Here is a 144,179-nt window from a genome sequence, read left to right on the forward strand (position 1 = left end):
TGACATTGGGATCTGTTAGAACTTCTATAAGCCCAAGCCCTGGTGTTAGGTGGGAAACTAAACAGACCTGACACGAAGGCCCTCCGATGCGACAGGAAGTTTGCCTAGGCCCGAAAAATCCATCTGTAAAACCACAAATTACAAACGAAAGAAGAGAAAATATTACCTGAAATAATCGGCAAAGACCAAGGCGATGAATAAAGGATCTCGATTGGAAGCTTGTAACATGGAACTGAAAGTCGCTAGTTTTCGCCGGTTGCGACAGGATAATCTACGATGAATTTCGGCGTCGCGGCGCTGCAAGAAATTTCCTGGACAGGACAGAAAGTGTGGAAAAGCGGGCATCAAGCGACTACAACCAACGAGCTGGGAAGCGGCTTCATAGTATTGGGTAAGATGTGCCAATGCATACACCCAACCGGTGGATGTTAGATTTTCTAACAGTTCTGTATAAGAATCTACCAAAACCTGTATAAGAACTGGGCATATGCGAAAATGTTAGATTCTTATACAAGTCTCGTATAAGAATTTAACAATTTTGTAAGCTTTTCTAACAATATTTGTTTAATAGCTTACATTTTTCGCATAAGAATCTAACAATTTCGCATATGCCCAGTTTTTATACAGGTTTTGTTAGATTCTTATACAGAATTGTTAGAAAATCTAACAACCGCTTGTTGGGTGTAGTGTTGGGTCAAAATTGGACGACTGCGGTGGGCCGGGCACATAGCCAGAATGTCGGACAATAACCCTTTGAAAATAGTTCTCGACATCGATCCGACGGGCACGCGAAGGCGAGGTGCGCAGCGAGCAAGGTGGATCGATCAGGTAGAAGACGATTTGCAGACCCTCGGCAGACTGCGTAGATGGCGACGTGCAGCCATGCATGGACCGAGTTGAATGGAGAATATTTTCATTTGCTGCACAGGTCACTCTGACCTTAGTCTCAGAAATAAACAAATAAATGGAAATTGTCGGCCGAACATTTGAAAAGGCGGCTGAAATGCACACCCGCCTGAAACGTGAGGCAACAAAAGTTGGACTGGTGGTGAATGCTTCGAAGAAAAGTACATACTAGTGGGCAGAACCGAGCGCGACAGGGCCCGCCTGGGAAGCGGTGTTCAATAAATGGGGATACCTTTGGAATGGTTGTGGAATTCGTCTTCCTTGGATCCTTGCTAACGGCTGATAATAATCCTACACCCAACCAGCGGATGGCAGATTTTAATATAATTCTGCATAAGAACCTTACAGAAATCAGAGATATAATAATTGGGCATATACAATTCCGGAAGATTTTAATACAATTGTTGTATTAAAATAATACAGATTTGTATTATTTTAATACAATATTTGTATAAAAAGCTTACAGAATTGTATATGCCCAGATTTTATACAATAATTGTCAGATTTGTTTTTTGGGTGTATATGTGAAATACGAAGGCGCATTGTCTGTGGAAGTCGGGCCTACTACGGGCTCTAGAACTGCGGTCAAAAAAGATTAACACCCGCATCAAATGTATCATGTACAGATGGCTTATGAGACCGGTGGTCCTCTACGGACATGAGACTTGGACCTGCTCGAGGAGGACTTGCAATCACTTGAGGTATTCGAGAGTCGCGTGCTTATGACCATCACAATGCATTGTGGGAGGGTTTGGTATTAGCCGACTCTTTCAGCAGATATGAAAAACAAGCACATTGTCTTAAATCAGCTACAAAGCTAAAAAATAAAGTTTATTAAACGAAATCAGCTACAAACATTTAAAACTTACAAATTCGGTGGCAGATTATAGAAGCAAATAATTTCTACTCTATGTGTACCTCCTCACTAGCAATTGATCAATTGTCAATTGTATACATAGTTTTAAGAAAGTTCTGTCATTAGGAAACTGTATTCTGTTGATAGAAAAGATGAGAAGGTTTTGCGCCCATTTGAGAGAGAGTTCTTGTATGCTCAACTCAAAAGGGCTTTTCCCTCCTCCCAAAATAAAATAAATAAAAAAAAATAAAAAAAAAAATGCAAATTTGATCACCTCTAGTACCACTTTTGCAAGTAAGCTTGTACGATGAATGCGCTGAACCTACGATGCAGAAAATAAAAAAAAATGATCCTCACTGTACTACATTACTGAATGCTTCTTAGGACTAAGAACTTGGGACTTGCGAACAAAGTAACTATTCGATTATAATGGTACCAGGAACATTGGAAGTTTGCGATTACGTTATCCTTGTATATGATAACACACGGTTTTCCTGCTCCCAGATAAAACCATCTGGAACTAGTTGAATACATTGCGCAGAAGCCTTGATCTTGATACACGGTATTGTTGTGACGATGGCATCTGCCCGCATTGTCCGTCTTCTCCTTTGTTGAACATCAGCTATTTCAGGTAATTTATCCGATGGCATTTTATTGGTCGATGGAAAGCGACTCCCTGATAGAACTTCGTGCATCTCGCGGTGAAGATCTGATTTGAGATTTAATCACTTAAGTTAGACCATAACGTGCCATCAGAAAAACTAATTCGTTGAATAAGAGCAACGAATTTCTTTGTAGTGTTGCCGTTGTGGGAGGGTTTGGTATTAGCCGACTCTTTCAGCAGATATGAAAAACAAGCACATTGTCTTAAGTCAGCTACAAAGCTAAAAAATAAAGTTTATTAAACGAAATCAGTTATAAACATTTAAAACTTACAATTTCGGTGGCAGATTTTAGAAATAAATAATTTCTACACTGTGTGCACCTCCTCACTAGCAGTTGATCTCTACTACTTTCTGATCTTCTGTTTTACTTAGGCTTGCAAGGTTTAATACGGTTATTGGTGTTCAAATTTTGGATGCGCATTATCCAACCATCTTTGGCGGTGTACAAGAGAACGGTATGTGGCGGCAAAGAATGAATTATGAGCTTGCCCAACTTCACGGCGAACTTAGTATCCAAAAGGTTGCTAAAGTTGGAAGGGTACAATGAGCAGGGCATGTTGTAAGAATGTCGGACAGCAACCCTGCAAAGATGGTGTTCGCTTCCGACCCGGTAGGTGCAACAATGCGTGGAGCGCAGCGACTGGGCTGACCAGGTGCAGAACGACTTGGCGAGCATGGGGCGCATTCGTGGATGGAGAGATGTGGCCTCGCACCGTCATTGTGGCGTCAAATTCCTAATTCAGTGTTATCTGTTTAGATGTAAGCTGAATAAATTGAGCTTGAGCTTGAGCTTGATTGACTGCTCGTAGTTGCTACTCCATTATGACCAGATCAGCTGTTCTTGCTCAGGGAACCAACAGATGTTTGCTTGGGACAAGCAACCATCTTCAATGTACAAGTACTGGTGATCTCATTTGTTAGGTTGCACTGGCGCCTGCCACGGGAGAATGCAAGCCAATGTAGCGGAGGAAATGATGATGCAATCACTCGTCCACTGCAAGCCGAATATATCTCTGCACTCGCCACGTGTTCATGCGGAATTTATTGGAATTTCTGGGTTAGGTTGGAGAGGCAGAGGTCCGTCTTGGTTAACGAGCTGCCAATGTGATATATAGGAGAAGGTAACTGATGGAATTTCTAATTGGATGTAGGAAACGAGCTCTATAGTTCATTTCCAATTCTAGCAGATTACTGTTAGAATACTAAAGTTGAAGGTATAGGAATAGTAATGGAAACGGTATGGAAGTCCATTTCCAGTTTTAGCGATTGCTAGAACATGAGAAATATAGAGAAAGATACAAAGTAGGAGAATGGAACGGACCTGGGTTATCTGTTTAGATGTAAGCTGAATGAATTAAATAAAAACTTCAGAACTATTTGGAATTAAAGGTAAAACATTAACGGTGCGGTAAGACGACGGTAAGCCTCGGAATGGTAGTTTCTACTGCAATATTTATTTGCGTGTATGTATTATAAAACAAGAAATCACATAAGAGTAACAAGAAAAGCACATAAGAGAGGGAGATAGATTCAGTTATTTCCATCAATTCATATCTATTTCTGTTCATTTGAATGCATTGCAGCAGTTTTGAAAAAAAAAATCGTTTTTGAAAAAAAATTCCAAGGGGGGACCCTTGGGAAAAATGAAAAAAAAAAGAAACAATGTTTTTTTCATAACTGCGGAACGCAATGACCGATCGAGCCAATTTGCAATAGCGAAAAAATAGGAAGGATTCCGCGTCGAATGCAACCTGTTGATACGAGCAACTTAAGGGAAGATCGGGGGAACTAAAGTCATGTCCATTTAGAATCCGGAATCATTTATTGTATTGCAGCGGCACGGAAAGTGCAAGAATTCTTTTACAGCGGTTTGTCTACCTAGGCATCCACTTGCTGTGGTATAAATTTCACGAAGTTTCGTGCAGCGTTTCAAAAATTATTCCAGATGGAAGTCGGAAGGAGAGAAAAAAGTCTGCACACCCACGTTGATAATCCTGCTCTTTGACGATGGAACCTACGTCAAAATGGATTTCGGACAGCTTCCTAGCCAAAAATTCTACATGGTGACAGCACGAGGAGTAGTTCCTGCGAAGTTTAAGTTTGATTTTTGGACAAACTTGCAAAAAAAACGGATGATTTTGGCATGGGATATGCAGCTGTGGGGCAAAGACCTAAGTGTTTGTGACGAATAAGACGATGGACTCGAAGCTGTACAAGGAGTAATGTCTCAAAAACCGCGGTCGACCTTCCATAAAGCCCATAAAGGTCCCGTGAAGTTTTGGCGAGTTGCCACTACAGCCGAGAAGTCATCCAGTGGTACCGCTATAATAACGAAGATTTCATCGATAAAAACATAAACCCACGCAACTGCCCACAGCTCCGGCCCATCGAGACATTTTGGGCAGTAATGAAGCGGAAGCTTAAGAAAAGTGGAAAAAGTGGAAAAACAGCTCGGGACGCGACTCCGATGATCAAAATGTGGAACAAATGTGCCAAGGAAGCTGACTCCGGAGGTGTGCAACTTTGGATGAGAGGAATGAAGAAGAAGGTGCAAATTTTCACTAGAAACAAGAAGAAATTATTTGTATCAATAATTTTTCCTTAAAGTACAGTGAATTACCCTTATTTTGATGTATAAACCTTACTTGTACGTCAATCCGTTACCGAGATACAGATAATTCTATTATTCCGGATTCTAAATGGACATAGCTTTATGGTCGTATGCTGACAGGGAAGAGGGTATTTGCTCCTCTCCGGAGGTGCAAATCTGATCGAGCGTCTGTCCTCCATGTTAGGAGCGGCTCAAAACAGCGTCTGTTCCCCATGTTAGGGGTGGCTGATCATCGTCCAAGTACCAGCGAGGGACTCTAAACTAAACTGTGCACATCATGCTGCATCGTGTCAGCATCTAGAAAGCGTCAGCATCTTCAACGCGATGTAGGTAGCGCAACCCTGGTAATGTAGCCTACCGAAAATTCTACAGCTACCAAGAAAGGCAAAAGTAGAGCAAACGGATTGATTCAACGGCAACAGAGCCGGCAACGAATAAAGGACAACGATTGGAAAGTCGGGTCTTGGAACGTGAGAACTTTGAACGGCGTGAGTGTGGCAGCCATTTACACACCTGGAAACATCCGAGTGGAGACACTTGCTCACAGATAGACCACGTGCTGCTCGACGGACGACATTTCTCGGATGTTATAGATGTAAGGTCATTTAAAGGTCCGAACATTGACTCGGATCACTATCTTGTAGTTGCAAAAATTCGGGCGCGACTCTCCAGCGTCACGAATTCACGAAACAACAGACCGATGCGTTTCAATATCCAACGCTTGTCAGTTGAAGGAGTTGCTGAACAGTACCACCAGAAGCTGGACTAGCGGATTGGAGATGCCACCGGATCTGGCGACGTCAACAGATTGTAGGAAAATATCGAAAATATCCACGAAGCTGTTACTACAACAGCGCAGGAAGTGTTAGGCACTGCACAGCGATGCCAATGAAATGGTTGGTTTGATGAAGAGTGTCAGCGAGTGACGGACGAGATAAATTTTGCTAGGAGTCGAATGCTAGTGGCTCGTACCCGTTCCAACAGAGAGCGGTACAGTGTAGCAAGGGCAGAAGAGAAACGAATCCGCAGAAAAAAAGGCAACACGAAGAGAGTGTGAAGCGCAGGAGAACATGGATAGAAACGATATGTGGAGGTTTTACGCAATTGTCAATGGCACGCGGCATAAGACTGCGCCAGTGCCCGAGGTGATGAAAACCCAAACGAGCTGTAACTTCTTTGAACTTCTGTTACAAAAAAGTGCTGTAACCCAATAACAAGTTCTGATATAAATCAGTTACCATCTTCTGACGGGTACTGTAGAACAATGAACACTGGGCTCGCACCGGAAACACGCATGTCACGAATGAGCGGCGAGGGCTTCAGCATGGCCATAAAGACTGTGCGGAGGTCGGAAAAAGGCCGTTAGATTATTGTGGCTTGCCAAAACGTCAAAGGTTATTAAAGTCCCCTGTGCGATAGCATAAGGAGGAGCCAATCTTGAGTGTACAGTTAAATTACTACCAAGTTTGAATAATTTTTGGTGGCTCCAAAAATGTCAAATATAATCACTTTACCCCACATATTCTCTTTAGCTTTAGGCGTTCTTAATCATGATAATATGTGAAGTAGAGTGATTGAAATTTTGTTTTTCTGCTCGCTTATGCTTAAACGATCACATTTGCCCACAAATAATCTTTTTGCTCGAAATCCACTCTGCTGCTTCTGGAGAGTCGCATCGTTTTTCTCATGAATCTGGGTAAAAAAAAGAACACAGTTAGGTCATTCTTTTATGAATTTACCCAACATCCTGTGGACCGGGAAAATTGCGGTATCGCGGATATTATGGAATTTATTATGTTGAAATTTTTACTTATGGTGACTGTTAGCAATGCACTTTTCGGTGGTTATTTGGCGTTTCAGTCTATATTGTGAATGAAAAACAACTATATGTCTTCTGCCTCCAACGTTTCGATCCTTATTGGATCTTTTCCTTCCAATAAGGATCGAAACGTTGGAGAAAGAAAAACATATAGTTGTTTTTCATTCACAATATAGACTGAAACGCCAACAACCACCGATAAATGAAATTATTACCTAAATTGGTATAAATAAAAGTTTTTATACGATTGACAGCCTGCATGATTTTACATATCGATACTCATAATTCAAGGAACGCTAATATGAATGATTTGCAGAACCAGGAGCATCTTACGTTGCTTCGACAGGAGTTATCTCAATCGATTAGAAAATACTGTGAAAACCCATTGCTTTGGTGTTACCCATTGGTCTTACCAATTTGATAAGCAAACTCATACGAACCGCATTTAGATTAAGCAAAGACAAACGAACTTACAAAAAACTTCTGACCATGCCTTGTTATAGTAAATATAGTTTGGTTAATCAAATAGACATTCTAAATCACTGGTGAAAATATCATTATCCTGTTCCATGGCCAAGAATTATCGACAAAAACAAGTTTAAGTCTGATTCTCTATGATCAAAATCAGTTCGGTATCAGAATAAATGCATTTTAACAAACGATCTCATCTAAAGCAATAATTGTATAAGCAACACCCCCAAACCCCAAGTTATATAAATAGAAGCTTATGCAGTCAAAAGCTACAGTTGGTTTGCAAAAATGAAACTTCTAGCATTGTTCCTGTTCGCAGTTGTTGCTGTCTCGGCAGCTCCTCGTAAGTAGATTTAATTTGTGCATACGTTAATGAATTTAACTAATTGTCCTTTATTTTAAAGACAACGACTACATTGAGCTAGCCAAAGGAGGACGCGTAGTCGGTGGAATCAATGCTTTGCCAAATGAGTTTCCAAGTATTGTGTCGGTTCAAAGGTTGATCCTTACCCTCTCGGCTCACATCTGCGGTGGTACCATCATCAATGGACGTTTCGTCTTGACCGCTGCTCATTGCATTACTGAATCCCCTGAGAATGCGCGCTTCGCCATCTGGGCTGGATCGCACGACATTACTGTTGCCGAAACTAACCGTCAGACCATTAACGTGGACGAAGCCATTGTGCACCCGGAATACCTCGGAGGAGTGAACCCATCGGACGTTGCAGTGATGCGTCTGTCCAGTTACCTAAACTTCAACGCCTTCGTTCAACCAGCCAATCTACAGCCAGCTGGCGTCACCGCACAACCTGGTCCGGCTACTCTCGCCGGATGGGGAAGCACTTTCTTCCACTACCGTTCCATCGATGCCCGCTATTTTGCAAAGGTCGTCAAACCCATCATTGATTACGATACTTGCACCGAAGCCAACGGAGGAGCAGGAAACAGCCCGCTGGGAGTTACCAACGTCTGCACTGGACCGCTAACTGGAGGAGTATCTGCTTGTTCCGGAGATTCCGGTGGCCCACTCTACACTATCACTGGCGGAGTGCAGACTCAGGTCGGTATTGTTTCTTGGGGATGGATGCCATGCGGATCGATTGGACGCCCTTCGGTATATGTCGGTATTTCTCACTATCGTGATTGGATTGATGCCAATTCAGCGTAAAAACTAATAAACTTGTATTTATCGCATTGAAACTTGTTGGTGTTATTTATTTAGATTTCTAGATAGCATCGAGAAACTTAAAAAATATCTACGCAGGTGGCTGATTATTGTAAAAATTCAATCAAATCAAATCTAATCTATTTAAATAATGATAAAGCATGTTTAGCTTGAGTTGCGTTTAATATCGCCAAACGTCAATCGTTTGCGTTAATCCTATGCTCTTTATTCGGAGTAACACCACAATTGAGGCCAAACCTACTCAATATCAGATAGAAATATGGCAATTCATTTTATGTCTTAAAATGTTGTCCTGTTACGAATCGAATTGTAACTAGAATTTGAACCCAGCCTTTTCATCTAGCATCCATATTCCATTTTATTGGATGCCGCAACTAAGTTAAATGTGATCCTACAAAAAAAACTTATCAAAGTGAAAATCTCTTTGATAACCGTACCATACGTAGCGCGTCAATACGATGAAGTAGTAATCATATGATTATCGGATATTGTGAATTTCCCGAACATTACGCAGGTTATTCTGAACGATAAGCAACCACTTGCCTATCAACATATGGTAGCGCGGATTTTTGAAGATAACGGAAGCGTTTGAACTTTACCAAAATGTGCCTCTGACTATGAACTGCCTTAAATGTATAAATAGGTACAGCTCTACTCGATGAAGCCTACAGTAATTCGTCGAAAATGAAACTGTTGGTGCTTTTAGTTGGCTTGATCGCTGCTGTCTCTGCAGCGCCTAGTAAGTACTATTCATCCGTTCTGCGTTGCATCACATTCTATAAACTTAATTTATTTTAAGGCAAGGACTACATTGAATTGGCCCGTGGAGGACGCGTGGTCGGTGGAATCAATGCCCTCCCAAATGAGTTTCCTAGCATTGTATCTGTCCAACGTTTGATTTTGACTCTATCGGCCCATATCTGTGGTGGTACCGTCATTAACCAGCGATGGGTCCTGACAGCTGCTCATTGTATCACTGAATCGCCTGAGAATGCTCGGTTCGCCATTTGGGCCGGTTCACATGATATCACCGTTACGGAAAGCGCCCGCCAGGTGGTAAACGTGGATATTTCTATCGTTCATCCAGAGTACCTTGGTGGAGTGAATCCATCGGATGTGGCCGTCATGCGTTTGGCTAGCTACTTGAACTTCAACAATTTCGTCCAACCAGCCAATCTGCAACCGGCAGGATCAACTGCTCAGCCCGGCCCAGCAACTCTGGCCGGATGGGGCAGCACCTCCACCACCAACAACCCATCGATGCCCGCCATCCTGCAGAAGGTTGTGAAACCAATCATTGATTACGATACTTGCGTCCAGGCCAATGGCGGCGAAGGAAACAGTCCCCTCGGAACAACCAACGTTTGCACTGGCCCTCTGACCGGAGGAATTTCGGCCTGCTCTGGAGATTCTGGCGGCCCACTGTACACCATTGCCAATGGTGTGCAGACCCAGGTCGGTATTGTATCCTGGGGATGGATGCCATGCGGTTCTATTGGACGCCCATCTGTTTATGTTGGTATTTCTCACTACCGCTCTTGGATCGATTCCAATTCTGTATTGTAAAATGTTTCTCAACCAATCAACATGCAATAAATTTTATTTTTGGTTTTAGTTATGTTTTGTTTTTGTGCTTTCTCCAGGTCATACATTTTTTTTCTAGTGATACAGTACCGAGGTGTGCTGAACTGACTACTTATTACGCTACAAAAGATTTTTGGATAAGAGAGTCATATAAGCAATAATTTAGCTCGACGAATTCAAGACAAAATTTTCAAAACGACTTATCTGCTTTTGTAAACAAAGATTCAAACGACGATTTGACGAATCTGATAGCTCTCCCACGCAAACCAACACCATCAACAGGAAGCGGAAACCTTCACCTACCTATTGATGGTGTTGGTTTGCGTAGGAGAGTTATCAGATTCGTCAAATCGTCGATTGAATCTTTGTTTACAAAAGCAGATAAGTCGTTTTGAAAATTTTGTCTTGAATTGAAGTTTGTATGTAATGTGTGAGTGTGTGCTAATATGCATGGTTTGTGCACTCGTTGTTATGTTGTTTTCTATGAATACTCTAGTCGCATGGGTAGGAGTCTGCGAGTTTTTGGGATATTTTGAGATTCTTTGGAAAACTCTAATATTAAGAGTAAATCTGCCGTCCCAAACAGTTGTCTAATGTCTCTTTAACCAACTAAGCTACAAAGGTCCTCCGTCGGCTTTTGCGACCTAGCGGCTACTTAGTGGGCTCGAGATTCCCAAATTGGACGCATAGTCGACCGACATAGGCCAACTGAGGGTCGTGGGCTCGAATCCCATCGAAGGGAAAGTGGTTACCTCAAATACATTTTTCAAATCAATATCTTCCACATAATGTAGGGGAACGGTTCGGCACTTCATCTGTAAATTAATATCCAAGTCGGGTAATTTAATACCTGGAATATAGGCAATTAACTTCAATTGAACTATCCAATGCCATTTTTAGATGATGATCCTTTACCCTGGAAGTTACCAGAAGTATCCATCAGTGGATTTGAAAAAACTAGAATCGATTGCTGGTAAGTCTAGTACAGTGGATTAAAATGTACTGTCTTGAACTGTAAATCTGTTGATGGTCACGTGTTGCATGTGTGACGGTCATGTAACACAAATTATTGTAGCATGACAGAAAAAAAGTCATGAGCTACCGTGTGTCACAAATGAAACGAATGAAAAATAATTTAGAAGGTGATGAATGCATCATCAATGGAGCTAAATATTTGAAAATAATACAGTTAATTATACGCTGACATCGCTTTTTGTGCTTTTTTACGCGGATTGTGGGATTCATAAGTTTATTTTCCTATTTTCCGGGTGTTGGCCACCCGAAAAGAACAATAATTACAATATTATGAAAACTCGATTTGCATATACACAGCAAGTGAAAGATTCAAGAAAGCTGAACGCTAATTTATACAAAATGTTTTTTTCTTTCACGCGAGTAAAAACCACTTGAAATCGATTTCGTTGAGCCGTTTCTTACGTTTATTTTAAAATTCACGTTCACGGATTATCGATATTGATTTATTAGCTTTTTTCGGCGTGCATCTTTTTCAAAATCAATTAGGACCATTTGAAAAAATCCCAAGAAATATGACCATAACATGTGTCCTTGTCCTTTTTCGGGCAGCAGGGACTATGTCCAAGGACGATCCCTCCCCAGGCCATCTGCGAGTTGTGAGGCTTGCCTAGGATGTGGTGGGGTTTGACAGTGGGCCCTGTTAAACCTCTATAAAAATCTGCATGTATCCGCAAGTAGGCCCCACCAAAGCGACCGTGTGCCGCTCAAAGCGCACAAGCCCAAGTCCTGGTGTTAGGTGGGACGCTAAACAGCCCTGACACGATGGCCCTCCGGCGAGACAGGAGGTTTGCGCAGGCTCAATAAGCCGCCTGGAAAACCAATAATTACGAACAATATAAGAGATAATGCGACTCGATATAATCGGAAAAGACCTAGGGGACGAATAAAGGATCACGATTGGAAGCTTGGAACATGGAACTGCAAGTCGCTAGGTTTCGCAGGTTGCGACAGGATGATCTACGATGAATTATATCCCCGCAACTTCGACGTCGTGGCGCTGCAGGAGATTTGCTGGACAGGACAGAAAGTGTGGAAAAGCGGGCATCGGGCGGCTACCTTCTACCAAAGCTGTGGCACCACCAACGAGCTGGGAACCGGCTTCATAGTGCTGGGTAAGATGCGCCAACGCGTGATTGGGTGGGAGCCAATCAACGCAAGGATGTGCAAGCTGAGGATTACAGGCCGTTTCTTCAACTATAGCATCATCAACGTGCACTGCCCACACGAAGGGAGACCCGACGACGAGAAAGAAGCGTTCTACGCACTGGAGCAGACATACGATGGATGCCCACTGCGGGACGTCAAAATCGTCATCGGTGACATGAACGCTCAGGTAGGAAGGGAGGGAATGTATAGACCGGTCATCGGACCGGGTAGTCTGCATACCGTATCGAATGACAACGGCCAACGATGCATAAACTTCGCAGCCTCCCGCGGAATGGTAGTCCGAAGCATCTTCTTTCCCCGCAAAAATATCCACAAGGCCACAAGGAGATCACCTAACCAAGAAACGGAAAACCAAATCGACCACGTTCTAATCGACGGTAAAATCTTCTCCGACATCACGAACGTCCGCACTTACCGCAGTGCGAATATTGAATCCGACCACTACCTCGTTGCAGTATGCCTGCGCTCAAAACTCTCGGTGATGTACAACACGCGTCGAAGTCGGACGCCGCGGCATAACAAGACGATAGACTAGCCCAAGAATACGCGCAGCAGCTGGAAGTGGCACTCCCAACGGCAGCGCAGCTAGGCGCGACATCTCTTGAAGATGACTGGAGAGATATTCGATTCGCCATTGGACGCACCGCAACCGCTGCACTTGGCAAGGTGCCCCCGGATCAGAGAAACGGCTGGTATGACGGCGAATGTGAGCAGTTAGTAGAAGAGAAGAATGCAGCGAGATTGCTGCAACACCGCACGAGGGCGAACAAGGCACGATATAGGTGGGTGACAGACAAAACTCAATTTTCCGGAGGAAAAATCGCTAGCAGGAAGATCGAGACCGTGAATAGACGGAGCAACTGTACCGCGCTAATAACACACGAAAGTTCTATGAGAAGTTAAACCGTTCACGTAAGGGTCACGTACCACAGCCTGATATGTGTAAGGAAAAAAACGAGAATCTCCTTACGAACGAGCGTGAGGTGATCCAAAGATGGCGGCAACACTACGAAGAACACCTGACTGGCGATGTGGCCGAGGATGTGGCAGACGAAGATGGCGGTATGGTGATGGACCTGGGAGAACGCGCGCAGGACATAGTTTTACCTGCTCCGGATCTCCAATAAATCCAGGAGGAGATTGGCCGGCTGAAGAACAACAAAGTCCCTGAGGTCGACCTTCTACCAGGAGAGCTATTTAAACACGGTGGTGAGGCACTGGCTAGAGCGCTGCACTGGGTCATTACCAAGATTTGGGAGGAGGAAGTTTTTCCGCAGGAGTGGGTGGGAGGTGTCGTGTGTCCCATCTACAAAAAAGGCGATAACCTGGATTGTAGCAACTACCGCGCAATCACATTGCTGAACGCCGGTACTCTCCCAAATTTTATGCCGTAGATTAGCACCAATTGCAAGGGAGTTCGTAGAGAAGTACCAGGCGCGTTTTATGAGCGAACGCTTCAACACGGACCAGGTGTTCGCCATTCGCCAAGTACTGCAGAAATGCCGCGAATACAACGTACCCATACATCATCTATTCATCGACTTCAAAGCCGCATATGATCCAATCGATCGGGACCAGCCATGGTAGCTAATGCACGAACACGGATTTCCGGATAAACTGACACGGTTGATCAAAGCGACGATGGATCGGGTGATGTGCGTAGTTCGAGTTTCAGGGGCATTCTCGAGTCCCTTCGAAACCCGTAGAGGGTTACGGCAAGGTGATGGTCTTTCGTGTCTGCTATTCAACATCGCTTTGGAAGGGGTAATACGAAGAGCAGGGATTAACACGAGTGGTTCAATTTTCAATAAGTCCGTCCAGCTATTTGGCTTCGCCGACGACATAGATATTATGGCACGTAGCTTTGAGAAAATGGAGGAAGCCTACATCAGACTGAAGAGGGAAACCAAGCGGATCGGACTAGTCATCAACACGTCGAAGACGAAGTACATGATAGGAAGAGGTTCAAGAGAAGACAATGTGAGCCACCCACCGCGAGTTTGCATCGGTGGTGACGAAATCGAGGTGGTAGAAGAATTTGTGTACTTGGGCGCACTGGTGACTGCCGAAAATGATATCAGCGGAGAAATTCGGAGACGCATAGTGGCTGGAAATCGTACGTACTTTGGACTCCGCAAGACGCTCCGATCGAATAGAGTTCGCCGCCGTACCAAACTGACAATCTACAAAACGCTCATTAGACCGGTAGCCCTCTACGGACACGAGACCTGGACGATGCTCATGGAGGACCAACGCGCACTTGGAGTTTTTGAAAGGAAAGTGCTGCGTACTATCTATGGTGGGATGCAGATGACGGACGGTACATGGAGGAGGTGAATGAACCACGAGTTGCATGAGCTGCTGGGAGAACCATCCATCGTTCACATCGCGAAAAATCGGAAGACTACGGTGGGCCGGGCATCGTAGCCAGAAAGTCGGATAGTAACCCGGTTAAAATGGTTCTCGACAACGATCCGACGGGCACAAGAAGGCGAGGTGCGCAGCGGGCAAGGTGGATCGATCAGGTGGAAGATGACTTGCGGACCCTCCGTAGACTGCGTGGTTGGCGACGTGTAGCCTTGGACCGAGACGAATGGAGAAGACTCTTATATACGGCACAGGCCACTTCGGCCTTAGTCTGAATAAGTAAATATTTATATGCCCGCCAATGTATGAATATGTATTTTGTGTGACAAGTACAATGGATACACTATGCCCAGGGAGTCAAGAATGTTTCCCACCCGAAAACATCCTGATCAACTCGTCATCTCCGGATTGGAAATCCTACGTCTTTGCACGCAAGGATAAGTGGAGACCCATCCCCTCCTGACAGATTTTTTTGGCTACAATGCTGGTGAGCTACGTAGAGCAAAATATTTAAAAAGGAAATTTCTTGGACACAATCAGTTTAAATTTCATTGAAAACATATTTAATGATAAATTATTACTGAGCGTCTTAGGGGAAATGTTACAGAGTTAAAAGACTTCACTATTCCATTTACTTCCACTATAATACAATTTAAGGAACACATCAATAGTTTAGTTCTGCACAAGATTCGGAGTAATAACGTCGAGAATCCAGTTGATGTGAGGCGAAATAAGAGTATGCATCGACGGTCCGCTACCGCACGGGCTAACCGTCCAGGATGGTATCGCTATCAAATTGAAGGCTTGCTGCTCTGTAGCAATAATGACTGGACCACCGGAATCCCCTGACGCAGGTTCCCTGCGCCATCAGAACCGTTATCAGTACAGATGGTATCAGTTGTCAGATAAGCAGCCAGATAACCGAGTCGTTGGTAACATTGTTCGTTTGACAGTATTGGAACGGTGGCGGCCTTCACAGTGAGCGTTTCAAAACTGATTATGTTTCAATATATTTTTATGACTTCATCCATACCTGTAAACCATTTGCTCGCCATCCTGCTACGTCGTACGAAGATAATCCATAACCGACAATTGTGGCCTCGTTAGATGGAAGCGGCTGTCCATCCCAAATTGTAATGGGTTGTACGTTGTCACTGAAAACCAGTGGTTTCTTGAGCAAAACCTATGGTAGAAGAAACCGAATAAAATGAAACAAGTGCATTGTCCACTCAATTACGGACGAACACACCAACGCCAAATCGTTTCCTTTTTGTCCCTGGACATAAGCCGGGCTGGTTTGAACCAGCTGGATGGTGCGGGCTTGGCGTAGGCCACAAACAACCAATATACGAGCGATATCTAGGCCGAAAATGCAATGAGCGGAAGTGAGCAGCCAGTTCTGATTTACGACCGTTCCCCCGCACAACCAGCTCCATTGGCCGTTATCTACTGGCGGTCCCGTATTTCTCTGACGGATGGAACAAATGAAGGGAATTGCACTGATGGTGATGCTGTAGCCACCGACGATCCGAAAAGCCGTTGAAGTAGCATTGGGCTCATCTATACGAGGAATAATCTGGCAATTCTCTAAAGGGAGGGACAGAGCATCTGACATGGATACTTACCTGATGTCGTCGATGCCGAGTAAAATAAAAGCAAACCAAAAAGAAGAACAATGAATGAACGGTTCATGATTGGGCTGTCGGACGATCGGTTGTCGAATGTTGTCAAAGGGTGGCATATGACTAGCGTGATTTACAACGGATATATCAACTGGTTACAGTGAACCTTTGTTCTGGATATGAATAGGCTCCGAACGGCAATTGAAAGTGGAACGGTTGCATCACTGCATCATCCACTGAGAGCATTGAGAATGGCACAGGCATCAGATAGCACACAATTAGCTTCAGAAATTGCGAAACCTCAGATAACATAGTCGATAAAGGTACGTAAAATACCAATCAGAGAAGTCCTGGGTTCGATTCTCTGACTGCTCGATTGAAATTTTGGGTTAGAAAACTATAGAGCTTTTCACACAATATACACATTTGTGCATTGGTTATTGAAAATAACATCTTGAAAGTATATTTTACAGAACATGAATAGGCATAGTTCATACATCTAATTTTTATTGGTGATGTTTTATGTCAAGTACTGTACACGTTTGCAAAACGTATGTATCGCAATCTAAATATCCTATAAGTTGGGAGTCGGCATGAGTAAGTGAGCTTGCAAATGCCTGGAAGATAATGCAACCTGAGGTGGTTAATAGAAGTGGCATTGATTTATCGGAGAAACGGTTGAGGCTGATGGGAATGACGTTGGCCGCTTCTGGAGTTGTGGTTGGTAGCACTTGCACGGACTACTTATCGTGATTTAATGTTGATTGTTCAGACATAATAGGTGTGCGTTTGTCATCAGATTGATATGGATTATATTGTGATTAGCTACCACTAAAATACATAAAGCAATAATATATTGGATGAGATGAGGTACATATTTTATTGTTCATGATCTTTTAGAATGAATTGTGGTTCTCTCGGAATTAGTTAAAAAGAAGTTGTAGTCAGCTAACTTTATATAACACATAAACATGTATTTCAAATTGTTATAGTTAATTATTATAATAGTCATTTGTTCGAATGTTTCACACGTTTTACGTCTTGAAAACATTTATAACGTTTTGAAGTTTGAAACTGCCTCAATAATTTACTTGTGGTATTTGGTTACCCGTGTTGATCAATGAATTGCCCGTGTTGGTGGGAACATACGGTACTGGCTTGTACTTCAATTCTTCCGAACTATCGTCGTGGCTGTTACTGGACGAAGACCATTTGGCGTCCGATTGAAGAAGCTGCGATTGAACTCATTTTATTCTTGGCATCCCAATCTAACTGAGTCATTTAACTTACCCGTATAAGATCATCCTTACTGAGCTGCTTTAAATTGTTTTCGGAAATTATGTCTTGGCGGTATGCAGGGGTGCTTTCTTTAAGAGGAGGAAAAATGTACTTCACGGAACCGCTGAATGGAAAATCACCACTTACCAATTTTGGCAATTAGGACGAATGCCACCAACAGCAGCAGTGCCATGCGAAGCGCACTTGTTGTAGTTTTCATTTTAATTGGACTAGTCTCGTTGCGTCTTGCTGGGAGATGCTACCAGAACGTAATGGCTAAGCGATTGTGTCTGACGTTAGCTTTTAATATTTCTATAACGAAGAGATTCTGCTTCGCGGTGCAGTTTTTTTTTGCGATCTTTCACTCAGTTCTGGACGGTTGCAAAGATGATAACGAGGTGCACAATGGTTTTACTATGGGTCATAATATCACGACTTTGATCTCAATGGAATAGAACAATTTTGACTTCCACGTACGTGAGAATGTATTAAAGGCATCATGGTAAAGGCTGCCTTACACCTCGGGAAAATTTTCCGCCGGAATTTGATCCCCGTGTATTTTAAAGGGGGCCGGGATTTTTATTTTCCGTGCCTAAATTCCGAAAACATCGCATATGCAAAAATACATGGGGAAAAAATCCGCGGATTAAAATCCCGAGGTGTGAGGCTACCTTAAGCGTTAATTTAAACAGGCGATTTTTGATAATTCTACGAAGTTCGATCGAAGTTTGATTCTCTAATAGGATTGCTCTATATTCATATAATTTAGGCGCAGACAGACGTTCAAGTTCGACTCACTAACTTGTGTAAAAAACATGGCCGACGGATTGCCAAGTAGCAATAAGCGAAGAGATGGCGCCACATGTTAAAACGGCAAACCCGGCAAACGTTATTTCTCGTTTTGTTTTGATTTTTGATTTCGTCAAAATCTTTTAGTTTCTTGATCAGATCTGCTCGATGGGACTCTTAATAAAAATGCATGATCACGCACACACGCGCTGTTGAAAATAAATCGAAAAATACCTAGCACGCCAGATGATATTTGTTACTCAGGAGGGGTTATTTCATTTTTGATTTTTAAATTCTTTTCCATGCCTTACTTGACTGGACTATTCGTTGGTTTTGCAATGGAAAAAATCTACGATTTTCGGTCCAGGCACATGTTTTGAATCACAATCGCCAAAAAACACGCAAAACACGCAATCGCCAAAAAACACGCATCTATGTAAAACAATCAACGCGAAAGTTCCGAAAAGATGGTAACAGCATCCACGCAGCTTCACAATTTCTTTACCATATCGTGGCTAGAATTGCTAGTAAAGTGATTCGCTTAGCTACATTGTTAAAGTCGATTGTAAAGTCGTTCAGATAAAAATGATTTTTGCGGCCGTGCGGGAGATCTTTGTTGAGTGTTTCTGTTTTGCTTCCATGGTTCGGTGGGTGGCAAACGTGGGTGAGATAGAAGGTGATATGGCAAAACGTCAGTTTTCATGTAGCAATAAGTTGTATAGGCGGCGCTAGCGTGCTATGCAATTCCAACGTATTTAAATTTGAAAATTTACACAAGAAAATCGAATTCAAATGTATGAACTTAAACGTCTGTCTGCGATTTAGGGTTGCACTGTTAAACATTTTGTTGATGCGTTTTACTTTTGAAACACAAAAATAAGATAAAACTAATTTTGTTTTCTTTACACTTAGTTTTTATAGCGTGCGAAATACGAGATGAAGAATCAGAACAGTAACCCTATAACGTATTTGTTTAAATGTTTTGATTTTGTTACTGTACTCCTTTCAACCTTTATTACATAGTCACAGGCCATGTTTATTTTTTTATGAGCTACTCACCTATTCTGTATGTTCTTTGGGTATTCACGCATTTTTTAGTTGAAATACAAACATTTATTTTAAACATAAAATATAACTCTGAGAATGATACAACAAAACCTGCCAAAACCATATATGGTTAAGAGTAAAAGGGTTCTTTCGAAGATTGTATTTTCGGCCATTTGCGAGACATTGTGCACCGTTCACGACATAATTCAAGATTTCGCGAAATAATGGGAAATGGGTCATCAAATTATAGAGCGTCAGCTGTTTTCGTTTTATTCCCTATATTTATATTTTCGAAATTGTTCTTATCATTGCTTGTTTTTATTATGGGTTAGTACTTATACTTAAGCATGCTGATGATGTTCTTAATACGCACTTGATGAGGATGCACGTGGAGTAGGGAGAAGTTATTCTTCGACAGCAATATATATTCCTGCCCGTAGCCATAATTACTCATTCACAATCCAATCGAATAATTTGATTTTTCGCCCCTCATTAAACATATTCAGATACCAACAATGCTTGAACAGCCATGAATTTGGTTGGAATGCGGATGAGTAATAAACGTTAAGGACGGAAGGTGGGATGCGGCCCAAATAGACTTCCTAAACCAGTTTAAAATAATAATAATAATAATAATTACGATAATGATGATGAATTGAATCACATTCTGCATTTGAAATCATTCGGGCAGTATTTTGTATTATTTCAGTCACAATGGATGGCAGTGTGAGTGTTTTGCGACAAGCTAACCAGGTGCAACGGTCATGGTCGCCATAGTCTAGACCACATTGTTGGAGATAGCCGAAGGCTTAGCCCGAACAAAATCGAGTAGCAGCTCGGAGGAGTTGGATTCGCTGGAGTTTGAGTTCGATTCGGAACTGATGCTCCTGTTATCAATGCTGCGGATCTTTGGGATGATATTGTTCGCCTCCTCGCTGGAAATACTGCTTGATTCGGAGGAAAAACGTGCGTTGTGATTCAGCTCCTGCCAAACGTGAGAAAAATGAGATTCATATTCAGATGGATTTCCCACATTATGATTGTTACCTGAATCATTGTTCCTCGAATGCTGCGGGCATTGGCCTCTTGGAAGGCTCTGGCCAAGTCACGGTTTATTTGCTCCAACGGAGTATTGCCAACGCGAATATAGACAGGGACGTATCCGGCTTTCTTGGGTAGATCCTGATACTTGGAAACGGGCTTGGAATCTGGAATTATTCGAATCAATATTATTGTGCAATAGTGAAAACGGAAAGTCCACTCTTTCCCCGGACACTGAAATATAACCCAAAGCACGGTTTTTAAGTTTTGCGGCTCAGATATGGCGTTTTATTGAAGTCTCTCGGTCAGTACAGAAATATGTAACGAAAAACATAAAAAACTATTTGTTAACGTCTTGTCTAACTGTGGGTAACTGCATCTTGCTGGTAGCTCCGGTTACCGTACACCTTCCCTCTGTTGTAGATTTGTCCATGGTGGACCTGGTTAAGGTTTGGCATTTTCATTCGCTTTTCGTAGTTCAGCTAGTAGTGCTGCACGCACTTCATCCGACGCCGAGATCGATGCCGAGTGGGATGTTGAATTGCTTGAAGTGTTGACGCCCAATCCATGGTCGGCCTGCAACGCCTGGAAAATAACAAGCTTTGTGTTGATTTGGCTTTGGTACCAGCACAGGTTACAGATCAAACCTTGGCAAGTTCCGCTCGGCTGATGCGCAAAACCGGTTCGTTGAAAGCGGCAGCCAAAGCGGGGTTGATATCGGCCAGTGGCTCATCACCGTACCGGATGTATACCGGGACGTAGCCTTTTTTCGGTTCCAGGACCTGGTACTTGGGCGCGGCAACTGAAAATTTGGAATAACGACAGAGAGAAAACGGTTAAGGAAGGATCAACTGAAACCGACTGAAAGAGAATATTGCTTACATTCAGGATGCCAGAGAGGTGATGACTATGTACAGTACAGGATGTGCAGACATGCAGCCGTGCTTGTAGGATAAGTTGCACACTATGTCGATGATTTGAAAACTTTGATGATACACATGCATTTGAAAAAAAGATACATAAACGAGACATGCAAATAAACTGAGCTTAATATGAATTAAAGGAGCTGGGGCAATGGTTAAATAACTTTATACACAAACAGCATGCATTAATTGTTTGTAGTTATCTGGTAAAAGATAGATAGAAGATGGTCAAAGAATATGTGTAGTGTAATGCAACAGATAGGTATGAAATTGAGTATTGTAAATTGTAATGAGTTTGTGATGTTGGTCTGATTTATTGTAAATATGATTATGTAATATGTGTATTAAATTGTCGAATATAATTCATTATGTGTGATTAAAGTGTTTTTTTGTATTTTATTTTAAATATTCCCATCCAGAAACAGTGCATAGCATTAAGTTCTATAAATAATTTGTGAAATATAAATACTCATTCGGCATAAATACAACTTTATATTAATGCAAATATAAGGGAAATGACATTTCAAATGTCTTCTTCTTCTTCTTATTGGCATTACATCCCCACACGGGGACAGGGCCGCCTCGCAGCTTAGTGTTCATTAGGCACTTTCACTGTTGTTAACCGCGAGGTTTCTAAGCCAGGTTACCATTTTTGCATTCGTATATCATGAGGCTAACACGATGATACTTTTATGCCCAGGGAAGTCGAAACAATTTCCAATCTGAAAATTGGCTAGACCGGCACCGGGAATCGAACTCAGCCACCCTCAGCATGGTCTTGAGTTGTAGCCGCGCGTCTTACCGCACGGCTATGGAGGGCCCCTTCAAATGTATTTTAGTTAAAAATGTTCTCTGCTCGTGTAAATCGGCTCACATGAGTAGCAAGCGCGTACAAGCTTCTATCTTGAAACTGTTGAGAACCGAAGCTATGGATCCACAGCTCTGGAAAAGGATGCTGGTCATAATAATAATATTAAGAAAAGTCCACGAAACGAACAAGCGAACAAAAATGTCCAAAATGGAACAGAAAGATCGATTTAAGGGCTATAGACTCGACATCGACAACAAGCGAAGGAACCCTTTGGGAAGTCTAATTCTGAACCGTGTGAATTTTGAATTCATCCACGCTTGTTAGAATTTTAAGCTGCACTATGTCGGAGTGATATAAAAAAACGCCCAAACTGGAGAATTCGGAACGGTGGACTTCATCGTAAAATTTTACCATGTTGGAAATATGGCTCTAAATCTTAGCCTAACGTGCTGTGGTTGAGCATATTTATTGTAGTAAATTTTCATATATTGAAGTTCTAACCAAAATTATGCCACCAGACTTAATTTTGTTTATTCCGCCAAGTAGTCCAGACCAACAATAATTATGCACAATCTTTTATTTAAACCATCATAAGTCGCGAGCAAAAATATTCGGCAAATTTTCTTAATCTCAGCTCTGATGGTGGATGCTTATTCAGCCCATGATAGGTTGAGGCCCTCCTTAGACTAGCGGTAAGATGCGCGGCCATTAAGCAAGACCATGATGATGGTGGCTGGGATCGGTTCTCGGTGCCGGTCTAGGCAATTTTCGGTATGGGCATAAAAGTATCATCGTGTTAGCTTCATGCTATACAAATGTAAAAATGGTAACGTGGCTTAGAAATCTTGCGGGTATTTGTGGAAGTGCTGAATGAGAACCCTAAGCAGCGAGGCGGCAATGTCCTAGTGGGGGATGTAATGCCAATGAGAAGAAGGAGAAGAAGAAGGTTGGTGCATTATCTATAAAAACAAAAATAAATTTAGGTATCCTTCCTGACGATTTAACTCACGAACGGGTGGACCGATTTGAAATATTTTTTCCCCAATCGATTTGTTTTGAGGTCCGCATGGTTTGTATATACAAAAAGTTAACGTGGAAAGGTAAAAAAAACATTAGAATACATTTATGGGTCAATTGCTGAGGAAAGCAAAACAATCACACGGAAATTGATCTAGAGTGCGGTGCTGCAAACAGTTCAGTATGTGACATTTGCAACATAAACACCCGGGCAAAGCTGGGTACATTTCGCTAGTTCACTATAAAATCGTTTGTAAACATTGTAAGGCCGGTTTCAAATGAATATCGTATGGTCGTAATTTAACAACGAGGGCTCCTCTTATTGTTCCAATAAGTTTTGGATAATCGTGTCACTATACTAATACAAATTGTGAAATTAATATGAATGCTTAAATAGTTTAGTCCGTTCATCTAATGTGCAAAAATAAGTCCATTCATAAAACTATTTGGCAAAAGAAAAACTCTGGCATAGTCTGCCTGCTTGAGCAGCTGCTAAAAAATGAGTAAAAAATATTTTTCGCGCAAGTTTATTGCGTTGCTCATATGGTGGCAGCTTACGTCGATTATTCCAAGGAAAACGCCATTATTTTTGACCGGTGCGCTGCTACAATTGTCTGACTGAAATAATTTTAGTGTCATAGCTTGTAGGTGGTTTGTGGGGTTAATTCCCTTCTCCTCAATTTGGTAGGAGAAAAATTCCATGCAAACCTTTATACATTTGAAGTATTTCATCTGCGCCGCCGAAAAGAATATGAATAAATGCATAGTTTTGACTGACCTAAAATACAGGGAACCCCATACCAATTGATAAGAGCACATACATGACGGGTGTTGGAGTTGAGGATCATTAATGCAGGGTTATTCCTTCTCTAGGAGTTCTGGGGAATTCCTTCCTCTCGGCTCGTCTCAGTAGCATTCAGAGCGTCTCTAAAAATACGGGGGAATTGCTTCCCCAGGAATTTAAGGACTTACCGCTTCAGGAATTATGGGGAATTCTCCCTCCAAAAAATTTAAAGAACTTCGACCTACCCTTCACCCTTTTCAACACAGTTTTTTTTTTCTCGAAAAGGAAATCTCCCACCAGATATTTTGGGGAAATTATTCTTTAGGATATCTTGGAACTCGTTCTACAAGAATTGTGGAATATTCTTGCTTCAGGATTTTTGGAGAATATCTCCTTCAGAAACTCTGGAAAATTCCTTCTTCAAGAATTTCCTCTATAGAAATACTCGTTCAGGAATTTTGGGGAGTTGACCCACCAGAAGATCAAGGCAAATCCTCTGGCACGAATTATGGTGAATCCTTCCCATCTAGCTAAATATCTTTTTCAGGATCTACTCCGTGGATCTCTGACAACTGATTCCCCACAGCTCCCCCCTCACGAATTATAATTGAATTTTCTTCCATGAAGTATGCTAGAGGAATTCGTTCAACTGAAATTCTGAAAAGTTCTTTCTATAATTCAAAAATTCCTGTGATATTCTCATCAAAGAATTCTGAACGGTTTTATTCTTCCAGATTATTAATTCACCCATGATTAATTCTCATGATTAATTCTCAGAATTTATGAATGGAAAACTTCTGGAAAAAAATCCTTAGCAGTTTCTGAAAATTCATGCGTGAATTCTCTCTTCTGTCCTTTTTTGATGGCATTACATCCACCATTTCAAAAATTGCCGCATTGCAGATTGGTGTTCATTAAGCTCTTCCACAGGTGATTTCCCCTTTTGTGAATGGCAACAAAATAAAATTTCCATATAAAATTAGACATTTTCCATAAAAAAATCAAAAATTTCCCATAAAAAATCAGGAAACTGCCAATAGAGAAATCAGAGTATAAGCAATAACAAATATAAAAATTCCCCAAATAATGCAAAATTTCCATTAACAATTAAGATTTTTCCTTAAAACAAAAATAAATTATCACTTTTAAAAGAATTTTCTATTAAGAAATCAAAGTTACCCATTGAAAGAAATTTAAAATTCCCATAATTTTTTTTTCTGAAAAAAAAAAATCCACATAATAATTATTAAAGAGCAAAAAGTGAAAGAACATATCCATAAAAATAGAAAAAGCGATAAAATTAATTGAATTTTCCATGAAGAAACGCTTTTATCGGACATATGAACATTTTCATTTTTTATTGTTCTTAATTGATTTTTTTAGAAAGTTTTAAATTTTTTGTTGAGGAAAAAATATAATTTGTGGACAACTTTGTTATTGTTTGTTGCTAATATAGATTTATTTTATTTTTTGAAATAGAAAATTTTAATTCCTTTGTGGATTTTTTTTTATAATTGCAATTATTGGTTTACAAAAGTGCTAATATATTTTTTTGTGTGGTATAGTCTTAATTGTTTATGAAATTTTTTGCATAATTTAGGGAAATTTTATATTTATATATTGCTTCTTTATGTGGTAATTTTCAATTTTTTATGGTTTACTTCTAATTTTCTAGAGAGTTTTAATTTTAGTCTTTATGCATTCCTGTGTCTACAATGTGAATTTTCCGAGGAAATTATGAACAATTTACGAGGAAATTCCGAAAAATTTCCGAGGAAATTTTAAAGAATTTTCCAAGGAAATCCTAAAGAATTTTCCGAGGAAATTCGAAAGAATTTTCCGAGGAAATTCTGAAGAATTTTCCTAGGAAATTGTAAAGAATTTTCTGAGGAAATTCGAAAGAATTTTCAGAGGAAATTCTAAAGAATTTTCCGAGGATATTCTAAAGAATTTTCCGAGGAAATTCTAAAGAATTTTATTAGGAAATTCTAAAGAATTTTCCGAGGAAATTCTGAAGAATTTTCCGAGGAAATTGTAAAAAAATTTTCGAGGAAATTCTAAAGAATTTTCCTAGGAAATTCTAAAGAATTTTCCGAAGAAATTCTGAAGAATTTTCCGAGGAAATTTTAAAGAATTTTCCGAGGAAATTATGAAGAATTTTCCGAGGAAATTCGAAAGAATTTTCCGAGGACATTCAGAAGAATTTTCCGAGGAAATCCTGAAGAATTTTCCGAGGAAATTCTGAAGAATTTTCAGAGGAAATTCTAAAGAATTTTCCTAGGAAACTCTAAAGAATTTTCTGAGGAAATTCTAAAGAATTTTCCGGGCAAATTCTGAAGAATTTTCCGAGGAAATTGTAAAGAATTTTCCGCGTAAATTCTTAAGAATTTTTCGAGGAAATTCTAAAGAATTTTCCGAGGAAATTCTAAAGATTGTTCCGAGGAAATTTAAAGAATTTTCTAGAAATTCTAAAGAATTTTCTGAGGAAATTCTAAAAATTTTCCGAGGAAATTCTAAAGAATTTTCGAGGAAATTCTAAAGAATTTTCCGAGGAAATTATAAAGAATTTTCCGAGGAAATTCTAAAGAATTTTCCGAGGAAATTCTAAAGAATTTTCCGAGGAAATTCTAAAGAATTTTCGAGGAAATTCTAAAGAATTTTCCGAGGAAATTCTAAAGAATTTTCCGAGGAAATTCTAAAGAATTTTCCAACGAAATTGTAAAAAAATTTCCGAGGACATTCTAAAGAATTTTCCGAGGAAATTCTAAAGAATTTTCGAGGAAATTCTAAAGAATTTTCGAGGAAATTCTAAAGAATTTTCTGAGGAAATTCTAAAGAATTTTCGAGGAAATTCTAAAGAATTTTCCGAGTGAAATTCTAAAGAATTTTCCGAGGAAATTCTAAAGAATTTTCCGAGGAAATTCTAAAGAATTTTCGAGAATTCTAAAGAAATTCTAAAGAATTTTCCGAGGAAATTCTAAAGATTTTCGAGGAAATTTAAAGAATTTTCGAGGAAATTCTAAAGAATTTTCCGAGGAAATTCTAAAGAATTTTCTTCTAAAGAATTTTCGAAATTCTAAAGAATTTTCCGAGGAAATTCTAAAGAATTTTCCGAGGAAATTCTAAAGAATTTTCCGAGGAAATTCTAAAGAATTTTCCGAGGAAATTCTAAAGAATTTTCCGAGGAAATTCTAAAGAATTTTCCGAGGAAATTCTAAAGAATTTCCCTAAGAAATTCTAAGGAATTTTCCGAGGAAATTCTAAAGAATTTTCCGAGGAATTTCTAGAGAAAATTACCAAAGAAGAATTTTCCGAAGAAATTTTTAAGAATTCTCCGAGAAAATTCTTAAGAATTTTCCCTGAAAATTCTAAAGAATTTTCCGGGGAAATTCTAAAGAATTTTCAGAGGAAACTCTTAACAATTTTCCGAGAAAATTAAAAAAAAATATCCGAGGGAATTTTAAAGAATTTTCCAAGGAAATCCTAGAGAATTTTCCGAGGAAATTCTGAAGAATTTTCCAAGGAAATTCTAAAGAATTTTTCGAGAAAATTCTTAAAAATTTTCCGAGAAAACTCTAAATAATTTTCCGGTGGAATTCTAAAGAATTTTCCGAGAAAATTCTAAAGAATTTTCCGAAAAAAATGTAAAGAATTTTCCGAGAAAATTCTAAAGAATTTTCCGAGAAAATTCTAAAGAATTTTCCGAGGAAATTCTAAAGAATTTTCCGAGGAAATTCTAAAGAACTTTCCGAGAAAATTCTAAAGAATTTTCAGAGGAAACTCTTAAAAATTTTCCGAGGATTTTCTAAAGAATTTTCCGAGGAAATTTTAAAGAATTTTCCGAGGAAATTTAAAAAAAAAATCCGTGGAAATTCTGAAGAATTTTCCGAGGAAGTTCTGAAGAATTTTCCGAGGAAATTCGGAAGAATTTTCCGAGGAAATCCTGAAGAATTTTTCTATGAAATTTCAAATAATTTTCCGAGGAAATTTTAAAGATTTTTTCGAGGAAATTCTGAACAATTTTCCGAGGAAATTCCAAAAAATTTTCCAAGGAAATTTTAAAGAATTTTCCGAGGAAATCCTAGAGAATTTTCCAAGGAAATTCTGAAGAGTTTTCCGAGGAAATTCTGAAGAATTTTCCGAGGATATTCTAAAGAATTTTCCGAGGAAATTATAAGAAGGATTTCCTTTGCAAATTCCGAAGATTTTCCCCTGGAAATTTAGAAGAATTTTAAAGAATTCCCCTTAGAAATTTTAAAGAATTTCCCTTGGAAATGTTGAAGAATTTTCCTTGGAAATTCCAAAAAATTTCCCATGGAAATTCCGTAAAATGTCTCGTGGAAATTACGATATTTCCCGTGGAAATTCCGTAGAATTTTCCATGGAAATTTTGAAGAATTTCTGGTGGAAATTTAGAAGAATTTCCTTTGGAAATTTCGAAGAATTGCCCGTGGAAATTCCGAAGAATTTCACGTGGAAATAATGAAGAATTTCCCGTGGAAACTCCAAAGATTTTTTTTCTAAAGAATTCTCCGTGGAAATCTCAAAGAAATACCCGTGGAAATTTTGAAGAATTTCCCTTGGAATATATCATTCAGAAGCACTTACTGTGGAAATTGCGGACAGCTTACGGTGGAAATGCCGAATAATTTTCCGAGGAATTTTCGAAGACCTTCTCGTGGAAAGTTTAGAAAAAAATCGTTGTAAATCCAAAGAAATTTTAGTGAATTTTTTTACGAATTTTTCGAGAAAAATGCGAATTTTTTTAAAAGAATTTCCCAAAAAAAAAAAACAGAAGAATATCACGAGAAAACTGCGAGGAATTTCCCGTAAAAATCTAATTAGTTTCTAATGATGATTGCGTAAGCAAGTCTTGAAGGAATTTTGAAGTATATTCTATGATATTCCGGTGCGAATTTTCAAAAGTTGCCCGTGAATGTTCCAAATAGTTTTCCCTGGAAATTTTGAAGAATTTTCCGGGAAATTTCCGAAAAGTTTTCCTGATAATTCTGAAGAATTTCTGGTGAAAAATTCGAAGATATTCACATAAATTTTAAAGTATTTATTTCTTGTAGAAATTCTGGAAAATATCCGAAGAATTTCCTGTGGAAATTTTGAATAACTCCAGTAGGAATTTAGAAGATTTTCATGTGGAAATTCATAAGATTTTTCCATTGAAATTCCGAAGAGCTTCCCGTAAAAATGACGAAGCACTTCCTGTGAATTTTTTGAAGAATTTCAGTACCCATTAGAGATTAACGCATTCTTGCTCCAAGACCCATTGTAAACCCTAATAACAGTATCGCCAAAACACGAAGCAATTAAAAGAATAACAAATAAATATTTTCAAATAAATGTAATTTCCATCGCTTAGATAAGTTAGCACTGACATTTTCAGCGTTTCACACCTCCACTATTGCATCGTAGTGTGATCGATGACGAGATGAAATGGATACCGTGCCGTGTAAAACTGCGTTATTTATTCCGTTCATCACCCGACCCGTTGACACCATATCATTTACATGTCAGTTCCACTTATTCCTAGCACTGAAAATGCGAGAAATAATATGGAGATGTCCGTTCCTACCAACACAATCACCAAGGGTCGACCGGTAAAAGAAAGGCAAAAAATTGGCCAATCATTCAAGAGAAGAACGATCGATAAAATCAGTAGGGTAGTTGATCTAATTTCCGACTGATGATTAGGAAGTGTAAAATTTTTTAATTCGTTTGGCAATTTAGCCATACATAGTTTCGTATGTTTCCGGAGACGAGCCAGCCTCGGGCTGAAAGTCTCCTTAATAAATACACAAAAAAAAGATTCGTATGCTTAAAGAATCTATTGTTGAGTCATATGTACGAAAATTCGTGCTTAGAATGAATCGACACTAAACCCAACTATTTATCAGACAGCCCAAATAATGAGAATCAATCAAAACATAATATAAGACTCCACTTCACACCATTTCCTCCGTTATGCCAGGTCCCTGCTGCTGGCGTCCTTTTTGTTTTTATTAAAGAGGGTGTTTATTCAGGCAGCACAACGTAGGCTGGATGGGTATGTGCAATCGTGCAGAGCGAGCTCCAGTGTGTACTCAATCACCACCCGAAATGTGCTGTACTTAAGCTGACACGAACGATCTGTCGCTGGCAGAAGAAAAAATCTCGCATTACAGGTTCCAGCTGATGGAACTTCCTGAATGAATCATGCGCTAATATGCGAGGGCTTCTTTCCGATTGAGCTATTAAAGCTCTGCTGCAAAGCGGATGGTGAAGCGAATAATATACGTGAGGTTGAGACATGGGAAGATGTGCGATTTACGATTCCGTTTCGACCTCTGATGTGATGAGTTTTTTTTTGTGCCTCTGATCCGATGCGACGTGTTTGAGCAGCATCAGCAACAAACTGACTGACTGGACGAAACTTGTTTCATTTGGTGAATCTTATTATTCTCGGCTTTTTTTTGCTTCACTTCACCTGACGATTTTATAGTAAGTTAGATGTGATATAAGGGAAGCGACTGCCATCACGGATCATAAATCTAAGCTTCAAAATAATTCTTTGTTCTGAGACGGAAATGATAATCTTAAACAATGTTTCTGTTTTCGGAGATGAGCTTGATTTCGAATTTAGTTTTGTTTTTTCTACTTTTATTGTTCGTTAAACTGTTTCCTGTCGAGTGACCCCCACCGATGCCAGGAAGACTACGTTTGGACTAGGGATCCTGCCAGCACTTGCCGCAGTGAAAAATGTTTAGGCTTGCACATGACTTTACATTCGAAGACACTTTTTGATTATTTTGTCTATCCTCTAGCAGTGCATTTTCGCTAAAATTAAACAGCAATACGAATGAACACGATATAAGGCATCAACTAGATTACTTTACTTACGAAAGCAAAACAGATTGTTCATTCGATGAGACTTTTCATAAAATCTATTTCCCAAAAATCGCAATACCTTTCGATCTGCAACAATAACGATGTCCATTTGGCTCAGATTTTGACAGTTCTCAATGCTCGATTGGCTCAAGATGGCCGCTTTCGCATATCTCTGAATGTAGGATCCCTAGTTTGGACAAACTCATGGGCTGAAAAGGTGGTGGCAGTGTAGTTAATATTCGAAGGGAAACGTGACCAAACATTCTTCGTCTTACAATGTAAGGTTGCCGTAGAAGAATTACAACAAATAACAATTATTATACTCTTACTGCCAAATTCATCTTATAGAAGAAACCCAATATTGTACACCTGGCCATTCTCGCATCAAAATTTTGGTTTGATTATAGGTATCTTTCTAAGGTGATGTCCTTTTGTGGTCAAATTTAATAGTGATCAAACAGACTTTGCGCTCCGTCTAATGCAACTTGTTGCGAAGAAACCTATTATAAATTATCGTCTGGCTATTTTTCCTTATCTTTTATGCACACATACACACACATATGTATGCGCACTGACAGACCAACCTTTGCTCAATTTGCTGAACTGAGTCGATTGGCCCTCCGAGCCTCCCATAAAAAGTTAGTGTTGGAGTGAAATCATAGTCATTCAGTGCAATTTTTTTGTACGAAAATCCCGAACTTGAAAAGAAAAACAGAGAACAAATGACACGTGATTCATATATAGATATATTAGCTGTATGTACCCGGTCTAGCACGGGATTAAAAGTCGATTTTGTAATTCAAGTTGCCAATGCTGAACAATCGACTGTTGTTCCTCTGTGTTCGCAAATATCCGAAGGAAAATGACTCCTAATGCGAGGTCGAATTATTCAACAATCGTTTCATTATTCTGCATTGTAGTTATACAGCATACATAAATTGCCAATCATCGAACTGAAATGATGATGACTTCATCATTTTCTGAGAAAATGATTTCATAAATTCTCCTGTGCCAGAGCTGCCAATCTGCAACTGATCTTCGTTGCAAGTAGCCAATCGAGCAATAAATAATCCTTCTCTGGAATTCTCTCGAACCCGATAACCATCAAATATACGTCATCGACCGGAATATCGTCTTTCAAGTTTACTGCCATCGGGCAACAATGAAGCTGCGATTCAATTCCCTTACCAGTTCTCAACGTAGATATATGCACAGAGCGGCATATACTTTGTAGAACATCCCGAAGAAAGGGAATCGTCGCAGGTACACATTACATTCACTAACTAAAGCAAACTAGACCAGATCCATTTCCTGTGCTCAGTTGCTGTCCTGTGCTCCCCATCGTTTTCAACTATACCACAAGTTTTATTCAAGTTCAAGAACGACGTGAATTGGAAAGCATAAGATGGCATAGACTAGAAGAAGTGCAATGTGAGCACATTTATTCAAGTATCAATGGCTCACATAGGCGATTAACTTTTTTCAACATAAAGGGGAATTCTTCTACGAAGTACCAATGAAACGATATAGGTAGTGGAAATATCTTTTCAAATCTTTTTCAAACGATTTTTTATATCTAGTTTGATTTTAATGGCCGCTTATTTTAATAAAACATCATGCTGAGGGCAAGCTTCGCTCCAGAATGGGTGTAGTTTCACAAAACCAATCTGAAAATGTGTATGCCGTCCCTATGTTGGTTGTCTGGATCTGAGAAGTTTTGGATCAACATCCTTCGCATCTCAGAGCGCGCCGTCTCGCGTCAACAGCATGAGTAGGACTAATAATATGCCAATCGCTGAATCCAGCCATCCGTTGCTGCTAGCGATATGTGCCGCAGAGTGTTGGCAAGGCGAAGGTGAAGGTTGAACATCGGCGTGCATGACCCGGCCTGAGCATGCGGGAATAGTGAGGAAGTTGCTTCATATCCATATCGTCAGCGAATCGAAAATCAACAATCCACGTTGCGATAAGATGGACTAACACATTGGAAGGCGGTGGTGATGTTGGAAGTAGCAATATCAGTAACGAGTCAATTGATTTTGAAGTACACAAGAAGACATGTTTATTGTTCGCGGTGATTGACTCTGTGATTGTAGCTGAAGCAAATCATATTATGTCTGTATTCCATACGATTGACTTAGACTTTTGGATATAGGAAGCGAAAGAGTGTATCTGACATTTTGATACATTTTGTATATCTGTACCTTCATTTATAACTACCTTAATTTGACATTACTGGATTCATTTACATATAACTTGTTCAGGAAGAAAATAATAAAATCGCAAATATGTCTTATACAATTCTGATCAATTTGACATTGCGTTCTTTTTTATTCTTACTGCATCTAAACATTTGTTTTATTTCAATGCGAAATCCTTAGGCGACTTCTGGTGTTGATGCGCTTAGGGAAGATCTATAAATTTCGTAACGCTTAAAGGGGGATGAGGGTTGCCTCAAGTGTGACTACCCATAAAAACTATGCAGATACTCCATATCAAAAGTGTGACATAGGGAGGCGGGGGATGAAAATGGCTAATTTTTGCGCTGCGTAATTAATGGATCTTCCCTTATTGCTTTGACTTCCATTGTATATCTAATCTACGGCAGATAGTTATAGCTATGATTGAGATTACGATAAAATGTGTGGACTTAAACATTACGAAACTTTTTATGTAATGAAGTTTGTAGTCTGAATGGGCTATTAGAGCTTGGTGGCAACATGTAGTTATCATTTCTGCGCAATCAGTAACTTTAGCGTAGGAAAATTGCACACTGCTTTCCCCTGAGAAGCCAGTACGCCATTACTGTACAGGAAAAATATATAGAAATGATTCGAAATTAAGTGATTGCAATTTACGCTGTATTGTTCACTCACATTTAGAATTTAAAACAATTTGACCATCTGACCAAAAAAAAAAATGTTTGGCATGATGACAAATTGTGTACGGATAGCTTGAATAAATTCATCCTGATGGATTCTCAACACTCTCACACCGATGACTGCATCATCGTGTACATGGAAACCAAGCAGCCAACAAGTTAGCAAGACAAATTTTTAGCTTCTTAATTGTACTTTAATTTCACAATGTGTCATATATTAATGGGAACATCTCATGTTTGCCTTTCTCGTATACTAAGTATACGGTAAAGGCTATATGATCGCTCCAAAAACAAACTTTTTATAGAAGGCCCGGAGACCCATAGTGTTATATACCAATCGACTCAGCTCGACGAATTGAGGTGATGTCTGTGTGTGTGTGTGTGTGTGTGTTTTTTTTTTCTTCCTAAACAATGGAGGGGGAATCTGCTCAACAGACATCCTGGGTTGACCAGGAAGTGCGGGGTTAGGGATCACCGAGGGAGGCAGGACTACATCCCCGACCCGCTAAACCGTTTCCATTGCCGCCAAGCCCATAGTCCCTTCGGTACAACCAGAAAGTAATGCTTCAAAGGGGGGCCAGTGCACAACGCACCCTCGAGGTTAGCTGCGTGTCCTTGCAGCACCGAACATCGTAACTCGCTTTTTAGAAGAACACCATGGTATCGTGCCAGCGCGTTGCCGGCTTTCCAGGTGGCCTTACCACGCCCTATGTCCTCGGAAGGTGGGAAGGGTCGACTTCGCGCCTGCTTCCCTCTGCACGACTGGTATCAAGAATGATGATGCCGCGTGCACCCAAAATGACCTTTCTGCGATAGGGCCTATTCGCCCAGCACACAGAGGGACTTGCCGACGCGAGGCCTACGCCTGCCCCAGCCTTGACGAGGACCCTTCCGTCCTCGGGCTCGGAACCCGCCCGGTTGACCGACGCCGCGAAAGCGACGATACCATGTTGTTCTTCGCACGGCCACTTGTTCGATAAAAGGATCGAGTTCGACCACAGGGCACCGGTATGACCCATGAAGCCGACTCCGAACCCTTGGACCACCTCTTATTTGCGCCTGAACTAGCCATCCCTCGAGTCCACGCGCCACCTTCTGTGTAGCTCCGAGACGATTTGGACGATAGCCGATAAAACGGCGTTCCAGCCAACTTCATCTTTACACATCCTCCGAACTAGGTTGTCCGGGGTAGTGTCCAGACCGCATGTGGCAAGCATGTGGTCACGCATTGTGCGAAAACGCGGGCACACGAACAACACGTGTTCCGCCGTTTCCTCTAAACCAACGCACACCGGACACTCGGGCGAGGCCGAGTGTCCGAACCTGACTGAAGGTTGACTTAACAAATATTTGTTATCATGACAAACAGTGTACTTAGGGCTTTATACTTTTGTATCAACTATGCTGACAGATGGTTTATTATGCGGCTCATTGAAAGAGGAATATGGATGCATAAAAAAATTCAGTTAAGTTAAGTACTGCGTTCCGACGCACATAGGGGTATTTTGCCAATCTAGTCGGAATAAACTATTTTATTTGTTGAAACCACTCAAATTACTTTGTTTTTTTTTGGTTATTGTGATATAAAAACAGTTTTAAGGACGTCGTCGCGACGTCACGAATAAATGAGATGAAATCTCTTCAATCGATTTGACAGGTAGTAGTTGGTTAGTCGATTTTGAAATTATTTTAATTTTTTTAAATTTAATCAATTTAAATTTAACTCGGCAGACGTTGTCCTGCACAATAGGCGTCCTTAAGGACAAGCATCTCGGAATCCAAAACAAAATTCATTCGAGTTTTCAAGAGCACACCACTCAATATGAAAGCATCGCACAACTGACGCAGCAAAGCTGAAATAAAAAAACAAAAGTTGTCCCTGCATCCGTACCCGGGCAGAAGCCATGAACAGAATAACAAAACATGGACAGACAACGGAATAACAAATGGACTTGATTGATATAAGAGATAAAGAACAGGCAACAATATCAAAAATTTGCACCGAAATATCATTTAAATATCAAGACATACTATGGATAAGAACATGATATTGATCCCTTATTACAAATAGCATAACTTGATGTTCTCATGAAATTTTATATTTTGCACTATTGATATTTTCGTCTGATCTTTTATCTCTTATATCAATCATGTCCATATCTCATTTTGCTATATTATCAACATTTGATATTATTGATTTATTTTCGTCTACTCGGGTATTGAGTGGTGTGCCAATGAAAACGTGAGTGAATTTTGTTTTGGTTTCTGTGATGCTTGTCCTTAACTATACCATGAGCGTACCTATGAGAAATGCTCACACGAATCTTAATTTTAGTTTTTCACGACTTTCGCATGAGGAAATATCATTTTTATATATACAGATTTCCATTAACTATGACGAAGAAATATGTTACACGAAATCGGTGTAATTTTTCAACTTTATTTTTCAAGTACGGTTTCTTCCGCTGCTGATAAATAATGCGTTTGCATAAGTGAAAAGCTTCCTAAATACAATTTCGTTTATAATTTTTTAATACGAAACCTGTTCAATTAATTACTTTTCCTATCCACGTGAAATCGAGATTTCCTGTAAACAAACCACTGCTAAACGTCAAAATATGTAGAAATTAGTTTGTTCTTAACCATAGCATATCTTGATATTTAAATGATATTTCGGTGCAAATTTGTTTCCAGTTCTTTTATCTCTTATATCAATCAAGCCCATACAAAGCCGTAGTGTTGTTTTCCGCGCCCTTGGCGAAATTGTTTTGGGTGCCCCTCTCTTATTAAGGAAAATATATGCAATACATTCTTATTAAATTTTGAATAAAACTTAGAAGTAAGATTAAACAATTTTGTGGGTAAAATAGTAAGCAGTATTCTGCGGTTTGCCTCTGAAAAGTTATTAAGTTTGTGATATTTTTTACTATTTGCTAAATATTTAAATATGGCAAAGTATGTAAGGAACTTTGCAGAGTTGTGGGATCTTCGTACTATGTAATCTATGAAAACGTCCAGAACGTGCTAGAAAATTATTAAAAATGTGGAATGTTCAACTTGTGATTCATTCTAGTTTATACTGTCTATAAATGCTGTTTTTTTGCACTCGATTGAAGGAACTGTGTACTTTGAAGTACTTCTCGTAGAAGGGGATTAATCGTGACAAATCCTTTACAAATTTCAGAACTGTGTGGTCGTCTTCAGTGTCTCGTACTTGACTCGAATCGAGTCAAGTACGAGACACTGAAGACGACCACACAGTTGTGGTCGAAATACGTATCTGCAAAGATATCGAAATAATTGGTGGAATTAAATGGAGGTTACTTAACTCGTCTTAGATGGTTGAATACATTCCACTAAAAAGAGCTTAAAATATTTTTTTCTCAGTATTGCTGTTAATTGGCTTCATGTAAATTGTTCATTGTTCATAATTGGCTTCAAGTAAACAAGATTGTTCTGCATTTGTTCAAATAGTTTTTTGTGTGCCAAAATAACGTCATCGTTGAATATTTTAGAACGCACACAATAAGTTCGTATGGAAATTGTTAATTCAAAACGCAAGAATCTTCTAATTTAAGCATGTCAATTGAAAGATAAGACTTTGTTTAATTGACCGGTTAAATTGAAAATTTGACTTTGATTGGAATTGAGGGTATCCAAAAAGGTATACATTTGGAGATCCAAAATATTTATCAACCACCGATGCTCATTTCATATTTTCATTTCATAAATGAGATTCTATCTATGAAATGGTGTGATGTCCGCTAGTATCAAACGAGTGATTTAATAAATATGAGTAGATATTGGTGAGCAACAATAGAAATAATTCGATCCGGAAGTCTCAGAGAAAAACTGAAATAGCGGTCAATTACAAAAAATATTCTCATCATAGACCATCGGACTTTGTAGTCGGTTCGTTATTAGTTGGCCCTGTGAGTAAGACCCAATAAAACTGTTTTGTTTCTCATACCGGAATTCTTGATTTCGGCGCCCCCTGAGGGCTGGGGCCCTTGGCGGGGGCCAACCCATCCAACCACACGCTACGGCGCTGAGCCTAAAGTAAGCTTTGCTATTCTGTTCTTGGCTTCTGGATGGACATAGATAGAAACGATATGCGGAGGTTCTACGCAACTGTCAATGGCGTATAAAATCCTGTCGCGTATCCTGTTTAACGGGGAAGGGTCGTTTGGCCAAAACCCATTCGGCCGAAACCCATTTGGCCGAATGCCACTAGGCCGAAAGTAGTTTAGCCGAATATACCATTTGATTAAACAGACCATTAGGCCGAAAGTCATTTGGCCGAAAGGGTCGTTTGGCCGAAAGGTTCATTTGGCCGGAAGAGTCGTTAGGCCGAAAGGGTCGTTTGACCGAAAGGATCATTTGGCCGTACCAGTGGGCTGGTCACTTAGTGCGACTGTCGGAAGAAAGAATAGCGAAAACAATATTTAACAGAGAACCAGAGAAAGGCCGGCTACTTCGTGGAAGGCCACGAACACGCTGCCTGCACGCAGTAGAATCGGACCTGGGGACCCTAAACCGTTGATTCATGCGTCCCTCTACAACTCAGCACGCTTCGATTCTTATGTGCTATGAGCTAACTTGGTAAGAGTCTCAGTAGCACATTTTTTTACGCATGAGAAAAAAGTAAATCTGCCAAAACGTTTGGGGAAACTGGAGAAACATCGCCCAAGACCAACGATTATGGAGCTCTACAATATGCCAGGCATAGGTATATCGACACTGTAGTCAACCATGTATCCAGGTATCCTGGTAGGTGTATCAAGCTTATGAATCAATAAATGTACAGATTCAGAATGAATTTACAACAATTTACAATTTACAAGAGGTGATACACCGCCCAGTGAACACAAAATCGTATATGCTGCATTATACGATGCTAAAGTGGAGGCGATATATGTACGTATATATTGTATGGGGAAGTACCGATGTGGCCTCTACTTTAGCATCTTATGTGATATCATATACGATCTTGTGTTGACTGGGCGTGATGGCAGTAACTGGCCATGCTGGGTGAAATGAAATTATGATTACGAAGTATGGGAACTAACGGATCTGCATCTTAGACGAAAAGTAAAATAGGTCTACAAGATGACAACGTCCAAGGTCCAAGGCTTAACTAGAAATGAAGGGACGTCAGCAGGTAAAAGGTGTGTTGACTATCAGCAAACCTATGCCGCTGTGGTGAGATATGCGACTATATAGTACTTGATGGTAGTAGCAACCATGCTGGATTTCCAAATTTTTGATGAATTTTGATGAATTATTATTTATGAATTATTTTTGTTATTTATTGAATTTTCATTGAAAAAATGGATATTATGCTGGATCAGGAGCGTTATGTGAATAGTTAATACACCAACTTGGAATGACCGATCGTAAGACCGTATCAACACAGTTTGATCCGAACCAACGACTAACAAAAGATATTTGTCCAAAATCAGTGAGAAATTCAACGTATGTAAGAAGTACTATTCCGTGAGCTCATATGTATGTGGTTTGCAATTCCTTTCACAAGGAACATTTAAAGCAAAATTTAAAGGATACAGTGGCGCGGATTGGGGCATCAACATTGAAACAAGAAGCTCGGTAACTGAATTTGTCCATTCAAGAGGAGCAGTTGCTTGGAGTTGCAATCGACAGTCAACGGTTGCCTTATTCATTACGGAAGCTAAATGTACAGTACTCTCTTCTGTGGCACAAGTAGCGTTATGGTGGAGTGGAGGTCCTTCAGAACAGAGCTTCGTGGAATCGAAAACGCATTGCCAATGAATTGTGACTACTGGAGTGCTATTCATCTGGCGGAAAAGGGCACGGGGTGCTGGATATGCCGCAAGAACGGAGCACTGTTGCATTGTGCTTCCATTTCATGCAAATCCAAATTCAGATGATCAGCCTAGATGAATATTATAAATTTCCATATCATTTATGCTAATTGAGTCTAAAAGTTCAGATTACTAAACGTTATTCTTACAGAACATTTTGTGACAGTTTAGTGACAATACAAGATACTAGCTAGAATAAAGCACAAAGTTTGTGAGCATTCAAAAGTTGTTAATACGGAACATATTTGACTTTCTTCGTTCAAATTTTGTATTGAAGCTTAAAAAATGAAATAATGCTCAGCCACAAGGAATTTCAAACTTCACTTTACTGAGCGGCTTGAGCTTAATTGATTCACTTTCGTTGGAAAGTACATCTCCTGGACAAACAAATGGAGGAATGTACTTCAATCGGTCCTTTTTCAGTTTGAGGAAAGTTTCCGCAGATGTGGATATGAACCATGGTGAAGTCGGAGGAATGCTAATTTAGGAATATCAGTTTTACAAAGTAGGCGATCATCCCAATGTTTTTTTACAAGAGATATTTTAGTTACAAGATAAAGATTAACACTTCGGTTCCCTTTGTTCTGCTGTCCGAAACATGTGAAACAACCAAGGGGCAACCAACTCTAAACTTTGAGAAAATATTACTCATAGTCCCGCGATAGTATTTCGTGGTCTTTCTAGTATCCATGATTTTCGTCAAACAACGATACGGTTGCTAGTTCGGTTGTTATGGCGTTTGTCGGTTAGTTAATGAAACACAGTGCTCCCCCGTTTTGAAAACATCTTTTTCCACCTCCTACAGATGCTAGAAAACATACAAATCGCATTTAATATTTCTAATGCTATAAAACCAAAACAGGAGCCCCAAAGATTGTTCCGAAAGTATTGGTTATATAAATACTTGTTCCTGTTACAACATACCTGTTTAGAAATTTAAAAGAGACTGAAATTAATGTGTTGCATAAAACGAGGTGGACTATAGATAGTGGAATATATAGATGAGCGAAGATAAATCCTCTGTCTCCAAACGAACTGTCAAACGTGTCTCCAAACGAGCATGACGTCACGATTTCAATGGAAACGTTAAGGGCTGTGACGTCATATGCGCGTGTGCACGGGCAAAAAAAATGACTCAGCCATGCTTTCGCTCATCTATAGATTCTACTATCTATAAGGTGGACTGTATTTACTGGGTGGCGTCGTTTATGCTTTCCCAACCAGGGCTCTTCGATCAATTTGTCGTGGATACGACGTAGGTTTTTGCTAGTATTTGTTAGTATTTCTGGATACTGTCGAAAGTTTAGAGTTAGTTGCCCCTTGGAAACAACTGTCAAATTGTATGTATTTTTCCTTCATTGACATCATCATCATCAAAGGGCTTTATTTTTACTTCCGAGAAGAGATAAAACGGAAAAGTTCCCTTATATTCATTAAATCATTGAAATATGGTAACTCACCATGAGACAAATGTACCGTTCCGAGAGTATGCTCGATGAATTGTCCAGTAATAATTAAATCTCTTCTTAAATTCAAACAGATTAGTGTTTTCAAGACAGTTTCGAAATCTTCACCAATATCAGTGATTTTACCAAACAGGGATCCATTCTAACGCAAACAGACAATGCTACCCAAAAGTAGGAGCACCAGCTCGTGGAACCGCTTAATTGCGTTATTCCGTATTACCTATTGCATCCACGGCCCATCCACGCTAGCTCCGATAATAAACCGCGAATGAGCACCATTTCACGGTTAACCGCCTACGGGTGTGGAATAATTCAAACATCTCAGAGGTGTGAGAGCAATCATCGTACTAAAGCCGATCGTACTTCATCGAAGGCATGGTTAATGCTCGCCGGTCGAACCACGCGGAGTTCCCCCTGAAAAATGCGCCAGATTGTTGGAACCGAAGCGTTAAGTTATTCCCGAACGTATTCCGGATACATCCAACTTTGCGGCTACCGTGCCGACGGTAGGTATCTGCTCCCATTGCCAATTGAACCGATGTGGTAGCCCATGAACAATGGCCGTCTAATTTATCATTTGAACTGGATTGTCAGAATAAAAAGCGGAAATTAAGTTCGTTCGATGAAACTAGTTGGCTGAAAGCTGGAAACCCGTCCCATGAGGCGGGGCATGCCGCGTTCTGGTATGGTGTGGCCTTGAAGTTGATTTCTTCCCCCCCTCCCCTAGTTCCAAACTCTCGAAAGGTTCATATAATTCTATACCTCTATACCGTTCATCGATGTAGAGTAAGGTGCACAAACGTTCACAGAATGTAAATTAAATTTCACCTCCCGTTTGAATTGCGCGCCTTGGCATTATGGGCAAATGCGATGGAATAGTTTAAGAGAAATCAAGGCTCAATCAGCAATATGTGTTGATGAATATTACACATTTTGTTTGAAGTAGTAAAATCTCAAGAACATATCATAAAAATTGTCATAAAAAAATCTGGTGAAATAAAAAAGTTGTCAAACTATTGAAATTAATATTCTTCATAAATCAAAAGGTTGAATAAAATAATTACAAGTACGGCACACTTGTCATACATATTCGATTTTGAACCATTTCGTGTTTGTATTTAGACAGTGTAAGTTTTGGTCTCAACTTTATTTTTCCGCTCCATAGTGCTTCATCACCAATGTTTGCCGTTTATGACAGATTGCTCCCGCTTTTCTGCACACCTGAATACGGCAGCAAATACCTATTCCAGAGCTGGCAATCCAACTGAAACAATTTGCGTTGTTTATGGGTATGTATAATTTGCAACCGAACAGTTAGCAACCGATTTCGAGTAATAAAAGTTAACATATGTAAGTACTTGTACAGGTCTGAGGGGGCGACTGGTATGGGAACGACTCCAGGGAATGTGTTCGATATATGTTGCGCTATTATTCGTCATTTGAATAAGTTTAATTGTTTCCGTCTTCGACGTTGCCCTCGTCGTCACGATTAATGCAGACAACCCTTATCCAGTAGGGTTGGGGTTGGTCCCCGCGTGCACTTAGTCATACATATTATTCGATACTGGCATTGACTGATATGGTAATTAAGCGCATTTTCTGATTGACAACGTTGCAAATCAACGCCCTAGTGAGAATAGGCCTGGGAGAAAAAAACAACCAGCACATGCATATAGGCATCCACCCGAACGCCCTTTGGATTAGATAAGCTTGCTGAACCGGTTTCGGTTGTTTGTTGCGGTTTACGGTCAACTTGTTTATTATTTTTTCCCACACCAATTGCGACCTAATAGTTCCAAGATTTATGGGGAACGAATCACCTTAATTTTATTGGCCTTTCTATTACTTTCGTTTTTCTTGTAGTACAAGTTGTGATTTGATTGCTCTGGATAAAATTTTGCCCTTCTCTGAAACGTCAATTAAATATAGCAAGAGTTGAAGCCCTCTCCACTCGTCGAACAAAAAGTGATGCACAATTCGATTCGTCTGTTTGAATCACTGTATGCATTGCCGTAGCTTGCGTATGTTGGTTCCAAATCAAGAAATGGTAAATACTACAATTTCGATCAATTAATTACAAACCACTACAATGCCTAACAAATAGTTTGGGTAATCTAGAGCAAGCAAAGAACACATCTTTATTTCTAAATCAACATGTCAAATCTAGACCAACATTTAAAAATGTTGTAACAGCCATTTTTTTTTCTTTCAGGTTCCTCGTCTGCACACGTAGCCACATACAATACACATACATTAGACAAATATCTCGAAGGAATAAATTTCGGCTGTTACGCCCTTTCCAAATGTTGGTCTAGTGTTGGTCTGACTGACAATCTAAAAGCTTATATTGCCTATTTTGAATTAGTTCCATGTTTCGCCACCATTATGGTCACAGAGGGACTTCCGGAACCGTACTGTTCTACAACCATTAGGACACCACTAGGTCGAACAAACCATTAGGCCGAAACCCATCTGGCCGAAAGGGTCATTTGGCCGAACGGGTCATTTGGCTGTAAGGGTCGTTTGGCCGAAAGGGTCATTAGACCGAAAGGGTCATTTGGCCGAAAGGGTCGTTTAGCCGAAAAGGTCATTTGGCCGAAAGGGTTATTTGGCCGAAAGGGGCATTTGGCCGAATAGGACATTTGGCCGAAAAGGTCATTTGAAAAGTGAGAAATTAAGAATGAGAAGAGTGACGTCTCACTTCTTACTCTTCCTTTTTCTCTGTTAAAAGTGAGAAACGCGAAATGAGTAGTGAGGCTTTTCACTACCCATTTGTTCAATCAAATGTCCCTTTCGGCCTAATGATCCTTTCGACTTAATGACCCTTTCGGCCAAATAAGCATTTCTGTCAAACGACCCTTTCAGCCATACGACCCTTTCGGCCAAATGACCCTTTCAGCCTAATGACCCTTTCGGCCAAATGACCTTTTCGGCCAAAAGACCCATTGGACCAAATGGTATATTCGGCCAAACAACTTTTGGCCTAGTGGCATTCGTCCAAATGGCTTTTGGCAGAATGGGTTTCGGCCAAACGACCCTTCCCCCTCATACAATAGTTCAGGCTTGTACCACCTACGAATGTGTGCGAATTGCTCAATGCGAATGCTAACGTTAATGCTATTTGAAATGAATTTTGATAGTTTTGTTTAGAGAAAACTCCATGTAGTTGGAAAAGACATCATTGAAGCTCGAGACGAGCAAGCCTCGGGCTGAAATCTCGGAAATAGAGAATGAAAAAAAAATCATTGGAGCCAGCGGCGAGATCAATCGTGAAAAAAACAAAGTGAAGCCGTTGAATAATCGATGAGCAGTGATTAATAATTTGAATTTGTCCATTTTCATCGAACTTATATGAATAAAAATCATAAAACGAGGAAGCTTTTACATCAGAGATTCTCGTAAACTAAATACCAGTTTTGTTAAAATGGTTATCAGGTTATTTTGACTTTGGCTTTCTCAGTCTAATTTAATTTAGACGGATACTTTGGCATAGTCCGACGTTTCGGTCCCGTTGGGCTATGCCAAACTAGCTGTCTTAATTTAATTAGACTGAGAAAGACAAAGTCGAAATATCCATTCTACCAGTCGCAATCTCCTATAATCGTTATCAGGGCAATAACTGATTGTAGGAGAATGTTCTTGAGCAGTGTTGAGGAATGTCTCAATAATGCCATGAGATTGCTATTGTTAATTAGCTAAAATATTTTTTCCAAACATTATTTACAGTTCGAGATTTTTTATTAGCATGCGATGCTTGAAGGATACTATAACATTTTCTAACAGATCATTGTTTCAAATACGACATGCGACATGTCACGGAATGTCATGACATTTCCGAAGAATTTCCCTTGGAAATTCCGAAGAATTTCCCTTGGAAATTGCGAAGAATTTCCCTTAGAAATTCCGAAGAATTTCCCTTGGAAATTCCGAAGAATTTCCCTTGTAAATTCCGAAGAATTTCCCTTAGAAAATTCCGAAGAATTTCCCTTGGAAATTCCGAAGAATTTCCCTTGGAAATTCGGGAGACTTTTCCTTGGAAATTCAGGAGAATTTCCCTTGGAAATTCAGGAGAATTTCCCTTGGAAATTCAGGAGAATTTCCCTTGGAAATTCAGGAGAATTTCCCTTAGAAATTCAGGAGAATTTTCCTTGGAAATTCAGGAGAATTTCCCTTTCCGAAGAATTTCCTCTGGAAATTCCGAAGAATTTCCCTTGGAAATTCCGAAGAATTTCCCTTGGAAATTCCGAAGAATTTCCCTTGGAATTCCGAAGAATTTCCTTGGAAATTCGAAGAATTTCCTTGGAAGAATTTCGAAGAATTTCCTTGAAATTCGAAGAATTTCCTTGGAAATTCGAAGAATTTCCTTGGAAATTCGAAGAATTTCCTTGAAATTCGAAGAATTTCCTTGAAAATTCCGAAGAATTTCCTTGAAATTCGAAGAATTTCCTTGAAATTCGAAGAATTTCCTTGGAAATTCGAAGAATTTCCTTGAAATTCCGAAGAATTTCCTTGAAATTCCGAAGAATTTCCTTGGAAATTCGAAGAATTTCCTTGAAATTCCGAAGAATTTCCTTGAAATTCGAAGAATTTCCTTGAAATTCGAAGAATTTCCTTGAAATTCGAAGAATTTCCTTGAAATTCGAAGAATTTCCTTGAAATTCGAAGAATTTCCTTGAAATTCCGAAGAATTTCCTTGAAATTCGAAGAATTTCCTTGAAATTCGAAGAATTTCCTTGGAAATTCGAAGAATTTCCTTGGAAATTCGAAGAATTTCTTGGAAATTCCGAAGAATTTCCTTTGAAATTCGAAGAATTTCCTTTGGAAATTCGAAGAATTTCCTTTGAAATTCGAAGAATTTCCTTTGAAATTCGAAGAATTTTCCTTGAAATTCGAAGAATTTCCTTTGAAATTCGAAGAATTTCCTTTGGAAATTCGAAGAATTTCCTTTGAAATTCCGAAGAATTTCCTTTGAAATTCGAAGAATTTCCTTGAAATTCGAAGAATTTCCTTGGAAATTCGAAGAATTTCCTTGAAATTCGAAGAATTTCCTTCGAAATTCCTAAGAATTTCCTTTGAAATTCGAAGAATTTCCTTGAAATTCCGAAGAATTTCCTTGAAATTCAAAGAATTTCCTTGGAAATTCGAAGAATTTCCTTGGAAATTCGAAGAATTTCCTTGGAAATTCGAAGAATTTCCTTGAAATTCGAAGAATTTCCTTGGAAATTCGAAGAATTTCCTTGGAAATTCGAAGAATTTCCTTGAAATTCGAAGAATTTCCTTGAAATTCGAAGAATTTCCTTGAAATTCGAAGAATTTCCTTGGAAATTCGAAGAATTTCCTTGAAATTCCGAAGAATTTCCTTGAAATTCGAAGAATTTCCCTTGGAAATTCCGAAGAATTTCCCTTGGAAATTCCGAAGAATTTCCCTTGGAAATTCCGAAGAATTTCCCTTGGAAATTACGAAGAATTTCCCTTGGAAATTCCGAAGAATTTCCCTTGGAAGATCCGAAGAATTTCCCTTGGAAATTCCGAAGAATTTCTCTTGGAAATTCCGAAAAATTTCCCTTGAAAATTCCGAAGAATTTCCCTTGGAAATTCCGAAGAATTTCCCTTTGGAAATTCCGAAGAATTTCTCTTTGGAAATCCCGAAGAGCTTCCCTTGGAAATTCCGAAGAATTTCTCTTGGAAATTCCGAAGAATTTCCCCTTGAAAATTCCGAAGAATTTCCTTGAAATTCCGAAGAATTTCCTTGAAATTCGAAGAATTTCCTTGGAAATTCGAAGAATTTCCTTGAAATTCGAAGAATTTCCTTGAAATTCGAAGAATTTCCTTGAAATTCGAAGAATTTCCTTGAAATTCAAGAATTTCCTTGGAAATTCGAAGAATTTACCTTGAAATTCGAAGAATTTCCTTGAAATTCGAAGAATTTCCTTGAAATTACGAAGAATTGCCCTTGGCAATTCCGAAGATTTTCCCATGAAAATTCCGAAGAATTTTGCTTGGAAATTCCGAAGAATTTTGCTTGGATATTCCGAAGAATTTCCCTTGGAAAATCCGAAGAATTTCCCTTGGAAATTCCGGAGAATTTCTCATGGAAATTACGAAGAATTTCTCATGGAAATTACGAAGAATTTCCCTTGGAAATTCCGAAGAATTTCCTTGAAATTCGAAGAATTTCTCTTTGGAAATCCCGAAGAGCTTCCTTGAAATTCTGAAGAATTTCTCTTGGAAATTCGAAGAATTTCCTTGAAAATTCGAAGAATTTCCTTGGAAATTCGAAGAATTTCCTTGGAAATTCCGAAGAATTTCCTTGAAATTCCGAAGAATTTCCTTGAAATTCCGAAGAATTTCCTTGAAATTCGAAGAATTTCCCTTGGAAATTCGAAGAATTTCCTTGAAATTCGAAGAATTTCCTTGAAATTCGAAGAATTTCCTTGGAAATTCGAAGAATTTCCTTGAAATTCCGAAGAATTTCCTTGAAATTCGAAGAATTTCCTTGGAAATTCGAAGAATTTCCTTGAAATTCGAAGAATTTCCTTGAAATTCGAAGAATTTCCTTGAAATTCGAAGAATTTCCTTGGAAATTCGAAGAATTTCCTTTGAAATTCGAAGAATTTCCTTGGAAATTCCGAAGAATTTCCTTGGAAATTCGAAGAATTTCCTTGGAATTCGAAGAATTTCCGAAATTCAAGAATTTGAAGAATTTCCTTGAATTCAAAGAATTTCCTTGGAATTCGAAGAATTTCCTTGAAATTCGAAGAATTTCCTTGAAATTCGAAGAATTTCCTTGAAATTCGAAGAATTTCCTTGAAATTCGAAGAATTTCCTTGGAAATTCGAAGAATTTCCTTGAAATTCGAAGAATTTCCTTGGAAATTCGAAGAATTTCCTTGAAATTCGAAATTTCCTTGGAAATTCCGAAGAATTTCCTTGGAAATTCGAAGAATTTCCTTGGAATTCGAAGAATTTCCTTGGAAATTCGAAGAATTTCCTTGGAAATTCGAAGAATTTCCTTGGAAGTCGAAGAATTTCCTTGGAAATTCGAAGAATTTCCTTGAAATTCGAAGAATTTCTTGAAATTCGAAGAATTTCTCTTGAAGATCGAAGAATTTCCTTGGAAATTCGAAGAATTCTCTTGGAAATTCCGAAGAATTTCTCTTGAAAATTCGAAGAATTTCCTTGGAAATTCGAAGAATTTCTTTGAAATTCGAAGAATTTCTTTGAAATCGAAGAATTTCCTTGAAATTCCGAAGAATTTCTCTTGGAAATTCGAAGAATTTCCTTGAAAATTCGAAGAATTTCCTTGGAAATTCGAAGAATTTCCTTGAAATTCCGAAGAATTTCCTTGAAATTCGAAGAATTTCCTTGAAATTCGAAGAATTTCCTTGAAATTCGAAGAATTTCCTTGGAAATTCGAAGAATTTCCTTGGAAATTCGAAGAATTTCCTTGGAAATTCCGAAGAATTTCCTTGGAAATTCGAAGAATTTCCTTGAAATTCGAAGAATTTCCTTGAAATTCGAAGAATTTCCTTGAAATTCCGAAGAATTTCCTTGAAATTCGAAGAATTTCCTTGGAAATTCGAAGAATTTCCTTGAAATTCGAAGAATTTCCTTGAATTCCAAGAATTTCCTTGAAATTCAAAGAATTTCTTGGAAATTCGAAGAATTTCCTTGAAATTCGAAGAATTTCCTTGGAAATTCAAAGAATTTCCTTGGAATTCAAAGAATTTCCTTGGAAATTCAAAGAATTTCCTTGAAATTCAAAAGAATTTCCTTGAAATTCCAAAGAATTTCCTTGGAAATTCGAAGAATTTCCTTGGAATTCGAAGAATTTCCTTGGAATTCGAAGAATTTCCTTGAAATTCGAAGAATTTCCTTGGAAATTCCGAAGAATTTCCTTGAAATTCGAAGAATTTCCTTGAAATTCGAAGAATTTCCTTGAAATTCGAAGAATTTCCTTGGAAATTCGAAGAATTTCCTTGAAATTCGAAGAATTTCCTTGGAAATTCGAAGAATTTCCTTGAAATTCCGAAGAATTTCCTTGGAAATTCGAAGAATTTCCTTGAAATCGAAGAATTTCCTTGGAAATTCGAAGAATTTCCTTGGAAATTCCGAAGAATTTCCTTGGAAATTCGAAGAATTTCCTTGGAAATTCGAAGAATTTCCTTGGAAATTCGAAGAATTTCCTTGGAAATTCCGAAGAATTTCCTTGGAAGTCGAAGAATTTCCTTGAAATTCCGAAGAATTTCCTTGAATTCGAAGAATTTCCTTGGAAATTCGAAGAATTTCCTTGGAATTCGAAGAATTTCCTTGAAATTCGAAGAATTTCCTTGAAATTCGAAGAATTTCCTTGGAAATTCGAAGAATTTCCTTGGAAATTCGAAGAATTTCCTTGAAATTCCGAAGAATTTCCTTGGAAATTTGAAGAATTTCCTTGGAAATCGAAGAATTTCCTTGGAAATTCAAAGAATTTCCTTTGAAATTCAAAGAATTTCCTTTGAAATTCCGAAGAATTTCCTTTGGAAATTCGAAGAATTTCCTTTGGAAATTCGAAGAATTTCCCTTTAAATTCGAAGAATTTCCTTTGGAAATTCGAAGAATTTCCTTTGGAAATTCCGAAGAATTTCCTTTGGAAATTCGAAGAATTTCCTTGAAATTCAAGATTTCCTTTGGAAATTCAAGAATTTCCTTTGGAAATTCGAAGATTTCCTTTGGAAATTCGAAGAATTTCCTTTGGAAATTCGAAGAATTTCCTTTGGAAATCGAAGAATTTCCTTTGGAAATCGAAGAATTTCCTTTGGAAATTCGAAGAATTCCTGGAAATCGAAAATTTCCCTGAAACTGAACACTCTGGAAACCGAAGAATTTCCTTTGGAAATTCGAAGAATTCCTGGAAATCTGAAGAATTTCCTCGAAATCTGAAGAATTCTCGAAATCTGAATCGAATTTCCCTTGAAATCGAAGAATTCCTTTAAACCCGGAAGAACTCCCTTTGGAAGTCCGAAGAATTTCCCCTGACCTGAGAACTCCCTGAAATCTGAAGAACTCCCTTGAAATCCGAAGAATTTCCCTTTGAAACTGAAGAACTCCTTTGGAAATTCGAAGAATTTCCTTTGAAATTCCGAAGAATTTCCTTTGGAAATTCGAAGAATTTCCTTGAAATTCCGAAGAATTTCCCTTTGGAAATCTGAAGAATTTCCTTTGGAAATCTGAAGAATTTCCTTTGGAAATTCGAAGAATTTCCTTGAAGTCGAAGAATTTCCTTTGGAAATCCGAAGAATTTCTTTTGAAAATTCCGAAGAATTTCCTTTGGGAATTCTAAACAATTTCCTTTGTGAAATTTCAAAGAATTTCCTTTGTGAAATTCCAAAGAATTTCCTTTGGAAATTCAATTTCCTTTGGAAATCGAAGAATTTCCTTTGAAAACCGAAGAATTTCCTTTGGAAATTCGAAGAATTTCCTTGGAAATTCGAAGAATTTCCTTGATAGTTCGAAGAATGTCCCTTGGAAATACCGAAGAACTTCCTGAAATTCCGAAGAATTTCCTTGGAAATTCGAAGAATTCGAAGAATTCGAAGAATTTCCTTGGAAATTCGATGAATTTCCTCGAAAATTCCGATGAATTTCCTTGGAAATTCAGATGAATTTCCTCGAAAATTCCGATGAATTTCCCTTGAAATTCAGATGAATTCCTTGGAAATTCAGATGAATTTCACTGAAATTCCGATGAATTTCCTTGAAATTCGAAGAATTTCCATGGAAATTCCGAAGAATTTCCATGAAAATTCCGAAGAATTTCCCATGAAAATTCGAAGAATTTCCCATGAAAATTCGAAGAATTTCCTTGTAAATTCGAAGGATTTTTTGGAAATTCCTTGGAAATTCGAAGAATTTCCTTGGAAATTCGAAGAATTTCCTTGGAAATTCGAAGAATTTCCTTGAAATTTCGAAGAATTTCCTTGAAATTCGAAGAATTTCCTTGAAATTCGAAGAATTTCCTTGAAATTCGAAGAATTTCCTTGAAATTCCGAAGAATTTCCTTGGAATTCCGAAGAATTTCCTTGAAATTCGAAGAATTTCCTTGGAAATTCGAAGAATTTCCTTGGAAATTCCGAAGAATTTCCTTGAAATCGAAGAATTTCCTTGAAATTCCGAAGAATTTCCTTGAAATTCAAGAATTTCCTTGGAAATTCGAAGAATTTCCTTGAAATTCGAAGAATTTCCTTGAAATTCGAAGAATTTCCTAGGAAATTCGAAGAATTTCCTAGAAATTCGAAGAATTTCCTTGGAAATTTCGAAGAATTTCCTTGAAATTTCGAAGAATTTCCTTGGAAATTCGAAGAATTTCCTTGAAATTTCGAAGAATTTCCCTTGGAAATTTCGAAGAATTTCCCTTGGAAATTTCGAAGAATTTCCCTTGGAAATTTCGAAGAATTTCCCTTGGAAATTCGAAGAATTTCCCTTGGAAATTCGAAGAATTTCCCTTGGAAATTCGAAGAATTTCCCTTGGAAATTCGAAGAATTTCCCTTGGAAATTCGAAAAACTTCCCTTGGAAATTCAGAAGAATTTCCCTTTGAAATTCCGAAGAATTTCTTTTGGAAATTCCGAAGAATTTCCCTTGGAAATTCCGAAGAATATTCCTTGGAAATTCCGAATAATTTCCCCTTGGAAATTCCGAAGAATATTCCTTGGACGTTCCGAAGAATTTCCTTAGGGAATTACGAAGAAAAAATCCTTGAAAATTTCGAGGAATTTCCCTTGAGAATTTCGAAGAATTTACCGTGGACGTTCCGAAGAATTTGCTGTGGACATTCCGAAGAATTTTTCCTGGAAATTGCGAAGAATTTCCCGTGGAGTTACCGTGAATTCTGAAGAATTTCCCTTGGAAATTTTGAAAAATGAATTTCCCACCAAAGTACCCTACTTGGAACAATACTTTATCTTCGTTATAGCTTTTTAACTGATTACCCGATCTTGATCGTATAAAGTAGTATGCGGTGCTACTAATTACTTCGAATGCAAATTGTTTGGCAAAGCCAGTTTAAAACTTATTTCATTAGTTAAATTTAATAAGACTGCATTGATTGGAATAACTCTTGAATGTTTCCACAAAGAGTTCGTTTTATGAGTAGAATTATGGCCATATGACAAAAGCAATTTCAAAAAAGTTATTTTGCAAATGCACGTAGTTTGACCTACACTGAATACTAAAGATACGGGTAATAATCGATCGGAGTTGCGAGCCACAAAACGTTCTGCGAAAAGAATATAAAATACTAGTTTTCACTTCGTTAAAATCACTCCCAAGAAACCTTATCTGAATGAAAGGGAACGGATCCCATTAAGAGTGAATATTGAAATCATTTTCCAAACCACGTGCTCGTTATGTTCAGACGTTGCCATCACCACCAGCTTAGTTGCGGTATTTCAGTTGCCGGAATGTGCGCCGATACCACCCAAATACCCAAAAACGCTAAGCCTTCATTAAATTTACCCCCGTAAGCCGCAATCAGCACACAGCAGCGATTCTCATCACTTTCTGGGGAGGGCACCCGACAACGAAATACTCGCGAGATTTGGCTGATGGAAGAGGCCGAAACAGTTGTTTTTTGGCTTTCATGCCCAGAAACGCAGAGATCCGAATAACACACCGTGATGGATACGGATTTCGACCGACAAAATGCTTGCGCTTTAGTTTCAGTTGGTTGCACATATGGTCGCGTCGTCGGTTAAAGTTTCACGTACGTAGCTGCCAGTGTTCCTTCGGAGCTAAACGATGGTCGCCTTTCGCAGCACTCAGACAGAGACAAATTTTCTAGCTCTCGCTTTGGACGTATGTTTTTGAGCTATCTGCTTTCACAAAATCAAACGCAAAAAATAAAGTAAAACAAGTTCAAACAGAACAACGAATAGCGAAGCAGTCTTACGGTTAATTGCAATTTTGTTCGGAGTGTAAAAAGGGAAGAGCACCGAGTGACATCGTTTTATCGCTGTACTATGGCCACTACTAGTATTAAAAAGTACGAAAGTTTTTCTGTACAAGCCAAAGTTGTTCATTGTGACGACATTTCTGGCAAGAAAAAAAAAAGCCAGGACAGGGGAACGCCTTCTCCTGGTGGATTGTTGCAATTAAAAACTGGTTGCTATGCTATACGAGCGCCACCAACTTAACTAGCGCCGAGTGGTATGTTCTGTAATACACGTGTAATTAACCGGTAATCTAATTATCCGGCTCTTGATAATGAAAACGAAAACATAACATTTACTGGAACTGGAAATAGTTGTCCGGATAGAAAGAAGGAGAGGGTAATGAGCCACCATTGCCGGTTAATTGGAGAATAGCGTTATCGAGAACCGATAATGAAGAGGTTTACATTATGAACCAGTTGCTTCGTTACCATCTCGAGGAATACGCTAATGGTTAACAACATGCGTCATACATCGATACATGTGTTTCTTGTTATGTTGCGAAAGTGATTTTTAAATGTTGTAACATTTTGCAGAAATGAATGATGTGTTTTTTTCTGTTTCAACTGATTTGAACAATTAATGGGTTTAGCTCAAGTTCTTAAATCGTAAACATCTAAAATTAACTTACTAGTTTTAACTTAACTAATTTAATTATGGGTCAATTTCTCAGTTTGCAGTATTATTTATTGCTTCTTCGTTAGTGTAATTTACACAAATGGTTATTTTATGTTTTCACCTAATTACATCACCATTAGACATGCAATCACAAACAGACAAAGCGTACAACCGGTACACTGGATGCAATTTTAATTAACACAAAACTTATACCGGACTGGATGGGACGAACAAGAGCATTTTGTACGAGATGTACATCGAGAACACTCGGACACGAAATGTGGAAAAGATAGTGATTACGATTAGCGTGCAAAAGAATCATAAAACCTCGAATGATATGTACATTGATTCGCCATTTAGAAACGGTATTGCCGGCGCTACCCTCCATCCGGTTGTGATTTTGCCACTGACTGTCCGGTTCGGCGGTACCGATCAAGAGCGAGAGGAAGAACATATATGAAACCGTACCGTGAAATTATCGCATGCCGCGCTCGTTGGAGTGGTTCATATCTGTATAGGAGGATGATGAGCCAAAACGGCCCACATGAGCTTCGTTGATGTGTTCCTTTATCTCGTGTTTCATGCGATTTATTCAGCTTTATAAGGCAGAAGATGAAGAAAAAAAATTTATATTTACCGTCAAAAATTGTATGTCGTTTCCCAAAGAACCCATATTTTTTTAAGCCTCCAACTATTTTTAAAATCGAAAACAAAAATCTTAAAAGTGCTGTTTTTTTTAGATTGGCCCGATTTTGAAAGAACATCGGGTGAATTTTCAGGCCGGTTCATACGTGCAGCACTTTTTCGGTTTTTATTTTCGATTTTAGAAATAGTTAGAGGTTTAAAAAAATATGGGTTCTTTGGGAAAGTTGACCCTCAATAAGCCAAAGAATTCTCGCTTAACTTTTCAAAAGGACCTAAGTAACATTTTTTCATGATTTAATTTGAATACTGCAATCAACAGACCAATATGAAAGCTTTTGATTGCAGTACTCAAATTAAATCTTGAAAAAAATGTTGCTTAGGTCCTTTTGAAAAGTTATGCGAGAATTGATCGAGTGTATAAAAATTCTCGACGGGAAAGGTCAATTAGAATAAAATTAGAATAAAATAAATAATGTTTTGATTATACAACATTTTTATTCCGGAGACGAGCCAGCCTAGAACTGAAAGTCTCCTTGATAAGTATCCAACCTTTTTAGCGCAACCAAATTTCGATCATGTTTTACTCTAACTTATTCAATCTTAGCCATTTGTTCGAAATTTTCAGCCAAAAACCATGGCATATATTATTATATTTCAAGATATAGATATGTATGTATACACATTAGGGTGGCTCAAAAAACACTTTTTCAAATTTTTTGATGGGCCGCCCTCTTATTCGGTTCTATTTGTTGCCCTAATGCTCTGGACAAAATTTCAATAAATCGGTCAACGTTTGGGCGGTGCTAAACTCGTTGGAAGTTTATATGGAAAAATGTATGCACAAACATCCAAAAACAGTGATTTGCAGTTGGACAGCACAATTTACGATCAAGAACAATGATACTCATTCAGTTCATGTAGAATTAAATACAGAATGTTATGCTGAAAACCGCGAGAAGATTAGAGTTTGTTAGGCAAAAGATATTAGCATTTTACTGGAGTGTTGTAGTGGTGAATTTATTTCTTTTCAAAGGTAAAAGAAACGAAATTTGCTCAAACCCCACTTCAGAGAAATGCTAATAACTAAGCCGGGCAAACTCTAATCTTCTCGCGGTTTTCTGCATAACATTCTGTATTAAATTCTTCAAGATCTGAATGAGTATCATAGTGCTTCTTCGTAAGTTGTGCCGTACAACTGCAATTTACAGTTTTTGGATGTTTCTGCATACATTTTTGCATATAAATTTACAACGAGTTTAGCACCGCCCAAACGTTGACCGATTTGGCTGAAATTTTGTCCAGAGCATCAGGGCATCAAATAGAACCGAATAAGAAGGTGGCCCATCAAAAAAATTGAAAAAAGTTTTACCCATACTAATTTGAGCCACCCTAATACACATGTATATTATAGTTTTAGAGGATTGATCGATTGAATATGTAGGTTCAGCAGTTCCAGATTTATATGTACGGCATCACAGTGGGGTCTGCCAGGTGACCATTTGGGATATTTTTGACTTTTTGTTCGTTATTCGTTCCAATAATATTTGTCTCTGCATAACCGTGTCGCGCAGAAAGCTTATTTTGGATGCCTCGGAAGAATGATAGTCAGTTTTGGGCACACTTGAACCGGTGTCAGGACTCTATATGTATATCAGAATACCTATCTCATATCGCCATATCTCAATCTTCGGCATTTTTTTTTGCGAAAAACATATTGAAACTAATTTTTGTATTCTAATGTTATTTTGACTCTTTTGGATTCACAGGATTCGAGACATTCGGAGCCCATTCGGAAGACCCTGTGGAACGCTTAAATCTGATTTTTGAAAAAAAAAAAAAAACAAAAATAGCTTGCGACATATCAAACTTCTTCATTCTTCATGAAAAATATGCAGAATGAAATTTTTATGGTATTGAGAGTACTACTAGGCTGGCCTGGTGAAAAAGCCGGAATTTGTAGGAAGAGGTTCTGAAGCTTGTTTCATAAGACTTATTTCCATCATAACCAAATTCAGAATCACCGTCTCCGACCAGAGGTCGCATAGTCTGAACCCTAGCATAGTTTAGAACATCTTGCATTAGACAACGGATAAGTCAAGTGAATTTTTTTCTCAAGCACACGTCAGAGGTAGACGCTGCAGTCATTAATTTGCATGAATGGCAATAGTAAAGTGAAATTTTCTTTCAATATATTGACTTCGTTTCGTTGCTGTTTGTTTTTGGGATGGCGCATGATTGCAAGTACGTTGTCCAACGTCTACCTTGTGGTCGTGTCATGTACAAAACCCTTCTGATTTTTTCCGAATCACTTCAGAAGGAGGACTCGTTTAACCGAAAGTCACTCGGCCAAAGGCTATTTGGTCAAATGCCACTTGGCTGAATGACACATTGCGCCGAAAGTCAGCTAGTCGAATGAAACGTTGGCCCGCAACGGTTGAACAAATGTCGATCGACCAAATGAGACGTTTGGCTACAGAAGCCGTTTACTTGAACACGTTATTTGGCCGAAAAAGAGATTTGGAGAAACAAATCTTTTAGATGAAAATGTCGATTGGTTGAAAATGTTCTCTAACCGATCGAGTCATACAGCCGAAAATGGCCTACGCAAACAAGTCATTTAGTCGAAAATGGGTCTAATGAGTCATACGGCTAAAGAGGTCTTTTGCCCGAAAGTGAGGTTCGGCAGAAAAAGCCAAATCGCCGGATATACCTTTTGTGAGAAAATGTAATTTGGTCGAAAATGTAATTTTGCTAAACAGCTCATTCGGCCGAATGGTTCAAAAGATCATACGGTGGAAAGCGTTTTTTTGGCCGAACAGATCATTCCCCGAAAGGACCATTTATCCAAAAAGGCTCGTTGGCCGAACGGTTCATATGGCCGAAAATATCGTTTCAAAAACCGGATAATTTGGCATTTTAAACTTCTTTGGCCGAAAAAACTTGATGACTAGGCCTTACATTCAACAAAATAAGTCGATTGATAGAATGGTCTGTTTTGGCTCAAGCCGCACATGCTATTTTGTTGAGCAAATCTATTAGCCGTGCAGATTCAGACCAGATAAGACGAACACATTTCAAAACAAATGGTGCAGATATCACAGATAGCGTTTAACTTCGAAGTGTTATGTTCTAGGTCATAACATTTGTTTGGCCAGGTAGAATCATACTCAAATCTGAATCATCGAGGCCTCATGAGCAAGCAAGGCGCAGTTTTAAATGCATTCAACGAAGAAAACACGTAAAAATCATGCAACTATGCAAATTGCAAGTTCGATTTTTGAACGATTATCTGAGCCATGAGTCTGGTGGGATTTGACTCACGCTTGATTCCAATTGCGCATGAGATTTGAGAATTTGAAATGCTCCCAACACTTTGGTTCGACCAAACGAGTTTTTGTCCAAATCTCCTGTTTGGGAAAACAACATTTTCGGCCATATGAACGTTCGGTCGACTATCATTTACGGTAAAAGGTTACTTTTTGTTCGGGATAAACCATTTCATTTCATTGAGCTTTTGTACCTAGGGATCTTATATTCAGAGATATGCGAAAGCAGCCATCTTCTTGAGCCAATTGCGCATTGAGAACTGTCAACTTCTGATCCAAATGAACATCGTTATCGTTGCAGATCGAGAGGTATTGCGATAATGATAAAAAAAAATATGAAAAGTTTTATCGCATGAACGATTTATTGTACTTTCGCAAGGAGAATAAGTTTTTTTTATTCCTTTCTTTATTTGCCTATGTGTTACTTAACCGCTACTGTGCCGAGATCTACTGGGGTATTTTGCTGCCAGAATCCACACAGAATCTATTTTTAGATTTTCCATTATGCATTGTTGTTGTGCTGGTCCATCTCATCGTGAGTCCATTGTGTCCATTTGTCCGTGTCGTCAATCCAATGATCGTTGCATTGTTCGCTTGCCATTTATCCGGAGAAATGCCTCCGAGAAGAACAAGTTGTCAGTCGGTATCAGGCAGCCGTGACGGTGAGGCACGTACCCCAAACGCCACCGTATGGGCTGCGGATCCGGCGACTGACGAGGGTTTGGTGAAGGGGCTGGGAATCGAACCCATGACCATTCGCTTGTAAGGCGAACGTGTAGCCAACTACGGGACCCCCCAGAATAAGTTAAGTTGATTTATTGTATTATCACAGACAAACAGACATAACACTTGTGAAATTCCCATCGCTCACTAATTTACTCGTCAATTTAAATAATCATTAGTTGACCAATCGCTCACTCGCGGCGCGCGCATCGAATTTGCTCTAGTTTGACGTTTGCCCACTACCGCCATCTGGTTCGTGGTTTGCCAAACTTAGTGAAAACAATAGATGTCGTTAGTGTTTGTACGACGATGAATCTGGTGAGTGAATATTCAATGTGTTATGTCTGTTTGTCTGTGGTATTATGTTATACGTATTGCTCTTTTATTTAGGTGAAAATGCACTGCCACCTTTACACAGAACTCTAATCAGTCAGTCTAATTCAGTCAGTTCAGCAGATCCTCCAAATTCGTTTTCGCTTCTTTCCTAATTAATCAGCGCTCTTGGAGATTCTTGGAGATTCATGTCGTCGGCTTCGAAACCAGCCTAAGATTGAGTATTTTACTGTATTTTACTCCATCCAAATCGTGGGTCATCAAAAAGCAAATTATAGTCATTCCATACTGTTCCGACAATCACTCATAAGTATCAACAGGAATGCTAAGAACTAGAGCACAGTGTGATAGATCTTACTCCGTAATGTATCACGATAGATATCTACCCAGCATTACGAAAATAACATTTTACCTCGTGATCTGTTTAGCCGAACGATCTTTTCGACCAAATAACATTTTCAACCAAATGACATATTTGCTCTTATGACCTTTGGTAAAGAGACATTTTTGAGCAAATTACCTGTGCAGTAATGACTTCCACGTTCCACGGCAAAGTGTCATTTTCAGCCAAATGTTCGCTGTTCCGCGAAAGGACATTTTCGGTCGTATGACACGTCCGGCCAATCTCACTTTAGGCTACACTCTTTTCTCACTTCATAGTGAAAGACAGAGTTTAGAACTGAGAAGTAAGACGAAAGATGTCTCGGCTAACCGAGTTTAAACATCTGTTCGGCTAAATGAGTTTTTCGGCCGGGTCCGTTCGGGAAAACAACATTTTCGACCAATTGACTTTTTCGGCTTTATAACCTGCACCTGCACTAAATGCCGAGTTCGCGTTTGCTCGCGTTTTATATTGGACGCTGAATGATCGCGTGATCATAACAGTGTTTGATTCAGCTTAATGCGGTCGATAAATCGATAAATTGTTGCGTATACAAATTAATATTTGACGATCGCATCACTTTGACAGTCACATCACTTATCAGTGAGAATCCAGACCCAACAATACCTACCCATTAACAAATGTTCCTTCCTATGATTTTTGTGAAGACGCAGAGGTGAACAGGGTTTGCAAATAAAAAAAATCATCAACTAATAATCCTTCCTTTTCCCTTTACGCTAAATGCCATCCTTGGCCGAATGGATCAAATGTTTCAATTTCGTTCATAGGTATCGCAAATAAGTTTTTTCCCCACTGGGATTCGGTACATATAGATCCGGAATCGTTGAACCGACATGTACAAACGATAGCACTCTATCTATAAACTTTAAAAACGTCTGAAAATATTAAACAAATCGGTCAAAAATGGAATGAGTAAACATCACTAAAATTTGATTGCGCAAAAGAGTTTGAGGATGAACAGCTTATACTTTCCTTTGGAAAAGGGTGCATTGTTTTCATTTGATAAAACGCACATAGCGCACTATTTACGGAATTAAATTTAACGTGAAAGTGAAAACTACTGATTTAATATCAAAATATTTTTCTGGTTCACTCAAACCTTCAACTTTTTGCTTTGATATTACTTTAACAACGCAGTATTATGCTGTGCATTATATGGCTGAAAAAGTTAGTCTACCATTCGACTTTTGGAAACACGATAAAATAAAGGAAAATTATTTCTACAATGGACTCTATTTCCACAACAGTGATATTTTTATCCTGACATAATGGTTTCTATCGTCTTTTTTACGTGAAAAAATGTAACAACTAATACCTTCCCTAATATCCAACACCGTGGTACTTAAGAAGGTGTCGCTGAATCGGAGCCTCTCATTAAGTACCTAAGTAATGCTGAAGGTGGCTTGGCTCGAATCCCGGTCCGTTCTAGAATTTTTAGCTAGGTTTTTGTTTTGACTTAGACTTACTCGGATACCATAAAAATCATGATGGTCATACTTATGGTGGTAGTTACGCTACATTGACACTTAACTTTAGAATCAACAAGTTAATTTACAGTAAATAGCGGTGGAAGAACTTGGCACACAAAAGTGCGTGGCAGTAATGTCATTTCTAGACCAACATTTGAAAAGGGCGTAACAGCCAAAATTTATTCCTTCTGATTCTTCGTCCACATATATAGCTTTATATGTAGACGAGGAATCAGAAGGAATAAATTTTGGCTGTTACGCCCTTTTCAAATGTTGGTCTAGATTTCATTCTATTTTCCTGCACTGGCTACTTTTTCAAACATGGTATGTCATGGATAATAAATATGATGTCCAGAGGAAATCAATGGGACGGACTTCGCAGAAACCATTTAGGTATGGATGCATAGGAATAGATGAATCATTAAAACGTTTTTTGTTTGTCTTTAGATGTTCTACATTTACATCTTTTTTGCGCTGGGAGAATCTCGAGCTCGGATCATTTGGCTTGGCTTTGGACAACAAATTTTTTTTTTATATCGAGTGATTAAAGCAGCTTATCGAGTTTCATTGCAATTAAAAAATCTCTATTTAAGTAAAAAAAAATTGATTGCCTTTGGATACTAATTGTTTCAGTTATTCGGAAAACATGAAAGGACATTTTTGTCAAAACAGCCACAAACTCATTTGACTATAATTGAAGGGCGTTATGACTTGTGAGGCCAAATACATCGTTGCAGTATTAACCCAGCGAGCAAAGGCCTTGGATTGCCCATCCGGAGATGTCGATTTCGGTGGGAGACATTCTCGGCTTCCTGGGCATAGGTTATCCAATATCCATCAAAGGTACTTGCCACACAAGATATAGATTCATTCATGAAAATTAGTGGGCGTAGAAAAACTGTGGAAATGCTAATAGATAGAAAACTAAATTATAAAGCACGTCAAGTAGATTGTAGAGTCTTTGAAGAAGAATAAGAATTGCATGTTAGATAATTATTAGTGATTTAACTAAATTCACCAATCGTTATTAAACCTGCTCACCACGCTATAAAATGTCATCTCCATATTTTTAAATTAGTTTATCAAAAGCTTTATTTTCAAGCCTGATTTATTTCATATTTTTATAAACCCATGGCAAATGAATGTCAATGACATTTTAAAATACTTCATTCGTACACATATTCAGACAATTCCTAATTTTTTGCCTTTCTGAAGCGATTTTTTTTCTTTATTTACATACACTTAGTGTAAAACAAACAAAATCATCATCTAATCAGTCAAGTATCATATTGCATTTTAATCTTGGTAAATATTTTTTTTTTTCTAAAGTTTTCTGTATGCACTTCCACAGTTAATCATTAACAGCTTTCAATGCCAACACCAATTCGCGATTCTGTACGTTGTGTGATAAACCCAATTATCCACTATGTCGAGAATTTTCCCAATCACTCAGAGATTCGAACCCAACACCTCCGGCTTGCTAATGCCGTGCTTTCACTAACTGGTTTTCATCTGTCACACTTGCCCACTAATTATCTCGCACATACCTTCTAATCATTTTTTTTTCAACACTCCATTCAGTTATTTTATTTCATTCGATAACCTTTCCCATTTGAATCCCCTTTCTAATCAACTGACTCTCACTCATCCAGTAAATGTGTTGACAGTCAATTAACGAAGTAAAAAAAAACACCGGTGAACCTGCATCCGACAATCTTCCCAAACGCTACATGACGGTTTCTTGACAGCTTTCTTCCACCAATTTTTACGTGTGTTAAATTTGCGAATACCTCCGGGAAACGCAATATGCTTCTTGCGATTGCCTTTTTCTTTTCATTACATGTTTTCACCGGTATATATGTACATTTTTCCCCTCGAACGTAAAACTTTTTGGACAGTCAGTGGCAGCTCAATTACCCATCAGATTCCGCGAGGGCGTCCTTACAGCCTATACGCAATGGGAGATAATTCGCACTTACCGCTATTCTCGACCATCATAGCAATAGCCAAAACTGCAAAGATTAGGCACTTCATTTTTTGCGCTTTTCGGTTTCTGTTGACTGTGGCGTGGAAAGTCGTGACCGGCGAAAGCTTTCGAAATTTCTTCTGGCACACACTTTGGGAACAAAAAATCACCACCGGCGCTGTTGAGGTCGTTGGTCGTTATCTTTTGAGTATTTTTCTTCGGGGGGTCGATGGCTGCCGGAGAATATCGCAAGGTCCGTCCAATGTCACGTTCACGGCTCAATGATTGATCGGATACTGATTGCAGCTGCCTTTAAATGATCTCTCCACCTCGTTAGTTGGCAACTTCTGTCAGGTAGATCGTTCGGCTTCGCTTGCAAGACAACCGGCGACGCAAGCTCGTTGCGAATGAGTCAACTAGTCGTCCCGGTACGCTGTCGGTCCGAGTTCATGTACTGACTCACGGTGTGCAGTAGGTTCGATCTGGAGGGCGCGCGCTTAAGTTCCAGCTCAGGTTCGCGAAATTAGCAACGGACGGTTGAACGTTTTTACCAGAACGAACGGATAGGGGACGCGTGGAGAGCAAAGAATTGCTTGGAGGATTTGCGCTCTTGCTCTCCGGGTTTCTTGCCGCTGTGTTATTACGCTTTGTGTGCGATCTTTCGGACTCCTCGGGCTTACACACGCGGTCGCGAATCTCACATTGATTGGGAGAAATGTGTTCCGAGCTGCAGATCAGTCAATCATGGACTGAGGTTTGTGGCGGAGATCTCGGTGATTTTATCAAGATATTTGAGTCTTAGCTGGAGAAGAGACATAAGCCGAAAGAGAAGTTTTCGATAGCCCATCGCTTTGAAGATGCTACTATGTTGGGGAATGAATATATACTAAGTCTTCCTCTAGACTTTTAAAATGAATACTATATGGGAAACTTAAATTAGTTTTTAAAATAAAATATTATTTTTCAGATTCAGCACTGGATTAAAATAATATAAAGAAATTATTTAAATCAGTATATAAAGAACTTAAGTATTATGCTTTTCACATGAATTGGGATTGTTATGATGATAATTTTTCACGAGTGGAACGAATTCTATAATTAGTTTTTCGTAGGCGTAGTTATTTTAGATGTTTCTGTTCCAAAAGGAATGAGTAAAAATTGTTAATTTGTACATGATGCCATTACTGCATGTTCCATTATGACGCATTTTTCTTATAGGTATTATAGTTCGAAATGCTTCGAATGTGCAACAAAATTAACTAAAAACAAATTGCTGAAGTTTTCCAAATTTAACACATTTGAAAATTTTGTATAGATTTAGGGGAAAAAATTCCCATCGATTCGTTAAGCGCAATTTATTCGGCGTGTAGAGTTTTTAGTTAGCGCAAAGGAGTAGGATTGCCGTTTGGAGATGGCAATGTTCCTTTCCCCGTCCGATCTTAGGATCGTTCAGGGGGGGTGGGGGTGGTGGTGGGTGGTTGGAATTCTCGACTCTTTGGACACAGTGTATCCATTGTGCTTGTCACACAAAATAAATAATACTGGCATATAGAAGCTTTTAATAAAAGTTGTGAGAATGCTAATAGAATACTTTGGTGAAAAGTAGACCATGATCCATTTAGAGTGTAGAGCCATTGAAAAAGAATAAAATAAAACCATTTAGCCTCTGGCAGTGACTTAAATCGTGTCTAAATTGCATATCTTATATCCAGAGTAAGGCATACGAATTCAAACATTAGTATCGGTTGTGTTGTGATCTACTTCACTTCGTGCTTCGCGAATCGTGAATCACCTCTGTATTTTTTGTGGTGTAACTCGGATCAACTACATCATTTGGTCCACAACAGGCCCACATTAATCCTAGTGGAAAATATTAATTGAATTGCTAAATTAGAATAATTCTAGACCCACATTTGAAAAGGGCGTATCGGCCAACATTTATTCCTTCTGATTATTTGTCCACATATATAGCTACATAGGGAAACTGCTCCGATCTCCATCTCACTGAACACATATTCATCTCATCGTGAAACAAATAAATACAGCATCAATTTCGTTATTTCTTTTTGTCATCATTCGTGCTCCCTGCTGAAAAAAATCACAAAAATAAGAAACAAATATAATTGCTTACCATTGCTTTGTTTTAATGGGATGAATACTGGAGCCATGAGATGTATTCTAGGAGCAGTTCCCCTATGTAGACGAAGAATCAGAAGGAACAAATTTTGGTTGTTACGCCCTTTTCAAATGTTGGTATAAAATTGATTGACAACCTGAATCCCAATTTGTTTTTAAATGGTTTCGATCCACATTGTTAACTAGGAAGTCTAAACGTTTGTGTAAATCCTAGTGAGCAAATCATCAAGTCAATTATATACCAGCGCCAAGCACGCGACTACATTTGCAAATAGAAAATAAATATGATATAGTATGATAATAGAGTTCACTGCGAGTTGATGCAAATACTAACTACTTGTGTTAATGTTATTATCATACGTGAGTCACTCCACAACAATTTTGCGTATGAAGGTATTCTATCCACAGCATTAGCTTATAAGTTGCCTCGGCAAGTTCTCAGTAGTACTACAGCGGGATAATGGATATTAATTTACAAAGACCTCAATTCGTGAAGGAAAGCAAGTTTACCCTCAATACTTGCCATGAGGGTTAATATATTCACAAACTTGTACTACATGCCGTAAATAAAATCTATAACACTTTTCTCTCAAGCTATAACACTCAACGAGGCTGGACTATCGATATTCATCAGTGCGACTTTATGACACAACTTTTCATATGCGGAATAAGTCTCACATCATATTCAAAATCATCATCAAACACCCTGGTAAATTAATCTAGTCTGGGCAAAGTCATAACTTTGCGATCATCTTATATGTTGTCAATTCTCTGTGCTTAAATAGTCTAGTCTAGTCTACACATACACAACCAGTTCGTAAATTATTCTTGGAAAGTGATAGATTTGACTAGGATAATTGATCCGATCGTTGTCGCTGCTCCTATAGTTGCGGTAGTGTAGTTTTTGCTAAATACAGGGTCCGGCAATTGAACTGCTGCATAAGTGAGTAAAAATAATATAATACAAAATACGCATTGAGAATTAATTATACAAAATGTCGTCGGACCGTGGGCACGTGTCTGAATAGGACATTTGGCCGAATATGTCATTTGGCTGAAGAGGACGTTTAGCCGAAGAGGTAATTTAAAAAGTGAGAAATGAGGTGTGCAAAGTGAAACGTATCACTTCTCACTACTTTTTTTTAAAAATAATTTCATTTGCTAATTATTTAATACATACATTTGACTAGGATAATTGATCCGATAGTTGTGGGTGTTCCTATAGTTGTGGTAGTGTAGTTTTTGTCAAATACAGGGTAATATAATACAAAATACGCATTGAGAATTAATTCTACAATATGTCGTCGAACCGTGGGCACGTGTCTGAATAGGACATTTGGCCGAATATGTCATTTGGCTGAAGAGGACATTTTGCCGAATAGGTCATTTAAAAAGTGAGAAATGAGGTGTGCAAAGTAAAACGTATCACTTCTCACTACTTTTTTTTTAAATAATTTTATTTGCTATACATGCATTCATCTCTTAGACTAGGTGTTCCGTGTTTTCTTAACACTATCATCCTTATTTGCTATGTTACATGTTTAGTTATTGTTAATACATTTAAATTGCCTCTGGCATTTAGGATTTTTCCTCTGCTCTGGTTGAATTGAACTATGTAGGAATTACAATGTTTTCAACTTAAACTAAACTTAACCTAATTAATACTAAGGGTACGAGGAGCTAATCGTTGCAATAGAAGATTGCAACGATTTTTGTCTAAAATTGGAAATTATTTTGTTGAGTATTTGTTGCAATGTCTCAATATTAGAAATTCTATGAAGTTCATTAGTACTATACTACGGAGGCAACTTCAGAATCATTTTCAAAATTTTATTTTGAAACCTCTGTAGTGTCTTCTTTCTGGTATTGCAGCAACTAGTCCATATTGGCACAGCATACAACATGGCTGGTCTAAAAATTCGTTTGTAAATCAAAAGTTTATTCTTAAGACAAAGTTTAGATTATCTTTTTATAAATGGATATAGACACTTAATAAATTTGTTACATTTGGCTTAAAGGCTTTCAATGTGATTTTTAAAGTTAATTTCTGATCTAGCAGAGGTCCTAAATATTTAGCTTCGCTAGACCAATTAATTGGAACCCCATTCATAGTGACAATATGTCTGCTAGAAGGTTTTAAATAAGAAGCTCTCGGCTTATATTTGCTGAGTTTTGTAAGCATTTGGGGAAATTTTCCATTTTTGCAAGTAAGTGGAGAAAATATCCAAACTTTTTTGCAATCTACTACAAATGACACGAAGGCTTCGCCCTTTGGCTGAGAGGCCCGTGTCATCTGCAAACAAAGAAGTCAGAAGTAAAAATGTTATACAATATGGGCCCCAGTATGCTGCCTTGGGGAACACCAGTTCTTACAGGTAATCTATCAGATTTAGAATTCTGATAGGGTAGAATACGGCATTGGCAGGGTGTGACAGTTGTTGGCACCCTCAACAATATTTGCGTTTTTCAGCAAACATACACTATTTATGAACATCATTTTGATTCAATCACACAATTTCAAGTCTAAGCTTTCATTTGAATAAGTTGTTTGTGTAAAAGTAGCAAGATTTGATGTGTTAATCACCGAAACAAATTTGCACCTACGAAATCCTTGCCATTATTGCATTGCCAAAGAAAGCAGTGCACGGAAAGCAAACCGTTACTTACTTTTTTGGATCGCCTGTTTCTCCTCTTTATTGCGTATGACACGACAAATTAAGTACGTAAACTACTTTTTACACTAAATCACCACTTGATTATCACCACAAAGAGCAAATTTATGCAATATTTGCTCTATGTTTCACTAAATAAAATCAGAACTGTTCGTTTTCTTTGACAGCAGCACACTTCGGAATAGAGCGAGAGAATGTGTTTGTGAGCATATCAAACACACGCTAAAAAGATACCACGCACAATTCTATGTGAATTGATTTTAGCAAAAATACGAACAAAATATCTGGCGATGGCATTTATTTAAAAAAAAATGTTAAAATACAAATGCTTCAGATTTTTTACGCAGACCATGAATTATATCAAAAGTGATAGTAACATTGTAGTATTTTAACCCTTATGTGGCTGACAGGACCGCTTTCCTTTTGCAACTTCAATACTTTCCAAGTTCATCAAATAAATCATAACCATTCCCGTTCCTACATAGCGCATTTCAACCATAAATAATTGCCTACTTTTAGGGTATTATCTATTATTCAACTCTGAAACGTAGTGTAAGAATGGGGTGGCTCTAGCGGCTGGATAGGACAGTGCTGCCCATTATTCAACATATGAAGACTTACGAGATGGAATATACTATACTACCAGAACCGACGAGCTTCGTTTTACCTGAAATTGATTAATTATATATTTTTTACATTATTTAAAAGACGGTTGAATAGACGAAATTTGCAGATTTAGATTCCATTTTTTAGATTAATTTTCGATTAAAGCAGAAATTTGTACTTTATTTGTATGGGAGTCCCCCCTCCAATGGTCTAATACCATCATAAGAATCTTTATCGTTCCCAAAAACTTCTACATACAAATGTTCATGCCGTTTCCTAATCTATAAGGGCTGCCAGACAAAAATTCTTTCTTATGTGTATAGATTTGGTTTTACGTAGTTTACGTCGAGCGGTCGTGTCTTGTACACAACCACCATGATTTTTTTATGAAACAAACATATCATGTAAGGACTGCAAAAGAGCAAGTTGTATATTTGAAACTGGTTGATAGACTTTTGCTCCCGACTCTTATGGAACGTACACACCGTCAATCAGATTGACCAACATGACCGCCAACTGTCAAATGGTTGTTCGAACAACTTCACACACGTTCAAACAAAGCAGCAACCAAAGCGTTTTCCTCGGGTGGAGTCAATGTTCGTCAAACTGCTTGACTGGTGTGTACGATGCATAAGACATTACAAAAGACAAAAGATGTAAATCTTGGCAGCGGACAAAAAGCATATAAGTTCCCTTCTCCAAAATGGCCAACATTATTCAAATAGGATGAAAATGGTAAAAGTTATGAAAATGTCAATATACACACTGAATACACTAGTACCCTATCTGCCATTCACGTCTGTTTTTTGTTGGCCGCATAAGGGTTAAATTTGTTTTACAATGTGTTTAAATGCTTTTGCCTATCTGTCTACATGACATAAAATTGATGCCAAGGCTAAAAATTGATGGTTTGTTTTAAGCCAGTTTTGATAATTAATAAAATTTGTTCCAAAATTGAGTGACGCGAAATGAGCGTGCGGCCGATTAATATGAATGAATTTTACTACTGGAGGATATAAACAACCAGCATTTGGCACCAATACATTACCAGTTTTCTACTTCCATGTCTAGTTGCTAAAGAGAGCAAACTCATTGCTGATAAAAGAAATTGCTATGCCAATAGAAGAAACGTTGACCTGTTACTTTATATTAAATTTACTGAGTTTGTGGTAAAAGCTGTTATATTTAGTGAACACCAATCATCAAAGAAAGAGCATACAAATGTATACCAGGTCAACTGTACCTGTGTTTTAGTGTAATTATTCATTATTTTATCATTCAATTTGGCGAATGTCTTAGACTGCCAAGAATAGGTATTTTCCCCTAGTTTACCTGTAGTGAGCGATTTGATAAATAGTTTTGAATTAGTTTAATAATGTACAGAGGAAAATTAAAATTCATCAATTTTACAATCAAACCTTCATGCCAAACACTGTCAAATGCCAAGAAGAGCAACTTCAGTCGAATATCCTTCAGATTTGTTGAGCCGAATTAAATTCGTATCTCTTAATAACTGATGGGTGGTTAAATGCTCATGGCGAAAACCAAATTGCTCATCAGCAAAAATAGAATTTTTTCAAACAGTTTGCTTATTGAAGAAAGCAAACTAATTGGGCGATAACTAGAAGCCTCAGCTGGATTTTTGTCCGGCTTCAAAATTGGAACAACTTTGGCTTTTTTCCATTTATCTGGGAAGTATGCCAATTGAGAACATTTGTTAAGTAAGTTAACCAAAAAGGATAAAGAGCTCTCAGGAAGTTTTTTATAAGTATGTAGAAAATACCATCATCACCCGGGGCTTTCATATTTTTAAATGCTCTAGTAATAGATCTCACGTCATCCAAATTAGTTCCCAACGAAGGGTCAAAAACATTCTCTTGGTTGAGAATGTCTTCGAAGCTCCGTACAACCTGATCCTTAATTGGACTCGTGAGACCTAGACTAAAATTATGGGCACTCTCCAACTGCTGAACAAGTGTTTGAGCCTTTTCGCCATTTCTTAATAAAATTTTATTTCCCTCTTTTAGCGCTAGAATTGGCTTTTGAGGTTTTTTTTAAGAATTTTCGTTAATTTCCAACAGGGTTTCGAACTGGGATGCAATTTCGAGACATTATTCTCAAAGTAGGTATTTCGCAGAATAGCGAAACGTTGTTTTAATTTCATTTTGCAAATCACGCCAAATAACTTTCAACGCGGCATCGCGAGTTATTTGGTATTGCCTTCGCCTCACATTTTTAAGACGGATCAGAAGTTAAATTTAATTTCACATTTAGGAATTGCAATGCCTCTGGCTTCGACAATTAAATTTGTCAAAGATACGAGCGCATTGTCAATATCACTTTTAGTATCCAAAGGAATATCAACATCAAATTTCCTATCGATAAATGTTTTATATGAATCTCAATCAGCTCTACGATAATGAAAAGTAGAGCTGATTGGATTATAAATGGCTTCTTGTGAGATTTCAAATGTCACAGGAAGGTGATCAGAGTCAAAGTCAGCATGAGTTACCAATTGGCCGCACAGCTGACTTGAATCAATTAAAACCAAATCAATTGTCGAAGGATTTCGAGTGAATGAACTGAACAAGTTAGGCCATTGGGATATTGAATAGTATAATATCTAGCAGAACAATCTTGAAATATAATTTTGCCGTTGGAATTGCTTTGAGCATTATTCCATGAACGGTGTTTGACATTGAAGTCACCAATTACGAAGAATTTAGATTTTTTGCGAGTTAGAATTTGAAGATCAGCTTTCAACAAATTATTTTGCTGCCAATTGCATTGAAAAGGCAAGTAGACTGCAATGAAGGAAAATTGTTCAAAATTTGTTTCAACAGAAACTCCCAAGGTTACAAAAACTTTGGTTTCGAACGAAGAAAATAATTTAATTTTGATACGTCTATTAATGACAATGGCGACCCCAACTTCTCATTACTTATTTCCCACTTCTCACTGTGAAAAATAATTAGTTTGAAGTGAAACGTCTCACTACTCACTAATCATTTTTCACAGTGAGAAGTAAGAAATGAGGAGTGAGACTCACTTCTCACTTTCCACTTCTCACCCCTCATTTCTAACTTATCACTTTTCACTGCTTAAAGTGAGAAGGGAGACGCCATCACGTCTCATCACTTCTAACTTCTTATTTCTCACTTTTCACAGACGTCAAAGACACATTCGAGACGTCAAATGACACATTCGGCCGAAAGACCTGATCGGTCAAATGACCTATTCGGCAAATAATCTATTCGGCCAAATAACCTATTCGTCCAAAAAACCTATTCGGCCAAGTAACCTATTCGACCAAATGACCTTTTCGGCCAAATGACTTTTTCTGCCAAATGACCTTTTTGTACCAAATGATGTATTCGGCCAAATGACCTATTCGCACAAATGGCTTTCGGAGTAATGGTCTGCTTGGTCAAATGATATATTCGGTCAAACAACTTTCGCCCGAGTGGCCTCCGGCCAATTGGCATTTAACCGAACGTTATTCGGCCAAACGGCCCTTCCCCTATTATTGCACCAATAATTGGAGAATTTATTTTAGGTGATAATGACGGAAGTTGCAGCTATTGGAAAACTTCTACTCCAAATATAAAAGAGGGCTTTCGAATGCACATTTAGTTAAGTGAAATAAAGTATAGTTTTTGTGCAAGTATTGGTTCTTTTACACTTAGTCTGTTACTTTCCTTGTCAATATTCATGTTTGAAATACATCATAAATGTAGTTCAAACATAAAAGCGGCCAGGCCTACTATGCAGCGTTGTTGAAAATACCTATGAGCTAGGATAGGATGTGCCAATTAGTCATTAAAAATCGTACCGATTTTCTGTCAAAATCGTACCGGTTGCTGATTGGTTGAAAATGACAATCGATTACTTCGATCGGCGGTATCACATTTTCAAAAGGGCAGCTTGTTGTTACCTTGGCCGTGTTGCTGGGTAATTAAATTGAAATTTATGACATAATTCAAAAGTTTGTTTTTTGATTTTTTGGGCAAAATAAATTTATGCTAGACAGCAAATGATGTATGATTGGTTCTCATGGGTTATGCTAATTTAAAACAAGGATGCTAATGATCATTCAGTAATTTGCGTTCGATCATTTAATAGTTTGTCAATAACACATTCCAGAAGCTAAATTTTAAAATGTGTTGTATGGTGGACTTCTAGTGCGAAGGTTTTTCTACAACTCTGCCTAATGGTTCGTTGTTTGAATTCCACTAGTAACGGAGTTATAGCTATAGTTTCAGTAACTTAAACTTAATGATAACGAAATCCAATCATTTAGTTTAAGTTACTGCAGCTAGCGCTCTGACTCCATTATCAGTTGAATTCTAATAACGAACCAGTAGGCAAAGTTGCAGAAAAGCCTTCGCACTAGAAGTCCACCATACAACATATTTTGAAATTCAGCTTCTGGAGTGTGTTATTGACAAACTACTAAATGATCGAACGCAAATTACTGAATGATCGTTAACATCCTTGATTTAAAACTCTCGATTTGAGGCACTATTAATCAACTTTTTACCTATTTCACTGTAAAACTCATCTAATTCCATGTAAAATATTTTTTCTGATAGTACGTAGCATATTTTATTACGAATAATGGAATAAATGAAGGAGAAAGCATAGTTTTTTTCTAACATATATTATTCGGCGGTTTTTGCAAAACAAAAATCGGAAGCACTGGCCACGACCTCGTCGAAGCAACCGACTGAGGAAACAACTAGGTAGTCGCAATTCAATTGTCACATCCTATCCTAGCCTATGAGAATCAATGCTTAACTTAATTTCACAATATAGCCGTACAATGCAACGAGGCCATCTCGTACCAACCGCTCCGTTGAATCGTTGGGACTGATTGTAATTGTAATTTTTATTGTGAACGATAACCGGTTAGTTTACACTTACTATCGGGTCAAGGAAGCGTTAAAACAAAAACTACTAAAACATTGGAAACAATAAATAAATTACGAAACAATCAAAACGAAAAAAGCTGCATCAAAAACCAACAAATAGGTGGAATTAACAAGAAAAAAAAAATGAAATTTAGAATGTACTCTAATATTTTGACAGCGACCTTGAAGGACGTCAAAGTTGGTTTCGTTTTGACTTCAAGCGGTACGCCTTTCCAGCAGGAAACACCGTATATCCGCAGACTCTTCCCACTTGATGTTGTGTGCCGAGGGACGATGGAGGAGCGGGTACGTTCTTGGCGACCTTGTTGCATATGTTCCATGATGTAATTGCGAAGATGATCGAAGAAGACCTGCCGCATTATGCAGCAGATCCATAGTTTGTAATTAGATGGCAGATCATGTCCCAGAATCAAACTTCGAACGGTTTCGGTTGAGTCTCTTCGACGAAGGCCAGGCCCAAATCGCAGCGGAGATTTGAAGCATCGATGCAGTCGATTGTTCAGGGTAACTGTGAAACCTGAATAATACACAGGATCGCAGTAAGTAAAGATGGGCATTATCACCGATTGTGCAAGTTTAAGTCTGGTCGGCAAGGAGAGTACAGGAGCAAAACGACGAAAAGTTCGTAGGGTATTGTGGGTTTTCTGTATTACACCTTTCACTTGATTGTTCCACGACAGATTGTTATCAAGCTCCAGTCCCAAATTCGTTACTTTGTTCGAAACTGGCATGATTTCCCCACAGAAAACGATGTTGGTTTGTGGAATCATGACGCCAGTTCTGCTGAAGATGATAGACCTTCGTTCTTCTAGGATTTGGCGAAAAATATACACGTAAAAAATAACCTTATATGTTATGGCAAAAAACCATTCGAAAATACTTATACTCTTCATTATGCCACTTGATGAATGCTCCCATATCAAAAAGCTAATAATATTCATAAGTTAATGAAAAGTATAAGTTTCGGAATGTATGTGACTAATGCGATGTATAAGTTTTTTCTTATACATATCATTAAGCGCCTGCTTTGGCAAAAAAGTATTAGAAATCTTAATAATAAATAACAATTTTTTTACGTGTAGGTCATGGATGGAGGTCACAAGTCGTTCGATGTCTGAAGATGGACCGGATACATAAACTTGCAGATTATCTGCATATAAGTGGTACATAAATACATTTCAATGATAACGGTAGGCTGTTTATTTATAAGCTGAAAAGCAGTGCGATTAATGATGACCCTTAGGGAGTCCCATCTAGAACATCGTGATCGGTCAATACAGCATTTTCCAAACGGACCGATTGTTTCCGTCGCGCTAGTAATGAAGATACAAGATCATATGCTGCCTGGGAAAACCGAAACTCGTTTCACAGCTTGGTTCCGAGATTCCAGTAATTGACGCAATTAAATGCGAGAGAGAAATCGACAAGAACCATCACAGTACAGTAGTTGCCATCGAAATTACTGTATATGTCGTGCACAACTTTTGCCATAGCAGTCGCCGTACTATATCCCTTTCGATATCCGGACTGATATTCAGCAAACAGCGGTGGTCAGTTATTTGCAAAAGTGAGATTTTTTTTTTTGGTCGAAAATCTTTTGGTTGGACGGGATTAGACACTTTTGAAATGGGTGTAATCATCGCCTTTTTCCAGTTTTCAGGAAATGATTTAGCATCAATGATTGCATTAAAAAGATGGCTAAGGACTGGTAGGATAAAGGGACAAAGGAGCTTTATGAAAGAGATCGGAATATCGTCGACTCCTGTACTGCCGTTATATGCATAATTGTCCTATGTATATAGGGAATCCCAGCAAACATGGGACAAATATGCGTATGACGGCAGTGTAGCATTCGTATGGATTTCATATATCTTGCCTCAAACTTTTTCGGTGTTGGTGTGGAGAAAGATCTGGGCTGGCTTGTGTTAAGTAGCTGACGATGACCATCACTGAAGAATTTGTTAGAATCGTCAACGTTGGTTTCTTCGGTAGATGAGTTTTTGTTGTGTTATGCATTCCTTCACGTCTCAAATTGCTCCATAGCTTTTTTGCAGGTAGGTTGTGGTCAAAGCGTCAAAGTGATGCTCGGCGTAGCTTTTTGGCCTCAAAGGTGAGCGAGTTTGCTCTATTACGTTCCCGAACGTAGTCTTGCCATTGAACGTTGCCTCGAACCCTGGTTGGATTTCATGCGTAGAGCGTGTAGGCCAGGTTCCGCAACTCGACAACACGTTTGATGCCTTCTGTGATCCATGGTATACGTTTATCACGTTACGTTCAGGAGCATGGTGTTGAAGTAATTGCTTCAGTTCGGTAGTCAGTAAGTCCTTATTTATTTTGTACGTAGAGTCCAACTCTACCACAGGTTTTGGTACCGCGTCCTCTACCGGATGGCAAAGAATGTCTTATGAGGTTGTATGCAGACCAATAGGAGATGACGATTTTAATCACGACAAAAAAGTGATATCGAGTTCTGTCCAGCAGAAGCTTGACGCCGTCGATATGGCGTTCGATCTCTCTGACATTAAGATGTCCGATTCAAAGGTTTGATAAATTTTTTAGGGGTAATTTGGATGCTCGAACGTCCGCGTAGTAGTGTGATTGTTGGATTAGCAATTTGTGGAGGTGGACAGATCCGCTGATAAAGCGTCGAAGAAGACAAAGGAAGAATCGTGGGCTAATTGTGTGACTTTTTGTTCGACCAGTTCGAGAAGTTGGGCAGTACAAACAATTGGAGTATACCGTTTCTGGGCAGGAAGCAGGACGAATACACTGTCATTTCGAACGAACACTGATAGGGCAATTTTTTCTGTTTCATCCGAATGGCAAGATTGCGTATCCGGAAGGTTTGCGGGGACAATCCTTCGTTCAGGGTGAACCGATACTCTAGTGCGGGGGCATGTTTCAGATGACACAATTTTGCTTGTTGGTATCTCTCGAAATACTTTTTGACGGTGTCACGGGATTCTCGGTTGTCAAAGATGACAACGATGGTAGGGGTTATCGTTCGATCAGTCCATTTTGATGGCTTTACCTGCAGACGGAAGAAATTAGAGACGTTACCTATCATATCTTGAACGTCGAGGAAACGCATGATATCTTGGACGATCACCCGTACTCGCCTCGGTGGAAAGGGATCTTGTTAATGGCGAGACGAGATATATTCACCCTTTGAGCTATTAAATCCGTTGAATTTTCATTGGAAGTGAATAGGAATGTTTGTCTTATCGTCTAAAAGTGGTTGAAAATATCTGTAAAATAATATCTGCAAAATATGTAAAATAAGTGAAAACGAGGGCTTGACATTTATTTGACGATTTTCGGAGCGGCTCCATGTGAATTTCAAATGCCTCTAATTTTCATTCGGTTACGTTATTTTAAGTTTTGACACCAGTAATGCTTGGTAAATAAGTATAAAAACGACATGCAATGGATTAAGTGTGGATATAAATGAGAAATTTGAAGAAACTATTTGAAACTGTGTTGTGCAAACACCGTAAAGCCGAGTGAGAGGAAAAAAATGAAACATGACTTATATTCTAGAAAATCGGCAAAACTCGACACTAGAAGAAAGAAGATAAGATACTAAACTATGCGTAGCCAAAAAATTGGATTTTTTTTTAAATAGGGGGAATGACGGCTTTGGCAGGGGGGTTTTTTATGACTGACTATGCTCAAATTTGGACTAAACATTCTTTGCATATCAAAGAATATTGTGGCCAAATTTCATAAAATTTGGTCGACAAAAACCCCCTTGACAATAATAGAACAAAACCTGCCAAAGCCGTCTTTCCCCCTATTCAAAAATCCAAGTGTGTTTATAATTTCAGGTACAGTCTATATTCCCAAGTAACCAATAAGCACTCCAATTCGCCAAATCGCCAAATAGGGCCAATATACCGCTATTCGAAAACTTAAAAGCATTGAAGTATTGCTTATTGATTACCTGGGTTTGAATGAATTCAAGCATTGATATTGATGACACGATATCTCTGTGGGAAAATGTTATTTCATAAAAATCAGTATCTCTGAAATACCCACTCCGTGAAAGTACGAACTCTCTTCTTTCATGTCATGGGTTAATAAAAATTATCTATCGGCGGATCTAAAACATTTTTTTTAGCACAAATTGTATACAAATCGTGAATGATTGTTACCTCCTCAAAAATGTATGGCAAAAATTACACCCAATTGAATATTTAAAAAATGAACTTACGTGAAAGGGGAAAACCTATACTTTCGTGCACTTTTCACAAAAACATGAACTGCATTGAACCAAGAGTAGTTTTTCCGTGTGCATGTTCGTACCAAATCGATGACGTTCTAAGCGACAGTAAATTCTCCTCCGACATCAAGAACGTGCGCACTTAGAGCAGTGCGAATATTGAATCCGACCACTACCTCATTGCAGTATGCCTGCACTCAAAAGTCTCGACGGTGTACAACACGCGTCAAAGTCGTTCGTCGCGGCTTAACATTGGGTAGCTATAAGACGATAGACTAGCCGAAGACTACGCGCAGTAGCACTTCCTACGGGAGAGCAGCTATGCGTAGCTCGTGAAGATGGCTGGAGAGATATTAGATATATCATCGGAAGCACCGGAAGCATAGAAACCTGGGAGCGGCGGATGGAGTCAAAACGAAACGAAACCATTCAAAGTTCACACCGCGAAAAGTACAAATGCTTGTTATTAGTGATGGCTACAAGGAGGCGAGATGCGCAAGGTGAATCGATGATTCGCTGGACCATCTGTATAAAGTAGAGCTAAGGACCAAGGTGAATGAGGACTTTTATGTGCTGCACTCCCAAGTAACAATTAAGGTTGTATCAGAGGTTTATAGCGTTCTTCGAAACCTAATCTCAAAACCTTCCATGCAGTCCTCGCAGTTTCCACAACCTCCTGTAGATCTCTATAAAACCATGTTACAGCCAGTTGGCCCAGTTTTATTGCAATCATTAAAACCTAATATGCGTTCCAGTTCAGAACCAACGGTTTTATAATATACTTCAAGTCTCACATAAAACATGCAACATAAAACCTCCTCTAGACTTGGCGGGTTTGAGAACCACTATATAACCATGATACAACCACTTCATAACTATGATACAACAACAAATAAGCCGATAATGAAACAGTTGTCAACTCTCAGGTTGATTATTTGTTTATTGTTTATACTCGAAAAAAATATGCTTTTCTTCCTGCAATACATGGATTACATGTAAACAACAAAATAAAAGAATTATTATCAGCCAGTTCAATAAAAGTTCATATCTGGCTTTGAGTGTTCTATGCATGTTTGAAGGCATGCCAGGGATTTTTCATGGTGAAACCATGATAAATAATCAGTATTTTAACAATGCGCTTCGTTAATTTGTTATTATTTAGAATTTTTCAAGTTTAATTAATTGCCTTAGTTAATTACTTTAAAAATAATTTCAATGAATAACCACTTTGGTTGATCAAATAACCAAAGCATTGTTCCTAAAACTTATTAGGATGTCCAATTTTACCGTTTAAAAGGTGAAACAGAAATATGCATGATATTTCGATTATGAAATTCATTATTTTTTCAATATCTGCGACATTTTTTCGAATAAAACTTTGATTGCATAAAAAATGCCTCTATATAACCATCACTCCTGAACTGGCCCTATCTGGGCATTTCAAACACCTAGAGGTTTCATCTTGGCCTTTTTCAAGACCATGTTACGACTAGCAAGTTTTGTCTTGGTCAAACCTAAAGCTTGGTAGTTTTATATATAATGACAACATGACAATGTAGACAGATATAAAAAAAATCATAAACAAACTTTTTCTGCCCTCGGCATCGAATGCAAATACTTTTAAAAATAAGTATTTCCATCAAAAAGCATATAGTGGCAATTGTTAAAAATGCTTTACTCGTGTTAAATTGGCAAAGCATGTATGGATTAAATACATATTTTCATACCCCTCATGAGCAAATGCTGTTTGAACAGTTTTTTCAACGACTTAAATATATAAGGGAGTCAACTCATGGCTCCGATGTTCATCCCATTGAAAGCAGTGCAATGGAAATGTATTTGATTTGTGATTTTTTTCAGCAGGAGTTCGCATGTTGACAAAAAGAAGCGAAAAATTGGTGCCGTATTTCTTTACTTCCTGATAAGATGAATGTATTTTCAGTGAGTGAGATGGAGATCGGAACAGTTCCCTACATAATTCACGACATAGAAAAAACTGCTAATGTTTTTTTTCATTTTCGACTGAAAGCGAAATGAAAAACTTCCGTGGGTCAAACAATTTGTGCCGAAAATTTAGTTTCTATCCATAGTAGTTAGTAGTTTCAAGCTCCTATGCAGGTCTTTTTCAGGAGTAAAGGTTATATGTGGGTTTTATACAGGACTCTACGAAACTTGGCAGCTTTTATAAGTCTTGATCAAAACCAACATATAACTTAACTGCTGGCTTTATGTCAGTTCCATTTTTTAGCTCTGAGGAGGAACACAGGAGCATTATAAAACCTAAAGAGCTATGGTTTTATATTGGAATTCAAAACGTAGTTCTCAAGTACTCTTGCGGATCTAATTAAATGACAACTGAATAAAACCAAAATAAAACTTAAAGCATTTCTACATGCCGTAATAAAACCTCTATAAAACTAGCATAAATCTTCGAAGCATTGAGATTGTTACTTGGGCTGGAACCTTATGAATTAGAAAGTAAATAAATTACCTAAACCTAGAAACCAATTCTGCAAACCCTGCCTATTACAGTTTCAACTAAGGGGTGGTCGTACACTAATAAAGAGAATTTCTCTGGATTTTGTAACACCAATCCAAGCAGTTTTTTTTAAAGCAAATTATTTTTAAATTATATGGAGCGTAGGAATATTATAAGCCCTTCGTTATTAGTGAAGAAGGGTCCCTAACCCTACTTCTGCAGTTCTGGCCGTTACAAATTGACGCAAATACTAAAACAGAGTAGAAATCAACCTGCAGCCTAGCTCCGCGAATAACGATGCAAAGCAGTCTTTTGCAGAGACTTGGAAAGTTTTTGGAACCGACACACAGCATCCCACAATGGTTCAGTATCCACACTTTGCCGGTCGAAAAAAATTTGCCTTGGGTCAAATTGCCACTTAGCATACTATTCGGGCACAAGAAATTTAGGAAACGAAAATAAATCTGTTCCATAAACATTCATATTAACCGTCCAATGCCAAAATCGAATACCTATTGTATTGTATATTGTATGTAATTTAGAATAATGCGTTTGATGGATATTTGTATGTCAATTTACCACTTCCGTATATAAATCATCTTCGCTAACATCTTCTTAGCTTGAGCAGTGCGAAGTGTTTGGAAAACTGAATACTTCACCCTTCGGTTGGGTTCCATGCTCTTGAATTATTTGACAAGGGCCAACATTTCAGCAATTAAGATTTCCAACTCTTCTGAGAAGTCGTTGGGAGTTAGATGAAGGTTGATTACATGCTCGCTCACTCATAACAGCAGGCGATGGAAGCTGATGAAGTGTCGACCTAGCACGGCAGTCGTTTCAGCGGAGTGTCAATGAACCTTCGGAAAATGAAAGGTAATTAAATTATCACAACATAAGAAATCAATATTACAGATGTATGCGTTACCAAAACGCCCATATCCATTCTGTAACCACCCACCCTTGTAATGAGATCGTTATTTTTCGATTGCAGTGCACCCGACCGCATCCAATAATAAAAATGCATCGTTAGTGAATCATCCCGGTTCAATTCGGGAGCTCGGTGTTAAATCAGGTATCCAGGCAGGGACGAACAAACCTCAACACACCCTATAGTAGCACACGTTCCGGAAAAAATACTGGCTTCGCCTTCTGTCACCGGATGAGGCGGTCGCTGCGGGGAAGAATATAATTTTCCAACCTCGGAAACTTATTTCTTCTCCTCCCACGAGCACAGAGCATCGATTTTCGGCGGGGGAGCTGCACTGCTAAACAAGAATCAAAGGAAAAAGGAAAACTATCTCGTTGAACAAAATTGAAATCGAAGGCGAATATCCGCAGCACACCGTCGTCGTCGCCGTCGCCGTGTCGTCATGGAAAGCGACAAAGGAAATAAAATTGTTACATGAGATGAAAAATGTGTCCGCTATTATGGTTGTCTATAAAGTCCTGCTCAGTTTCCGGGCGCGGTGGCAATTTGGGGGATTTAGGTGGTCTGTATTATTGTTTCGATGTCGCCATTTTTATCAGGAGCAGATCATGATAACTTTTTTGCTCGTTTCGGTTGTCTCTGGCGAAGCGAAGGTGTGTGAACTTGGTACATTGAGCGGAATGCTGTATTCAGTTCAGCTCGGAATTACAAAGGAATATTTTGCTTTCGTCTTAGATTTACGCTTGTCTTTTACCGTGAAAGTTATCACCGGTGATAATTGTAGACAAAATCACAAATGTAGGAAAAACATTTTGTGCTTCAATTCTTTGCTTTCGAGAATTCAATTTATTACATTGGCCTAAACTCAGGTGCAGTAACCCTGATAGAAGAACGTAGAGTTATGCAAGAAAAGTAAAGAAGAAGGTTATTATGAAGGAGGTTACCTATTTATGAATACAATTTGAAGCAGAATTTAGAGTGCAAAAAACGCGTTTTGGATAGAAGCCAAATATTGCAAAGCTCTTGTAGGCGATGGGAATGACATTTTCGTTTTGAATGTCAGGAATTGGTAGTTTTTTTTTAAATCTTTTGTTTATGTGGAAGGCTCATATGCAGTGAAGCGATACGGGGTATTTCGATTATTTTTTGCAATTTTCTACACGTACACACACAAACAAGCCTTTACTTCCCTAATAAACAATTTAAGCTGACATTTAGTTTCTTAGCTGAAGAAGACTAGTTTTGAGGTAATCAGTTCTTTATGTTTGACGGGATATTGACCGCACAAAGCACAAGCGGAAACTCAGATTGCTCAAATGTTCTCCTTCCTACCTAAAACACGTCCAATCTCGCACTATTTCTAGACCAACATTTGAAAAGGGCGTAACAGCCAAAATTTCCCCCTGTCATAAGACGAGTTTATACAATCCCATTGAATTCCACCACTTAATTGTATCTTGACAGATACGTATTTCGACCTCAACAGTCTTCAGTGTCTCGTACTTGACTCGACTTACGATATCGTCCGCAAGTCCCAGTAGCATATGCGATCTTGTGATAATGGTACCGCTCCTTTGCACACCAGCTCTCCTAATCACTCCCTCTAGCGCTATATTGAACAGTAGATTCGAGAGTGCATCATTTAATCCATCTAAGGTAACAAATGACGTCGATATTTCATCCGCAACAATTACACTTGATTTCGTTCCGTCCAACGTTATACGAATCAGCCGTATCAGTTTTGCCGGAAAACCATGTTCAAGCATAATTTGCCATAATTCATTTTGTTTCACTGAATCATACGCCGCCTTGAAATCAATGAACAGATGATGTGTCTGCAAGTAGTACTTCCGGAATTTATCAAGGATTTGATCCGTCGTTGATCGAAAACCTGCCTGGTATTCCCCTACGAAGAACTCTTCAAGCGGTCTCAAACTGTTGAACAGAATACGGGACATGATTTTGTACATGAGGGTTATTCCTCGGTAATTGGCGCACTCCAGTCTGTGTTCTTTCTTAAAGAGAGGGCAAATGAGGCCGTCCAACCAACTAGCAGGCAATTCTTTGTTTTCCCATATTTTCGACATAATATGGTGCAGAACTTCATAAAGCTGCTCACTGCCATGTTTGAAAAGTTCAGCCGGGAGCTGGTCCTTCCCCGCAGCCTGATTGTTTTTCAGCTCTTCAACAGCTTTTTTAACCTCATCTAGTGTAGGCGACTCCACAGCTTGTCCATCGTCGCTAATATTTATTCTGTTCACCGGTGCACCGTCACTTCCAATATTCAACAAAGTCTCGAAGTGTTGCTCCCAACTGGCAGCTAATTCGGATTTATCTGTCAGCAAATTCCCTTGTTGGTCATTGCACATGACGGGAGATGGCGCTGTATTTCTCCGCACGCCATTGACAGACTCATAAAACCTCCGCATATCATTCTGCTCCATTTTCCCTGCGCCTCGCTAATCACTTGTTCTTCATATACTTTCTTCTTCCTGCGGTGGGTTCGTTTTTCGGCTGCTCTTGCTTCCTTGTACCGATCTCTATTCGATCGGGTACCTGACACCAACGTTCTTCTCGTCTGTCACTCTTTGACACTCCACATCGAATCAACCCGTCCTGGGTCGCCTCTGTGCAGTCCCCACTACTTATCGTGCTGTTGTTCTCACCGCTCCATAGATCGACTCCCATAGATCGTTGATGTTGTCGCTAACGTTGATTGCACTTATCCGTTCGTCGAGCTTCTGGCGGTGCTCAGCTGATACTCCTTCCGCAGACAATCGCTGGATATTGTAACGCATCGTTCGCTGTGATCTTTCGTTCGATACAGTTGACAACCGTGATCGAATTTTACTGACAACGAGGTAGTGATCAGCAGGGCTGACAATAGTCATTCTCGTCGTATGAAGAAAGCGAAAACTACTTAGTCTTCGTCATAACATTGCACGATGCGACACCTATTCGCTTTCTTCGCAATGCACGCCTACCACGAAGATAGTCGCGCAGCGTCGTCACTTCTTCACACAATTGATTGCACGTTATTATACGGAGTGGTTGAAAACATAATTGCGTCTCAAATAAATAAATAGTAGGAAAATTGGTAACACAAATGTTCCAATAACATTTAAAACGTCTTCATACGTTACTTCAAATTCATTATTACAAAGAAATAATAAATATCTTCGCATGTTAGCTGTCGCTTGAAGATTAATGGTATGAAGTCTTAGTTCTTCGATGTCGTGATGACGATTTGGTTGCACTACGAAAGCTAACGTCGTGCGCGTCGTTGACGATGCATCGAGTAGCAACGAAGACAATACAACTCGTCGCTACTGTGCCTTTTCGTGCTGCGACGATGATTATTGTCAGCCCTGGATCAGAGTCAATGTTCGGACCTCTGAATGTCCGCACATCGATAACATCCAATAAATGGCGCCCATCCACCAGAACATGGTCTATCTGGTTGCAAGTTTCACCATTTGGGTGTCTCCAGGTGTGCTTTCGGATGTTCTTCCGTGCAAAGTAGCTGCTACTGATGGTCATCCCTCTGGAAGCAGCAAAATTTACTAGCCGTAGGCCGTTGTCATTGGTAGCGGAGTGAAGTATAGGACGGAAAAAGTCCTCTCTACCGACCTGAGCGTTAGCGTCTCCGATAAAAAATTTCACGTCATGATTTGGGCACTCTCCATAGGCTTTATCAAGACATTCATAAATCGTATCCTTCACGTCGTCGGTTTTATCGTTTGCTGGTGCGTAAACGTTGATTAGGCTGTAATTGAAGAATTTGCCCCGTATCCTCAACACACAGATTCGTTCGCTAATGGGTTTCCACCGCATCACCCATTTCATAGATGTTATACTTGAATGCAGTGTTGGTCGTGGGGTCCACGGCTCGGAATTCACGTTCCCCGGATCTGGGCCATCGGACTTCTTGAATAGCGGCCACGTTCACTCCAACCTTCTGCAGTTCGCGAGCCAGAAGGCTTCTCGTCCAGGTTCATTTAGGGTCCTGACATTCCAGGTACCGAGTTTCCAATCATAGTCCTTATTTCGGTGCCAGGTCGGTTGCCAAAAATTTATTTATCATCAGACTAAGGCCGGAGTGGCCTGTGCTGCACATAAAAGACTTCTCCATTCAGCTCGGTTCATGGCTGCACTTCGCCAACCACGCAGTCTGCGGAGGGTCCGCAAGTCGTCCTCCACCTGATCGATCCACCTTGCCCGCTGTGCACCTCGCCTTCTTGTTCCCGTCGGATCGTTGTCGAGAACCATTTTCACCGGATTACTGTCCGACATTCTGGCTACGTGCCCGGCCCATCGCAGTCTTCCGATTTTCGCGGTGTGAACGATGGATGGTTCTCCCAACAGCTGATGCAACTCGTGGTTCATTCGCCTCCTCCACGTACCGTCCGCCATCTGCACCCCACCATAGATGGTACGCAACACTTTCCTTTCGAAAACTCCCAGTGCGCGTTGGTCCTCCACGAGCATCGTCCAGGTCTCGTGTCCGTAGAGAACTACCGGTCTTATAAGCGTTTTGTAGATAGTCAGTTTGGTACGGCGGCGAACTCTATTCGATCGGAGCGTCTTGCGGAGTCCAAAGTACGTACGATTTCCATCCACTATGCGTCTCCGAATTTCTCTGCTGGTATCGTTATCGGCGGTCACCAGTGAGCCCAAGTACACGAATTCTTCAACCACCTCGATTTCGTCACCACCGATAGAAACTCGTGGTGGGTGGCTCACATTGACCTCTCTTGAGCCTCTTCCTATCATGTACTTCGTCTTCGACGTGTTGATGACTAGTCCAATCCGTTTAGCTTCGCTTTTCAGTCTGATGTAGGCTTCCTCCATCCTCTCAAAGTTACGTGCCATGATATCAATGTCGTCGGCGAAACCAAATAACTGGACGGACTTCGTGAAAATCGTACCACTCGTGTCATTCCCTGCCCTTCGTATTACTCCCTCCAAAGCGATGTTGAATAGCAGACACGAAAGACCATCACCTTGCCGTAACCCTCTGCGGGTTTCGAAGGGACTCGAGAATGTCCCTGAAACTCGAACTACGCACATCACCCGATCCATCGTCGCCTTGATCAACCGTGTCAGTTTATCCAGAAATCCGTTTTCGTGCATTAGCTGCCATAGCTGGTCCCGATCGATTGTATCATATGCGGCTTTGAAGTCGATAAATAGATGATGTGTGGGCACGTTGTATTCGCGGCATTTCTGCAATACCTGACGTATGGCGAACACCTGGTCTGTGGTAGAGCGTTCACTCATAAATCCCGACTGGTACTGCCCCACGAACTCTCTTGCAATTGGTGTTAGTCGACGGCATAAAATTTGGGAGAGTACCTTGTAGGTTCAGCAATGTGATTGCGCGGTAGTTGCTACAATCCAGCTTATCGCCCTTTTTGTAGATGGGACACACGACACCTTCCATCCACTCCTGCGGCAGAACCTTATCCTCCCAAACCTTGGTAATCACCCAGTGCAGCGCTCTAGCCAGTGCTTCACCACCGTGTTTAAACAGCTCTCCTGGTAGTTGGTCAACTCCAGGGGCTTTGTTGTTTTTCAGCCGGCCGATCTCCTCCTGGATTTCCTGGAGATTCGGAGCCGGAAGTCGCATGTCCTGCGCGCGTGCTCCTAGGTTCATTACCATACCGCCACCGTTGTCTGCCATATCGCCATTCAGGTGCTCTTCGTAGTGCTGCCGCCACCTTTGGATCACCTCACGCTCGTTCGTAAGAAGGTTCCCGTTTATGTCCTTACACATATCGGGCTGTGGCACGTGGCCCTTACGTGAACGGTTCAACTTCTCATAGAACTTTCGTGCGTTATTAGCGCGGTACAGTTCCTCCGTCTCTTCACGGTCTCGATCTTCCTGCTGGCGCTTTTTCCTCCGGAAAATCGAGTTTTGTCTGTTCCGCGCCCGTTTGTATCGTGCCTCGTTCGCCCTCGTGCGGTGTTGCAGCAATCTCGTCCATGCTGCATTCTTCTCCTCAACTAACTGCTCACATTCGCCGTCATACCGGTCGTTTCTCTGATCCGGAGCCACCGTGCCTAGTGCAGCGGTTGTGGTGCTTCCAATGGCGGATCGAATATCTCTCCAGCCATCTTCAAGAGATGCTGCGCCTAGCTGCTCTTCCGATGGGAGTGCCACTTCCAGCTGCTGCGCGTAGTCTTGGGCTAGTCTACCGTCTTGTAGCCGCCCAATGTTAAGCCGCGGCGGACGACTCTGACGCGTGTTGATCACCGTCGAGAGTTTTGAACGTAGACATACTGCGACGAGGTAGTGGTCGGATTCGATATTCGCACTGCGGTAAGTGCGTACGTTCGTGATGTCGGAGAAAAATTTACCGTCGATTAGAACGTGGTCGATTTGGTTTTCCGTTACTTGATTAGGTGATTTCCATGTGGCCTTGTGGATATTCTTCCGGGGGAAGAAAGTGCTTCGGACTACCATTCCGCGGGAGGCTGCAAAGTTTATGCATCGTTGGCCGTTGTCGTTCGATACGGGATGCAGACTATCCGGTCCGATGACCGGTCTATACATTTCCTCCCTTCTTACCTGAGCGTTCATGTCACCGATGACGATTTTGACGTCCCGCAGTGGGCATCCATCGTATGTCTGCTCCAGCTGCGCATAGAACGCTTCTTTCTCGTCGTCGGATCTCCCTTCGTGTGGGCAGTGCACGTTGATAATGCTATAGTTGAAGAAACGGCCTTTTATCCTCAGCTTGCACATCCTTGCGTTGATTGGCTGCCTCCCAATCACGCGTTGGCGCATCTTTCCCAGCACTATGAAGCCGGTTCCCAGCTCGTTGGTGGTTGGTTGCCAAAAATAACGTTCTCTTTTTCTTCTATCTCCATTTTTCGTGGTATTTGAGAGGCTTCAGTAAGCTACCTTACCGGGGTCGCGTTACCAACATCGCGCTGGTGGGGCTGCCACCTTGGGTATAGCTGACGCGATACAGCATTTCGTTAACCAGCCGCTGGGTACCAGGCAGATGCTGTTTGAGCCGCACCTCCTGGTGAACAGACGCTCGAGGCGTACCTTCTCACTCTAGTTGATGTCAGAAGGACAACACCCAAGCAACCAAAAGCTCAGATTTTACTTAAATTTGTTCCTAACCGAACCAATTGGTTCACTTTTGGTTCACGTTGAGTTTCAAGCAACTTAACGGAACTTCGAAGTTCACTTTTGCGCTCCCACCATACAAAAAAATACTTAAAATGCAAGCTGATTAAGCCATAACAGCCCCTCTTATCCGAACTTTTGGTTGCTTGGGCAGTGCCCAGGCTGCACTACTAGCTAAGTACACAACCTTTAGCTAGCGGTCTTTTGTCATCGGACAACCCGTGGAAGCGTAGATAGGAACTTGTGGGGACCAGAGCTCTGTTGGGCGCTCCTTCCTTGATGTCAACTCACCATTTTGCAGCCCTTTGAATTTATATCTTTGTTCTTTCTGTGTTTCACGTTCTACCTAAACGATTACTACTGTTATAACTTTCCACACTAACAATTTCAAAATTTCCCGTGGCACCTATGAGAGGTCGTAGAGTTCTCTGCATCTTTCTTAAGAAGGTGTCCAATTAACCATCCTTTCCCTTCCACAGCATTCGCAAGGACGTGGCCAGGACAGATCCTCACTGTTGCAGAGTGCATTGCTTCCATCTAAGAGTTAGTAGTTAGTCCCAGATCAATATCTGTGGTAACGGATGAATGTTATGCTACTGTCATACAATAGTCCAGGCTTGTACCACCTACGAATTTGTGCGAATTGCTCAATGCTAATTTGCCACACACTGAAATCTTGATTCTTGTAATTAAAATCTGAATATTGACAACCAATGACATTGATTGCAATGTGTCTGCCAATTCCACAATACCACATTTTCTTCTTCAGCAAATATTATATTTGCTGACTTATACGAACAGTTCTTGAATATTTTCGTTTCATCTAGGAAAATTTCTAGAAGTACCTAAATAATGTTCTCAGTGCTACAACACGGAACAAGAACTACTGCGGTTCTGACTAAGGGTTCAGATCAGAACAAATGTTACTTTTAATTTTTTTTGAAGTGACTGGTAAAATTGTCGTGATATTGTAGTTAAAAGGAAAGTGTTATTTGTCATATATCTTTATGAGCTCCTTATAGAGTGCCATAAATTTTGAAATCTAACTGCTATTCACTTACTAATTACCACCGCTTGATGACCACCAACTATTACTTAACTCCACTAGCCCATGAACATGCGAAAGCAAAGTTGATTCACAACTAGAACTCGCTTCCGTGCGAATCAACAATTGATAGATATTCATAATATCATTGTTCGTTTCTGGTGCGCGATAACGCGTGTGTCACTCACTAACCGGAGTTATTTGCATAATGTGGGTGTCACCGGGAGCACGCTACTACAAACTATTCCGTTCGAAATAGACGCGAATGCGAGTGGTGCCACTGCAACTCGTAATCTACGATAACAACCCGTCGCTAACGGTGTTCGTGATTTATCAGATGTTTTTCATTACTCGTGTGGAATCAAAGTATAAACATTTCGGTACGGAGTTCCCGTTCTGAAGCACCGTCGGCCGTCCATCCGTTAACGCCGACAAGACGCGGATCGTCACTACGGGATAGTTTGTACAATGTGCGTTATTAGCCATAAGCTTAGTGACTGTCCAAATTGATGTCTACTGGTAGAGCCATTTGCAGCCGGATCCAGTTCCATTCGTTTGACTTTCAATACAGCGCTCGATATTAAGGACATGCCCCGTATATGCCTCAGCAGCTGCCTGTTCCCCAATCGGTATTTTTTATGACACACCTCGGTCGTTATGCATTGAATTCGAATTTAGAATGCAAATAGTAGAATACGTAATGGGTCGTTGCAAATCTGGTTAACAACATCTTTTAAAAGAAGTAGAGGTGTTTCGTTAAATGTTAAATTTTTTCGAACACATCACAGTAGACTAAAATGTGTTATTATAAAATCTAAATGATCACCTAGGATTTGTCCTCTGAGTCGATTGATATATAACAGCGTATCTGGCGTTCCTTTACTTTTGTTAAACGATAATTCGCACCATTTATAATCGAAAAACTTAAAATAACGTGTAAATTGTGAAATGTTATGACGTTGACGATGTTGCACCTTAAGACTTTGCAAATATATGGCACCTTCCGAGCATTTGTGTGTCGCGTATGTTTTTTACCATATATTTATTTTCCCTACCGCATCGTACACGTTGCTAGACAGCGAACGAATTCAGGAAGAGAAGATGTTCCGTCGTTTGAACCTAGCCTAGAGACCGTATGTGGAAAGTGAGCATACAAAACGATGGCGAACTTCCTATGAGATAGCTCATAAACCTATCACTTTTATTCAATTTGAGCGACAATTTCACCCCCATACAGGCACATCGAGGGATCCAATGCTTAGGCCGTCCCCAGCACTCGTTCAAGTCGACCTCGGTCGTCCGGTTGTTGGTTGTCCGCGTACTTGATGAGAAAATATGTTCTCTATGCTAATGATGCTAACTGGGTCGATACCGCGTTACGCTTTCCGGCAGGGTTTCAAAGCACCCACGACTGGAAATGGCAAATTCGCTTCAGTTCGCATGGACGTCTATTCAGCATAAACGGGAATTTGGTTCTGAATGCTGCACTATCGTGAGGCAATTTGGATTGAATTTCCGAACCATTTCCTGAATTTAGGATAGCGCGAATCCACAATTTGAGTGAACTTGAAATTCGATTGGCTCTGCTTAGAGTATGGCTACTTTCATACATTTCAACTATATTGTAACGCTAAACGGAAAACCACATGATTTTTTTCTTCAAATATTTTAAATTGGTATAAGGGAACTGCTCCTGGAATTCATCTCATGACTCCGATATTCCATCAAAAACAAAGCAACGGAAAGCAATCTGATAGGGGGAAAGACGGCTTTGGCAGGTTTTGTTCTATTATTGGCAGGGGGGTTTTTGTCGACCAAATTTTATGAAATTTGGCCACAATATTCTTTGATATACAAAGAATGCTTGGGCTAAATTTGAGCCTAGTCAGTCATAAAAAAACCCCTGCCAATAATAGAACAAAACCTGCCAAAGCCGTCATTCCCCCTATGTTTCTTATTTTTGTGTGTTTTTTTTTTGGTTCAGCAGTGAACATGCATGTTGACAAAAACAAGCGACAAAATTTGTGCTGGATTTCTTTGTTTCACGATGAGATGAATATATGTTCAGTGAGATGGAGATCGGAGCAGTTCCCCTAATTCACCTTGAATTTATGTTAAGTTAAACTACTATTTGTTCTCTGCCTTATTAAATATAATTATTTGATATCAAATTTATTAACTGAAACAATGAAAAAAATTAGATCTATCCACCCTGCGGTGATGTTGCCTTTCTCGTGTATTGTGAAATGTAATGAGGAAAACACTTGAAAATGGTCAATATAGCACTTTACATTGGAAGATTAATTTACTGTGCCTGAAGTAGTTATTAGACAAAAGAGGTGGAAGGTTTAGAAAAGTCTCTGTGCATAGAGCGCTTCTCGTCGTAGGGTCACCTTTCGTGTAGTAGTGCACGTTAATTATGCTATAATTGAAGAAACTGAATTTTATCCTCAGCTTGCAAATCCTTAGGGCAATTGGCTGCTACCCAATAACGCGTTGAATCATCTTGCCCGGCACTAAGAAGCCGGTTCCCAGTTCGTTGATGGTGCCACAGCTTTGGTAGAAGTTTTACACTCGATGCCCGCTTTTCCACATTTTTGTCCTGCCAGCAAATTCCATGCAATGCAACGATGTCGAAGTAGCGGGGATGTAGTTCATCGTTGATTATCCTATCGCAACATGCGAATCCTTGAGACTTCCACTTCCATATTCCAAGATTTCAATCGTGATTCTTTATTTGTCGCCTAGGTGGTTGTTTGTTGTTGTTTGATTGTATCGAGTCATGTTATTTCTTATGTCGTCCGTAATGAATGTCATCGGAAAGTGTGGATTACAGTTCCGATGTGGCGGAAGATTGAGAAGCGTAGAGAAGCAAAAGCCGTGATAGAGCGGGCAAGAACCAGAGCAGCCAAGTACGAGTCCCGTTAATGATATTCGGCTCTGGAGGAGGAAGTTAAAAACTGCTGCAGACGGGAAAAGCGAGCGCGACGAAGCCATAAAAGCTGCAAAAACAGGCCAAAAGTTCGCCTCCTCAACGATATCTCACGACGCCTACGGGGAGCAAGAATGATTCCGAGGATGAAGATGAAAGATGCGACAGCTCGGTTTTCTCATCGACTCAGCTTAAACGTAGGTTCGAGCACTTCGAAACACTTTTCAAGCTTCGTGTTGACCATCAACATCTCGGCATAAACTGTCAAGGGTGCGACGTATTACCCGCGTGAACTCCGAAGCTTCATTATTGCAGGAGATTGAAGCAGCCATCCGAAGCATGAAATTTAACAATGCTCCCGGGGTCTATCGCATTTCAGTCGAGATGCTCAAAGTTGACCTGATGCTATCTGCGCAAATGTTGCATCATTCATTCTGCATATCTGGGAAACATCGACTTTTCCAGCCGACTGGCGTCCTAGTGAAGGTCCCAAGAAAAGAGGGCTTGACTATTTGCAACAATTGGCGGGGCCTCATGTTACCGTGTATTGCTCTCAAAGCTCTGTGCAAAGTTATCCTAAACCGGATACAAGATAAAATAGACACGACTTCGACGGCCAGTATTCCAAGAGTCCGTCTATTTGGTATTCGTTGACTACGAAAAATCATTCGATCGTACGAACCACGGAAATCTGTGGGCGCCCGAAGGGAGTTCCGATAAAACCGTCGGCCTCATAGGTGGACAATAAACAATAAACAATAAACAATAAACAATAAACAATAAACAATAAACAATAAACAATAAACAATAAACAATAAACAATAAACAATAAACAATAAACAATAAACAATAAACAATAAACAATAAACAATAAACAATAAACAATAAACAATAAACAATAAACAATAAACAATAAACAATAAACAATAAACAATAAACAATAGACAATAGACAATAGACAATAGACAATAGACAATAGACAATAGACAATAGACAATAGACAATAGACAATAGACAATAGACAATAGACAATAGACAATAGACAATAGACAATAGACAATAGACAATAGACAATAGACAATAGACAGACAATAGACAATAGACAATAGACAATAGACAATAGACAATAGACAATAGACAATAGACAATAGACAATAGACAATAGACAATAGACAATAGACAATAGACAATAGACAATAGACAATAGACAATAGACAATAGACAATAGACAATAGACAATAGACAATAGACAATAGACAATAGACAATAGACATTAGACATTAGACAATAGACAATAGACAATAGACAATAGACAATAGACAATATACAATATACAATAGACAATAGACAATAGACAATAGACAATAGACAATAGACAATAGACAATAGACAATAGACAATAGACAATAGACAATAGACAATATACAATAGACAATAGACAATACACAATAGACAATAGACAATAGACAATAGACAATAGACAATAGACAATAGACAATAGACAATAGACAATAGACAATAGACAATAGACAATAGACAATAGACAATAGACAATAGACAATAGACAATAGACAATAGACAATAGACAATAGACAATAGACAATAGACAATAGACAATAGACAATAGACAATAGACAATAGACAATAGACAATAGACAATAGACAATAGACAATAGACAATAGACAATAGACAATAGACAATAGACAATAGACAATAGACAATAGACAATAGACAATAGACAATAGACAATAGACAATAGACAATAAACAATAGACAATAGACAATAGACAATAGACAATAGACAATAGACAATAGACAATAGACAATAGACAATAGACAATAGACAATAGACAATAGACAATAGACAATAGACAATAGACAATAGACAATAGACAATAGACAATAGACAATAGACAATAGACAATAGACAATAGACAATAGACAATAGACAATAGACAATAGACAATAGACATTAGACAATAGACAATAGACAATAGACAATATACAATATACAATATACAATATACAATATACAATATACAATAGACAATAGACAATAGACAATAGACAATAGACAATAGACAATAGACAATAGACAATAGACAATAGACAATAGACAATAGACAATAGACAATAGACAATAGACAATAGACAATAGACAATAGACAATAGACAATAGACAATAGACAATAGACAATAGACAATAGACAATAGACAATAGACAATAGACAATAGACAATAGACAATAGACAATAAACAATAGACAATAGACAATAGACAATAGACAATAGACAATAGACATTAGACATTAGACATTAGACAATAGACAATAGACAATAGACAATATACAATATACAATATACAATATACAATATACAATAGACAATAGACAATAGACAATAGACAATAGACAATAGACAATAGACAATAGACAAGAGACACAGACAATAGACAATAGACAATAGACAATAGACAATAGACAATAGACAATAGACAATAGACAATAGACAATAGACAATAGACAATAGACAATAGACAATAGACAATAGACAATAGACAATAGACAATAGACAATAGACAATAGACAATAGACAATAGACAATAGACAATAGACAATAGACAATAGACAATAGACAATAGACATTAGACATTAGACATTAGACAATAGACAATAGACAATAGACAATATACAATATACAATATACAATATACAATATACAATAGACAATAGACAATAGACAATAGACAATAGACAATAGACAATAGACAATAGACAATAGACAATAGACAATAGACAATAGACAATAGACAATAGACAATAGACAATAGACAATAGACAATAGACAATAGACAATAGACAATAAACAATAGACAATAGACAATAGACATTAGACATTAGACATTAGACAATAGACAATAGGCAATAGCGAATATACAATATACATTATACAATATACAGTATACATTAGACAATAGACAATAGACAATAGACAATAGACAATAGACAATAGACATTAGACATTAGACAATAGACAATAGACAATAGACAATAGACAATAGACAATATACAATATACAATAGACAATAGACAATAGACAATAGACAATAGACAATAGACAATAGACAATAGACAATAGACAATAGACAATAGACAATAGACAATAGACAATAGACAATAGACAATAGACAATAGACAATAGGAAATAGACAATAGACAATAAACAATAAACAATATTTATTGTAGTCTTAATTAATGATATCACACGACCTTCCTTCTGCCAAGCTCCCGTATGAAGGGGGAGGGAAGAATATCAGTGTGGAAGCTGATATATCTCCACTGGCAAAAGGAAGGTGGTTTGATTTGCTCATATGCCATCGCGTGCGCAAGGATTTTCTATCGACGAGTACTGTCTACAAATTTCTAATATAACATCAGCATCTAGTCGAATAGTGCCTTTCTCTGCTTTGTTCTCTCCGAGGCAGTCAAGTTGGTTGCGACGAGATGGACGCAATGAGAAAAACAGAACTGTGCAATAAAAATCCTATTCGACTATTATTTTGGGGCAGCAGGGACTATGTCCAAGGGCTTGACGATCCCTCCCCAGGCCATCTGCGAGTTGTGGCGCCTGCCTAGGATGTGGTGGGGTTTGACAGTGGGCCCTGTTAATCCTCTATAAAATGCTGCATGAATCCGCAAGTAGGCTCCGCCAAAGCGATCGTGTGCCGCTCAAAGCGCACAAGCCCAAGTCCTGGTGTTAGGTGGGACGCTAAACAGCCCTGACACGACGGCCCTCCGACGAGACAGGAGGTTTGTGCAGGCCCAATAAGCCGCCTTTAAAAACAACTATTACGAACGACATAGAAGATAATACGACTCGATACAATCGGCAACGACCTAGGCGACGAATAAAGGATCACGATAGGAAGCTTGGAACATGGAACTGCAAGTCGCTAGGCTTCGCAGGTTGCGACAGGATAATCTACGATGAACTACATCCCCGCAACTTCAATGTCGTAGAGCTGCAGGAAATCTGCTGGACAGGACAGAAAGTGTGGAAAAGCGGGCATCGAGCGGCTACCTTCTACCAAAGCTGTGGCACCACCAACGAGCTGGGAACCGGCTTCTTAGTGCTGCGCCAACGCGTGATTGGGTGGCAGCCAATCAACGCAAGGATGTGCAAGCTGAGGATTAAAGGCCGTTTCTTCTACTATAGCATCAACAACGTGCATTGCCCACACGAAGGGAGATCTGACGACGAGAAAGAAGCGTTCTATGCGCAGCTGGAGCAGACATACGATGGATGCCCACTGCGGGACGTCAAAATCGTCATCGGTGACATGAACGCTTAGGTAGGAAGGGAGGAAATGTATAGACCGGTCATCGGACCGGATAGTCTGCACACCGTATCGAACGACAACGGCCAACGATGCATAAACTTTGCAGCCTCCCGCGGAATGGTAGTCCGAAGCACTTTCTTCCCTCGCAAGAATATCCACAAGGCCACATGAAAATCACCTAATCAAGTAACGGAAAACCAAATCGACTACGTTCTAATCGACGGTAAATTTTTCTCCGACATCACGAACGTACGCACTTACCGCAGTGCAAATATTGAATCCGACCACTACCTCGTTGCAGTATGTCTGCGCTCAAAACTCTCGACGGTGATCAACACGCGTCGGAGTCGTCCGCCGCGGCTAAACAGTGGGCGGCTACAAGACGGTAGACTAGCCCAAGACTACGCGCAGCAGCTGGAAGTGGCACTCCCAACGGAAGAGCAGCTAGGCGCAGCATCTCTTGAAGATGGCTGTTGAGATATTCGATCCGCCATTGGAAGCACCGCAACCGCTGCACTAGGCACGGTGGTTCCGGATCAGAGAAACGACTGGTATGACGGCGAATGTGAGCAGTTAGTTGAGGAGAAGAATGCAGCATGGGCGAGATTGCTGTAACACCGCACGAGGGCGAACGAGGCACGATACAAACGGGCGCGGAACAGACAAAACTCGATTTTCCGGAGGAAAAAGCGCCAGCAAGAAGATCGAGACCGTGAAGAGACGGAGGAACTGTACCGCGCTAATAACGCACGAAAGTTCTATGAGAAGTTGAACCGTTCACGTAAGGGCCACGTGCTACAGCCCGATATGTGTAAGGACATAAACGGGAACCTTCTTACAAACGAGCGTGAGGTGATCCAAAGGTGGCGGCAGCACTACGAAGAGCACCTGAATGGCGATATGGCAGACAACGGTGGTGGTATGGTAATGAACCTTGGAGCACGCGCGCAGGACATGTGACTTCCGGCTCCGAATCTCCAGGAAATCCAGGAGGAGATCGGCCGGCTGAAAAACAACAAAGCCCCTGGAGATGACCAACTACCAGGAGAGCTGTTTAAACACGGTGGTGAAGCACTGGCTAGAGCGCTGCATTGGGTGATTACCAAGGTTTGGGAGGATGAGGTTCTGCCGCAGGAGTGGATGGAAGGTGTCGTGTGTCCCATCTACAAAAAGGGCGATAAGCTGGATTGTAGCAACTACCGCGCAATCACATTGCTGAACGCCGCCTACAAGGTACTCTCCCAAATTTCATGCCGTCGACTAGCACCAACTGCAAGGGAGTTCGTGGGGCAGTACCAGGCGGGTTTTATGGGCGACCAGGTGTTCGTCATTCGCCAAGTACTGCAGAAATGCCGCGAATACAACGTGCCCACACATCATCTATTCATCGACTTCAAAGCCGCATATGATACAATCGATCGGGACCAGCTATGGCAGCTAATGCACGAAAACGGATTTCCGGATAAACTGATACGGTTCTGAGGCCTCCAAAAGAGCACCAACTTTAACAATAGCGTCGAGAGGATTAATTTCCATGGAGGAATCTTTTCCAACTGCCAAGTTATAGCAGCTGTTGTTTTTTAATTCATCTTGGCCGGGATTCAAATATGACGTCCACTACTTTGAGATTTTTGTATACCTAGTATATGTACTGTCACAAAACCGAAGAACATCTCCCCCCTAAAACCTGTGACGTCATTGTTGAACGACCCCTTAAGTCGCTTTCACGTATGAAGAAATGCAACAAAGGCTGTTCTACAAAGTCTGGAAGACTGATTTAGATTCCACCATATTTTCAAAATTATAGAACGCAATGGCTGATCGTAGCTTAACTCAATTATGATCAACAAGACTTTGCTACCTGTCTAATCTTTTTAAAAGAATTGCTCCTCCTATTAACCTACAACACAAAAAGAAATGTTACATAATCTGGATTTCATGGCCGTGCGGTTAGCCGCTCCTATAATTTGATCTTGAAAACCATTCCTAGAGCGCAATAAAACTTCAAATGTTACTTGGGCGTGCAGGTCGCATGAGCGTATGGTGCCCACTCGCATGTCAGTCCCATACCCTTTTTTTCACATACTGTGATAGTAGCCATTCAAGTTCCAAATCGCATCTTCCATATAAAACTTTTAAAAAATCTAATAAATTGAAACATCATTAAACCTTGTTGAAATTTTGCTGAGTTGTTCATCATTTTATGGATTAAATATCATGGATCGATTTAGTTTGATTAAAAAAACATTGCTTGGTTTTGTGCAATCAGATTTTTTAAATTTCTAGTGGGACTGTTATTCGGGTACTTTCAATTTGGGACGCATATAACTTGGTATTTTTTCACGCATAGACATACAAAATCGCATTTTTTTATTATGATTTATGATTTTTACTGGAAATGAACACTATTCATCAGGTTTATTCAAAAGTTATGAAAACTCAAATGGGACGGTGGCAGTATAGTATGCTGTGTATTATAAGGTGAGGATTCGATTACCGCTCCAGTCGTGGAAACTACTTTGATTAGCGAAACATTCTTCACTGCTGTATTTCGTATTGTCCGTTGTCTTATGTATGTGATCAGTCTGCACAACCATTAGATGAAGACGGTGCAATTCTTTTTATAAAACTTTGTATGTTTCAGGCCTTTCTTGATTTTGCAGATTTTTAGATCTTTTCAGATTCAAGGATGCTCCAAATTTTAGGCACATACCGATTCAGATCATTACTTTTAGAATATTGTTTGATACTTTTGTTTCTATAGATCATACACATCCATAATATACATTCTTTATCTTGGTTATTCAAATGCAAATCAACAAAAGCCTTCGGAAGGCCTAGATTCTTTGAAACTTACGTTTTTTACGTTTTATCGCATTTTACATGTGTTTGCTATAAATCAATGATAGATTATGAAATTGAATTGATTTGTTTGTTGAATTTTATTGTTATGCAATGTGATCACATGAAACAGAGGTATGAACATTTTTAATAGATAAACAATTCCTCCCTTATTTTGTGTTGTTCTATACATAATGAAGAAGATTGACTACATGCAGTTTGACAGAGTTACATTTACTATCTGCGTTTCTCGTATCCAGGCTATAGTTGTAACAGTTTTGCAGTTATCGGACGGCCGATAACAGCTGCATTACGTTGCGCAATCCAATGCATTTTTATTGCATCTGACGTCGACTGACCACTGTTTGACGTCTAAAATGCTTTGCAGTCCAACAGTGGTCAGTCGACGTCATATGCAATAAAAATGAATGCTCGCTCGCTGTTATTGAAGGGCTTATATACTGCCCAAGTTTCCTTTTATGTTCTGATTATTTAGATCCAGATTTTGTAGACATCCCAGGTCCTACGGATTCTATAGATTTACAGATTTATCATGGAATGCGGGACATTTTCCGGGACGCCATGCAATATGGGACAAGTAATTTGAATCCGGGACTGTCCCGCATAATCCAAGATATCTGGTCACTTTATACTAGTCGAAAGTACTTAGTTTCTAGAGAGAGAATCGTTAAGAGTTCCAATATGAAAAGTTGTATAATGTTTTTATTGTATCTTTTTCCACACACACCCAACCGTTGATTCTTAGATTTTATAACAACTCTGTATAAAGAACCTACCAAAATATGTATATAAGAACTGGGCATATGCGAAAATGCTAGATTCTAATACACATGTTGTATGAGACCTTACAATTTTGCAAGCTTTCCTTACAATATTTGTTTGTGAGCTTACATTTTTTGTATAAGAATCTAGCAACCTCGCATATGGCCAGTTTTTATACAGATTGGTATACAACACTGTGGTTCTCCAAGCTTCCTATAACTAGTTTGTTGTTAGAGTGAAAAGAATAATTTTGTTGTACGAGAAACGACAAAAAATGTTCTACAATACAATTCTCCGTAAACTATTTGCTTCCCTCTATTTCAATTAAAAATAAATTCCAATCAAACTATCACTCCACCGGTCACGAGCGTCCACTTCTCGGTCTCAATATCAATTGAAATACTTCTTTACGTCTACTTATGCTGATGCACCACCACACCTGCCGGGGCTGGATTGCTCTAGAAGGAACCGATAAAAACGACCAAACGATTTTGATTGCTCCTTCCATTCATTCCCTGGTTGATCCATGCCGTCGTCGGTCATCGCTAACATCGATGGACATACCGAGTTCAACGATGCACAGAGAACATACATTCTACTCCAAATTTAAACTATTGGACAACATTATATCGCGCATTGTTCAACTTTTCCGATAGTGTGAAATTGCTGGCGATTTTATTGTTATTTTTCGTCTCCTATGCAATTCTGGTGGTGTATTCCAACATTCAGTTTCACATGTCATTTTGAGTAAAATTGTATTTAGTCTGTTCGTCTGTTCGCTGTGATGGTCAGTTTTTGCTGTTCGTCTGAAGAGACGCATATTTGCTAGCTGGAGTCACACTGCGGTCGATGCGAATCTTCCTCGACCTACGGCGACTCTTAAACGATCTTTACATGACCGTAGAATATTGACAATTTTTTGATTATTGATGGGCATGATTAATCTCACAGTTTGAGCTCAACCATTCTCACCTTTCGGTATATTGTTTTTCAAGAATATTGTCCATACAATTGTGTTTTCAAAATTATTTTTATCTGTTATCTGTCAGAGTTAACACAAATACAAACGTCTATACAATGTTTAGAACTTTTCCATACTTAAATCGTTACGCTGGAGTGGTCACTATTTTTTCAATTAATTTCGAAGTCCATTCTTCATCTATTTATAAGACAAATCCGTACTATTTTATTTAATTCAAATCTTTACAGATACGTATTTCTACCTTAATTTGAAGGACGCCTTCAGTGTTTCGTACTTGACTTCATAATTTTAATTCTACTTCTTAAATCACATTTTTAAACCATTAATAATAAATTCGTCAATATTTTTCGTTCGTGTAAAGCTTTTCGCGGCCCTCAAAATGTTCCTGTCTTATGTCTTTGTTCATACATATTTGTACTCTTTTCCCGGCTATTTGTACCCGCACGATTGCGGGCATAGGAAAATACGATCAAAAGGAATTTATATATTGAGCTGATGTGTTTCAAATGTACAATATTGTGTCGATAGAAACTGTATTCAAAAAAATTGAAAGCGATTAATGTAACTTCATTGATTCTAAAATAGGATATTATAGGAATAATATAGTTAAAAATTTCGATATGAATGGAGAGGTGCATTTCTCGCTCATCTCCCTCAACATGCTGGAGGCATGATTGGTTTGAGTCTGACCCTTTTTGCACTATTAGACGTATTCCGTCCCAAGAAACAAGGAAAAAAATGAAGAGAAAGGAATTATTGCTCATCTTTGGTCTCCGTTTCTAATTTATCAAACCTTCGCCAGGAAGCTACCCTTTGGTGGCATTGTTTTGGCTATTTGAAGAATTCTCATTAAGTACGTTCAATTTGAGGTCACATTCCCGACGAACATCCGTCTGTGTGGCCTGCCAGCCAGCACTAATCACAATCATAGTAAATAGCTACTGCAATGCAATGGTGTGAAGCGAATCATGTTCGCCGGGGGACTGCCATTAAATAGACATAACTGTCGTGGCAGGGCGGCACTGATGTGCACCACAGCTGAATGATGTCCGCTGAAATTTTGATTGAGGACGTCGCGTGAGTAGCAGCGTTTTGAAGAAAAGTAAAGTGGCGAGCGCAAGAAGAATCGCGTAGTTTTCGTACGGTGTGTAATAAAAAGCATACTACCGATAGCAGCCTAAGTGCTCCTGAGTTCGAGTTCATGTGCCCGTGGTAACTATGGTAGGGAGCAATGAACTGAACTATACAATGAATGCGTATTATAATAAGATCAGAATTCCTTATTTGTCGAAAAAGTAACACAGTCTGGGATGAATTGGCCGAACATCACCAGTAGTATTTTTTGTAGATTGTGAGCGGCGATAATGATTGTGAGCGATAATTAAAAAAAATAGATAGGATACTTTTTAAGCTATTCGCTGGTAACCGCCGAGAACGATATCAACACCATCATCATGGATAGCAGCAGCTCTTGAGGAAATCATCTATCGCCGCGGAAATCAGATTTTAAGGACGTCTGTGAGGGGAGAGGGCAACGACCCGGGTCCTCACAAAACCATATGAACCATTTTCAAATGTTCGAGTATATGTATTATAATGCCCACAAGCAGGAATTGAATTCAAAAGAGAATGAAAAAGTCTCTCACCTATTATCTCTGTATACATATACGATAGGGACTATGTCCAAGGGCTTGACGATCCCTCTCCAGGCCATCTGCGAGTTGTGGCGCCTGCCTAGGATGTGGTGGGGTTTGACAGTGGGCCCTATAAAAATCTGCATGTATCCGCAAGTAAGCTCCGCCAAAGCGACCGTGTGCCGCTCAAAGCGCACAAACCCAAGTCCTGGTGTTAGGTGGGATGCTTAACAACCCTGACACGACGGCCCTCCGACGAGACAGGAGGATTGCGCAGGCCCAATAAGCCGCCTTTAAAAACAACCATTACGAACGACATAGAAGATAATACGACTCGATACAATCGGCAACGACCTAGGCGACGAATAAAGGATCACGATTGGAAGCTTGGAACATGGAACTGCATGTCGCTAGGCTTCGCAGGTTGCGACAGGATAATCTACGATGAATTACATCCATTTCCTAGGAACCGGCTTCATAGTGCTGGAAAAGCGCCAACGCGCCACCATTGATTGGTGGCAGCCAATCAATGCAAGGATGTACAAGCTGAGGATAAATGGCCGATTCTTCAACTATGGCATCATCAACGTGCACAGCCCACACGAAGGGAGACCCGACGACGAGAAAGAAGCGTTCTATGCATAGCTGGAGCGGACATACGATGGATGCCCACTGCGGGACGTCAAAATCGTCATCGGTGACAAGAACGCTCAGGTAGGAAGGGAGGAAATGTATAGACCGGTCATTGGGCCGGATAGTCTGCATACCGAATCGAACGACAACGGCCAACGATGCATAAACATTGCAGCCTCCCGCGGAATGGTAGTTCGAAGCACTTTCTTTCGCCGGAAGAATAGTCACAAGGCCACATGGAAATCACCTAATCAAGTAACGGAAAACCAAATCGACCACGTTATAATTGACGGTAAATTGTTCTCCGAATCGCGAACGTACGCACTTACCGCAGTGCGAATATTGAATCCGACCACTACCTCGTTGCACCATGTTTGCGCTCAAAAGTCTCGACGGTGTACAACACGCGTCGGAGTCGTCCGCCGCGGCTAAACATTGGGCGGCTACAAGACGGTAGACTAGTCCAAGACTACGTTCAGCAGCTGAAAGTGGCACTCCCAACGGAAGAGCAGCGTCTCTTGAAGATGGCTGGAGAGATATTTGATCCGCCATTGGACGCCCGGCAACCGCTGCATTAGGTACGGTGCCTCCGGATCAGAGAAACGATTGGTATGGCGGCGAATGTGAGCAGTTAGTAGAGGAGAAGAATGCAACATGGGCGAGATTGCTGCAACACCGCACGAGGGCGAACAAGGCACGATACAAACGCGGAACAGACAAAACTCGTTTTTTCGGAGGAAAAGCGCCAACAGGAATATTGAGACCGTGAAAAGACGGAGCAACTGTACCGCGCTAATAACGCACGAAACTTCTAAGAGAAGTTAAACCGTTCACGTAAGGGCCACGTGCCACAGCCCGATATGTGTAAGGACATAAACGGGAACCTTTTTACAAACAAGCGTGAGGTGATCCAAAGGTGGCGGCAGCACTACGAAGAGCACCTGAATGGCGATATGGCAGACAACGGAGGAAGTATGGTAATGAACCTAGGAGCACGCGCGCAGGATATGCGACTTCCGGCTCTAAATCTCCAGGAAATCCAGGAGGAGATCGGCCGGCTGAAAAACAAAACAAAGCCCCTGGAGTTGACCAACTACCAGGAGAGGTGTTTAAACCCGGTGGTGAAGCACTGGCTAGAGCGCTGCACTGGGTAGTTACCAAGGTTTGGGAGGATGATGTTCTGCCGCAGGAGTGGATGGAAGGTGTCATGTGTCCCATCTACAAAAAGGGCGATAAGATGGAATGTAGCAACTACCGCGCAATCACATTGTTTGGCGGCGTTACAAGGTACTCTCCCAAATTTTATGCCGTCGACTAGCACCAATTGCAAGGGAGTTCGTGGGGCAGTACCAGGCGGGCTTTATGGGCGAACACTCCACCACGGACCAGGTGTTCGCCATTCGCCAATCATCTATTCATCGACTTCAAGCCGCATATGATACAATAGATCGGGACCAGCTATGGCAGCTAATGCACGAACACGGATTTCCGGATAAACTGACACGGTTGATAAAAGCGACGATGGATCGGATGATGTGCGTCGTTCGAGTTTCAGGGGCATTCTCGAGTCTCTTCGAAACGCAGAGGTGTCTGCTATTCAACATCCCTTTCGAAGGGGTAATACGAAGAGCAGGGACTACCACGAGTGGTACAATTTTCAGTAAGTCCGTCCAGGCTTCGCCGACGACATAAATATTATGGCACGTAACTTTGAGAAGATGGAGGAAGCCTACTTCTGACTGAAGAGGGAAGCCAAGCGGATCGGACTAGTCATCAACACGTCGAAGACGAAGTACATGATAGGGAGAGGTTCAAGAGAAGACAATGTGAGCAGAGAAATTTGGAGACGCATAGTGGCTGGAAATCGTACATACTGTAGTAACGACTTTATCGGTTGAAGGATGGTTACAGAATGGTTTATTGACAGCTTGGTATAACTGAACTACATTCCAAGGCCTACTCAATTAATATCGGTAATGAATGGCTTACTATAGACCAATATTCTACTACAACTCGGCCATCCTGAAAGAGACTTCGACCCGAAGTGCATTATTAGATATCAGTTGGCGTCCAAAGCCTCAAATTGCACGGATCGAAAACCGAACTGAACGGAACCCGATTTGTTTGTAAACCATCAATATCTGCAACTACAAATCTGTTATTTGGTAGAACCTTCTTAATTCTGTACGGACCTTTAAATTGTTTTTGAAGTTTACGAGCTACTCCAGCTTCAGGCTTATTTGGAATGAACACCAAATCACCAACATTAAAAGTACTATTAATTTTACATTTCTTATCATACACTCTTTTGTTGTTTTCTTGAACTGTTTTAATCTTTTCTGCAGCATTTTGTCTCATTTCAGTTAAATCTCTTTCCGAATTTAATTTTGCTTCTAGATAACTCCTTATTTCATCATCAATGTTACATCGCTGATTTACTCCAAATAATAACATCGAGGGAGTTTCGCCAATACTTCTTCATTTGTACTTACTTCATTTGTTCAACTCCAAAATCAAATGTTTTGTTCTTTTTATTGATTAAACTATATAAAGGGCTTGCAATTATAGAAAATTGGTAAATAAATCTTCTGAAATAACTAGCCAAGCCTATAAAACGTTGTACTTCAGTTTGGTTCTTTGGAACCGGAAAATGTTTTAAACATTCTGTGTGACGATCACTTGGACAAATTCCTTGATTTGATATTTTATAACCCAAAAACTCAGTTTCTGTTTTCATGAATGAACATTTGGTCAGTTGAAGTACAAGTAAATTCTTATTTAATATTTTGAACACCTGTTTCAAAATAATGATATGTTCTTCAATAGTATCTGTTGCAATTAAAATATCATCCAAATATATTACCAATTTACCAGTTTTAATCAATTTTCGGAAAACATGGTGAATGAATCTCATAAAAGCAGATGGTGCGTTACATAATCCAAAAGGCACCCTTTTATATTCGTATTGTCCCATATGTTAATTGATGATAGCCACTTTTCAAATCTAAACTAGAAAAATATTGTTTCCCTCGCAACTGATCAAGAAGATCATCAATTAGTGGAATTGGGTATCTATCTTTGACGGTTTGTTTATTCAATTCCCTATAATCAACACACATTCTAAATGATCCATCTCTCTTTTTAACTAACACAACTCTGCTGGCATAAGGATAGTTACTTTCAACAATTATACCTTCCTTTAATAATTTTTCAATAGTGCTTTCAATTTCCTTTTTCTGTTGAAAAGAAAATCGTCTTGCAGAAAAATGAAATGGTTTGTAACAATTTAGTTCAATATTCATTTGATGTATTACTTCCGGATCTGTTGATCTAGAAACATTTAAATAATGTGCAGCGAAAAGAGATTTAACCTGATTAACAACGTTAATATCTATTTTATTATCACCAATATCCAAATCATCAACAACATAAACACTAGTTGGTGAATTGTTAAGTTCTGTAAAATAAAGTTCATTTAGAAAATTCTTAGCTTCATCAATATTGTCAGATTTGTTTTTGTGGAAAAATGATTTTCGTTGAATTGTTATCAAGTCCCGCTCATGAATAATTTTGGCATCATTTTCTCGAATAAAATCGCGTCCAATAATACAATCCGGGTACATGGTCTCGTCCGGGACTACCTTAGCCTGTAATTTAAAAATAACATTGTTTACCATCATTTCCGTATCAATTGTACCTAATATTCTCAAAACTGATTCATTCAACCCTCTGAATTCCATATTGTCTGTAAATGACGTAACTTTAAATGGAGATGGAATCAAACTCGCTTTGATAATACTAATTGAGCTACCTGTGTCGAGTAAGGTTACAAATGGTTTAAAATAGTTATCAAATCTTAAGCAACTTATGAAATGCTCTTCCTCTAGTTTCATCCTAACTATAGTACCTAGCTGATTTGTATCAGATTCAATACGACCTGCAGTGCTTCCTCGATTGACATCAGCAGCTTGAAAACCAAATTTCGATGTGTAGACGGTGGTCGTAGGTTTGGAATGTCCTAAGTCCAAATTCTGATTGAAATGATTTGGGGCTCCACCACGACAGAACTTTAAAAGATGACCAGATCGACCACACTGTGAGCATTTGACAGCCGTTTTCATACATTTTCTAGAAATGTGACCAACTTCATTGCAATTATGGCAAACCCAACGGTTATCTACAGTTGACTTTTGAAAATTTTGAGGATGCTTCATAACATTCAAAGACTCGAACCGTTTCAAACAAGCCATTATCTCCATGACCGAATCAAATTTCTGCATAGACAACATCGCTTGAAGGGAAATATCTTGAATTCCATGGACAACATATTTGGCAAGAGCTGATTCGCTGAGGTTGACTGTTTTCCCGATTGCCATTATTTCGTACACGTATTTTTCATAACTTTCGTCTAACCTTTTTAAACGCTTCATCAACCGAAAATGAACATCTGCTTCGTCAACGATATTCGGTATTCGGTAAACCCTTTCTTAATTCTGTTTTGAAATCTTCCCAACTACACTCAGGAAAATCGACACATACTTTATGGCAAAAATCCATGTATTTTGAAATATGCATATCATGCGTCGGCACATACTTATTTGCATACAAATTCACACATGGATACTATGACCCACATGGAAAGTATGTGTGAACATACATGCAATGCATGTGTACGCATGGAATATATGTGTCGAAAATATGGAATCCATTTCGCTACCCCCATTGCAAAAATCCATGTGTAAACTCATGAATATAATGCGGAGTTTTTTGTGAGTGTAGCAATCTTAACACGTACGGCTTCATACTACAGACGTGGAATCTCTCCTAACCTGCACTCAGAATAATCTGCACGTAATACATATGTGTACCCTAATAGAATGTGATCAGCTAACTTTACACTTGTGATTCATTTGTTTGGCTAATAAAAATCTTATTGCGCTAATAAAATGTATGTGCAGCTGCTCATGATATATATCACACTAATTTGTTTTAAGTGCGTCCTGGGATAGTGGATAGTTATGTGTGCACATATAAATCTCAAAATAAAAATTTCTGGATTTTCGCCAATAAATATGTGCGGATTATCCTCAGTGTGGTCACAGCGTAATGAAGAACGGAAGAATCTGGCCAAGCATAAATTTTCTTCAAATTTTCTAAAACATCCAACCACAGATTTGACGTAGTTTCATCAGGGTTGAATAACGGAACCAACTTCTTAACATCGTCCGGGTGCATTGGAGTTTGATTATAATTATTCATTATTTGCGCAGCGGGTGAAATGAGCGACATGGGAACTTGTTGAACCTCGTCACCGGTATTTCGTATTGCTTGGGTGTCGGCAATTTGATTTGCTGAATCTGAAGGGCATACAGATTGACTCGAGCCATTCTCAACTTCTTCGTCGATTTCAGCAAGAACAGCTGGCTCTTGACGGATTCGAGTCGGACTTCTACGAAGGCGAGACATTAAAACCGATTATCGTTTCTACTTATAGGGACAAAAAAATAGGGTATCCCACTTCTGAAATTGTAGTAACGACTTTATCGGTTGAAGGGTGGTTACAGAATGGTTTATTCACAGCTTGGTATAACTGAACTACATTCCAAGGCCTACTCAATTAATATCGGTAATGAATGGCTTACTATAGACCAATATTCTACTACAATACTTTGGACTCCGCAAGACGTTCCGATCGAATAGAGTTCGCCGCCGTATCAAATCGACAATCTACAAAACGCTCATTAGACCGGAAGTCCTCTACGGACACGAGACCTGGAGGTCGTGGAGGTCCAACGCGCACTTGGAATTTTCGAAAGGAAAGTGCTGCTTACCATTTATGGTAGGGTGCAGATGGCGGACAGTACGTGGAGGAGGCGAATGAACCACGAGTTGCATCAGCTGTTGGGAGAACCATCCATCGTTCACACCGCGAAAATCGGACGACTGCGGTGGGCCGGGCACGTAGCCAGAATGGTTCTCGACAACGATCCGACGGGCACAAGAAGGCGAGGTGGATCGATCAGGTGGAAGATGGCTTGCGGACACTCCGTAGACGGCGTGGTTGGCGACGTGTAGCCATGGACCGAGCAGAATGGAGAAGACTCTTATATACCGCACAGGCCACTTCGGCCTTAGTCTGAATAAATAATAATAATAATGATCTTAAATAACATCAATCTTATTGTTGTTAGTAAATTTCTTATTTTATCTATTGGCTTAGATATTAAAGCTTTAAATTTCCCATTAGTATCGGTTTTAAAAAAATATTTTCTTTCGTGGATCTACTAATACCTCCACTATTGGTACCGTTTCCCTATGCGAATGCGACATTTGTCGAAATTCAAGCTGAAGTTGCTTCTTATGTACAACATAAAAATGATACACTCAAATATTAGCCAACATTTAAGATGCTTATTCCTAACTAATTTTGTTGATTTAAACTAGTTATGATCCGGCGCAGCAAACAAAGTGGATCAACCAGGTGGATGACGATTTGTGGACCCTTCGTAGAATGCGTGGTTGACGATGTGCAGCCATAGACCGAGCTGAATGGAGAAAACATTTACATACTGCACATGCCAGTCCGGGGCCCTCCTTAGCCGTGCGGTGAGACGCGCAGCTACAAAGCAAAACCATGCTGACGGTGGCTGGGTTCGATTCCCGGTGCCGGTCTACGCAATTTTCGGATTGGAAATTGTCTCGACTTCCCTGGGCATAAAAGTATCATCGTGCTAGCCTCATGATACAGTGATCGTTCGCTAATTGGGGCACGACCTCACCCCAACTAGCGAATGCCGTTCGCTAATTGGGGCGTTTTGACAAGCGTTATTGTTGGTTACTTTTTGCATTGAACAAAGGAAAATTTTACGCGCCAGAAAATATCAATCCCGCCAAACACGGAAACAAAACGTCAACGCGTTTTTGACATCACATTCTGACGTTTAGCTGCTTTTTAATTGTGTTTCGCCCCAATTAGCGAACCCCCAATCAAAAAGCAGCCCAACTAGAAAAAAAAACCCAATTAGCGAACGTTTACTGTATACGAATGCAAAAATGGTAACTTGGCTTAGAAACCTCGCAGTTAATAACTGTGGAAGTGCTTAATAAACAAGCTGCGAGGCGGCTCTGTCCCAGTGTGGGGATGTAATGCCAATAAGAAGAAGAAGAAGAACATGCCAGTCCGACCTTAGTCTGAGCAAATTAATAATGCTTTTTAAATGTTATGTATAAAACAATTTTTTCACTACCGTGGGTGACCGAAATCCGTGCAGCACCGATGGCCGTCATGAGATATCAATCAATTAGAAAGTTTTTAAAGGTTATTAATTTAGCAATAATTTATCTTATCATGTATATATGCTTGTGAGTACGATTTTAGACCATTTAAATGGAATGTAGGCTTTAAAATTAAAATATGTAACAAATGTCGATTCAGGAGGTGATGGTTAAGGTTTTTTTTTGCGTAAAATTGGAATACTTCAAAAATAGAGGTTCTCTTGCACATATATTAACGACGAACGTGTCATTTGCATTTGATTCAAATTTTATAGAGACTTTTACATATACTGAAGTGCTAATGTGTACGGTTTTCGATGCCTCACAGTATACGAAAAGCGTTACTATTTTGTATGTAAGTTACAAATACTTTTTGGACCGTTTGTTTTGTTTCATATTTATGTGATTCTTTCCGCAGTGGTAAAAACATAAAGAAGATGAGATTGATCAGAATTGCCTGTTTGGCAATATACATAATATAGGCGCGTGTAATCAATAATGGACCAACAGCCTTGTAACTTTATCCCCTAACCGTTCTTCACTTCCCCAAAAATAACATTCAGGTCAAGATAAATTACCTAATCATCGATCCCGTTTTGTTTGAAACTTGCCATTATTACCGCAAATTTCTCTTCGCCACTCACAGGCAGGTAGCAAAATGTAATCAATCAAACGCAGTCCTAAAGTTAACTTTCATCCCTTATGCTACGTTTTGACAAGGCAAGTGAATTGAACAACTCAGTTGAATTCAATTGACTTGCCAAAAGTTGAACATGTTCAACTTTCTTTTCGTTCAAGTGAATTGAATTAAGGTGTTTACACGTTCAGTTCGCGTTCGATTCAAGCGACTTGCTCAATTCACTTGCCTTGTCTAAACGTAGCATTAGCCGTTCACAGGACCACATTTTATATCGTCATCATCTAGCAAGGATGATCGATCATTTTGCCAAGTGAAAGTTTGCTGAAAAGAGCACTGTTGCTTTATTGTTTGGTCCCTGTTGGGCTGTGATACTTCCTAGTCTTTCTTTTCACCTGTTATCTTCCGACCCCAAAAGTTCTATCCCTATTGTAGTTGAACATCTCACTCAATTTGCAGTTCCTGTTGTGCATGAACTGCTGCTCAAAACTTCACTTGAAAAGGGAAATTTACTTGGGTGAAAATTCTCACTGTCGTCAGTCACACAGGGCCGCATTTGGACACTGTCAAGTTTGAGCTCTCGTGACGTTAGTTTTCTTAAACTGTGCATATGTACCTAGTTTGCCTCTAAAGATTATATAAAACAGCCTCTTCCACATATTTTCAAATGGTTCTAATTATGAATTTGGAGATCTTCAACAGAAAAATGGAAATATGCAATCCACAAAAAATGTCGGAGCTGCTTCACTTGTAAGCTAGTTAATTTAGCTTGATTAAACTTATCTTCATTGTCAGATCGGCTTTAGAAGATGACTACTAAATGACTAAAAAACTCACACAATCAGTACGAAGAATCCAATATTTTAATTTCCAAATTAAATCTTTCACATGCTGTGTAGATGCACCTCGAATTTTCAAAGTTTTGACCTGAGCCTCTCCAATTCAGCCCTGCAATCACCACAGTTGTAATTTTATTAACATAAACGGTACTCCGACGAACAAACTGTATGCCATTGACTGCTCCAATTTCCCAACCCGTAGTTCCGGGCGTAGAGGGTCGATGGTGTTAGTTTCCGGAGCAAGCAAAATTGTTTTTCTCGTCTGTTCTGCCGCTCGGCAGCTGCTGCTGGTGCAGTGGATGGACTATACCTACGTGCTGCACAGGCAAGTGCTCGGTCTCTGCGGTTTACCAAGAACATTTCCGGAAAGTTTAATTCCTTTTTGACATTTTTGTCAAATCAGTGGAACGGAGACCGCAGGACCACTTCAATCATGAATTGGCACTGTAATGCATTATAGAGTTTTTTTTTTTGATTTTTAGAGCGTCTGGTGAAAGTACCATCAACGCCTTATTTACTGTTTTACAAATAAGAATAATATTTTATTATTGAATGATTCGAAGTTTTGCCTAGGCTGAAAGTTTATTCAATAAAGATAAAAAAATCGATTTTATAATTTTGATGTGGTGCTCGGAGTTATCATTATCCGGGCAATCTGGAGAAACTGCATCTCTGTTTTTCAGAAAAATTTAAGATTGGTGCAGGTTGCAGAGACAGACATGGAATATTGTCTGCTACTATGGCATTTTTTTATTTTAATCTTTCGTTTATTTGGTAGGCTCATTTGCCATGAAGCGTTACGGAGCCGAAATCATGTTTTCCTATACATTTTATGATTCTTATATACAGGGTTAGTTTGGGATAACCGAAAGACTCGCGGTTTGATCGAGGTTTAGGAATTATGGAATAATACAGTAGGAAGAGAAAGGATGATTGGTATTCTTGGTGGTGTTTCACATATGTAACGGAACAAAGACACAATTCCTTGGGGAGACAACAACGAGAGAAAGACATACTTATGGTGTTTAACGGCGGGCATGGGAAGTGACGACAAAATGAAGACATTCGTTAGGGATTACGATGGCAAGGGGGATGGGTGGACAATGGTTACAGTCTAATATCAGCAACTTTCAAGAGTTGGTAGATAAGGGACATGTATTCGAGATCAAGAACTCCCAACACTTCCCTAATCGGTTTGGTTGTTTTCCTCGTACCCGAAGTTATCCAGTTAGCGCAGATCTGTGGCCACGGTGCTCTTCGCACGCCCACACGACATGATCGATATCCTGATAGTTTTCGCCGCAAATAAAGAGATTACCCTGCGAGAGCCCCACTCTGAAAAGATGTGCATTCAAAGTGTAGTGATTGGACATAAGACGACAGATGGCTCGAATGAAGTCTCGTCCCATATTCATTTTTTTTTAACCATGGACGCTTCGATACCTGCGACCGACTTCCCATTTGTCCATTTCTGCTGCCAGCTTATCAATGATTCCTGACGAACTAATGTGAAAAATTCATCAAATGTGATTTGCCTATCGTAAATACCCCCTTCAACAGCACCCACCTTAGTCAAAAAGCCCGCTTTCTCATTGCCTGGAATCGAACAATGAGAAGGGACCTAAGCCATGGTGATTGTGAATGACCGTTTCGATATAGCACTCAAAGCTTTCCGTATCCCATTTAGGATACCTCCTGGTTCATGGACAGATCAAATGATACAGAGAAACTGTCGGAGTCTAAGAAGTTAGCACGATTGGTGTCAACCAAAGATGGGCCTACGGAATTGTTGCATGAAAGGAGAGCGAGCAAAAATTCGTATCACGTGATACTTCCTCACTGGTACCGAATCCGGACAAACTTTCTTTGCAAAGTCGAGTATCCATCGCGGCGAGCTTTCACGATCTTCGTTAACGGACGACGCGTTTCGCATTCTCTTTCAGAGATTTCATCGAAGTCTCGCGCGACAAGCCTTCAACGAAAGTGTGCCAATATTCTCGTTTCTTCACCTTGACCAGCTTCTTGAATTGGACTTCGAGCGCGATGTTTCGAAATTCCTTAAACGGGAAGGATTTCTCACGAAGAAGCTGTGTGCACGCGGTGTCCCACCAGGGACTATGTTGTTTCCTACGAACCGAAGCTCCTGGCACCGGCCGGCGTTGTGCAATGAAGAGCGCTGTCAATAACCAACTGAGTTAGAAACTGATACTCTTCCCACGGTGGAAGTGTTTCTATCGACTGTATGCCATCAATGATGGCCTCCCCATATTTTCCCCAATCGATGTGCTTTGTGAAATCATATGAGAAGTCGATAGAAGCGGATTGATTATGTCCATTGAAAATTAACAATCGAACGAATGGAAAGATCTAGACGGCTATCTCTTGCTGGAGGTGCCACTCGTGTAACTTCTCCTGTATTCAAAATTGACATATTGAAGTCGTCGCAGAGGTCGTATATCATTGTTGAACGGTTGTCGTCGTACAGTTCCCCCAGCCTGTTCCGTGAGAGTTAAAATCTCCCAAGAGCAACCATGGCTCGGGCATAACCGCGCAAGTGTGCTAGAGATCTCTACGAGATATGGCGGTGTTTGGAGGGAGATATATCGAGGCGATACTGGGGTATTTTCCTCGGATAGTCACTTGACATGCGACAGCTTCGGTGCCTGACATCGGTGCAAGATCGACTCTATAGAAGGAGTGCTGTTTTTTTTATCCCTAAAAGCACCCCTCCATACCCATTTGCCCGATCCCGGCGAACGATGTTAAAATCTGGAAAATGAAGGTTCACATCTGGTGTTAGCCATGTTTCACATTAAGCTAAAACATCGCATTAAATTAAAAATATCTAATTTGGGTATTATACTTCGACAGTTCCACTGTAAAATCGAAATCATGTTACCCTTATTGACGAAGTTAGCCATCGAAGGATACGAATGACTCGAGGAGGGGCATTTTTGAAGCCAACTGCTTCAGGAGCTGAGTCAGAAACGGAAGAACTGTTTTCACCACGTTTTGAACGGGGTCGGAAGCATTAAAGAAGTTGAAGATGAGCACCACGATGCCAGAAAGCGTGAACATTGGAGCACCCGGAGGTTGTTCCGTTCGCTCTCTATGCTTTGTTTCTGGCTGGAAATTTGCAACATTTGGGACATCTGGGATTTTAGATGTACCCGGAAGCGGGAGGAAACTCTCGCTCATCCTGATGTGAAACCACAAAAACGACTTCAATATGTCATTTCCACTCGCTTTCGACTTGACCATGTTGGATTGGGGTTCACATTGAGCCTGTTTTCTAGGCTTTTTCGAGGTTCACTGGCTCTGTTTCACTCTTTTCCTCGTTAAGCCTTTGAAAACGAAGGGAACCCCATTTCCAACTTCAGAGTCAGAACTACATTGATCGTCCAGAGGAAGAGACGAGTAGATGGTGTCAAAAATAACCGGTGTAGCGGCCTTCCTCAGCATCTCGGCGTAGCTTCGTCGAGACCGCTGCTGGTGAGACCGTTTTTGGTAAATTGGTCGCTGTATGTACGTCGGCCGTCGGGCAAGCTTCAAGAGCATGTGGAGAGGGCCGTCGTTGTAATAGACACATTTCGATGCCGTCTTGCATGCGCCATCCACATGTTTTCTCCGCAAGATGCACATCGAGGTTTATTGCAACAGTACTAAGCAGTGTGGCCCAGCTGCTTGCAATTCATCGCCTTCGGTACACACAGCCGCCAAGGTAGACAAAGTTTGCCAATCACTACGTAGCAAGCCAGTGCGGACCCGAAGGAGGTGACGCAGAAAGACTCAGACGGGGAATTAGCCCGCTTCACTCCCTCCTGCAAAACCGAATGCATTTCTCGAGCTTAGTTTCATAGGGGCGTAACTGTATTGATCGATTTCTCTTAATCGATTTTATATTTTGTTAATAACTCAATTTTTCAAAACCTACAACCGTAATTATAGATTATGGTGCAAGATACACTCATCCTTTATCACACCAAACCATTGTATCATCGACAAACTAGCGCAATTCGCCACAATAATAAAAAGAAAACATCGACGAAGAGAAATCGATCAATACAGTTACGCCCCTATGAAACTAAGCGCGAGATTTGTTTGCATTCCAGTACGCAACCGGAGGCAAAGAAACATTCTTGAAACGACCAAAACCTTGTTTCAAATCGTCGCATATCACACTCTTCCGTCACCCCTCCGCAATGAATCGCCTGCTTTCAGCGGCACACTAGGAGTTAACTTTCTGAAATCAGTATGGCGAAAGGCATCTAAGGTTCGATTTCTCAAAATTAAGCACCTTAATCGGAAAAATATTTGATAGGCGTAGTAGGGGACACTATCCTTCTTAACCGGTACCGAATAGTTTTTCATGAAAAGTTCCTAATTTTGAGAAAATCAGCGTTAGATGTCTTTCGCCATACAAATTTCTGGTGGTTTACTCATGCTGGCTATTTGCGCATATACGATAGCGCCTGGATGTTGCAGTGGCGGGTAGGAAACCAGCCACTGCCAATAATTCATTTCGCAGGCCCATGACGGTAAATAAACCTTATATTCGAGAGTGAAATGCTCATCAGATGGCAATCTCGTTGGCTTATTTGCGGTCACTGACTGTGACGCGAAGTTTACTGGATCCAACCATGTCAATGTCCGTGACAGACGAGAATCGCTTTTCCAGATCTGGCTGATATTCAAGCGTTCGCCTTTGGGTCGAAAGAAAACAACATACGGCCAACTAGAGTCGTGTGGGTAGATTTTGGGACGGGGGCTCGTAGGGGAAATTTTAGCATTGCTGGTGTCCATTACTTTTTAGTGTGGAACACCCGAATGCTACGAAACATCTGACAGTGAATACAAATTACTGCGACTAGGTGGATGGATGGTGACATGTCGGCAGCGTCTGTGTTGGTGGAGACGCACGATGGACGATGGGGCGATGATGCTTGCACCTGCGCCGAAGAAACTGCAAAAATTTACGTACACCCAACCAGCGGTTGGCAGATTTTAATACAGTTCTGCATAAGAACCTTACAGAAACGGTATAATAATTGGGCATATACAATTTCGGAAGATTTTAAAACAATTGTTGTATTGAAATAATACAAATTTGTATTATTTTAATACAATATTTGTATAAAAAGCTTACAGAATTGTATATGCCCAGATTTTATACAATAATTGTCAGATTTGTTTTTTGGGTGTAGTCTTGCAAAAACAACGAAATTGCTACTTAACTGCTACAGCTAAGCACCACTTCCACTCAAGCCCTATGCTTTGAAACACTTTCGGGAAAAAAAACCTCTTCCTGTTACTTACTTACTTATGGATCCTGTACACCTCCGGTGGTGCAAAGGGCCGACTTGAAAGATCTCCATCCTGAGCGTTGCCTAGTTATCGCTTTAACCTGTTGCCAGGTTAGATTTCGGTCGACTTCTTTTATTTCTTTATTGAGGCTTCGCCGCCATGAGCCTCTGGGTCTGCCTCTGCTGCGATGTCCCGCTGGGTTCCAGTCTAATGCTTGTTTACAGATTTCGTTTCCGCCCCTACGTAGAGTGTGGCCGACCCAGCCCCACTTCCGATCCCGAATTTCTGTTGCTATCGGCCTCTGGTGACAACGACGATGGAGCTCGTTGTTTGAGATCTAGTTGTGAGGCCTTCAGGCCTGAATTATATACCGCAGGCATCTATTAATGAACACCTGCAGCCGTTGAGTGTTCTCCACTGATACACACCATGTTTCGCTAGCGTATAACAGCACAGATTTCACGTTAGAGTTGAAAATTCGTATTTTAGTGCGTTCACTTATCTGCCTGTTTTTCCAGATATTTCTTAAACTTTGCGAGGCAGTCCTTGCTTTCTTGATCCGTGCGCCTATGTCGATCTTGGTACCGCCGTCTGACGCCATTTGGCTACCAAGATATTGGAAGCTTTCAACATTCTCCACTGGTTGCCCGGCTACTGTGAAACCTGAAGGAGTCACCGTGTTTACATCCAACGATTTGGTTTTGTTGACGTTGATGACTAAACCTGCCGAAGAGGAGCGCCCGGCAAGGTCGTTGAGCTTACTCTGCATATCAGAGCGCCGTTGCGCGAGGAGTGCAACATCATCCGCCAATTCGAAGTCATTTAGGTGCTCCATGGTTATAGGCTGCCATAACAGCCCGCGGTTTGGTTCTCGGTCAATCGCACCTACCAGAATCTCGTCGATTACGATGAGGAACAGTAACGGTGATAGAATGCATCCTTGCCTCACACCAGCTACGACCCGGATAGGGTCGGACAAGACCCCATTGTGCAGCACTCTACACGAGAAGGCCTCGTACTGTGCCTCGATGAGGCCGATGATTTTCTCAGGAACCCCCTTGCGTCTCAGGGCGCCCCACATATTCTCGTGATTGAGACGGTCGAAAGCTTTTTCGTAGTAAATGAATACCAAGTAAAGGGACTCTTGAAATTCGTTGACTTGCTCCAGAATGATGCGGAGCGTGACAATATGGTCCATACATGATCTTCCAGCACGGAATCCGGCTTGCTGCCGCCGGAGAGTCGCATCGATCTTCTCCTGAATCCGGGCTAGGATAATTTGCACAGAACTTTGAGAACGGTACAAGCAACATAATGCCTCGCCAGTTATCGCATACAGTCAGGTCACCCTTTTTGGGCACCTTCACTAAGATACCTTGCATCCAGTCGACCGGGAAAGTTGCGGTGACCCAGATATTACGAAATAAACGATGCAGTAGTTGAGCGGATGTCATTGGGTCAGCTTTGAGCATCTCGGCTGATATGCGGTCGACCCCTGGGGCTTTATTCGATTTCATGCTTTGGATGGCTGTTTGAATCTCTAGCAGTGATGGAGCTTCGGTATTGACGCGTGTTATACGTCGGATCCTAGGCAGATCATGCCGAGGTGGTGATTGCCTGGCTGGCACTTGAAAAAGTTGTTCGAAGTGCTCGAACCAGCGTTTCAGCTGGTCAGTTGGGTCGGTCAATAACTGATCATTCGCGTCTTTCACAGGCATCGTTGCATTCATCTTCGCCCCGCTTAAGCGTCGTGAGATATCGTAGAGGAGGCGAATGTCCCCGGTTGCGGTGGCTCTCTCTCCTTCGTCGGCCAGAGAGTCTGCCCACGCTCGCTTGTCCCGTCGACATGAGCGTTTTACTTCCTTCTCAAGAGCCGAGTATCGTTGACGGGCTAAAACTTTGGCTCCTCTGGTTTTCGATCGCTCTATCGCGGTTTTGGCTTCTCTTCGCTCCTCTATCTTTCTCCAGGTCTCATCGGTGATCCATTGTTTTCTCTGGGTGCGTAGTTCACCCAGATTGTTCTCGTTGGTGGTGATGAAGGCATTCTTGATGGCGGTCCATTGGTCTTCCACGCTGCCACCTTCCGGAATATCTGCAGCACGCGTCTCCAGTTCTTCAACGAAGGACCGTTTCACCATGGCATCTTCCAGTCGGCGTGTGTTGAATCGTCGTCCAATTTTTTCCTCCTGCCGACGAATCCGCGCAATGCGCAGGCGTATTTCGCCGATGAGGAGGTGATGATCAGACTCGATATCGGCACTACGTTTATTCCGTACATCAAGAAGGCTCCGTTTCCATTTTCGGCTGATGCAGATGTGGTCGATTTGATTTTCTGTAAAACCGTCACGGAAGATCCACGTGATCTTGTGAACCGGTCGATGAGGGAAGAGCGATCCCCCGATCACCATGTCGTTATTACCACAAAATTCTGCGAACAGCTCTCCGTTTTCGCTCATTTCTCCGAGACCATGGCGTCCCATAATGCGCTCATGGTTCGAGTTGTCGGATCCGATCTTCGCATTGAAGTCGCCCAAACAGATCTTGATATCACCTTCGGAATTCTATCTACGACGGCATTGAGTTGACTGTAGAAGTTCTCTTTGTCTTGCAGATCGGCAGCATCGGTTGGCGCATAACATTGGATTATAGTAAGGTTTCGGAACCGTGTTCTAAATCTGGCAACGATTATCCTTTCACTTATAGGTTCCCACTTCATAAGCGCAGAGTGTGCCTGAGCGCTTAGTAGGAAGCCAACTCCGCGATGCCGGGGAGCGTGTTCACCTCGTAAACCAGAGTATAGCAGAACTTGTCCCGACGGCGTTCTGTGTTCTCCAAAGTATGGCCAACGGACTTCACTCAGTCCCACGATCTCAAGCTTCATGCGGCGTGCCTCATTGGCAAGTTGTACCAATTTACCCTGCTGGGCTAGGGTTAAAACGTTCCATGTTCCTATTCGTGTCCGTTGTTTCGCGCTAAGAGTCGTCGCCGTAAAATCAGTCCGTATTCTTTCATTATCGGATTCTCGAACAAATTGATGTTTCGGGAACAGTAGGTTGTTGGCCCAAGGTTCCCTATCCACCGGGATGGGGCTGCCATCTTAGGTATAGCTTCCGGGGAATAGCATTTCATACTCAGCCGCTGGATGCCAGAACAGACGCTGTTGGAGCCGCATCTCCTTGGTGAACAGACGCTCGGTCAGTCGGGTCAAATTTGTTTAAAGTCCCACCCAACACCAGGACTAGGCTAGTGCGCTTTGAGCGGCACACGGTCGCTTTGATAGGGCCTGCTTGGGGACACATGCAGCTTTTTATAGGAGTTCAACAGAGTCCACTGTCGAACCCCACCACATCCTAGGCAGACCCCACAGGACGCACCCTCTCACTCTAGCTGATGTCAGAAGGACAACAGTGCCCAGGCTGCACTACCAGCTAAGTACGCAACCCTTAGCTGACGGTCAATTGTCATCGGAAGACCCGTGGAAGCGTGAGTATTGGAACTTGTGAGGACCAGAGCTATGTTGGGCGCCCCTTCCCGAATGTCAACTCACCATTTCGCAGCCCACCTCTTCCTGTACTTTAGGAAAAACCCAGATTGATCCACCTAGCAGTGATTGAGCCTTTCTCGTACATAATTGAACAATCCAACCCGGAAAATTAGTTGAAATGCTGAGTTATTTGTGAGTGTATTTTCAAAAGTTCTAAGTAAGTATCATTAGCGTGTGCGTTTTATTAGAGATTTTTTATTATGCTTTAAAGCTGCAGAAGCGTTATGGCGTTATAAACGTAACTTGCATGCTATCAAAACTTGTGTTGCATTTGTTGTACTCAAGTCTTGTACTAAAGCGAGTAGAAGAGCTTGCATGGGTTGATTCTATGAGGCATTTTATAGCATGTTATGACTTTTTTTACGATATATCATAACTATTAGAATATTTAGAATTTTTTGGAATTTGCAATCGTTATGAAATTCAATAGTGATCAACTACGCTTTATTCTTTGTCGATTGCAACTTGCTGCGAGAGAATCGGTTAAGAATTACTATGTGAAAAATTGGCTAATGTTTTTTATGGCACATGTGCACACACGGACAGACAGACATTTGTTCTGTTCGTCAAGCTGAGTCGATTAGTATATAACACTATGGGTCTCTGAGCCTTCTATAAAAAGTTCGATTAATTCGATGATAGCCTTTCGGTACAACTTTGTTGTACGAGAAAGGCAAAACCGAATGAGAAGCCGATCGTACGCGAACTTACAACTGTGACGCACGGATGCTCGACGTGGAATCAAATCTACTACTACTATGGCAAATGTTGTTTTTATTTCAAATCCAGTTGGTAACAGATGCCATGGATCAATGGTAGGGACAGGGATTGAATTTAAAGAAAAATGAAACAATATCTCATTTATTATCTTTGTATGCTACACATCGCAGGAGTACTACAGATCAAGACCATGAGGGACTGAGCAACGGCAACACGCTTATAATACACGGAAGTTCCGTGAGAAGTTGAGCCGTTCACGTAGGGGCCACGTGCCACAGCCTGACATGAGGAAGGACATAAACAGGAAAGTTTTTTTACGGACGAGCGTGAGGTGATCCAAAGGTGGCGGCAGTACTGCTAAGAGCACCTGAATGATGATGTGGCAGGAAACGAGGGCGGTCGGTACCATGACGAACCTGGGAACCAGCTCCGGATATCCAGGAAATTCAGGAGGAGATCGGTCTGCTGAAAAATCAACTACCAGCAGAGCTGTTTAAATGCGGTGATGAGGCACTGGCTAGAACGCAGCACTGGGTGATTACCAAGATTTGGGAGGAGGAGGTTCTGCTGCAGGAGTGAATGGAAGGTGTCGCGTGATAAGCTGGATTGGATCAACTACCTTGCAATTGCTGAACAGTACTGAACTGTAGGTATTGCTGCCTACAAGGTACTCTCCCAAATTGTATACCAGTGACTGACACGAATTGCAAGAGAGTTCGGGAGGCTCTAGTAGGCGGGATTCATGAGTTAACGCTCTACCATGCAATTCATTCAATTTGATTATTCATAATCATTAATCATGCACATTTTGTGTCAATATGTAATTAAATGATCGGTAATTGTTAATCATACTCAAAGCGTTTTGATCATTAATCGTAATCTTAATCATTGTCAAAAGTAATTTAAATCGTTAATCATAGTCATCAATTAATGTCAAAAATGAATCAATCATTAATCGTAATCTTTAGTCTCAAAGTTGGATAATTTAATTATAACAAATTGAACCATCCATTGGAAGCTTTATTCATTAACGCTCTCCGCTGTGTAATGAACGGATTCTGGGGGATATTCCTGTGCTGGTAATACATTCGAACTTGTTCTACACAAGGTTAAAAGACTATTATTCTTCCATTTACTTCCACTATTAACTTCCACTAAGTTAATAGTGGAAGTAAATGGAAGAATAATAGTCTTTTAACCTTGTAGCATTTCCCCTAAGACGCTCTAAAATAATTAATCATTGTTTTACACAGCTATGCGAAAAAATCGTGATACCTAGGGATCCTACATTCAGAGATATGCGAAAGCGGCCATCTTGAGCCAATCGAGCATTGAGAACTGTCAAAATCTGAGCCAAATGAACATCGTTATTGTTGCAGATCGAAAGGTATTGCGATTTTAATGAAATAGATTTTATGAAAATTTTTATCAAATGAACAATTTGTTTTGCTTTCGTAAGTAAAAGTAAGTTGATGCCTTATATCGTGTTCATTCGTATTGCTCTTTAATTTTAACGAAAATGCACTGCTAGAGGATAGACAAAATAATCAAAAAGTTTCTTCGAATGTAAAGTCATGTGCAAGCCTAAACATTTTTCACTGCGGCAAGTGCTGGCAGCGTTTGTTTACGAAAGTAACAGCGTTGCTAAATCGTCTGGAAAAGTATTCGCACATCTCTTAATATAGGATCCCTAGTGATACCCAACGAGAACGCGTTCAATCATTAGCTTATCCAGCTTCTTAAATTAAGTATTTTTTTTACACTTGTTTTATTGCGATCAAAAGAAGTCAGTTTTTAATAAAATAAGTTTGTATTTCCGTTGCAATATAACTCACGAACGGGTTGACCGATTTGAGAGATTTCCTCATTAACCGATTCGTCTTTGGATTTCCAGTGTTCATACATATATCCTAATGGACGTTTACATATGAGCTAGTTCTAGCGGACAGTGCACCATCCGACAATACTAGCACGATATTAGCATAATGTAAACGCTTATTAGCGAGGACAATTCCTGTTTACATGATGCTAATATCGTGCTAGTATTGTCGGACAGTGCATTGTCCGCTAGAACTAGCTCATATGTAAACGGGCCATAAGAGTTGGTGAATGGACCAATCAATAAGCGAAAACTACCGCTATCAAATGAACAGATTGCGCCACCGTAGACATGTTCTGTCAAACACACATGAATAGAAATTCGACATAGTTGTTTCATAAGGGCCGAAGTCGCAAATGTAAACAAATCGAGTTTATGACATAGATCGAACCTCCTGGAAATGTACTATATGTAGCATATTAAAAATAGTACAAAATGTTGTTTTTTGCCGTAAGAACAGAAAAATACAAAAGGGCGATATTACATTTCCGTTGGAATTTTTTTCTTGGTGCGATTGCGCCCTGTTCTCTCCATGGCAGCAAAGGGGCAAAACTGTGCTTCATTTTTGCATTATGACACTTCGCTCTTGCACCAAAAAAACATGTGAGCAAAAGGGCTAAACGGTACTTTGAAAACACAACGGGGCGATGCAAACAGGCGATATTGACAAATAGGTTGACAGCCGAGCGTGAAATTTGGGCGAAAAGGATGTTGTCAAAAACATTATGGCGCATTTCTGAAGGGCGCAAGTGTACACTGTTAGAAAAAAAGGACGACTAGTTCTTTAATCATATTTTCAAATCGAAATCAATCCAAAGTAAACTTTATTTATATGGGGCTTTAATGATTAGATGTGGATGTATTTCATGCAAACTAATAACATTTAAAATAACATCTAATTTTTGAACTACAATTGAAAACATGTCATGGAACATTGGAACCCATTTTTCTCCATTCGAGCTCATTGCGACATTGGCCCTTATGAAACAACTGTGTCGAAATATGTGTATACAGTGCCGCCTTTTTTTTTGATGCGGTGAGTGCAAAATGAGTTACTTTGATTGATCCATTGAATGCAAGTCAGTGTTGAAAAGTGGAAGGAAATGATGATGCAATCTCTCACCCACTGCAAACCGAATATATGTATTTATATATTTGCCACGAGCGACAGCAGAGGTTCGTTTTAGTTAACGGGTTGCCAATGTGACAGTAAAGCCTATTTCATTGGATTGTACGAAACGAGCTTTCATTCGATTCAGAACTTGACGTTAGGTATCACGCGAAATCAATATGTTGGAAATTTTCATTTCTAATGGCAGCAAGAGCAAAATTTCGCTACTAGGGGGTCCACGATTTGGCATTTTACTCTATATGAGAGGACTTAAGTGTTTTTGATTTCCTGATGTAAGTGTCTTGTCGGCACATCATGTGCATGAAAAATTGCCTTCAGGTGCTTTAGCTATAACATCGATTCCAGCAAGTTACGTTCGGCAGTGTCTTCAATCTAATTTAACACGTGATACGACCGACCTACTTGGGAGCAAGATACGCATCTAATTGATTTAAAAGCCATTCCGAACACCCCGACAAAGGACGAAAGGCCAACATCGTAAAATAAACGAAATTTCATGGCCTTATCTAACGGTCATCACTCACAAACAGAAAGTGGGATTGTTCGCTGAAAGGAAATTAAATCAACACGAAAACAGACAGGAAATTGGATCAAAGATGTTCCTGCGAAGCACAAAAAGAGCTTCTAGCTGGTTCCGATCGAGTGACATCGAAGACGTAGCTACGCGATTGTTGGTCAAATATTTTGTTTTCCTCGCACCTAACAGCTTTTACTGCTTGCTCTGACTATAGGTTTGACGCTTTAGAAGCAAAACAAAAAAAAAGTATGATACAAGTATACCTTGATTATATAAACATGTAAAATTATTTTATAGTGATATCAGAACTGTATGCTTAAATTTTAGTCCCAAAAAATACTTATTATATGTTGATTTAAATTGAAGTTCGTCTGTAAAATTCTTTTATTTTGTTCGTTGAGTTATCATCATAAACGAGGTATACCTGTGCACGTCAACATTTGACATCATAGTGCCCAGGGTCAATCGTTTCATTCTGGATGCTGGGATGATAAAAGCATTCTTGACTCGCTCGTCGATGTTTATGAAGGCATTTAAAACTGAGACTGTCAGCCCTTTTGCTAAAGAAGGCATTAGTTCTACTATTAGTAGTAGGACGCAACATCATGTTCAATGTGTACATTTGGATGTAAATATTTATTCTGGTAATGGATTCATCATCTCTCTGCAATTGGATGTGTTTCTTCTTTGGAGGCATTACATCCCCCACTAGGACATACATATCTGCCTTGTATATTGCTTCTGTAAAGTGTTGAGGTTTCATACTAAACTAATCTTCAACAAAGTGGATCTAAATTTCCTTCTCTTCTCTAATGTCTCTACATCCCAAAAGGAACATGGCCTGCTTTCACAACTCTGTATTGTATTAGCATTTCTACATTGTTCAATTGCTGCAAGGCGTCCAATTTCCAGTGAGGGATGTAATGCCATCGAAGAAGAAGTCAGAAAAAAACATGCGAGTGTTTAAAAACAGGCAGGAGCAACAAAAAAATGTAACATTATCATAAATAATTCAAAATATCCATAAACATATTTTTTTTCCAAAAACTATAAACAGGCTTACGACTTTTCGTTTCGATGAAACCAAAGCAACCGTTTTTCGTGCCAAGGCAGAATCTATGTTCGTGTGGTTTATGGTGTGAAACATCTTCTACCCATCAATCGTTCAATCTTTGGAAGAAAAACAAAAATCGTGATTATCAGATGAAATCCCCTTCGTTTCATCGCTTGTACCTCTCAATCATTTTTTTAAACAAATTATGAGAATTATTAAGAATTATAAACAACAGAAATACTGTCTCCGATCAGAGCCAGAGCTAGTGCAGACTGAACATTTAACACCTAGCATGAAACAACGGACAAGGACATATAACACCCAGCGGACCAGTGGTGAAATTTTCGACCACGAAAAACTTCTTTCTTAACGAGGCGGGAATCGAACCCACAACCCATAGCAAATGCGTCTATAAGATTGACTTCACTAACTACGGGGCCATAACTTTGAACGTTTATTCCAGGTAATAAATCCTGGGCGTAATGCTTGGGAAAACGGCGGTCCAAATCTACGATCAGGATCAATAGTTTTCTACACAGATGGTTCGAGACTGAACAATCAAGCAGGAGCTGGGGTGGCTGGCCCAGGGGCAGAAATCTCAATCCCCATGGGCAAGTGGCCTACTGTGTTTCAAGCTGAAATACAAGCTATTTTGGAATGCTCTAATTTGTGTTTGCGACGCAAATACAGGCATTCAAACATCTGCATTAGGTCGAACAGTCAAGCCGCCTTGAAGTCGGCGACATGCACACATCGCAATTCCCTTCAAAACTTGTCTTGTTGTAACCAAGTCACTTTATATTGGATTCCTGTGGTCACTGTGGAATTGATGGAAACGAGAGAGCTGATAAATTGAATTCGGATCATCAAACAGTTTCTGTGGACCAGAACCATTTTGTGCATTATCCGCATGTGCTCTGAAATGGAGCTAAAAATGTGGATAACATCGAACATAGAAACAAATTGGAAACACACTCCTAATGCGAGGCAGTCCAAAAGGTTCATCACACCTAATATTTCTGTGACCCGTAAAATCTTAGAGCTTTCCAAAAAAGATCTTAGAACATATGCGGGCGTAATAACAGGTCATTGTCCGAGCCGTTATCACTTGAAGCAACTGAAAAAAAAACATTCAAGATCATTCATGTCGATTCTGTGGCGTGGATAAAGAAGACTCGGATCACATTTCATGCCATTTCCTGGCCATTTTAAAAAAAAGAATAAAGTTCTTCAACAAAGGGCTATTAGAACCCTATGAAGTTTGGAGAATGACACCCAATCTGGTGGTGCAGTTTATTAGAAATGTACTACCAGACTGGGAAAAGGCTACGAATCACATTTGACGGTCATTCTTAATAGTGGCTTGACATTGTGGTAAAGAAAATTATTTTGAGCTTTTTAGTGGAATGTCTTCACTTGTCATAAGACGAGTTTGTACAATCCCATTGAATTCCACCACTTAATTGTATCTTGACAGATACGTATTTCGACCTCAACAGTAAGACCATCTTCAGTATCTCGTACTTGACTCGACTTAAGTCGAGTAAGTCGAGTCAAGTACGAGACACTGAAGACGGCCTTACTGTTGAGGTCGAAATACGTATCTCTCAAGATACAATTAGGTGGTGGAATTCAATGGGATTGTACAAACTCGTTTTATGACAAGTGATTGTGGTAAAGCCATATTAAAAAGGGGAATACATCACAATAGATCAAAAAACTGGTCGCAGTGATAACGATACCCAACACGAAAAAAACGCACGGCCATGAAGCCCATCGCAGTACAATTATACAAATAGTATAGCTATGGCGGGATTCGAACCCAAAATATCAACAATAATACCCGTATGATGCTTATGAAAATGTGTACTAAGAATGCTGTAAAAAACTAATTATATTTAGCATTATTATGCTCTCTGTCACTATCTAAATCAGTGATGCAGAGCATTTTGGGACTTTTTTTCCCTAATTTGTCTCTTACACAACAAAAATGAGCTTTGATCGTACAAGTAGTACTTGGACGAAAGATTTTAAATATATTTATAAGCTGAGGGTATTAAAATATATTTTGGTGTTAAAATCACTCCGTACGACCTAATATTTTTTTTATATTGCAACACACTAGAAGGCACAAGCTTTATTACTTTATCATACATGAAGATTCATTACGTTTTATGCCAAGCAAACCAATTCTTGAATAAAATTTGCGTGAAAGAGCATCCTCCATTCCTATCTTGAGTGATAATATGACATCCTCCTGGTTACGATCCATATGCAATAAATGATGTGTTTCCATATCCCCCATCTTTATTGGCATTGCCTCCTACAGCTGAAGCAATTGCTCGTTACGGCTAAGCATTCATTGAGCATTTTTGTATTTAATAACTGGGAAATTTTAAAGCCAATAAACTTTTCTCGAGAAAATTATCCATCCGAAAATTTGCGAGTTCAAACACGGCACTCCTTCTGTATAGCTTGTTTTGCATCCACTTTGTCAGTGGTGAATACAAACATGGTTACAATTCATCTATGCTTTTCAAACTCTTTACATGAGACACACTACCTACATAAGTTTACATAGTAAACGCACGGCGCCAATCATTCTTGGCCACGTGCCGATTTTTGTTGTCACTTTCTTTTACTCTAGTCGAGGAACACTGATCGATTGATATGTAGGGTAACTGATTCGGTACTTTTACTTCTATTAAACCCATAAAAATAAATGTTTTAATTAGGAAGTGATCCATATCATTGGAATTATTTTTCAGTTGTAGATTGTGTGTTTTGATCCGTGTTGAAAACGTATGATGAAAAATGGATCAGTTCCCCTAATAAAGAAATCAATTACATTAAGTTGCTATTCTCCAAGGGTAGAAAAGGTTGAGATTTTTTAAAAAGAGATACGTCTATGCTAGAAAAAAATGATCTAGTAGAATCTTAAGATACTTCATAAGTGTCTGCTATTTGGCATGATCCATATTATGTATTCTAAACCATTTATTGTCTAAGTGCACGATTATGGAAAGAATGTGGTTATCATGGCATTTTCAGCATTGTTCCTTAAGCCTCTTTTCTTTAGTGGAATTATTGTGGCGGAAGAATCTCATTCCGTATTAAGCTAGCTCGCTTGTTCGATAATGCTCCGATTCCGGCTCCGGCATTGACGACACATAATCAGATGGAAAAGCGAAGGGCAAAAATCGCCAGCACCAGTATCAGGAAGCTTTGTGCCTAATCTCTGTGACACATGGCGGGGTGGTGGCAAATGCTCGAGATTCATCGTACCATGATGTTTCCTCTGTGGTTGTTTTTTTCGAAGGAAGCGAAAACCATACTTGACTCGTGTATAAAATAGACTCCCCATATTAGTATGGATCAGCAGCGAATATTTTTGAATCAATGCACGATTTGGATCAGTACCAATTTTGTAACTTAAATCTCTATATATTTACTTACATGCGCTCTTTTTCAAATGTGGATTTATTGGACAAGTTTTACATTGCTGCTATGTATTATTTTTCTTTTCAATTACTCAGGCACCTATGCACTATGAAATTCAAAGATTGACTGAGATACAATTACGCATACAGGGTATCTGCAAATTATCCTTAAATATTTTGGCAGTTTTCTTCTACAAAACAATAATAGTTAATAATTGACTCAGTCAATAGTTCTGTGGTTTCTACAGCTCAGCATGTTATAACAAATGTAGTTTCTGAACGTTCGGGAAACTGGAGGAACATCGCCCAAGACCGGCGATTATGGAGCTCTACAATACGCCAGGCATAGGTGTATCATCGGGTTGCGGATGAAATATCGACGTCATTTGTTTCCTTAGATGGATTAAAGCAGGGTGATGCACTCTCGAATCTACTGTTCAATATAGCGCTCGAGGGAGCGATTAGGAGAGCTGGTGTGCAAAGAAGCGGTACCATTATCACAAAATCGCATATGCTCCTGTGATTTGCGATATCGATATTATCGGGATTGATCGCCGTGTCGTGGAAGAGGCTTTTGTTCCTATTAAGAGGGAGACAGCGAGGATTGGACTCACGATCAATTCCAGCAAAACGAAGTACATGGTCGCAGGTAATCAACGTGGGTTTATTAGTGATAGTGGTAGCGAAATGGTGCTGGATGGTGAAAAGTTTGAAGTGGTAGAAGAATTTGTGTATCTTGGAACATTAGTGACGTGCGATAATGATGTTACCCGCGAGACGAAAACGCGTATTGCAGTGCAGCTGCAAATAGGGCTTATTACGGACTTCGTAACCAGCTTAACTCCCGTAGTCTGCAAACGAAAACAAAACTCGCGCTGTATACTACCCTGATTCTTCCGGTGGCTTTATACGGCCGTGAAATATGGACGTTAAGGGAGGCTGATCGTAGAGCTTTCGGAGTGTTTGAGCGTAAGGTGCTGCGGACAATACTCGGCGGTAAACAGGAGAACGGTATCTGTCGGCGCCGCATGAATCACGAATTGTACCAGGTGTATAAAGGGCTGGATATTATTGAGCTTATTCAACACGGCAGACTACGGTGGGCTGGTCACGTTGTTCGTATGCCGGAAGAACGTCAAGCGAAGATAATATTTAGTAGAGAACCCGGAAGAGGCCGCAGGCTTCGTGGCCGCGTACACGATGGCTTTTTACAGTTGAAGGGGATCTGAGGGCGCTCAATGTTCAGGGCGACTGGAAGTGATTGGCCCAGGATCGAGTCCAGTGGAGAAGGATACTTCATTCGGTGTAGGTTCATCGAAGAGCTGTAGCCCATCAAGTATTAAGTATCAAGTAAGTAGGTGTATCATCGTTATAGCCAACCAGGTATCTAGGTAAGTATGGCCCAATGACCATTGGCCCATCTTGAAAACAAGAGCCAGCACAACACCGATGCATTCACAATCATCCTATAGTTATCAGAATTACCTCAGGACTCAGGAGTATCGGTATGGAAACGAGTGACCATCGTGTTTTTTTTTCGACACAGTCCGAGAGCTCTAGTGTTTTGGATGGTCGATAACGGTGCTGGCCACGTCCTCACGGTCATCGGGGATGGGAAGGAATTGATGATGCAGTCACTCGCCCACTGCAAGCCGAGAACACCTCTGCCACGAGTTCCTGCGGAATTTTAATTGAAATCTGGGGGATTAGGTTTTTATGGCAGAGGTTCGTCTTTGTTAACGGGTTGCCAATGTGATAGTAATGAAAGCTTTTGTTTTGCTCATTTTGAATTCTAACAGTTTCCTGTTAGAACTAATCAAGTTGTAGATACAGGGATAGAAGATGGAAACGGTGTGAAAGCCCATTTCCATTTCTAGCGATTGCTAGAACATGAGAATTATATGAAAAGATGCAAAGTAGGAGGAATGGAACGGGCCTGGGATTGAACCCACGACCTCCTGCGTATGAGGCAGAAGCGGTAGCCATATGACCACCAAGCCCGTTTATCGTGGTTTTTTTTCGACACGTTTAAAGGCGTATAACTAAGAATATGGTGGCAAAGCCACCAAACCAAAGCCAAAGCCAAAGCCAAAGATAACTGTCTCTACAAGCATATCTGTAGCAAAATGTCAGTGGCCTCAGGCGAAGTCGACGACCTCCATTCGGTTCACTGTTAAATGCTGTTTTAATTATCCTTTCTTCACATTTTTGCATTGAGTGACCAACTCATTGAAGTCTGTCGTATTATAAGCAATTGACCAAATATTTCTTATGTGTCTACTTGATTCAGCCTGGGATTCATGTGGCTGCGGCACACACAATTTCTAATTTCCCGCCGAGTATTGTGTGCATTTTATCGTTTACGTTTCATGTCCGTAAAGGAAAATCCGTTTTCGTTTAGATGTTGCGGAACCTAATATGGTTACCTAAGCCATAGAAGGCTCTATTCACAGAAGCAATAAATATTTTCACTTCATGAGAAAGGTCATTGTCACATACCTACCAGATCTCCCAATTGCGCTGTCCGAGGAAACGTCGTCTGTCGATCAGCACGTATGTACCTAGTTTATCTGTGAGTAAGTGCACCGTCAATCGAATATTGTCAGGTATTTTTGCGGACATTATTGCGGTACTGCTCTGATTGCCATCCCTCTAGCATCACCGAAAGTGGAATGCCGCACACCATTATTGTTGCGTTCATTCCATACGCTTCCTGAACGAATGACATAACGAAAGAAGCTTCCGTTCCCGATCTGTGCGTCTCCGATGAAAATCGTTGTATCGTGAGTTGGGCACTCTCCGTATCAAGGGTCTAATAGAACGCATCCTTCGAGTCATCAGGCTTATTTTCATTGGGTATAGCTGTTGATCAGGCTGTAGTTGAAGAATTTGACCTTCATTCTCTACACACACGCGTCTGTCATTTGTTCTTTTGTCAATGAGCATCAATACAACAAACTTAATCACCCCACTACTCTTGTTTTCGGACGAATGAATCTTTCGATCGAATCCGATTCGTTCGAATCGTTTACCCATTTGATTTTGCTGGCGTAAACGGGAATGCACACCAACTTTAGTTCAAAAGCGCGTTTGTACGTAAATAAGAATATGGGTGTTCACTTTTAATCCTTGTTCGCGGTCGTATGCAGGATGTCGTCCGGACCTTACAGCTTGCTGCTGTCATTAGATAACAATTGACTGACTCAGTAGCCCCATGGGACACAGTACCCCCTGACTCAGTAGCCCCAGTACACAAGGTGATATGAAACGGACTTTCTAGCAGTACTGGATGCTTGCTCTAGCGTTCACAGAGCTAAAACCGATTAAATGTTTTTGAAATTTTTGAAATAAAGATCCTGTTGAACACTAAATTGCTAAGACAACTAAAATTTGATCTCATCTTCATCTGAAATACCTGTACAGGAAGTTGCAACCATCGCGGATAATTTCCTAAAAAGGCTGAAGGCGTGTAGGTATCTCAAAATGCGGGTTTCAGTTTAAAAAGAACAACTTACACTTTGAACGTTAATTTTTTTTTTATAAGCAGGGTTCATCCGGGAAATATTGAACGGTGGAACGAACTACTTATAAGTTAATTAATTCGGGGATGTTCGATTTTGTGAATAGATACACATTTCTTGCTTGGTTTTGCTTCCTTAGCTGTTTCAATACCTTGCCTACATAATGCGTAGCATTTATTTCTTTTTTCAAACTATCGTCTTCTTCCGTCGCCTTCTTGTGTCTGTCGGATAACTATCGAGAAGCATTTCCATCGGTTTATTGTCCGACAATCTAGCTACATGCCCGCCACATCGCAGACGTTCGATTATTAGACTACCGGTCTAATAAGTTATCTGCAGATAGTCATACCAAATATGGTTAATTGATCGGAGCATCTTGCGGAGTCCAAAGTAGGGGAACTGTTCCGATCTCCATCTCACTGTACATATATCCATCTCATCGCTAAACAAAGAAATACGGCACCAAATTGGTCGCTTCTTTTTGTCAACATGCGTGCACACTGCTGAAAAAATTGTTTTTGATGGGATGGAAATAGGAGCTATGAGATGAAGTGACGAACAGTTCCCTTATGTACGATTCCCTTCCAGGATGCGTTTTTTTGTTTACTGGATCGTTTTCGGAGGTCAACAGTGAGCTCTAGTACATGAGTTCTTCAACCACCTCGATTTCGTCATCACCGATACAAACTCGTGGTAGGTGGCATATATACATTGTCCTCTCTTGAGCCTCTTCATTCATGTACTTCGTCTTCGAAGTGCTGATGACATCCTAGCTGATGACTAGTCCGATCCGCTTGGTTTCTCCATCTTCTCAAATTTACGTGCCATAATGTACATGCTGTCTGCGAAACCAAAAAGCTGAACAAACTTTTCACTATTTTCTTTGAAAAACGCGCTATATTGTCGAATAGAGCTCCTTATTATTAACCCATCTAACTGACAAAAATATCCTTCCAGAGAAGGTATTATGGGTTCCCTACATATTATAAGTAAATGTTGAACTAATATTCCTCTCTTCCTTCCGTGATTGTACGGACATGGCCAGGCATACAACTGCTTCTGTATTGGAATAAGTACTCATCCCACCCGAGTAACACACTTGTCATATATAGGTTTCTGTGTTCCATATCAGATTTACTCTAGTCATATTGAAGTTGCTGTGACCAAGTCTGCCAAAGGCAAGTGCCAGTTTGCGACAATATAAAGTAGTGCTCAGTTGAGCATTTTATAGCCACCCACGATCTGTACAATCACCTATGCTATGCTATGCTAATTAAGGGTATGCTATAAGACACTTTTTCCTAACGAAACGAAATATAAAATGTCTGTGTTGATTCAAATCGAAACGAAACGAAATATATATTTACTTTCGAGACTTCGAAACGATACGAAATCAACGTCCATTTAATTCGAAATTTTTCGAAACAAAACGAAATTTTAATTTTTTTTCCGCGGAATTTTTTATTTTTGATTTCTTTTTCTCAAAGTCAAATAACTGCTTTGCGACCAATTGAATTATAGTAACAGAAGAAGCAGTCTGTGATAAATCGCCGTGTTCCCGATAACCATTGGCGACAAGGCAATACCCCAGCATTTGTGCCGCTTTCAAAGGAATTCATCGTGAAGTGGATGGTCCCGAATCTGATCAATTTAATATCGGTTCAGCTTTATATCAGTAAGCATGTATATAAAAATATAGGAATTGCGGGATTTTTTTTAAAATTCAAATTCTATTTTAAACCTCATTTCATTTAAGACTTATGTGATTATGCTGAAGTATACTTCATATTCATTTATCACCGTTGTTTTATGGTATTAAGCTAAATCAAAACCAGAATATAAGAATATAGTATGCGCAGATAGAGAATTGTTAATTGCATACATTTGCTCGCTAGACGAATCCTCTGCCCATTTTTAAAATGCACAAAGATTATCTGTCAGATTACATTCCAGAAATATGATCGCAAAGTTTTTACGGCAGCAGTTGCCAGGTATGATGATTTTTTTTTCTTTTTTCATACAAAAAGTTGTACCAAAAGGCTACCATTTCCTTCCAAATTCAACCTTTTTATAAGAGACTCGGAAACCCATAGTCTTATATACAATCAACTCGATGAACTATTGTCGTTTTGTCCTTGTATATGTGTTTGTGCATATGAGGCATGCAAAAAATGTTGTCGAATTTATCCTCAACCGACTTCAATTGAGTGCATAAAACAGCTGCTCGAACAGTATGAGGCGATGAGCCGGTTACGCCCTTACAGTTTTTAGGATTAGGAGAGGAGAATTAGTTTGATACCTATTATTATAAGATTATAAGCAGGGATACCAGAAGATATTTTCATATGTCTTCACAGTTGCTTAAAAATGTCTTCAAATGTCTTCAATATTAAAATTACGGTTATTAGCGAGAAATTTCAAAATGCAATAGATTTGTAAATTCAATAATCTCCTTGTTTTACTGATGTGGAATAATGTTTATTTTTTTATCATACAAATTGTTAGAATTCAAGAGAATATTCTTTAAAATTATTTAATTTTTTATTATAAACGAGTTTCCCCTGGATTTTGTACTGAGTCGTATTTTTAACTGAATTTACACGTGGAATTTTTCCAAATTTCTTTTTAAAGAAACCCTGTTGGGATTCAAAATTTACTGTGAAATACTTGAAGAAACTTCCGGTAAAATTTCTCTTCCGGATAAATTCCTGATGGAGCTTCTTACAACGCGACCTCACTGGCTGGACTGGCGTTACATCCAATCAACTCGGAATTTTCCTCAGAGTTTTCCTAGAGCCCCCAGTGAAGTTTTCCTGAAGAGATTTTCCACGGCTAATAGGTGCGAGGTGGGCAGCCGAGGCAAGAATTGATTAATTCGAATAATTTTCATTGACATCCAGTGACCTCGACCTCACTGGCTGGACTGGCGTTGCATCCAATCAACTCGGAATTTCCCGCAGAGTTTTCCCAGAGCCCCCAGTGAAGTTTTCCTGAAGAGTTTTTCCACGGCTAATATGTGTGAGGTGGGCAGCCGATGCAAGAATTGATTAATTTGAATAATTTTCTTTGATATCCAGTGACCTCGACCTCACTGGCTGGACTGGCGTTGCATCCAATCAACTCGGAATTTCCCTCAGAGTTTTCCCCAGAGCCCCCAGTGAAGTTTTCCTGAAGAGATTTTCCACGGCTAATATGTGTGAGGTGGGCAGCCGATGCAAGAATTGATTTATTTGAATAATTTTCTTTGATATCCAGTGACCTCGACCTCACTGGCTGGACTGGCGTTGCATCCAATCAACTCGGAATTTCCCTCAGAGTTTTCCCAGAGCCCCCAGTGAAGTTTTCCTGAAGAGATTTTCCACGGCTAATAGGTGCGAGGTGGGCAGCCGGGGCAAGAATTGATTAATTCGAATAATTTTCATTGACATCCAGTGACCTCGACCTCACTGGCTGGACTGGCGTTGCATCCAATCAACTCGGAATTTCCCGCAGAGTTTTCCCAGAGCCCCCAGTGAAGTTTTCCTGAAGAGATTTTCCACGGCTAATATGTGTGAGGTGGGCAGCCGATGCAAGAATTGATTAATTTGAATAATTTTCTTTGATATCCAGTGACCTCGACCTCACTGGCTGGACTGGCGTTGCATCCAATCAACTCGGAATTTCCTCAGAGTTTTCCCAGAGCCCCCAGTGAAGTTTTCCTGAAGAGATTTTCCACGGCTAATATGTGTGAGGTGGGCAGCCGATGCAAGAATTGATTTATTTGAATAATTTTCTTTGATATCCAGTGACCGCGACCTCACTGGCTGGACTGGCGTTGCATCCAATCAACTCGGAATTTCCTGCAGAGTTTTCCCAGAGCCCCAGTGAAGTTTTCCTGAAGAGATTTTCCACGGCTAATATGTGTGAGGTGGGCAGCCGATGCAAGAATTGATTAATTTGAATAATTTTCTTTGATATCCAGTGACCTCGACCTCACTGGCTGGACTGGCGTTGCATCCAAACAACTCGGAATTTCCCTCAGAGTTCTCCCAGAGCCCTCAGTGAAGTTTTCCTGAAGAGATTTTCCACGGCTAATAGGTGCGAGGTGGGCAGCCGAGGCAAGAATTGATCACTCCGCACCATCTCCACTAACATCCAGTCACCTCGACCTCACTGGCTGGACTGGCGTTGCATCCAATCAACCCGGAATTTCCCTCAGAGTTTTCCCAGAGCCCTCAGTGAAGTTTTTCTGGAGAGATTTTCCACGGCTAATAGGTGTGAGGTGGACAGCCGAGGCAAGAATTGATTAATTCGAATAATTTTCATTGACATCCAGTGACCTCGACCTCACTGGCTGGACTGGCGTTGCATCCAATCAACTCGGAATTTCCTCAGAGTTTTCCCAGAGCCCCCAGTGAAGTTTTCCTGGAGAGATTTTCCACGGCTAATAGGTGTGAGGTGGGCAGCCGAGGCAAGAATTGATTAATTCGAATTATTTTCATTGACCTCCAGTGACCTCGACCTCACTGGCTGGACTGGGGTTGCATCCAATCCGCTCGCAATTCCCCTCCGAGTTTTCCCAGAGCCCCGAGTGAAGTTTTCCTGAAGAGATTTTCCACGGCTAATATGTGTGAGGTGGGCAGCCGATGCAAGAATTGATTAATTTGAATAATTTTCTTTGATATCCAGTGACCTCGACCTCACTGGCTGGACTGGCGTTGTATCCAATCAACTCGGAATTTCCCTCAGAGTTTTCCCAGAGCACCCAGTGAAGTTTTCCTGAAGAGATTTTCCACGGCTAATAGGTGCGAGATGGGCAGCCGGGCCCAGAACTGATTAATTTGAATAATTTTCATTGACATCCAGTGACCTCGACCTCACTGGCTGGACTGGCGTTGCATCCAATCAACTCGGAATTTCCTGCAGAGTTTTCCCAGAGCCCCCAGTGAAGTTTTCCTGAAGAGATTTTCCACGGCTAATATGTGTGAGGTGGGCAGCCGATGCAAGAATTGATTAATTTGAATAATTTTCTTTGATATCCAGTGACATCGACCTCACTGGCTGGACTGGCGTTGCATCCAATCAACTCGGAATTTCCTGCAGAGTTTTCCCAGAGCCCCCAGTGAAGTTTTCCTGAAGAGATTTTCCACGGCTAATATGTGTGAGGTGGGCAGCCGATGCAAGAATTGATTTATTTGAATAATTTTCTTTGATATCCAGTGACCGCGACCTCACTGGCTGGACTGGCGTTGTATCCAATCAACTCGGAATTTCCTCAGAGTTTTCCCAGAGCCCTCAGTGAAGTTTTCCTGAAGAGATTTTCCACGGCTAATAGGTGCGAGATGGGCAGCCGAGGCAAGAATTGATTAATTCGAATAATTTTCTTTGATATCCAGTGACATCGACCTCACTGGCTGGACTGGCGTTGCATCCAATCAACTCGGAATTTCCCTCAGAGTTTTCCCAGAGCCCCCAGTGAAGTTTTCCTGAAGAGATTTTCCACGGCTAATATGTGTGAGGTGGGCAGCCGATGCAAGAATTGATTTATTTGAATAATTTTCTTTGATATCCAGTGACCTCGACCTCACTGGCTGGACTGGCGTTGCATCCAATCAACTCGGAATTTTCCTCAGAGTTTTCCCAGAGCCCCCAGTGAAGTTTTCCTGAAGAGATTTGCCGCGGCTAATAGGTGTGAGGTGGGCAGCCGATGCAAGAATTGATTAATTTGAATAATTTTCTTTGATATCCAGTGACATCGACCTCACTGGCTGGACTGGCGTTGCATCCAATCAACTCGGAATTTCCCTCAGAGTTTTCCCAGAGCCCCCAGTGAAGTTTTCCTGAAGAGATTTTCCACGGCTAATGTGTGTGAGGTGGGCAGCAAAAGCAAGAATTGATTAACTCGAATAACTTTCATTGACATCCACTGATCTCGACCCCACTCGCTGGACTGGCGTTGCATCCAATCAACTCGGAATTTCCCTCAGAGTTTTCCCAGAGCCCCAGTGAAGTTTTCCTGAAGAGATTTTCCACGGCTAATGTGTGTGAGGTGGGCAGCAAAAGCAAGAATTGATTAATTTGAATAATTTTCATTAATATCCAGTGACCTCGACCTCACTGGCTGGACTGGCGTTGCATCCAATCAACCCGGAATTTCCTCAGAGTTTTCCCAGAGCACCCAGTGAAGTTTTCCTGAAGAGATTTTCCACGGCTAATAGGTGTGAGGTGGGCGGCCGAGGCAAGAATTGATTAATTCGAATAATTTTCCTTAATATCCAGTGACCTCGACCTCACTGGCTGGACTGGCGTTGCATCCAATCAACTCGGAATTTCCCTCAGAGTTTTCCCAGAGACCCCAGTGAAGTTTTCCTGAAGAGGTTTTCCACGGCTAATAGGTGTGAGGTGGGCAGCTGAGGCAAGAATTGATTAATTCGAATAATTTTCCTTAATATCCAGTGACCTCGACCTCACTGGCTGGACTGGCGGAGCGGCCAATCAACGCGGAGGTTCCCTCAGAGTTTTCCCAGAGCACCCAGTGAAGTTTTCCTGAAGAGATTTTCCACGGCTAATAGGTGCGAGGTGGGCAGCCGAGGCAAGAATTGATTAATTCGAATAATTTTCCTTAATATCCAGTGACCTCGACCTCACTGGCTGGACTGGCGTTGCATCCAATCAACTCGGAATTTCCCTCAGAGTTTTCCCAGAGCCCCCAGTGAAGTTTTCCTGAAGAGGTTTTCCACGGCTAATAGGTGCGAGGTGGGCAGCCGAGGCAAGAATTGATTAATTCGAATAATTTTCATTAATATCCAGTGACCTCGACCTCACTGGCTGGACTGGCGTTGCATCCAATCAACTCGGAATTTCCCTCAGAGTTTTCCCAGAGCCCCCAGTGAAGTTTTCCTGAAGAGGTTTTCCACGGCTAATAGGTGCGAGGTGGGCAGCCGCGGCAAAAAAATATTATTTCGCAATATTTTCATTAATATCCAGTGACCTCGACCTCACTGGCTGGACTGGCGTTGCATCCAATCAACTCGGAATTTCCCTCAGAGTTTTCCCAGAGACCCCAGTGAAGTTTTCCTGAAGAGGTTTTCCACGGCTAATAGGTGCGAGGTGGGCAGCCGCGGCAAAAAATTATTATTTCGCAATATTTTCATTAATATCCAGTGACCTCGACCTCACTGGCTGGACTGGCGTTGCATCCAATCAACTCGGAATTTCCCTCAGAGTTTTCCCAGAGCCCCCAGTGAAGTTTTCCTGAAGAGGTTTTCCACGGCTAATAGATGTGAGGTGGGCAGCCGAGGCAAAAAATGATTAATTTGCAATATTTTCATTAATATCCAGTGACCCCACCTCACTGGCTGGACTGGCGTTGCATCCAATCAACCCGGAATTTCCCTCAAAGTTTTCCCAGGACCCCCAGCGAAGTTTTCCTGAAGAGGTTTCCACGGCTAATAGGTGCGGGGTGCGCAGCCGAGGCAAGAATTGATTAATTCGAATAATTTTCCTTAATATCCAGTGACCTCGACCTCACTGGCTGGACTGGCGTTGCATCCAATCAACTCGGAATTTCCCTCAGAGTTTTTTCAGAGCCCCCAGCGAAGTTTTCCTGAAGAGGTTTTCCACGGCTAATAGGTGCGAGGTGGGCAGCCGATGCAAGAATTGATTAATTCGAATGATTTCCATTAATATCCAGTGACCTCGACCTCACTGGCTGGACTGGCGTTGCATCCAATCAACTCGGAATTTTCCTCAGAGTTTTCCCAGAGCCCCCAGTGAAGTTTTCCTGAAGAGATTTTCCACGGCTAATGTGTGTGAGGTGGGCAGCAAAGGCAAGAATTGATTAATTCGAATAATTTTCATTAATATCCAGTGACCTCGACCTCACTGGCTGGACTGGCGTTGCATCCAATCAACTCGGAATTTCCCTCAGAGTTTTCCCAGAGCCCCCAGTGAAGTTTTCCTGGAGAGATTTTCCACGGCTAATATGTGTGAGGTGGGCAGCCGAGGCAAGAATTGATTAATTTGAATAATTTTCATTAATATCCAGTGACCTCGACCTCACTGGCTGGACTGGCGTTGCATCCAATCAACTCGGAATTTCTCTCAGAGTTTTCCCAGAGCCCCCAGTGAAGTTTTCCTGGAGAGATTTTCCACGGTTAATATGTGCGAGGTGGGCAGCCGAGGCAAGAATTGATTAATTCGAATAATTTTCATTGATATCCAGTGACCTCGACCTCACTGGCTGGACTGGCGTTGCATCCAATCAACTCGGAATTTCCCTCAGAGTTTTCCCAGAGCCCCCAGTGAAGTTTTCCTGAAGAGATTTACCACGGCTAATGTGTGAGGTGGGCAGCAAAAGCAAGAATTGATTAATTTGAATAATTTTCATTAATATCCAGTGACCTCGACCTCACTGGCTGGACTGGCGTTGCATCCAATCAACTCGGAATTTCCTCAGAGTTTTCCCAGAGCCCCCAGTGAAGTTTTCCTGGAGAGATTTTCCACGGCTAATAGGTGTGAGGTGGGCAGCCGAGGCAAGAATTGATTAATTCGAATAATTTTCATTGACATCCAGTGATCTCGACCTCACTGGGTGGACCGGGGGTGCAGCCAATCAGTTCGTAATGGCGCTCGGAGTTTTCCCATAGCCCACAGTGAAGTTTTCCTGGAGAGATTTTCCACGGCTAATAGGTATCAGGTGGGCAGTCGAGGCAAGAATTGATTAATTCGAATAATTTTCATTGACATCCAGTGACCTCGACCTCACTGGCTGGACTGGCGTTGCATCCAATCAACTCGGAATTTCCCTCAGAGTTTTCCCAGAGCCCCCAGTGAAGTTTTCCTGGAGAGATTTTCCACGGCTAATAGGTGTGAGGTGGGCAGCCGAGGCAAGAATTGATTAATTCGAATAATTTCCATTGACATCCAGTGACCGCGACCTCACTGGCTGGACTGGCGTTGCATCCAATCAACTCGGAATTTTCCTCAGAGTTTTCCCAGAGCCCCCAGTGAAGTTTTCCTGAAGAGATTTTCCACGGCTAATGTGTGTGAGGTGGGCAGCAAAAGCAAGAATTGATTAATTTGAATAATTTTCATTAATCTCCAGTGACCTCGACCTCACTGGCTGGACTGGCGTTGCATCCAATCAACCCGGAATTGCTCTCAAAGTATTCTCAGAACCCCTAGTGAAGTTTTCCTAAAGAGCTTTTCCATGGCTAATAAGTGCGAGGTGGGCAGCCGAGGCAAGAATTGATTAATTCGAATAATTTTCTTTGATATCCAGTGACATCGACCTCACTGGCTGGACTGGCGTTGCATCCAATCAACTCGGAATTTCCCTCAGAGTTTTCCCAGAGCCCCCAGTGAAGTTTTCCTGGAGAGATTTTCCACGGCTAATAGGTGTGAGGTGGGCAGCCGAGGCAAGAATTGATTAATTCGAATTATTTTCATTGACATCCAGTGACCTCGACCTCACTGGCTGGACTGGCGTTGCATCCAATCAACTCGGAATTTCCCTCAGAGTTTTCCCAGAATCCCCAGTGAAGTTTTCCTGGAGAGATTTTCCACGGCTAATAGGTGTGAGGTGGGCAGCCGAGGCAAGAATTGATTAATTCGAATAATTTTCATTGACATCCAGTGACCTCGACCTCACTGGCTGGACTGGCGTTGCATCCAATCAACTCGGAATTTCCCTCAAAGTTTTCCCAGAGCCCCCAGTGAAGTTTTCCTGAAGAGATTTTCCACGGCTAATAGGTGCGAGATGGGCAGCCGAGGCAAGAATTGATTAATTCGAATAATTTTCTTTAATATCCAGTGACATCGACCTCACTGGCTGGACTGGCGTTGCATCCAATCAACTCGGAATTTCCCTCAGAGTTTTCCCAGAGCCCCCAGTGAAGTTTTCCTGGAGAGATTTTCCACGGCTAATATGTGTGAGGTGGGCAGCCGATGCAAGAATTGATTAATTCGAATAATTTTCTTTGATATCCAGTGACCTCGACCTCACTGGCTGGACTGGCGTTGCATCCAATCAACTCGGAATTTCCCTCAGAGTTTTCCCAGAGCCCCCAGTGAAGTTTTCCTGAAGAGATTTTCCACGGCTAATATGTGTGAGGTGGGCAGCCGAGGCAAGAATTGATTAATTCGAATAATTTTCATTGATATCCAGTGACCTCGACCTCACTGGCTGGACTGGCGTTGCATCCAATCAACTCGGAATTTCCCTCAGAGTTTTCCCAGAGCCCCCAGTGAAGTTTTCCTGAAGAGATTTTCCACGGCTAATAGGTGCGAGATGGGCAGCCGAGGCAAGAATTGATTAATTCGAATAATTTTCTTTGATATCCAGTGACATCGACCTCACTGGCTGGACTGGCGTTGCCGCCATTCAACTCGGAGTTTCCCTCAGAGTTTTGCCAGAGCTCGCAGTGAAGTTTTCCTGGAGAGATTTGCCACGGCTTATAGATGCGAGATGGGCAGCCGAGGCAAGAATTGATTAATTCGAATAATTTTCTTTGACATCCAGTGACCTCGACCTCACTGGCTGGACTGGCGTTGCATCCAATCAACTCGGAATTTCCCTCAGAGTTTTCCCAGAGCACCCAGTGAAGTTTTCCTGGAGAGATTTTCCACGGCTAATAGGTGTGAGGTGGGCAGCCGAGGCAAGAATTGATTAATTCGAATAATTTTCATAGACATCCAGTGACCTCGACCTCACTGGCTGGACTGGCGTTGCATCCAATCAACTCGAAATTTTCCTCAGAGTTTTCCCAGAGCCCCCAGTGAAGTTTTCCTGAAGAGATTTTCCACGGCTAATAGGTGTGAGGTGGGCAGCCGAGGCAAGAATTGATTAATTCGAATAATTTTCTTTGATATGCTGTGACATCGACCTCACTGGCTGGACTGGCGTTGCCACCAATCAACCCGGAATTTCCCTCAAAGTTTTCTCAGAACCCCCAGTGAAGTTTTCCTGAAGAAGTCCCTCCGGGAATTCCTCCGGGAGTTCCTCCAGGAATTCCACTGGAAGTTCCTCCGGGAATTTCTCCGGAAGTTCCGCCAGGAATTCCACTGGAAGTTCCTCCAGGAATTCCACTGGAAGTTCCTCCAGGAATTCCTCCGGTAGTTCCTCCAGGAATTCCTCCTGAAGTTCCTCCAGGAATTCCTCTGGAAGTTTCTCCAGAAGTTCCTCCGGAAGTTGCTCCAGGAATTCCTCCGGAAGTTGCTCCAGGAATTCCTCCGGAAGTTCCTCCAGGATTTCCTCCGGAAGTTCCTCCAGGAATTCCCTCGGAAGTTCCTCCAGAAGTTCCTTCGGGAATTCCTCCGGAAGTTCCTCCGGGAATTCCTCCGGAAGTTCCTCCGGGAATACCTCCGGAAGTTCCTCCGGAAATTCCTCCGGAAGTTCCTCCGGAATTCCTCCGGAAGTTCCTCCGAATTCCTCCGGAAGTTCCTCCGAATTCCTCCGGAAGTTCCTCCGGGAATTCCTCCGGAAGTTCCTCCGAATTCCTCCGGAAGTTCCTCCGGAATTCCTCCGGAAGTTCCT

The 144,179-nt window shown here is 40.3% G+C and overlaps 4 protein-coding genes and 1 pseudogene across 5 annotated transcripts; 2 read left to right on the forward strand and 3 right to left on the reverse strand.

Moving 5' to 3' along the window:
- The first annotated feature begins 7,616 nt into the window (after window positions 1–7,616).
- On the forward strand, window positions 7,617–8,496 carry LOC134203646 (trypsin-1-like; annotated as a pseudogene).
- A 702-nt stretch (window positions 8,497–9,198) lies between these two features.
- Window positions 9,199–10,082, forward strand: LOC134203643 (trypsin-1-like). Its single transcript, XM_062678528.1, has 2 exons — window positions 9,199–9,253; window positions 9,314–10,082. The coding sequence occupies exons 1-2, from the start codon at window positions 9,199–9,201 to the stop codon at window positions 10,078–10,080; spliced, it is 822 nt and encodes a 273-aa protein (XP_062534512.1). The 3' UTR covers window positions 10,081–10,082.
- Window positions 10,083–14,997: 4,915 nt separating this feature from the next.
- On the reverse strand, window positions 14,998–16,359 carry LOC134203644 (chymotrypsin B-like). The gene is given in 5 exon segments (XM_062678529.1): window positions 14,998–15,519; window positions 15,522–15,638; window positions 15,701–15,850; window positions 15,917–16,227; window positions 16,293–16,359. Coding segments are annotated over 5 exon segments (825 nt in total). The 3' UTR covers window positions 14,998–15,339.
- Window positions 16,360–17,238: 879 nt separating this feature from the next.
- On the reverse strand, window positions 17,239–17,873 carry LOC134203642 (uncharacterized). Its single transcript, XM_062678527.1, has 3 exons — window positions 17,715–17,873; window positions 17,580–17,656; window positions 17,239–17,521 (listed from the first exon to the last, which is right to left on the reverse strand). Exons 1-3 carry the CDS (start codon window positions 17,785–17,787, stop codon window positions 17,369–17,371), a joined length of 303 nt encoding a protein of 100 aa, XP_062534511.1. The 5' UTR covers window positions 17,788–17,873; the 3' UTR covers window positions 17,239–17,368.
- A 1,791-nt stretch (window positions 17,874–19,664) lies between these two features.
- Window positions 19,665–63,253, reverse strand: LOC134203648 (uncharacterized). 2 transcript variants are annotated; one of them, XM_062678531.1, is made up of 3 exons: window positions 62,512–63,253; window positions 20,451–20,611; window positions 19,665–20,388 (listed from the first exon to the last, which is right to left on the reverse strand). In XM_062678531.1, exons 1-3 carry the CDS (start codon window positions 62,564–62,566, stop codon window positions 20,182–20,184), a joined length of 423 nt encoding a protein of 140 aa, XP_062534515.1. In that variant the 5' UTR covers window positions 62,567–63,253; the 3' UTR covers window positions 19,665–20,181. The 2 variants fall into 2 exon arrangements, with proteins under 2 accessions (XP_062534515.1, XP_062534517.1); XM_062678533.1 differs by lacking the exons at window positions 19,665–20,388; window positions 20,451–20,611 and adding exons at window positions 20,702–21,029; window positions 21,092–21,246 and having other exon boundaries at window positions 62,512–63,251.
- Between the last annotated feature and the right edge of the window lie 80,926 nt (window positions 63,254–144,179).

This window comes from Armigeres subalbatus, unplaced genomic scaffold (genome assembly GCF_024139115.2).
Source record: "Armigeres subalbatus isolate Guangzhou_Male unplaced genomic scaffold, GZ_Asu_2 Contig2036, whole genome shotgun sequence".
NCBI classification, from domain to species: Eukaryota; Metazoa; Arthropoda; class Insecta; order Diptera; family Culicidae; genus Armigeres; species Armigeres subalbatus.

Coding starts and splice junctions, on each gene's coding strand:
- LOC134203643 (XM_062678528.1), top strand. CDS start 9,199: ATGAAACTGTTGGTGCTTTTAGTTGGCTTGATCGCTGCTGTCTCTGCA. Junction 9,254..9,313: donor TGCTGTCTCTGCAGCGCCTA/GTAAGTACTATT, acceptor ATTTATTTTAAG/GCAAGGACTACATTGAATTG.
- LOC134203642 (XM_062678527.1), bottom strand. CDS start 17,787: ATGAAAACTACAACAAGTGCGCTTCGCATGGCACTGCTGCTGTTGGTG. Junction 17,657..17,714: donor CGTCCTAATTGCCAAAATTG/GTAAGTGGTGAT, acceptor CTCCTCTTAAAG/AAAGCACCCCTGCATACCGC. Junction 17,522..17,579: donor GTAAGGATGATCTTATACGG/GTAAGTTAAATG, acceptor GTTCAATCGCAG/CTTCTTCAATCGGACGCCAA.
- LOC134203648 (XM_062678531.1), bottom strand. CDS start 62,566: ATGAAGTGCCTAATCTTTGCAGTTTTGGCTATTGCTATGATGGTCGAG. Junction 20,612..62,511: donor TATGATGGTCGAGAATAGCG/GTAAGTGCGAAT, acceptor GAATAATTCCAG/ATTCCAAGCCCGTTTCCAAG. Junction 20,389..20,450: donor TTCGAGGAACAATGATTCAG/GTAACAATCATA, acceptor CACGTTTGGCAG/GAGCTGAATCACAACGCACG.